At 40.3% G+C, this 144,179-nt stretch overlaps 3 protein-coding genes across 8 annotated transcripts; all 3 read right to left on the bottom strand.

The window, feature by feature from the left end:
• Nucleotides 1-82,232: 82,232 nt before the first annotated feature.
• Nucleotides 82,233-98,000, bottom strand: LOC119795562 (14-3-3 protein epsilon). 2 transcript variants are annotated; one of them, XM_038303625.1, is made up of 7 exons: nucleotides 97,760-98,000; nucleotides 88,888-89,087; nucleotides 87,256-87,362; nucleotides 86,913-87,119; nucleotides 86,500-86,636; nucleotides 86,228-86,278; nucleotides 82,233-83,263 (listed from the first exon to the last, which is right to left on the bottom strand). In XM_038303625.1, the coding sequence occupies exons 1-6, from the start codon at nucleotides 97,821-97,823 to the stop codon at nucleotides 86,274-86,276; spliced, it is 720 nt and encodes a 239-aa protein (XP_038159553.1). In that variant the 5' UTR covers nucleotides 97,824-98,000; the 3' UTR covers nucleotides 82,233-83,263; nucleotides 86,228-86,273. The 2 variants fall into 2 exon arrangements, with proteins under 2 accessions (XP_038159553.1, XP_038159552.1); XM_038303624.1 differs by lacking the exon at nucleotides 86,228-86,278 and having other exon boundaries at nucleotides 97,760-97,999.
• Nucleotides 98,001-104,706: 6,706 nt separating this feature from the next.
• Nucleotides 104,707-114,925, bottom strand: LOC119795566 (adapter molecule crk-like). The gene is made up of 3 exons (XM_038303632.1): nucleotides 114,396-114,925; nucleotides 108,203-108,780; nucleotides 104,707-105,612 (listed from the first exon to the last, which is right to left on the bottom strand). Exons 1-3 carry the CDS (start codon nucleotides 114,613-114,615, stop codon nucleotides 105,478-105,480), a joined length of 933 nt encoding a protein of 310 aa, XP_038159560.1. The 5' UTR covers nucleotides 114,616-114,925; the 3' UTR covers nucleotides 104,707-105,477.
• A 3,187-nt stretch (nucleotides 114,926-118,112) lies between these two features.
• On the bottom strand, nucleotides 118,113-136,213 carry LOC119795563 (smoothelin-like protein 2). 5 transcript variants are annotated; one of them, XM_038303629.1, is made up of 13 exons: nucleotides 135,331-136,208; nucleotides 128,429-128,498; nucleotides 127,718-127,801; nucleotides 125,186-125,329; nucleotides 124,965-125,081; nucleotides 124,539-124,680; nucleotides 124,357-124,445; nucleotides 124,197-124,259; nucleotides 124,060-124,117; nucleotides 123,838-123,963; nucleotides 123,639-123,753; nucleotides 121,181-121,332; nucleotides 118,113-118,955 (listed from the first exon to the last, which is right to left on the bottom strand). In XM_038303629.1, exons 1-13 carry the CDS (start codon nucleotides 135,757-135,759, stop codon nucleotides 118,829-118,831), a joined length of 1,716 nt encoding a protein of 571 aa, XP_038159557.1. In that variant the 5' UTR covers nucleotides 135,760-136,208; the 3' UTR covers nucleotides 118,113-118,828. The 5 variants fall into 5 exon arrangements, 4 of the variants coding, with proteins under 4 accessions (XP_038159557.1, XP_038159555.1, XP_038159556.1 ...); XR_005282338.1 differs by having other exon boundaries at nucleotides 118,114-118,562; nucleotides 118,757-118,955; nucleotides 124,357-124,680; nucleotides 135,331-136,207; XM_038303627.1 differs by having other exon boundaries at nucleotides 118,114-118,955; nucleotides 124,357-124,680; nucleotides 135,331-135,978; nucleotides 136,087-136,213.
• Nucleotides 136,214-144,179: the final 7,966 nt, after the last annotated feature.

Genomic DNA, 144,179 nt, shown 5'->3' with positions numbered 1-144,179 from the left:
GCTGTTCTGACAAGACATTGGACTTTTAACGTGACAAAGAATTGAGGTGGTTCTGCTGTGAAACAACAGATGAAAATGTGGGAAATTATCTTGTGCTGTCTGTTAAGTTTTGGGGAGGATCTGGTCATTTTAAGAACATACTAACATACGCTCTCAAATATGTTTGCACCAGGATCAAGATTGATTGAGTAAAGGTGCATTTTGTAAAACATTCATTCTGAGCCACAAATACTAATCTATAAATGATGCAGCCCCTTTACCTGTACTTTGTGTGTATGATGTTTAAGTACGACAGTGTGATATTAAGTGAGGATACTTACATAATCTTACTTACTTATCTTTTATGTTTTTTCCATATTTGATTATTTCTTGACCACCTGCAAATGAAGGTTCTTCTTCTCTTGCTGGATGACAATTATCTGTATTAGATGTGGTAAAGCAGCGAAACATCTAGAAAAAATTAGGGCAGTTGGACCCTAGGACAAGAGTTGAAAAACACCATAAGGAAATCAGGTGCAAAGGAAGGTGAGCTAATATTATAGGATGTTAAGTAAAAAAAAAAAAAAAAGTTAAAAAGCCTTTATTGTCATCATATTCTGCAACAGATACAATGAGATTTTTGGGACTTCCATTTCAGCTACCGTAAAATAAATAAAAAAATAAAAATATAAATATATTAAAAGGAAAAGGAAATGTAAACAGTACTGGCACAGATTGTGGGGGGTGGGGGGGGGGTGGGGGGGGGGGGGGTGCAAAACAGGTGTAAAGTGACCGACCGTGCAGGTCGGAGTTGAAGGGGGGGCATTGTGATTGTTGGGTTCTGGGTCCCTGTTTGTTTCTTTCACATGTTTGACAAAAATGATTTTCATTCAAGAGGCAACTGCAAACCTAGTCTGAGTATAACAGCTGATCATTTTTAGAATCAAAAACCTATTTTCTCTGTCCAGTATATGTTTCTCCTATTATCAAATTACCTTAAAAACATGAAACTATATCAGTTTTATTGTATCGTCTGTTTTGCATTGATAAATTGGATACATCCAGGATAGAGGGTAAAGGTTTTTCATGAAGCCTCCAGATTTTTCCATTTGCCTTGTAGCTCCTCGTACTGTCAAGTATAACATTAATGTTCATACAGTTATGTTTATCAAACCATCAATGCATAATTTAAACCTTATAAACACACCTATATATTCTGTTTCTGTATAGTGTTGACTTTGGTAAAGCCAAATATTTACAATTTTTTATGAGGTAAACGTCCTTCATCAACATTGCTCTCTAAGCTCACTGTACATTGCTGCAGCTAAAACAGAAAACCCGTCTTCTTTCCTCCAGCTCCTGTTCTAGGATGTTAATAAATGAATGTATTTAAGTTGGGAAAATAAGGATAATAGACAAGTTGTCTTTACTGGTTCATGAAAGATTCCTGTCAACCAGAGGGGGGTTAATTTTGCCATCACACCTGTAACAAAGATCTAAATTAAGCCCGGCATGATGCTTCCTGCCACAGGAAGTAGACTAAGCCGCTCAGTAATTACATGGTTTGTAGTTCGACCCTGGGCTCCTTCTGTCCACACGGTGAAGTGTCCTTGTGTGAAACACTGAAACCCCCAAATATCCTAACCTTACATTGTTATAAAGCATTTGTAAACTGGCCATTAATACAGTGGCTAAGAGATGCACACGTGCTGCAAATATGTAAATATGCTAAAAATATAAGACCTTAATAAAACACCAAATTTGGGTTAGCAAGAGAAAAAAATGGACTAAAACTTAGACATACAAAAGAAAAATAAGCACTGAAGAGTACGAAAGATGATTAGGGCCACTGAAAAAAAAAGTTAACTGATTTTAAAAGAAAATGTTCAGTTTAACATGGGGGAAAAAAAGTCAGAATTCTGACTTTTCCTCAGATTAATTCTGAGATTAAAGTCAGAATTCTGAGATTTAAGTCAGAATTCTGAGAAAAAAGTCAGAATTCTGAGAAAAAAGTCAGAATTCTGACTTTTTTCCCATATTAAACTGAAATAAAATTTAAAAATCAGTTAACTTTTTTTTTCAGTGACCCTAATCCTCTTCCGTAGTAGAGAGATGTTGTAATCACAGAAAAAAAGTGAAGCATGTTGCAAATGCATGTTTGCAAACACAGAAATGAAGGTAAAATAAAATAATATGTGCAAAAGTTTGCAAGTAGCAGAAGCATCATTAATGTTAAAAGCTGCAAAATAACATTGTGGAAGTGATGACAAGAGGGAAGCAACCATTAACTCATATGGGCCCAAAGCCTTAGTAAAGACAAAAATAGGATTCTCAGAGAGATTTAGTTTGCTTCGTAGACACTAGCACATATAATGCGTATTTTCTGGTCCCTTATTAGTTAATTGCTTTGAAAAAAATGATGTTTTTCTAATTTGCTTTCTTGTTTGTATTGGGCAGAAGTCTGTCTGGCATGGTTGAAATAGAAGTCCAATCAAATACGCACAAAAATTACCTAAACGGTGAATAGAATTCACTGTTTCCCTTAGAAAGGGTCTCCAGTCTTAAGTGTCCAGCTCAGTGTAATTTAATCTTAGATGTTATGTTTCAAATTTGTTAGACATCTGAGTACAAACAGAAGACTAAATAAAAAAGCACACAGATGTAGTAGGAAATTATAAATAAGCTTAAAGCAGGATTTGAGTCTAAAACAATATTCCAAGCTTTAAACGTATCCCAGAGCTCTGTTAGGTCCATCGTCTGAATATGGAAAGAGGATAGACCAACTGCAGACCTACCGAGACATAGAGGTCTGCCTAAACTGACTGGCTAGAAAAGGTGGTCCTTAAACAGAAAAGCAGCCATAGAGATCAACTGTTCTGGTGGGAGGATCTATTTGTCAAATTATAACTCATAATGATTTTACCTTGTGGTTATGGACTACTTTGTTTTTTGTGTTTTATAACAGAAAATATTGAAAATGTTTTTTAAGAATGTAACTGATTGAACTGCAAGTGAAATATTCAAACTATAGCATCTTATTGTCAGCTATACTGCATTTGCTGTTATGGACTTTATGTAATTTTTCAATTATTTTGTGTATTATCAGAATTCATATTTTAATGTTTTGCAAAGATTAAATTCTTACTGTGGTCTGTGATCCGTGGATTTTTCTCGTCAACCTACACCCTCATGCCATAATGTTATATCTCCATGTTTTCACTTAAATATCTGTTGTGCTGTGTTTAAACTCTAAGCTTTTAATTGACTGATGTGTGCTTTACATTTTTTATATGACCATATTTTGGGAAAAAATCTTTTTGAAAATTAAATTAGACATATTTGAACATTTTGGAAGTCATCATCCTGCAGAATCCAACAGTGCTGCAGTGCAGAAGCAGCGAGCCACCATTTCTATAATCATTATTTGGTACCAAAATCAGTCCAAACAGAAAATTTAATGATGTCCATTTAAATTCGCTTTATGTTTATGTGTCTTGTTCACCAATGATAGGTTTGAGTTTAGGTGTCCTGCAAAACTTCCATTGTGAAGTTAAATTTTCTTTGTTTTATTTTTGCTTTGACAAATCTATTGGTAAAATTATTGACAATCAAGTGAAGAAATATTGATGTTTAAACTGCTCGACAAGCAGCAGTAAGTGATGATTAAAGTACATAAAATCTTCAAATTAAGTTTTAAAATATAACAATTTAACCAAAAAGATTTTAAAAATTCAGGCCAAATAATCCTCAACTTCCGATGTGTTCTTCCAATATGTATTGTAAAAATGGCGGAACCCCCTGCCTGATATGGCATTCCTCTCCCGGATTTGGTATTCCTGGGACCTGTTGCTGCCGCCTTCAGGCTATTTGTGGAATGACAGGAAGCTAACGGTACAGGGCAGGCATCCCCAAAGTCGGTCCTCGAGGGCCGCTGTCCTGCAGGTTTTAGAGGTTTCCCTGCTTTAGCACAGCTGATTATGATGATTGCAGTAGAGCAAAAGCCTGTTAATCAACTATCAATTTAAATCAGCTGTGCTGAAGCAGAGAAACATCTAAAACCTGCAGGACAGCAGCCCTCGAGGACCGACTTTGGGGATGCCTGGTACAGGGATTCAAAAAGAAAAATGCATACTTGGATCATTGCTTTACAACACTGCTAGAATAAATGAAAAACATTGTTTCAGCTGGAGAAAACCAATATTTTTCTGTGACTGCCAGTGTGTCAGTACAAACCCTGTGGGCCCCATCGGTCTGTCTGACTTTGTGGTTTCACTGGTCATGTAGGAAGGTCCCTATGTGATGCTAAAGAAGAACTGGGAGATGTACGAAGGAAATGACCAATACGAGGGTTACTGCGTGGACCTGGCCTCAGAGATCGCCAAACACATCGGGATCAAGTACAAGATTTCCATAGTCCCGGATGGAAAGTATGGCGCCAGGGACCCAGAGACGAAGATCTGGAATGGCATGGTTGGGGAGCTGGTGTACGGGGTAGGTGACACTTTTAATTTTTACTCTCTAATGTAGCTTTTTACTTGCCCTGGAGGGTGAAGGAGGGAAACTTTTCTTTGGCGTTGTGGCTGCTTCTTTGGATGTTTGTGTATTTCCCCACTGCCGGTCTATGTTGAGCAGTTCAGGTGAAACATCCTAGAAGTACAAAAAGCATGGTATCTGGTTTTACTTTCACACTCTTTAGTGCTTTCTTTTATATCAGACAAAGATAACGTTAGTAAGTTATAGACAGCTGTTTATGATGATTTCATTTATGGGAAAAGATCTATGGAAATCCACCTGGCCCACTGGGAAAAGATTATTTCCAAACCTTATGCCTGATTGTTCCAACCTTTGCAGCAAACGCTGCTTACAATGCGTGCATTAGATATTGTTCTGGATTTATCTTTGACCTCCTGAAGGATTTGTCCAGGAACCCTTGGATTATTTTGCTAGTCTAACCAATTCTGGGAAAGTTCTTCACAGTTCCATGTTCCCTACAGGTTTGGATAATGGTCATCACTGTGATTCCATGGATACTCAAAGTCTTAGAAATATATGGATATGTTTTTTACTTTCTGTAAATCAGGTTTTTATTTGTTTCCCATTAACAATTGAAAGATTGATTTATTCTGTAGGTCTGTTAAATGAGATTGGACTATAACTGTACTTACAAAAGGGTGAATTGATTATTTTTATTTGAATAGTAAGTCATTTAAAGAATGAGTTTCATACTTTGTCAGGTTTTCTTTTTGCAGTTTGTTTAGGGTGAACATTGAAGGTTTATTGGATTTAGATATGAACTATAGCATTGTAACATTTTTTTTTAGTAACTGCACATGTGCATGACCATCCTACTGGCTCTTCACGCCTATTAAAAGTCTGAGCACATGCACCTCTGTTTATGGTGTGGATGCATTTCTCAGAGACACAAACTTAGTAAAAGAAGATGTTTAAACTACACTTTATCCGATTGGGCACTTAAAATGAGTAAGATCAGCAAGAAGAACCAAGCAAAGTGCATCTGGGAAAAAGAAGATCTCCCAGGAATTAGAAGGTGAATGAGGCTCAGACACTTTTCCTTAAAGTATTAAGCTGTTATACTCAGACTAGTATATAAAGTAAAGTATTCCTTAAAGCAAGAAAGAGACACAAGGGCTGGAAATAAACTGTCTTAATTTTGTCATCATATTTTCAGAGTTACCAAAATCAACATTTCAGCAGTCTTTAATGTCTTGGTCTAATCTGCAATAATACTTTGTAAATGGTAAAAATATTCTGTTTTAATTTAATTCGAAGTCTGTGTTTGTGTTTTTTATTAAAATTAAATCATTTAGCAATATTATAAAAAGTCCAGGCAGAGCTGCACATAAAATATGGTTTCAAATCTTTTCAATAATTATCGATATTGATTTTTTTTTATCGATAAGCTTTTTTTCTATATCGCCCAGCCCTAATACAATCCTGTTTAAACTACAAAGAACATTATTCAGGGTTCATTCAGGACTGGATCAAAGCTAGTCTTTCACGTGTCATGACGCTAAAGGGTGCTTTATCCTGGTTAAAGAAAAAGTTTGCACAAAATGTAGTATTGTGTTATTTGCTGTGTTTACATATTAAGTTATCATCTCTTGCTGGTCAGATAGAAGAGGCTGTTTAGTCATGTGTTTGTTTTATATTTTTCAGCTTTTCGGTAATTAAATTATAAACTGGAGTTATTAAAGCTGGCAGGGAGAGGAGAGAAATGTATCCAGGGTTATGGTCTAACTTTTGACAGGGTTAAAGAGGAGAAGCGGAGGTGTGGAGCTTGTTGAAGCTCGTTAAAGACGCGACATTTGATGAGGCGTGTTTCTGCGGTTCATTAGAACAGATGCAGGGATGTGAGAAATCATGAAGGAGTTTTAGTTTATATGTTGATGCGTTAGTGTGTTTTAAAGCAGGAATATCTTTTAAAGTATAACAGATACAAAAAAAACTTTAAAAACGTTGCGTGTATCTTATCAGTCATACTACTTTAAATCAGTTCTCCTTATGTCTATAATATCATGGGATAAAAAAAGGATGTTGTGGTTCGTTTATTGACATTAATTTGAAAAATAAAGAAAACATATAATATAACCAAAAAAAACTAACTCAAATAAAACTATTAAAATGCAATATAAAATGTAATTAAAATGGGATCTTTATTATAGAATAAATGCTAAATGTAATTTAATTTAAAATGGCTAAACTAACACATGTAGGTCACACCCGGGAACATCCTGACTCAGCATTTAAAAAGAGGTTTGTCCTGTTAAAACCTTAGGATATCAGTCTTGGTTCTCCTGACAGTTGATGTGAGAGCAAACACCATAGTTAGATCCTTGATGTGCGCTGAGATTTATGACACCAGAGGAGCTGAATCCTTTGGAGCCAGAAACACAAATATATGAACCCAAAAATAAAAGCCTATATTTTACCTCCACTGAAACATTTAGTTTTCTTAGAATAATTTTTAGTAAGCTTCATTCAGTTCCATAGCAAGAAAACCAGAACATCTTATTTATCATATTTGAATACCTAGTTGTTGTTAAATCTATTTTATTTTATTTTTCTTACTAAAACAGGAACTCATTTATGACCTGTCCCTCATTTATATATGAAGTCCAAGAAAGCAGCTCACATTAATCAAGTCTTTTAAAATGTCCTGGAACTAATCTTTGTGCTGCCTCTATTAATCTAAGTCAAACGTTACATGCAGACCATTAAGTTCCGGAATTGATCTAGCTCACTCACTGAAACCTCCTATTATGAATAAAATCCTTTAGATTTAAAAAAGAATCTTAAATTATTTCAGAACATATTTAAATGAGTGTAAACACCTCTGCCTCTGCACAGCTGAATAGCACACAGCGACCTGTAGCTATCTGTGTTTATGGGGCCTTGGGCTGCTCCTGTCTGTATAGCATGGTACTTTTTACCTCTCATTGGATGTGAGAAAGCCAGAAACATTTGTTCTCTAAGAAAAGCATGCTGACCTAATTCAATTCAATTCAGTTTATTTATATAGCGCCAAATTCACAACACATGTCATCTCAAGGCACTTTACAGTTCAACCAGATCATACAGTCAAATCGATACAAAGTTTTCTATCTAAGGAAAACCAGTTGATTGCATTGACTCATTGACTCAAATACAATCCCCCACACTAAGCATGCTTGTAGCGACAGTGGAGAGGAAAAACTCCCTTTTAACAGGAAGAAACCTCCAGCAGAACCAGGCTCAGTGTGAGCGGCCATCTGCCGAGGCCGACTGGGGTTCAAGGAGACAGAAGCAGAGATACAAAAAGCAGCTGTAAAAGGCGGCCCCGTCCAGGAAACACACAGCCAGGCAGACGAGCTCCAAGGCAGCTCCCATGCCAGAGGACGAAGAGAGCACATCCACTCAGTCATGGTCAGAGAAACAGGACCACACTGGAAAACAGGCCGATCTCCAACATCTATAAACAAGGGTGTTGATAGAAGCAGCACAGCTGATGTTTCTTTCCAGGATGACGTCACAGCCAAACAGGAACAGACGAGGCAAAGCTACTCTGAGGAAAAGCAGAGAGAGCAGAAGGTTAGAGATTGAACTAACAGATTCTGCAGAATAGGAGAACAGAGAGAGAATGAAGCAGAATGATGAAATGGGGGTCCCTATGTCCTCCAAAAGTCTAAGCCTATAGCAGCATAACTATAGAGATAGCTCAGGATAACCTGAGCCACTCTAACTATAAGCTTTATCAAAAAGGAAAGTTTTAAGCCTAGCCTTAAAAGTAGACAGGGTGTCTGCCTCACGGACTAAAACTGGTAGTTGGTTCCACAGGAGAGGAGCCTGATAACTAAAAGATCTGCCTCCCATTCTACTTTTAGAAATTCTAGGAACCACTAGTAAACCTGCAGATTGAGAGCGAAGTGCTCTGTTAGGAACAATCAGATCTCTGATATCAGATGGAGCTTGGCCATTTAAGGCTTTATATGTGAGAAGGAGGATTTTAAATTCTATTCTTGATTTAACAGGAAGCCAATGAAGAGAAGCCAGGATAGGCGAGATATGATCTCTCTTTTTAATTTTCATTAGAACTCTTGCTGCAGCATTTTGGATCAGCTGAAGGCTTTTAACTACAGTTTGTGGACTTCCTGATAGTAAAGAATTACAATAGTCCAGCCTTGAAGTAACAAATGCATGGACTAGTTTCTCAGCATCACCCCTGGACAGGATATTTCTAATTTTTGCAATGTTTCTCAGATGAAAGAAGGAAATTCTAGAAACCTCTTTGATATGGGATTTAAATGACAGGTCCTGATCAAAAATAACACCAAGATTTTTTACTTTATTATCTGAAATCAGTTTAATCCCATCCAAATGAAGTGACTGGCTAATCAGTTTCTTTTTCAGAGACTCTGGTCCAAAGACTATAACTTCTGTTTTGTCTGCATTCAGAAGCAGAAAGTTAAGAGTCATCCAGGTTTTTATGTCTTCAAGACATGCCTGTAATCTATGTAATGGGTTAGATGTTGCATGTTAAAAGATGTTGCATAGCAAGATGTAGGCGGGCAGGACTTTTGGATTAAAGTTCTACGGACTGAAAAAAATCTGACTTATTTTGACACCTTGTTTGACATTAAACTATATTTACCATTAAAATAAAATGTCATCATACCTGTTGAGTAACTCTGAGGTAGAAATATCGTAGCTGGATCTGTCCCGCTCAATAGAAAACACAGATGTCCTACCAAGAAGGAGATGATCTGTAAAGAATTAAAACCTCTGCTCCCTTTACATGGAATTTGCTGCAAAATAACTTGAAACTTAGTAAATTGGTTCCTTTGAATAATTTTAAGCTGAAAATGAGATGTTTTGAGTTGGACTCCCTCGCATGTCAATGTTTTAATTGAAATTTTATTGTAAGTGCATATTTGGCTTTTATGTGTGTTTCTTTGTACGTATGTAATAATGTGATGTAATTTTGATGCCTATCTTGGCCAGGTCTCCCTTGCAAAATTGAGATTAATAATACCCATTGAGATTTTTAATCTCAAATTATTATTACCTGGTATTACCTGGTTAAATAAAGGATAAATGAAAAAAAAAAAAAAAAAAAAACTGAAGCAAAATAGACGTAAAAATAAGGATCCAAAAACACTCCAGGTAATATGTCAGTGAATGCCTTTTAACTCTTAAATGTAAAATCTAGGGCCTAGTCAAAGCCCAAATCTGGTATTTTGATCAACGGCAAACAACTAGCTGTTAGGGGACGAGTGTCCTAAACTAGAAAATGGTTTATTTATATTATTTGCGTTCAGTTGTTTTTTGTTTTTTTTTAAATATATAGATAAAATTATAAGATGTTAATATCTGACTATTTAATAACTAAATCAACTAAACTAAATCTAATAGGTGTTCTATATTTTATTGGGCCACAGGAAAGAAATCCATTTTACTGTCTCAAAGAACTTAAAGCGACGCTTTAGGGTTTTGTATCTTTTATTCCCTTCAGCTTCACCTTAATTTGCTCTGCAGTTATTCCCAGTGAGGTGGACCGCAGAGACTGGGAGCTCAGTCACAGTTTGGGATGTGTCAGGTTTGACGGAGCAGTGCACCCCTCACTGTGAGCAGAATAAGCAGACGAGTCAAAAGCACAAGAGCAGCAAGAAGGGAAGCTGTTTCTATTTCTCCAACAAGAAGCATAAAAAGAAGGACAGCTTGTCTCAGACACCAATATGGGTTGAGTGAATCACTTTCAAATAAGTTTAGAAGAAAACCTTTCTAGTCTGGATGTTGTACTTTTTTTAAATCATACATTTAGGATCTGCTAGTACAAAGAATACCAAATTATGGACTTAGGATTTTGTCAATTAAAGGTTTATCAATTATTGTTCCACCCCTTTAACTGATAATGTCTGCTCAGATGGATCTTCTTAGTGTTCTAGTGTCAAAACAGAGGGAGTTAAAAATACTTAAAGCATACTAGAACAGAATCAAAGCTGGTGTGGGATTTTTTTGTTTTGTTTATTGAGAACAAGAATGCAGAATTCATTTTTAATGCAGTTCTGTTTGTAAATAAATACAGTTGATTAGCTCATTTAGTTACTGTATCACCTAAAAAAGGCTGAATGGGTCATGCTGCCTGGCAAAGTAGAGTGAAACTTTGTGACTGATTTTGTGAACGACTGCTGTGAAACCAAAAATAGCAGCTTATCAATTAGCCATCAGTGGATCAATAAGATCAACCAGTTTTTAATTAACTTAATCAATAAGTTGATACCATAGTCTGGAAACAGTTCTGTAAAAACAGGTGCTGTAAAATATCACCTGTCTCCATTTTTGTATCTTTGCCCCAGTTTCAGATCCAAACCTAGCTTGCCCAATGCCAACATGTAATCACTCCACTTGTTTATTCCTGAAATAATTGTGAATAACCATTTTTCGTGAGGGGAGATGAGTAGGGTGACCAGATTTGGGTTTCTGAAAAGAAGCTGCCTGACCAGACCAGGCACCTGAACCAGCCCCGGAGCTGACGACTCGGTTCGAATGCCCGGTGTGTTTCGACTACCTGCTGAACTGTTGTCAACCAAAATCCTGGATGAAATACCCCCGGACATTTTTATAGGTTTGAAATTTAGGAAATGTCTCGGAAAAAGAGGAGGTCGGGTCACCCTAGAGATGAGTCCAGTTTGGCCAGCCACACCCCGGTCTAATACAAGTGAAGAAATGCCGAAGTGAAGAACCCTCCCTGGAGAGGCTGCCCTGTCAGGACTACCTCAAAAGTGCACTGATAGCTATCCATCTGATCACAAAGGAAGCCAGAATAAAAAGCTCTGCAGGCTTCACTGCTTTAGATAATATTCAGGATCATGATTCAAGCCCTTTGTCACCGATTCTGTTCATTAACCTCATGGACAGAATTTCTAGGCGCAGCCAAGGTGTTGAGGGGATCCATTTTGGTGGCCTTAGGATTGCGTCTCTGCTTTTCGCAGATGATGTGGTCCTGTTGGCTTCATCAGGTCGTGATCTGCAGCTCTCGCTGGATCGATTCGCAGCCGAGTGTGAAGCGGCCGGGATGGGAATCAGTGCCTCCAAATCCAAGGCCATGGTCTTGAGCCGGAAAAGGGTAGAGTGCCTTCTTCGGGTCAGGGGGATGTCCTGCCCCAAGTGGAGGAGTTTAAGTATCTCGGGATCTTGTTCACGAATGAGGGACGAAGGGAGCAGGAGATCGACAGGCGGATTGGCGCAGCGCCTGCCGTGAAGCGGGCGCTGTACCGGTCCGTCATGGTGAAGAGAGAGCTGAGTCAAAAAGCGAAGCTCTCGATTTACCGGTCGATCTACGTTCCTACCCTCATCTATGGCCATGAACTCTGGGTCGTGACCAAAAGAACCAAAAGATTGCGGATACAAGCAGCCGAAATGGGTTTCCTCCGTAGGGTGGCTGGGCTCTCCCTTAGAGATAGGGTGAGAAGCTCGGTCATCCGGAAGGGACTCGGAGTAGAGCCGCTGCTCCTCCATGTCGAGAGGAGCCAGTTGAGGTGGCTCGGGCATCTGGTTAGGATGCCTCCTGGACGCTTCCCTGGTGAGGTGTTCCGGGCACGTCCCACCGGGGGGAGGCCCGGGGGAAGACCCAGGACACGCTGGAGAGACTATGTTTCTCGGCTGGCCTGGGAACGCCTTGGGGTTCCTCCTGAGGGGCTAAAAGAAGTGGCTGGGGAGAGGGAAGTCTTGGCCTCCCTTCTTAAGCAGCTGCCCCAGCGACCCGACCCCGGATAAGAGGAAGAAGATGGATGGATGGATGGATGGATGGATGGATGGATGGATGGATGGATGGATGGATGGATGGATGGATGGATGGATGGATGGATGGATGGAGGATGATTCAAGCTAACTCTGGTTCTGCAGTTGGACAATTTGCTAAAAGCACAAAGACCACACTTGCATCTTGAAGACCTGCTGTGGCATGACTTTAAACTGAATATTCACTGAGGAAAATCATTGATGGCAGCGACTGCTGAAAAGGAGGAGACAACCAGTTGTCGGTTTTAGAGTGTAACTACCAAAACAAAATACTGGATATTTGCACCATATGATGCTCTAAAATTCCATATCAATGTGTTTATGCACCATGTTCAATGCTGCACTTTGGGAAATTAAATCTTTGCTACTAAGCTGCTGCTCATTCACTATCTGAGAGCTGTACAAAATAAAATGTCATGTTGTATACACTTTGTGTATACAACATGACAAAAGTTGCCTAAGTCTACTTCATGACCAGCTTGGTTTGGAGTGACTTGACTTTTTTTTTTAGAAATATCAAATATTTTACTAGAAAAAGGAACAAGACTCTGGGTAAACATTTTAGTCAGATGAAAAACAGAGCAGAGGTGTGTTTATAGAGAAAAATCAGGAACATTTGAATGGCCACCATTGTTTTTTTCATTCACTTCTCCCCTGATAAAAACTGCCCAGCACCTCCTTATTTTAGCACTAAACACTAAATGCTCCAAGGATGTCATCTTAGTGCATTTTGCTGTGGATGCAAGAACTGTAATCTTACAGTTCTCTTTCCTCCAGTTCTGTTTTCCTCCATTCCCTCCGAGTCAGGCAGTCGTAATGAAAGTTTAGATTATCTGTGAGAGTAAGCTCTGCTCTCTAAAGCCGAGTAGTCAAGGTTGCTGAGGCACTAGCTGTAATCTATTTTGTGGATTTTCAGCGGGTTGGTGTGCACTTTTCCACAGCTGCAGAGCAAAGAGGTTACACAATCCCTCTTCTTTTCTGCTGCTCGGGGTTCTTAGCATATTTGTCTTACATATTATTTTATCTCCTGTGTTGATCATGCTACGTTCACACCGCACACGATTTCAGCAGCAAAAGGGCCTACTGCTTCATTTTTTATGCTTGTACACATTAACGTCTTTGACATCTTTGATGTCAAGCAAAGTGTTTACAGATTGTTAAGGAAGAAAATATTCTAAATAGTTAACTTTGGAAAAAGGTTGGGTGTTTCTCTTCCTCTCCCAGGTGCGCTCAGCGAGCTGCGTGTGGCCCCCAAGGAAAACCAGCAAGATATGCGAACGTCACAGAATCACAGAATTTAATCCAACAAAAAACAGCTTATGAATTAAGAACAAAACTGCAGAACAACAGAGACATACACTATATTGCCAAAAGTATTTGCTCACCTGCCTTGACTCACATATGAGCTTAAGTGACATCCCGTTCCTAATCCATAGGGTTCAATATGACGTCGGTCCACCCTTTGCAGCTAGAACAGCTTCAACTCTTCTGGGAAGGCTGTCCACAAGGTTTAGGAGTGTGTTTATGGGAATTTTTGACCATTCTTCCAGAAGCGCATTTGTGAGGTCGCACACTGATGTTGGACGAGAAGGCCTGGCTCTCAGTCTCCGCTCTAATTCATCCCAAAGGTGTTCTATCGGGTTGAGGTCAGGACTCTGTGCAGGCCAGTCAAGTTCATCCACACCAGACTCTGTCATCCATGTCTTTATGGACCTTGCTTTGTGCACTGGTGCACAGTCATGTTGGAAGAGGAAGGGGCCAGCTCCAAACTGTTCCCACAAAGTTGGGAGCATGGAATTGTCCAAAATGTCTTGGTATGCTGAAGCATTCAGAGTTCCTTTCACTGGAACTAAGGGGCCAAGCCCAGCTCCTGAAAAACAACCCCACACCATAATCCCCCCTCCACCAAACTTTACACTTGGCACAATGCAGTCAGACAAGTACCGTTCTCCTGGCAACCGCCAAACCCAGACCCGTCCATCAGATTGCCAGATGGAGAAGCGCGATTCGTCACTCCAGAGAACGCGTCTCCACTGCTCTAGAGTCCAGTGGCGGCGTGCTTTACACCACCGCATCCGACGCTTTGCATTGCACTTGGTGATGTATGGCTTGGATGCAGCTGCTCGACCATGGAAACCCATTCCATGAAGCTCTCTGCGCACTGTTCTTGAGCTAATCTGAAGGCCACATGAAGTTTGGAGGTCTGTAGTGATTGACTCTGCAGAAAGTTGGCGACCTCTTCGCACTATGCGCGTCAGCATCCGCTGACCCCGCTCCGTCAGTTTACGTGGCCTACCACTTCGTGGCTGAGTTGCTGTCGTTCCCAAACACTTCCATTTTCTTATAATACAGCTGACAGTTGACTGTGGAATATTTAGGAGCGAGGAAATTTCACGACTGGATTTGTTGCACAGGTGGCATCCTATCACAGTTCCACGCTGGAATTCACTGAGCTCCTGAGAGCGACCCATTCTTTCACAAATGTTTGTAAAAACAGTCTGCATGCCTAGGTGCTTGAATTTATACACCTGTGGCCATGGAAGTGATTGGAACACCTGATTCCAATAATTTGGATGGGTGAGCAAATACTTTTGGCAATATAGTGTACATTCCATTACCTGACATAGGAGGAAAGAAAGCAAAGAGTACAGAGACATCTTTGGAGAGTTGCAAGGGCAAATCTGATCTGTAACTTCTATTTAGAAAGCTTTATCCTCTTGTATCTAATCCATTCAAAAAGGGCTGGCCCTCGGTCCTCCAACCAAAAGCCATCTCTGACACTGCCTAAAACTTTACCTAATTTACTGCAAACATCTGGGGTCATTTGCTTCTTTGTTTTAACAAGAAAAGGCGGAAAGCTTGTCCTGGCATCTAGAATTCTTAAAGTCATAAAACACAAGATAAGCTTCCACAGACAGCTTGTGGAATGCGGGGGCCTTTTTCCTGATTCAGTTTCACAACATCCCTGGTTGTTTATTCTGGAAGACTTTTGACCTTCTGTAAACAAAGCAGAAATCTCTCCTGCAGGCTTAACTGTTATTCACCCCCCAGGAGATACTCATTTTATTGCCTGGTGCTCTAAATACTTACCCATTAGTAGTTTTAAATCATCAACACAGCCTTATTCAAAATTAAGAAATATGTTCAAGTGAGAGTGTTTACACATGCCATAAGATTAACTGTATTAAAGTCTAAAAAATAATCATTTTTCTTTAACAGTCCCCGTTTTGAGGTCTGAGACATACAGACCTCACAAATAAATTGATTAAGCCTTCTAATAGAGGAACCAAAAAACTATTTAGTATACTAAAAAACTAAAACATTAGCCCAATTTTATAACAGTCCCCTTTTTAAACAGCACCTCCTAGTTCCACTGCCAGGTCATGTGTCTGAAGCTGAACTCCATTATCTAAACTTATCAAATGTATCTTGCGCTGTCCAACAATTGAATACTCACCTGATGAACCACAAAATTTTAACCAGTAAAAACTAAACTAAAATACATTTCACTTATCAAACATGAAAAATCATAAAACTCAGTTATGTCAATAGAAGAAAACACACAATAGAAATATCAGCCCAAGTATAAAATTAGAAAACCAGAGTAAGATATCTCGAAATTACTAAAAAATGCTCAGCAGACTTAAAAGACAATACTCGCCACAAAAATTACAATTTGTCAATACAAAACAATAACAACATAAAAAAATACATCATAAACACATAAAAATTACAAAAGACCATTTTTTTTCTTTTTTTCACAATTCAACAATAAGAAGTTAGAGTTCGTCTCTATGCTCCTTCGATAGTCTTTCAAAAATGAATATGAATTCTTCGTCAGGAAACGATCCAAAAATACGCGCAAAAAGAAACGAATGTTCTTGAAGAGTTCGCAAAAAAGGAAAACACGCAATAAAAAGAAGATAAGTTAATGATGATCTTGTAGCCTGATCCTTCACGTGTTCCTCCTCGGTTGTAAACCTCAGGTTTTCCACCTGAGTGTCCGTTGCTCACTGAAAATTGGAGTATTATGCCAATTTAACAGTGAGTTTAAGGAGAGGTTGCAATCTCCTTTTCTCAATGGAAGGACACCGGAACAGGATTATTGTGCCTATCCGGGCCTTTTAAGCCTTGTAATTCAGGAAAATTGAGTGGTTTTGGCAGGTATGCCTGCCACACTTCTGCCTGGAAATGCAGATCCTCCTCCGCGCTGTGATGGCCCTCAGACACTCCTCGACCGCAGGTTGAGACTGTAGATTCTCCTGTATGCCCTGCAGCGTGCGTTGTGGCTCCTCAGCTGATTCCAATGGAACCACGTGTCTCCTTTTCCCTTGTAGACGGACAGCATGAGATGTACTCTCCACGACTCGGTATGGTCTGGCGAAGCGAGGTTCAGACCACTTTCTTTTGATGACCTTCAGGCGCACCCAGTCGATTTCCCGAACTGATCCCGAGCCTGGACGTTCCTGTGTCGTCTGGTATTTTGTAAATTCTGCTGCCAGGACCTGTAACTCATTGAAGAAATCTTTATGAGATAAATGTGCAAGCTTACCTTTCCATCCTGGAATGCGGGTAGCAGGTCCTGGAAACATCCGTCCTGTCTGGAGCTCATATGGGGAGAACCCTGTTGATTGGTTAATGATTGATCCGACACTTTATGACAGCTTCACAGTCTTCCTTTTGTATTATAAATCTGCTACTTTGGAGCTGTATTTTATCAATCATTTGACCCTCTTTTTATATAAGGCTTACATGAGAAATAAATGTTTCCTATCATGTTAAACCCAAAACTTAACTGTATTTTAGAAGCAGTTCCATAATCGTTAATTTGTAAATCTCCAATTTAGACCAATTTAATTTCAATCATCATATTTTCTATTTTTTTTAAACCTTAAAAAATGATCAGCCTGTTTTACATGAGTCACTAAATATCAAAAATGACCTACTTTATTCCAATCATATTTTAAATCCCAAAAATTTCAACCATTTTTACCTTTGATCCATTTATTCATTTGAAAAACAATTTATAACATATTTAATTGAATAATGTATTACCCTTTTTATATTGTTTATCAATTATCAATGCCTTTTCAGTTTTGGAGAGAGATTCAATACAGCTAAATTTATTAAATGATGTAAATCTTTAGTTTAGACCTTCCTGGATGTCTTAGTTAAACAACTTATTTTAAATCATATGAATAGAGATGCAACAATCCAACAATCACCTTCCTTAGTTTAAGAACACTATTTTATGTAAATTATTTCATAGTCAATATTTTGTTTAGTATATTCAATTTGTAAATTTTACTTATTTCATATCCAAATAGTTAGCTCATCTTTAATGCTGCTAATACACCGTAAAACATTTAATGTATTTTGATTTAACTTCAATAACCTCTTTTTCCGAAAAGTAAAGAGAGATCCACACTAAAAATTTGCTTATCAGATCAATTCCATTCATGTCCCCCTGTTTCTATAACAGAACAAATGTTCTGTCATAGAATACAATAAAAATCCTATACAACTCATTGAGATGAAATCCGCTATCACCACTAACTTTAGCCTCATGTAACACAGTTGGATGCAATTCAAACATGGTGTCCCAGTTACTGTTACAATCTGCACACCTCAATCAAAGAATTCTAATGTTTGATTAAATTTATGAAATCAACACCGAACTTGGTGTCATTTGCTCAGTAAGCTCTATAGACACCCATCAATCCACTTTAACACCTTAATTTTAAATTCCATTTAAATTTAAAATTTATTTTTACTGAATGGTAGCCTCTGTACTATGTAAATAAAATTTAGATCATCTTCCTTAGTAGATGAAGCGTAACACACAATGCAATTCAGCTATAGTTAAAAAAAAATGTAATTGCAATAATTAGTCCCTGCCCATTCTTTTCAGGCAGGAAGGGAAAAAGACACATTAGCATTTTGTGAGACCAACAGAGTGAATCATGGAGGAGGAATGCAGTGTCGTAACAGTTGGTGCAAACCAACCCCCAAACTGCATTGTAAAACCTCTGACCCCAGGGGATGGGGTGTTCTTAACACTTAGAATTACACTGCAGGGCTTCAGGAAGTGAAGAAAACAGAGCGCATCAGTGCTATAACTAAAGTAAGAAGAGAAGAATGGCATCACACACTACAAAAATAAAAAAATAAAAAAACTTATTCACCACTACCAAGTATTGTTGGCACCCATTTCGTCTCCAACCTGCAGACTGAAGGGAACCCCAGGAGTGGGCTTTGGCGCCCAGGTCACATGATCAGAGGTGAGAATCCAGGATCAAACATGAGAACACACAACAGGACCACCGCTGAGCGACTTGGCATGCCCCAATTCTTTATCTGCTGAATCAGAAGGTGTCCAGAGTAGCAGTCATTCCTGCAGTGCAGAAACATCTGGATACAGTCCCGCTTTGATGAACTTTGGTCAGCCTTTCGTGGTCGACAGAGCAGGACATAGAAACGAGCAGACCAGTCATCTACTGAAACCCCCGTCCGGGTTTGCCTATGATCTTTGTGGTCCCGACTCACTGCTGATTTCCAGCCATAGAAGACTCCCACAGATAACGCCTGAGTCCCTTTTGTTTTCAGCCAGGCATGAAAAGCAACACTCAAAAGAGACATCTGTTGCCAGGTCCTATGAGCAGCACTTTGCCCTCACGTGCAGCATCATCATGTACAGCAGGAGAACAGTTCGCCTTCACTGACCTTAGTAATCGCTCAACAGCGTTTGGCTTTCATACAGCAGTCCAGCAGAAGATGGGCACAGTTCAGCATCATCATGTCTTTGTTCAGCAACAACAGCGGCCTGATGCGGTAATCAAGAAGATCCCTTCAAATACATCTTCCCATGATCTCTGAGCTCAAAAGACCCTTCCCCCAAGATCGCCATCAAGTCAGAAGGAAGGAGAACTGCCAGAGAAAAAATAATACAAAGTAATTAAAAAGCAAAACTTATATTTGCCACATTTTGTTACTTTCACTATTATAAATAAAATTTATCTTGTGATGCATCCTCCCATGTGGCTCTAGATTTGTTGTTGTTATAGCACAAACGGCCAACTGCCCCAAATCCTGAACTGCAAAAAGAATAAACATAGAAATTTGTTAAAATAGTCCACAATCGGATGTGCCAGAATTAAGAAAATAATGACACTTACTGTTCAAAATCAATAAACGTCAATACCTCGATGACATTCACTCTGCTTGTGCCAAATATCAACTACAAATTCTAAAATCACAACCTCACAAACTCATTAAAGAATTAGAACAAACTCTAGAATGTCCTAGTACTGATACTTATAAAAGTTGTGATTGAATTGCCCTTGGTCAAATAATTATGAATTTCATATTGTTGTACTAAATACCAAACATCCCTATCATTGTCCCACGCTTCAAGACAAAGTCCTATTTTAAAATTTCAGAAATTATTTACATTTTATTTGAATTCCATAGCAGTTTTAACCAAAATTTTCCTCAAAATTAACAATTTACACCCAACTGTATATACTCAAAGTCAGCAGTGATGCAGAAATCTATCAACAATTTTAAATGTAAATAAAAATGGCATAGATGTTATTTGAAACCGTTCAATTTTAGATGATCAAATCTAATTCAGTAGAAGCTTCTATATCACATACATCATATTTTAGCAAAGCAGGAAGGCCATATGACTCTACATTAAAGAAATCCATAATTCACTATTGTTGAATGAAAAAATCAAAATTATTGATTAACTAATTTACCATTAACCATATCCAAAAATTTACCAGGAATTAGAGTCTACTTCTCCTTCTCCCCCTGTTGATATAATAAAATTATCATTTTGAAAACAATTTGGAATCTATGTCACTGTTATATAATAATTTGCTGAAAAACCAAAATATTATAAGATGTTCCACCATTTCTCCAAATCTTCCATCTAGTATTCAAACTAGACTGAGATTATGTAAATTTCAAAGTTCCATCCGTAATATCTTATCTTTATAACATCCCCCTGTGTTTTCATATTTCCAAAAGAAAAACAATTTAGAGGTGGAAAAACAAAAATGGAAGAACTTTCCCCCATTATGCTAAAATTTCAACATGTCCAATCAGTTACCCATATGAAATATAAACCAAGTTTATTTAGTCAGGATTTAGGTTAGTGTGTTAGTGTTGTTAGTCAAAGTGGATAACACAATTTCCTAATAACTACATTTATCTGCTTTAAGCCAAGGCTGAATTCTCGTTTCATATTAATTTCACTGCACAAGCAGATGATTCAGCTTTAACCAGATTGTGACACCAAAATATGTAATCGTCATTACCTTAAAATTGTCCGTAAAGCCGTAATAAAAACATATTCATGAAACAAAACCTTTACTGTCCCTAGATAGTTTAAAATAAGAAAAATATCACACAGCTACACACTAAACTGAGGTCATATTTACACAGACCATCCTAAAACCCATCAAAGGCCATCTGCCTACACATTCACTCTCATTCACACTCAAACAGACTCATCAACACCCCATTGTAAGAAAGATGCAGGATGTTACCCCAGATTTCAAACCAAAATTCGTCCTGTGAAAGTCTTAAACACAATCATTATAACACCATGGTTGAAAAAAAAATAAAAAGACATTATTATCCAACAGTTCTAATATTGTTCAGTTTTGAGTGAACCCTTCTTTTAAAAAACTCAATATTATACACACAACCGTATTTCATGATAGCCCACTGTTATTAAATGGCTACCTAGACCCCCTGTAGGAAAACCCAAAAACCGTTCACGTGGTCATGTAATATGCGAAATGGGCTGCACACGAAGATCGTCCTACAAGAAACAAAGTCATTCATTAGTGTTTCAACATGTCCAACATTAACAGTGTAGAAAACACTGTTAAGCAGAAAAACATCCATATGTTCTCATTTTTGTTCTCCTGTTCCAATCAGTGAGGGTGTTCCCTCCTGTGTCAGGAAACCTAGAAATTGAAGTGATTGTCAATGTTACAGTATTATAAAAAACAATTGGATCATTCCAGTGCTCAAGCCTGGAACTGATGCAACACATTTCACCCGCTGAGAAAGTAAAAACATCTGTAAATCTGTTATCTTGTACTTTTCTTCTCAACACAAAACACAATTCTAAGAGTGATTCACATCAAAATCCAAGAATCCTGAAAAAGTCAGCTGGACATCAGTGCTAACAGAACTGAAGCACTCCCAAAATGCAAATAAGGGGGGTCAATCAGTCCCCCTGCTGTGAAACACAACTTGTAACCAAAATGGAGACACCTCTGTCCCACAGAAGCACATTTTAACAGAAAGTTAGTAATACAACATCCAGCAAAAACATTTGACAATATTTCATAACACAATCTTGAAACACAAATCACTGCCGCACAATCTCAGCACAATTCAGACACAGACAGACGAATAAACAGCAGCGCGTGGTGGAACATACAGTATAACGGGGGGAGACAGACACAGCAATAGATCAACCCGCAGCCAAGCACGCACAACAACAACAAGGAAACTTACAAAACACAGAAACACAGACAACGTTGTAGTTCAGTCAAGAAAAGACAGAAAAGAAAAGAAAATGTCAGGTGCCGGCTAAAAGAATGTATGACGCATCTTTTAATTTTCCAATTTCAATTTTAAAAATCCCTTTTATTCTCATTTCAACTTCTCAGTCCAACACTTCAGAGCTGGGTCAAGCTCGAGGCGAAAATAAGCCTCAATTTAGTTTATTCGATCAATCAATCCGCCCAGTGACAAAAGGGTTTTTTTTTTTTTCTTTTTCAGCTGGGGAGAGCGATTGAACCCGTACTAAATCAAATAATCTATTTTAGTCCTTTATACTATAAGCAACCCGATTAAGGGTGCCAAAGAAAGGTGATCCAACCTGCTATTAGTCCTTTATTTTCCACGAGTGATACAACTCGGTCCAATTAACCTGCTATTAGTCCTTTTCCATGAGTGATACAACTCGATCCAATTAACCCAAATAATTATAAGTCCACTGGAGATGAGTCGAAATCTCCGGCTGATACAAGCCAAAACTAACCAATACACAAATTTCCAAAATACTTTTTTTAGAGGCCCAGGCATTGCTCCTCAGGGTAAAAAGAATATACATTTTTTAAAACCCAGCTTAAGTCAGAGTTAACGTAAAGGCTCTGTTTGAACTAGCCACAGTTCCCTGTAATGTGTATTTATTCAAATCCTTAAACAACCGACTCTTTTAGAAGGGATTCTATCTACCTCTGCAGCATCTGAATTCTGTGAGGCCGCACACAGCAAATCAGCCCCGGTCCGACCACACGGCGCTTCAGACAACTAAAAAATAATCAAATACTGTCTTACCACACCGAAGCGTCGGGCCGAGACGGATCAATCAGGACCAAACAGCCGCCCGCTGAGATTCCAGAACCGGCACGAGCCCCCAATTGTTAAGGAAGAAAATATTCTAAACACCGCACACGATTTCAGCAGCAAAAGGGCCTACTGCTTCATTTTTTATGCTTGTACACATTAACGTCTTTGACATCTTTGATGTCAAGCAAAGTGTTTACAGATTGTTAAGGAAGAAAATATTCTAAATAGTTAACTTTGGAAAAAGGTTGGGTGTTTCTCTTCCTCTCCCAGGTGCGCTCAGCGAGCTGCGTGTGGCCCCCAAGGAAAACCAGCAAGATATGCGAACGTCACAGAATCACAGAATTTAATCCAACAAAAAACAGCTTATGAATTAAGAACAAAACTGCAGAACAACAGAGACATACATTCCATTACCTGACATAGGAGGAAAGAAAGCAAAGAGTACAGAGACATCTTTGGAGAGTTGCAAGGGCAAATCTGATCTGTAACTTCTATTTAGAAAGCTTTATCCTCTTGTATCTAATCCATTCAAAATGGGCTGGCCCTCGGTCCTCCAACCAAAAGCCATCTCTGACACTGCCTAAAACTTTACCTAATTTACTGCAAACTTCTGGGGTCATTTGCTTCTTTGTTTTAACAAGAAAAGGCGGAAAGCTTGTCCTGGCATCTAGAATTCTTAAAGTCATAAAACACAAGATAAGCTTCCACAGACAGCTTGTGGAATGCGGGGGCCTTTTTCCTGATTCAGTTTCACAACATCCCTGGTTGTTTATTCTGGAAGACTTTTGACCTTCTGTAAACCAAGCAGAAATCTCTCCTGCAGGCTTAACTGTTATTCACCCCCCAGGAGATACTCATTTTATTGCCTGGTGCTCTAAATACTTACCCATTAGTAGTTTTAAATCATCAACACAGCCTTATTCAAAATTAAGAAATATGTTCAAGTGAGAGTGTTTACACATGCCATAAGATTAACTGTATTAAAGTCTAAAAAATAATCATTTTTCTTTGCTTCTGCTGCTCCTGTGTTCAATTACAGAGAGCGGTTTTGCTATATTTGCTATGATCAGCTATGATTTCAAGCAAGAAAGTCCACCTCAAAACATCGTCTCTGCAGTCACTTCATAAAGACTACAATCCTGCCTTAAAATACTATTTTGCTGTCGGAGGTGTGCAAAACCCCACATACCGGCAGTGCGCTGTCACTGGGAATCCCCAGTAGTGGCTGCCTCAGGCCGGGTTGCCTCTTTGGGGCTTTCCGCTACTGGAAAGCGACTGGAAGTAGATGTTTGCCTTTTTTAATTATGTGGCACAATCTGCAGGAACCAGGATAATAAAAGTGAACATATTTTGCCAGCATTTATCAACATTTTAAGTTAATTTAAGCGTCAATAAACTGTTTGAGGAGATTGATCGTAGAGATCTGCATCAACAGTGTCTGTCTTATGGATGTAATTTTTTTTTTTCAAATGTCCATTTTTGTTCAATTTTTGTCTACTGCATGTTTTACTGTCCAAAAAAAAATGTTGCACTACACTACACAACCAAGCGGAAAACCACAAGTCAAACTGAAGCCCAATTTCCTGAGTTTAGACAGCCCACAAGCTCCTGATTGGCCCACCTTCTTTTCTCATGTGATTGGCTGTCACCGCTGTCACTCCTGAGAATCGGTTCTTTGTTTGATTAGCAAAAATGCTAAACTTCATTATATTAAAAAATACTTACATCCCCCCCACTTCTGAAGTCAAAATTTAGTCCAAGTCTGTCCCAGTTCGGCTTCTCTGATTGGTTGATGTGGTGCATTGGGCAGCAAAATGTTCAATTTTCAAACTCCAGTATCTGCTGCTTTTGCAGGGCATTGCGTTGCTAGAAGCTTATGATGCTTCTGCTGCTTGAGATGTGCCTCAGGACATGTTGATGCGCCTTGATGCGTGTCAACCATAGACTTTGCATGTAAAAAGGTTGCTTCTGCTGCTCAAAGCACTGGTTGTGTGAAGTTAGTATTAGAGTTGACACTGAATCTTTGACCATTCAAAACACTATTTAGAATTTTGTTTCCCTAACTCCCACTTTCTTGACTTAATCTTGACGGTGCCACTAATCTGATTCCTCTTTATTTCCACAGAAAGCGGAAATCGCTGTGGCCCCTTTAACTATCACGCTGGTCCGGGAGGAGGTGATTGATTTCTCCAAACCCTTCATGTCGCTCGGTATCTCCATCATGATCAAGAAGCCCCAAAAATCTAAGCCGGGTGTGTTCTCCTTCCTGGACCCGTTGGCCTACGAGATCTGGATGTGCATCGTGTTTGCCTATATCGGCGTGAGCGTGGTGCTCTTCCTGGTCAGCCGCTTCAGCCCGTACGAATGGCACACCGAGGAGCCAGAGGAGGGCACCGACGGTCCGCCAAGTGACCAGCCCCCCAATGAATTTGGTATCTTCAACTCTCTCTGGTTCTCCCTGGGCGCCTTCATGCAGCAGGGATGTGACATCTCCCCAAGGTAAGAACACACTTTCACCAAACTTTAATTCCCAGTTATATGAGAGTCATTACTTGCATGTTTGCCACAAACTCCACTCAGACTTTATCCCCTCAGGGTGTACATGACCTCCAGGCCAATTATATTCACAGTTTGACACCATGTCAGGCTGCATTATCTGGATCATACAGATAACTTAGTTCTCCCTCAGTTTGAGTGGTGTGTGTGCAAATCCCTGGCCTGTCAATCCAATTAAGTCCTCCATCAATAATTCAAATGTGTCTGATTGACATAAATGGGAGCTGAGTGAATGTTAACACCCTACCGTGACAAGCATTACTTTGTGGCAGTGGGGAAGAATAAAATAACTAGTTGCTATGGAGCTCAATCCTTGAGTTCTTAAAGCTCTAGTTACCTCAAAATGACCTAATTAGAATGTAATTGCTTTGAATGTAAATCCTTAAATGTTGGCATGTCATCAGTGACATTAAGATGTTAGGCTTGGATTAAAGTGAAAATATTGGTGTGCAGGGAGCAGTTCGGCCTTTTTGGGAATACTTGGTGGACTAGAGATAGATCATTTTTTCTCATCAGTGTCAAATCGTTCCGTAAAGTTTAAAAAACAATCCACTGGACTTGGTTTCCAAGATTTGAAGACGCTTCGCTACCTCTCCATGAAGCTTTCTCAATCCTGGAGAGGTAGGGAAATGTCTTCAAACCTTGGAAACCAAGTCCAGTGGATTGTTTTTTAAACTTTTACGGAATGACTATGACCTGGATGACTTAAAATCTTCATCAGCATCAGTGTCAAAGGATTTGATGTAGGCCTGGATCTAACGTAGCCTACTGTAGAACAGAAGGCGCAAATAGGCAGCAATCTGCAATTTTAGACACAAAAATCAGAGCAAAGCTAAAAGCTTTTGAGTGTCAATATTACAGGTGCTTTAACAGCTGCACAGATACCTGTAGCGAGAACTCATCACTACCAGGGGATGGGCTAACAGCTGACCTTAAAGGTAGTAGCAGTAAGCTTTATCACAAAGAGCTTTTCACTAACCGATACGTACTGGACGCACGATCCGTACCATCAGCTCAACCAGATATACATCCGGATTACCCTCATTTTTACTTTGTAAAAAAGACCTAAATTACGTTTTTCGCTCCCTAAGACTAGTAAGCATACTAAACTATAATGTGTTAAAGGTTAATAATGTATTTCCTGAGAAAATAAATACCTTATAGTCCTTTGTTTTATCACTCACCTGTGCCCGATCTGTACAAGAAATGGGATCCTACGCTACTTACGGGAGCTAACTTTTTCAGCTTTAGATTGTCACATAAATTTAGTCTTTTTGAGTTTTTTTTTATGGTATATAGTGCATAACCTAAGGAAAGAAACAACTAAATTCAGATAAACTTGGTAGTTAATCGTATTTTGCCGGACAGCTCTGATCATTTTCGATGATGTCAGACAAACAATTTAACAGAGAAAATGTGAAAAGCATAAAATTGTCTCAGAAAAGTCATAACATTTTTAAGGATGCGTTATGCCTTTTTAGTGATTTAAGGCAAAAATGGTAACCTGACTCCGCCAGATGGATTTGCTCCGCCTATCCATCTGGAAACCTTCCGTTTAAGTAATTTTGGGAAGGGGCGAAAATACTGGTTAGCTGATTGGCCTATGTTGGTGATAGACGGGCCAAATAAACCAATCAGATCAACAATGCATTTGACGTAACAGAGCGACAACGAAGAGGAGCCAATTGATAGATCAAACTTTTCCCAAAACCAGTCGGGAGAAGAGCAAAAACATCTTTTCCTCTGAGAAAAGCCTCCAGAGCAGTGTTTTGCTCTTCTTTCAATGAAGAAATACAGTGTATTTCCGATAAAACTTGCTCGATAGCCATGCTAACGCTAGTTTCATCGGCTAAAGCTGCCATGTTCTTTAGACTGAACTGTCGCGCTTCTCGTTGCGTCACACCTCAACCTGCCTCAAAGCCAATGCTGATTGGACATTTGTTTGGTTAACGGCTCCAAATTTTCTTCAACGGAGAGTCTCCAGACTGATTAGCGATTGAAATCTTGAAAGCTCGTAAGATCATGATGGTCTCACAAGGCTATAATCGGGAATCTTGAGTCAACAAGTCATCTCTATGTCATGTATTTGCTATGCCCATCAACTGAACCAGGTAAGTCGAATCTGCACAGGTTAATTCCCTCTGTAGATTGGACGCATCTGGTTCACTGGCTGGGAAGAATAAAAACATGACATAGAGATGACTTGTTGGCCCCAGATCCCACATCTCTGATTAAGTGATTAATGGCAACCTGGATGAATATCAGCTAGCATATACCCAAATGAGCCTAATGGTACGGATTGTGCTTCTGGTGCAGATCAGGTATCGACAGAGCTGTTAGCTTGTCTCTTGTTCACTGTTTGCTTAACTATAAGTAACAGCTACCATCATCACAATTATATGTTAGCTTGTCTCTAAAGGGCTTTTCAGATAGACTTTCTCATAACCTTATTGTTCATGGCTAGTATTATCATTTCATATGTGTCAGAAGTACCTCAAGTTAAACTTTTTTTTTATAAACAATTATTATTGAGAAGAAAGGTACAGTAGCAGCCATTCAAAATGGCCCTTCCCAGTCAAACGTCAGCCGAATGGCAGCCTACTTCCCTGCAACTCCCAGCCAATCCCCTCCAACTTCCAGCCACTGGCCTTATCCTGGGCGTGTGTTTTTCTTACTCTGACTCCACCCTTTTAGTGAATTACAGGGTCTGACCAGGAGATGATGCTTCTCTTTAGATCTTAATGTCCACAAATCATGACAGAAGGAACATTTTAGTACAAAGATTGATGTTTAAAGAGGAATTGAAGAGGATCAGCCAAGGACCCATCAAGAAAAGTTGGGAAATTTTGAATGGCTACTACTATAAGTGGTTTATTAATTATTATCTGAAACTCAGAATTGGACCAGCGATGGAAGCTAGGTTTAAGGTTTCTCACAGCTCTTCACAGTAAAGCTAATAAGTTGCTATTGCGTTCAATTTTTGTTTCCCAAAAATGCTGAACTCACCCTTCTGTGTTTTGGAAGTGAGTTATAGGATGATAAGGAAGGTTGCATGGAGACTATGAGTAAGCATAAAGTAGTAGTAATAAGTAAAATGTATAGTGCTTGTTTGTATGTGCTGCGCTTTTCTATGCTGCTTTGTGTGATCTCATATTTTTCATGCCTTTATGACTGTGAGCCTCTTGGTATTGATTTGGTCTGTGTCCTTCTCCTTCAGTCACGTTGTTCTTTCCTGTCTTCTGTGCACCCATGTGGTTTCTCGCTCAATGTTAGGTTGTCTAAGCGTGCATCAGTGTCAACTGTGGAGCATTTGTTCAAGTTTTATATCTGCAGATGAGCTGTCAGAAAGTTGTTTTAATAAATATCTGGGATTTCTCCTCCCTTGTTTCAGAGTGACATAAATGAGAGTTGCAAACTGGTGTCCATTAAACCTGGTGCACCGTCCATCTTCGCGCTCTCTGTTCTGAGACATGGGGAAGTCTTCAGACTGTTATTAAACCCCTAATTCTCTGTGGTTTCTCATTTTGTGCAAAGCCCATCTTAGCATTTTGAATGGCTTTGTCAAGCTTAAACTTCCTGCTGCTGGTTTGCTTGGCTATTTTAAGAAGCTGCTAGAATGGCCCCTTTATCAGCGATTTCATATGCTACTTCTTTTATCTTTGCTAAGCCCTTATGGTTGTCGTGGTGTAATAGAGTTGGTAAGATAGTAGGAGATGAAAGGACAATCAAATCGGCCTGTATCTTTCAGCCGTGCCCACACAGGAGGAGAACAGAGAAGCAACATGGAGGACCCAGAGGTACATTAAAGCGTCCCTGAAATAATAGCCTGGCCTCACGTAAGCAACCTATAGAGCGGATTACAGTGTACCTGCGTCTGTGATTAAGTACACTTATTCTAGGAGAATAAGTTGCTCACTTGTGCACAGACCACCCTCCACCTGCCACCATAACCACCGCTGCCCACCACATCCCTGCCTGTGTTCTGCAGATAAGAGCCTTACAGCTGTACAACAATGTCGGCGACAGAATGGAAGGTCTGCCATTCGCCCCTCTCTCTGTCTGTGGCCGCTTTCCACTGTCTCTGCTAATCTCATAGGCCCCTCTGCTCCAGTCCATCATCAGCAGAGCTTCCTCTCTTCCAGTTTAACCTGACAGGGCAACATGCAAATCACTTTGCACAGGCGCCATTTGGTGGAAGAAAGCAAGGACGGAGGCAGAGCTGGAGAGCCCGTTTCAGTGAGGAAGATTTTAAATCAGATTGTAAAGCAAAATGCACAGTATTTATGCTGCTTTAAAGGGACAGTCCAACAATATGAGGTCAAATATTCCACAGCAAGAAGATGGTTTGCTATCATTCAGTTGTGACTGAGTTACATAATAACTAGTGTTGCAGCGATGCCATTTTTTGGCCCCGATACCGATAACCAATACCTGGCTGTCCAGTATCGGCCCATACCGATACCATCTGTTTGAAATTGATGTGTGTGTGTCTGTGTGTGTGTGTGTGTGTGTGAAGAACTGCATACTACTAGGATGTAAAATAATTGCCATCACGTCTTTTTCAACAACACTAATAATAACATCTAACAACATGTCAGATGTACAGTTAATTATTATACATCAAAAATCTGTATGCAAGCTTAAGTCTTACTTGAAAAGCAACAATAAAACTGAACATACAGACCTTTACATACACAGTCTGCAAAAATATATTCATATTTTTATAACTGACATTAAATCAGTCTTAACTTTTTAGGTTTTAGGTCAGGTAGGATTAATACAATTTTGTATTCTTAGCAGGAAAATGAGATGATTTGTCAGTGGAATGTGAGTTTTTAACCTTATTATAAGATTATTACATATTATGCACTTGAAATAAGATAATAGAGTTAGGTATTTATTCATATTTTAAATGTAAATCTATTTAAATGTTAATCTACATTAGACTTCTCCTCTATTTCTATGTACCTTGGAAAGTTGCCTGACAAACTTAAAACAAGGGACACATATTTATGGAAGATATTTAAGAGTGTAAGCAATAAAGCAATTATGACCAAGGTCACCCACCCTGAGGCTCTTAGTTAATCATATAGAGACGCTGACATTTCACTATATCTCCAGAAAAAGACTGTTGAAGAAATGGGATCATCACATATTTAAAGACTTATGAAAGCAGTTACATATAAACTAGAAGCAGCTGTGTTATTAAGTGTAATCTGTTCCCTGCACCTGATAACTCAGAGCAGTAAGTTCATGTAAATCATGTTTCTTTCTATCTTTTCTGTGCTCTTTGTGTTCTTTTTTTCCCATTAATGAAAAATAAAGTTAAAAAAACTTGTTCTAGTCTATTGTTTTTCAGGTTTGTCTATATATTAGTGGATTTGAAATTGTTATTTAATTAATTGACACCAATGTGGCATTGCCCTGTGGAGGATCGTTTAAAGTCAGCATCAGACGATGTTTGGGTATTACCGGCTCCATGGGACGTATAAGGTGCCTGTTTTCCAACCTTAGCACCTGTCCCCAAAAGTGTAATAAAAACCTGGTCTCACATAATGGCACACTATATTAATGTCATCACGATTCAAACAACGACGGACTAACCTGCAGCCAGTCGGTAAATGCAGCTACTTGCATAGCCGTTAACATTATGTGCAGGAAAACTGATCAAAAACTCATCATTAGATGCACTGATCGAAAACTGGTAGTGCTTGTTTCGATTGTTATATCCTATGTAATAAATGTCCAACACTTAAACCTGCATACTCACAAGTTTAATTGTCTCGTATGATAAAAAAAGGTATAAAAAAAGGGTCTAAATGAGCCCTAATTGGAACCTTTTTCTCCTAAGAACGATTAAGCATGAATTTTAAAGACAGTTTCAGAATGATTGCATATGTAAAAACCCAGTTATGACTCCTTTAATGAATAAAAGTAACTGTTTAGTCGTGTGATAAAAAAATGCATAAACAGAAGAAATCTATAAAGAGGTAAATACTCTTTACAGCTCCTTATGCTAACTCTGGCTCGCCAAATGAATCTGTCTTCTCAGGAACATTACTCTCCTGTTCCTAATCTGGATCTTTTTTAACTAACTTCTCCAACCAGCTCTGACAGGAACGACAGAGCTGGAAATAGCACAGAAGGACTTCCTCTCCTTTTAGCTCCCTCTTCCTTTTAAAACGGGTTAAAACCCCCTTCTGCTCCCTCAAGGCGGCCCACAATAATTAATTCAGTGATTAATATCCGGGTCTCCAATGGTTACGGGAGAAGAAGAGAGCTCAAATGAAACGGTGACACGAAAGTCCTTTTAATTGACGACAAACCCCTGATGAATAGAAATGAAGATTTTTCTTTCTTTTCTGTTGTTCTCCCTAAGGCTGAGGGATGCTGCATCAGAAACATGCCAGCAGACCTACACCTCTCCTCACAGGTGTGATCTTTCCATGCTGCTCCAGGTGGTTTCAGTTTCCTCCAGCTGACAGATTATCTTCGTCCCTTCTGCTGAGTCATGCTGTCATTCACCACGCTTGGCTTGATCAGTGCCGATTAGCTCAGATCGCGAAGCAAGTGTTCCTGACGGCTACGGATGAGGCGAAACTTTTAATCCGAGCCGTGGGCTCAGGCCAGAAGAAGCTGCAGTCTTTGAAAAAGAAAATGACTTTGAAGCTCCTCTATCTGCCTATCTGCATCCATCAATGCAATGGCAATTAGCTTTTGTTATCCAGCCTGCTACAGCACTGTTCTGCTGCGTGGCTTATTGCTCATGTCAGCAGCGCCTCTCTGCACACTGACTTGATTTGTCGCACTCTTCTTGCATATTACGGGCTGCGCTGGAGGCTCTGATTGCGCTGGGTTCACCAGTGGCTCCAATTTAGAGTTTTCTTCTCCTATATTTCTCCAGCCAGTATTAATGATGCTGGTTCTATCAAACACAAACATCTCTGGCTGCCATTTAAACACTGCCTCAAGAAGACTTCAGAGCGATTACAAACTTTGATAGAAATCCTTTCTTTGGACGATCAAAAGTCCACACATCTCTGTTTTAATGCTTTTTTTTCTTTTAGATTAGAAGGGTTAGACATGGTAGCTGATATGAATATGAACAGGACATGTGTTACGCTATAAAAGCTGAGCGGAAGGACTGCAATGTGTCTGAAGTCAGGGCCTTGTCATCAGAAAGTCAGATACAGAGAGACTTGAAAAAAACCACGGATAAACCAAAAGAAAGAGAAAAGTGTTGATATCCCTGGTTTGTTAATATAAAATGGAAATGAATAAATTTACATGTATTGACAAGATTTGTGTCACTGTGATTAAAAAAGAAAGCTTTCGTGTTGTGTAATTTAGTAAGTTCTGCAACAAAGCGATTTATTTTCAAGGACTTTTTTTGTTACAGTTAGGCTTTTGATCTAAGAGAGGAGAAAAAAGGAAGAAAGGTTAATGTTAGTGTGGTATGGCAAGAGCAGAAAGAAAGAGACGAGACAGACATGGTTTCTAGAAAGAAAATGAGTGGAACGTAAACACATCTTTCTAATAAAATAACATCTAAAACCATTAAAAGCTGTAGTAATCTGGTTAAATGATGTGCTATTTTCTGAGCCAGGATTTTTTTTTCATATTCAATCATTATCAGTATGTAGAAATCTGCTGCCAAGTTGGGAAACTAATTGTCTAAAAGATTCATTAGTTATCAATAGCTGGCTCAGATTGGCTGGTAAACTACCATAGCTGTGTGTTGCTCCTCTTTTGACAACTGGATGTGAAACTTATATCCCCCTGGAGGATAATAAAGATCTTTGATTTTTTCATCTCATCTTACAAAGGTCAGAAGAAGAGTAGAGTATGAAAAGATTTTAATACCTATAGTATACTGTTTATATTTCATGTGTTTCTTATGACTGGAAGCAATATTAAGGGAGATAGCTATAATAACTTTGCATTTTACTGTTATTCAGAGGTTTTCCAGGTCAATCAAATCTTGGTTAACAAGGGCAAACATTTAGCTTACTTGTCCAGAAGGAAAGCTGCTACCTCTACATGGCTGCTGAGCTCCTTTGTTTCTTTGAGTCAACAGCGATGCTCCAAAGCTTCACCGATGTTCCCCACCGTTTTGCTTCTTTTTTGGACTGTTTGATTCTGGGAAATATAACACAAAGAAGAACAAAAAGTATTTCTCAGAGCTATCAGAGAGCTACTGGGACTGGAAACGCCTGAGTTCCTTCAAACATAACCTCATCTACTAATCCTATTGTTGCAGAATCCTTTTGCACCAATGTTGGCATTCTACCCAGAAACAAATGTAAATTGGGCTCATCAAATATTTCTTAAACCACTTTTTATATACTGTATGTGATTTCCTTTAAAATGCCTTTATTCCGCATAATCTAGATCAGGGGTCTTCAACGTTTTCTAGGCCAAGGACCTCCAAACTGATGGCGAGATGGAGCGGGGACCCGTTATTATATATATTGTATGAAATTGTGTTATATCAAACTGGTCCTATAGTCACTCTATTACAGATGGAGTAATGTAATGAAAGTAATTCATCAGATAAATGTGGCATTTATCTGTTTACTACAGTGTGTTGAATTCATGTTAACGTGTATTTGAAGACATTTCAATTAGTGGAAAAAATTGCAGGAGGGAATATAAAAAAAAAAAAAAGTGTAATCAACCAAAACTCTTGTGACCTCTCGCGGACCCCCCTGTTGAAGAACTCCAATCTAGATGTTCTTTGGATGTATTATTTTTGAAAAACATTAACATTTTGAAAAAGTTGTGGCTATGTCCTTTAAAAAATTGTGAGTCATCCATCCGTTCAATTTAAGAAACTTTACAGAAGGATAAAAAGGCTGATAACTTCCTATATTTTTACCACAGACAGGGAAATTTAACCATGGAGGAGTTTAGAGAGTCAAGAACTATAACAGACAGAAGAACAACAAAGCTATGGATCTAATCAGAGAGATCTGGAGAACTTATGGATGCTTAGTGGACATATGCTAACTCGTGGAAAGGTAGAACCATGATAGATTCCTACAAAAAAATTATGTACTAATCAAAATAGGTGTTAACAAGGTATCGTTTGCCGCTGACTATGGGCGGCTCTAGACAGGGGTGAACGGGGGCCAGTGCCCCTGTAGATCATGTCCTGGCCCCCGTTGTAGCCCCTGTACTAAGAGAAATGATAATGATATGCGCTGGAGCAGACATGGTTTTTGATAGGTCCTTTAAATGGTAGGTCGTTTGGATCTATTTAATTTTTTTTTCTTTAAAAAATTCAGTTTTATTAATTATTTGAAAACAATAAGGTGATAGCTTCAGTGAGTTTGAGATATAATCCCAGTTTTCATCTGTTGTTTTTTTTTTCAAAACAAATTAAAAAAATACTCTAGCTTTTACAGCTTTTTTATCAGTTTTTCTTGAGTTCTAATTCTGATTTTATAGAAAACTATATTTTTAACTTAAATTAAGTAAAAAATATATAAAATTCCTAAATGGATTAATGTATATTGACCTAATATTCCAAATAATAGCTTTATTTGATCTTTTTATATATATATATATATATATATATATATATATATATATATATATATATATATATATATATATATATATATATATATATATATATATATATATATATATATATATATATATATATTTATACAGCTACAATTTCTTGAGTTGCTTTTTTTGCTATGCTAAGGGATTTTTATTTTGATTTTAAGGATAATCCAAATGAACATTTTTGAGCCAAACATAAATATATTCAGGTAGAAGAATTTCACCTCATGCAGCTCTTTTAATATATTTGAATGCCTTGCCCGTTTTTTTTTTCCTTCATGCTTTTCTGTGCCCCCATGAAAACCCAATGGCTGCTGCCACAACGAGATGTTTGCATATCTCTCCATTCTGGGCCAATAAAGGGTATTTCTATTCTTTTCCTATTGTTTTCTAATTGTTTTCAACTGTCGCTAAAAGCATGCTTGGTGTGAGGGATTGCCTTTGAGTCAATGAGTCGATGCTATCAACTGGTTTTCCTTAGATTAAAAAACTTGGAATGAATCTGACTATATGATCTGGTTGAAATGTCTCGTACCTTTAGATGTCATGTGCTGTGAATTTGCTCTTCATAAATAGACTGAATTGAATTGAATTAATTAATTACACAGACAGTAACTTATCAAAAGGTTTTACTATGATTTCTGATTAAGTTAGTTTGATATTCATTATCTGTAAGATGAAACCCCTCAACATGAACAGAAATACATGCTTGAAAAACATGTATTTCATGTAGAACATGTTGAACAAATCTATTGTTCTTAAATTTCAGTTTGAATCTGTGAAAAAACATTTCCCTCCTTTGTCATCTGCGAATAATCATAAATGCCTCACAATGGTTAATTATGTCATTAGGAAATACTGTGTAATTGTATCTCCATTACAGAGTAATTAATTGATTAAAACCTCAAATTAAAGGTGTGTTTTTATTATAGTTTCTTCCAAGAATTTTTTATTACAATCACAGCTGGACATTCTTTACTGACTCTTTTAGAACTTCTCATATAAAAACTCAGAAGGTTATTCAGAAATTAGGCATCTTACATAAGTATAAAAGCAGTAATATTTGCTTTAGTGGATGCAGAGCTGTAGTAGTCCATGTTCCTGTTGCTTTGGATCTCCTTTGTGTCAATTAGGTCAAAGTTTTTACAGCGAAGCCGATCTGTATTTTTATGCAACACATAAATGAGACAGACTTTGATTGAAGAGCTAATGGTGAGATGCAGAGGTTTAAATTGGACCCTGCAGCTGACAGGACAGGACTCTGGAGCATAGGTGTGGATCAGCAGTGCTCCCATAAATAAGTCACACAGCCTGGTCTCGCTCCAGGTATCATCCAGGGAGCAGGGCAGCAGCTCCTCATTTATTCAGGCTCCAGTCAAGGACAAGTTTGTCCATGTCACTTCACTTTTCCCACCTCTCTTTATTTTCTGTTGCTTCTCCTTTTTCATGTTTTCCACAAATAATACGACAAACGTTCACAGACAGCTTGCAGTTTTGATTGTCTCTTTATTTTTATGGCATAAAAAGAAAGAATGCTTTCAAGTTGTTCAGGCTTTGCTTCAGTGGGTTCCGCTAACTGGTCAGTGATAACAATGCAAAGAACGTTATGTGATTAATCCCGATGTGAGATTTGTTTTGCTTTCATCCTGATTATTATCTAAATTTTCATCCAAGCACCACAGTCTGATTTTCTCATAAGATGGCTGTTTTTTTATGGCTGTAGATGGAAAGAAGAAAAACATCAATACATACTGCATGACCCTATCGTTTCTTATGCCATATAATCTATATGCTGATTGTTCTAGGAGGGCTTTGATGCTGGGATGTTTGCTCTCTCAGAAAGCTTAATAAGCTCGTATATGGCTCCACAGTCACATGAGATGGAGACTTTTCATAGAGATCGCTTCTATCAGTCACTTTATTGTTTCTGCAATGAAACCTTAAAATTTGCAATTTTCTTGCTCAGTCTGGAGAAGTCTGTATTTTTTTATAGACTTTCTTCAAAAGATTGATTTGTCTGTCCTCCCAACTATATAAAAGCCTGTCGTTCTCTCTATGCGTTTTTCCATCCCTCTATAGTATTGTAGTTATAACCACACCTACCAAGACCAGTGAGTACTGAGACAAGGTAAAGACCTTTACAGGCCAAGACCAACACAAGGTCAAGAACTTTAGAGCCCGAGACCAAGACAAGACCAATACCTTTACTGACAGCACAAAGCCAAGAACTTTAGTGACCAAGACAAGACCAATACCTTTACCTACAGCACAAGGCCAAGAGCTTTAGAGGCCAAGACCAAGACCTTTACAGGCCAAGACCAAGACAAGACTAAGACCTTTACAGACCAGGACCAAGACAAGACCAAGACCTTTAGAGGGCAAGATCAAGAAAAGACTTAGACCTTTAGAGGCCGAGACCAAGACCTTTAGATGCTGAGACCAGGTCAAGACCAAGACCTTTAGAAGTCTAGGTCTTGTCTCGATACTCTTTGGCTCATTTGGTATAGTCTGGACTAAAGCACCATCCCTCTGTCTGTCAATCCATCCCTCTGTTTAACCATTCATCCATCCATCTTCAAAAGAACTAATGTCTCAGATTCAACATGGTGTCAGAAACATTCCTCTGGTATATTGGTCCATGTTGACATAGTGGTACCACAAGTGATTTTGAATCATGTGTGTTTTCCCAGATAAGAACCTTCTGTTCTCTGTAGTACAAGGATCTGGTGACTTTGAAGGTCATCAGAGAACAAAGAAGTCATTGTCACGTTCAAGAACTTGGAGTAATTCTGAGCTTTGTGGCATGCAGTCTTGTCCAGCTAAAAACACCAGTTAGAGGTTTGACTGTGGGGATGGATCTGCAGAGACAATATAATACCCAGGTGATATTGAGGAACCCAGTGTGAGCCAACAGACCATTACAGCCCTCAAATATTTGGTATAGGGGTGGGAGAGATGGATGCTTTCATGTTGACACCAAGTTCTGATCTGACAAAATAGAACATTGTGGCAAAAATGAAGACCTGTAGGAGCAGGAAATATTTTTTTAGTGTTGGTGCAAATTACAGCCTTTTTTTTTAGCTAACATGAGTAATACCAGGTGGGGTCTTCAGCTGCTGTAGCTCATCTACTTTGAGCTTTGTCCTGTTGTACAACATCATATCCTGCAAACCTTGGTATGAACGTATGTTTACTGTAGCTACTGTTATCTTTTTATCAACTGGAATGAGTCCGCCCATTCCCCTTTGATATCTTTTTGTACTCAAGACTGATACTCAATTAATGATTTGTGAACTTTAGACTATTCTGTGCAAACCTGAATGATGGAAATTTTACATTTCAAACATTGGAAGACTTAAAACATAAGTTATCTAAATCCTTGTTCCTCCTGATTCTATTGCTTGATTTGAATTTAAGCATGGTGTTGCACTATTCTTAATTAGCTAAATGCATCGAGCCGCTGCCATTTCATTGGCTCACCATATTAACTGTTATTCAACCACTGAATAGGTGTACCTAATAAAGGGGCATAGATTTCCCACAGGTTACACAGGCTATTCTGGTACCAAGTATGATGTGTTAAACCTCTACTAACAAATACAAATGGGTTTGTCTTGCACGAATGGTGGAAAATTACAGACTAATTGCTAAAAGTGTTCTGTTTTTGGTCAATATTGAGTTTTCTGTGCTCCCCATGGCTCAGCAGGCTGCTCTGAAGAATCCCACTGCTGCAACACTGGAGCCAATTTCTGTTTTGTTCCCACTTTATTTCATCTAATACACTCCTGTCTGGGTTATCTTGTTTCTATCACTCATGGGAAAACTGAGCTCATATATCCTGACATGCAAGTTCTTTCTAGTAAGTTTCAACACCCGATCATCTTTTTTTATGCAAACTTAGTTTCATGCAGCTTAGAAATCCTACCTGGATAGCCTTTTCCCCCTTAAATATCTCCTGTAATTTACAAACCTTTAATTAAATAGAACTGAAGGTATAATGCAAACACTACAGAAGCATAGAAAGTCGATGCTGGATCACCATTATCAGTAAACTGCCATTAAAACCTTTGGCCAATATATAATGATTGGAAAGGGAACAACTGGAGGACAAAATGAGTGTCAAAAATAATGAAAAACAATCCACAATAGTTAAGGTTTAGGTGAAAGTCATGGTTCCACTATCCTGGAATCAGAGTTTTGAGACTAAAAGTGTTATTTTCTTACTGTGAATAACGGTATGTTTGGTATTTCTTACAAGTCCAGTTTCAAAATTGAAATATTTGCAGTTTTTGTTGCTTTTGGCTTCAAACAGCAACATTTTAAAGAACATTTTAAGAACATTTTAAAGAGTTTGTGTTCAAATATTACAGTGCAGTTGTGATACAAACACTGCTGGATCACATGATTACAGTCTGATCACTTCCTGAATGATCATACCCCTTTAAGGCAAAATGCAGCCGGCCAAGTTGACAGTGCATCCCCATTAAGCCAAACGCAACCAGACCCCGTAACTGCGCTGTGCACATCCCTTCCAGGGAGATCCAGCTTGCTCAAATGACAATGATGACATTAAAACCAAACCTCCAGACGTCACGCCTGAACACAAACCAGCTGCTGGAGAACTGATGCAGGCAGGCCAGCCTTCAAACGTTATACCACTTTAAAACCTGAAGAAACTGAACGCTCCCTTTTCCCGTGGCTGCCAGCATGAAAGGACAGACGCTGCCTTCACATAAAGTCCTTTAAAGTCGGTTCACAGGCAAACTGTGAAGCAGATGAGAAAACAGGAGTTTTCGCCCTTGGTTGACCCAAACTATCCTGCAATGGCCACAAACATGGAATCACCCCTGCTGCGAGGTGCGAGCATTGAACTCCCCCTCCTCCCATCCAGAATCTACGTACATTAAAACCTTTCATTTATTCCCATCTAAAACCTTTAATTTATTCCCATCTATCCATCCATCCATCCATTATCTGATAGGCTTGTCCCGAGTGGGGTCGTGAGGGGCGCTGGTGCCTATCTCCAGCAGTCAATGGGCGAGAGGCGGGGTACACCCTGTACAGGTCGCCAGTCCATTGCAGGGCAACACAGAGACAAACAGGACAAGCAACCATTAACACACACACTCACACCTAAGGAGAATTTAGACAAGTCAATTAACCTAACAGTCATGTTTTTGGACTGTGGGAGGAAGCCGGAGTACCCGGAGAGAACCCAGCATGCTCAGGGAGAACATGCAAACTCCATGCAGAAAGTTTGCTGGGAATCGAACCCAACCCATTCCCATCTAATGCTCAATTAAAGTGCTGGGCAAGCATAGTTAGTGAGATTTTTCATGCGTTTTATAGAGACTTGATCTTTAAAGCTGATGGTTTGGGACTGGTTTTCTGAAGTTTGTGTGTGAATGAAGGTATGACTGGCTGTGATTGGACTATCTTCTTTAGTTTTGTCCTTTTTCTATTTTGTCCTAAAGTTAATGTTCTAAAGTGAACTTATAGCATTTTGAGCCCTTTTTGATGCCTCATTGTAAACACGTGGTGTAGGGGCAGCCATTTTATGAGTTTTATAACCCATTTTGTGTCTCTGCATTATTAGCACCACCTCCTCTGACCATATGGTAGGGGCAGCCATTTTGTGGTTTTATAACTCTTTGGCTCTTTTCGAAAACCTAGGACGTGTCCTCCAAGGACGCGGTCTACCTAGACTGGATCCTTCGAAGTCCTTGAAAATAAGGAGACAGGAAGAGTTTAGCCTGTGAATTCGACCAGGTCTACCCTTCGGCGGGTTTTACCGCAGTATGCTCTGTTGCTTAGCAACCGTAAACGTTGACACACAAAGCAGGAAAAGAATGAAAACCGAAGTTTTCAAAACTGATTATTTATTTCTTTTTTATTGTGAAGTGAACAAAGACTACACTCACAAGACTCCAGAATGGAATAAATGTTCCAACAGCCGGGAGCAGGAACAAATAAAATCAAATGTAATGATAGAAACCTTAGTCAGTTAAATAACCTGCTGCTGTCATTCTGCACATCTCTGATGTTGCTGCTATTTTCGAATATCCATTACTGTAAAAATGTCCATAGCTGTATATTGGTTATTTATTCCCCAGTTTTATATTGTTAAAACACTTTACAGTATTATATTGTTTATATATTACCTCTTCCCTATTATGTTATTCTTATACATTTTTCTAAGGTCCACATTTGTGTGACCATTTTCAATAATCTTTCTGCTGCTGTAAATTTACCCATTGTGGGAAAATAAAGGGATTTTCTAATATATTCTATAAAAGGGGTAGAAAGATATAAGTAGATCTAAACAATGTATTTATAAAAAATATATCTGCAAAATCTCTAATATTCAACAACAAAAAATACGTAGTTAAGCATATTGTGCAAAACAGCAATAAAAAGATAAAAATCCTATCAGATTTATAGTCCCTACCCTGCAGATATATTAGAATCTGTCCTTTAATTCCAGCCAAACCCATTTACACAGTAACAGATAAAAACCTTTAGATAAACCAAACACTACCACCACATATCTGACTCAATAACGATTAAAACAACTATTTTTCATTAATCTCAGACGGAACTATTAAATGACTTGTATTATATTAAACTGAACTTCCAATTTTCACCTCTGTTCGGCGCCAAGTAACCTTTAATCTGATCACAGCTTGCTTGGTCTCGCAATGAATTCTGGGATATCCAAGAATACCGAGGATACATCAGACCCGTCCTTCAAATCGGGCAAAAAGAAGGACGCATTTTAAGGCCGCATAACGAGGACTCTTGGAATCGACCAGACCTCGGCGCCGCGCTATGACGTAATCGGCCTTCGAATCCGGTCTTCTAAGGATGCGTCCTAGGTTTTCGAACAGAGCCCTAGTCTCAGCAAAGCTCCACCCCCTAGCTGACTCTTAAGCATTAACTAAGCTGAACATCTTGCTGCAATGCTGTATTGTTAAAGGCATTTGTGACCCATCATCATTATCAACTGTAAGCCGAATGAAACAACACTATTAATTGCATTTAAGTTTTTTTACTATTAATTGTTACTCACATATACCTGCTGCTGTTTTAAACGGACATCACTGAATGCATTGATACACTTCATTTAACTTGGACATTCCCTGAGAAATTCTTTGAACATTTAGACCCCCTTTCCCCTCCTTCCAAATTATTTGTGTTATTGTGGAGTTATTGTATTTCATTTCCAGTAGTGTGTGGTGTTTGCATAGATGTTACATTTGCTATAAATCTGAATTATTAGAAATAAAAATATCATTATTTTTACCTGTAGTAGTTTATGTTTGTGGTGCAGCGAACGATTTATCTCTCAGGTCAGATTCACACTCAGATTAGTAATATTTGAATAAACAGAGACAGCTTTCTTTGGTTGATGATTAATAACTCTGATGATAGCGACAGTTTAATTTACTAAACTGGTAGAAAAAAAATGGATTTTAAACAGCCAATCCAGAAGCCTTGGACGTCAAAGACCAATAATCCTGATAGGCAACAGTTAATGTCATCCAACTGTCATGATGCTTTTAAGGGATCTGACCCACATGCAGAAAACCACTCAGAAAACCAAGGGAAAGTTTAACAGGTTTATTGATGAGGACAAGAGGAGGTGGAATCTTGAACTCGGAGAGAGCTGTTTAACGAGAACTAGAAGTGGAAGGGAAGTTCACAGCGGTTAGTTCAATGGCCTTAGGAAACAGAATAGAGTTCTTGAGCATGGAGGAAAAAGAAGGGGATCTCAATCAAAGCCTTGAATCCAGAATGTGTGGGTTTTCCAGAAGGAGAGCAACTCGTTGGAGGGCGGACAGGTTGGTGCAGTTGGACCCTGAGGAGTATGAGAGTGGACTGCCACTTAGATTTCCGACGATACTTGAACAGATCGTGTGGAACTTTTCCGCAGCTCAGTGTGATCGCAAAATATCCTTCCTGGGGGAGAAGGCCAAAACTTCCGGTCAGCGGGAAGCCTTCCCAAAACTGGCAAACACTCTGGCGTCGAGGTAGTGGCAGTCAACGACTCAAATACTCCCCGGTGATGAACCAATGAGCCGCAGGTGTGCAGGAGGACCAACGAGGACCCGGCGCCACCTGGTGGAGGAGGGAGAGAGAAACACAAAACTACCCACACAAACTGGATTCCTAACACCAACTAGTAATAATTAAGTGGTTTTACCCTCAATTTTCAATGACCATTTCATTAACTAGAACTTCCACTTCTCGTTAATAATATATTCATAAAATATATATAAAATATCACAACTGTAATATTGATCTGGTACAAGATATATCCATTGAAGCAACCAAGATCAGGAGAATAAAGGGCAATATTGTTTCCTGTTTGATAGTATTGAGAATCTAGTTCAATTTGTGTCACAAAACTTTATATTTATTCACAATTATGGGATGCATCATCTTTTCAAGCAACAAGGTTAAAACTAAATGAAAAAAACAGCAGACACATACCTTGAAAATTACTCATATAACCCATATCGAGTTTTCATCCTTCCAACCACACAGACTCTGTTTACTTGAGGCCCATCAAGACGCAGCAGTGTCACTGTGGATCAAAGTCAAAGCTATCAGCCAGCTAACATACAGCACAGCGTTAGGGGAGCATACCAAAGGGACTTTCCTCCTCTTGTTCCTGCATCACACCTCCTAAATCCTCTGCTGATTCAGTTTGAATAAAACAGGAGAGAAAAGGAAGGAGACAGCTGGAGACAGAGAACATGAGTTCAGTCATGAAAAACAAGACAGGAGAGAGGAGAGAGAAAACGATGACTGTCCTCTTCCAGATAAATTAAAAAAACAACTAGATGACAAGGGCAGAAATGAATGGAGCTTGATGTTCACTCTCGGTTTGTTTCTGTGCAAACTTAAAGGAGACTGACTAACATTCACAGAAAGAATGATCAGATTAGCAGGGCTGGCTGGCTGGATGGATGGATGGATGGATGGATGGTAACATTCCCATGTTGATTCCTAAAGAGAGGGGCTAATTTTACACTCAAATGTATCCCATCAGCTCAGAATCAGAAATACTTGAATAATCCCAGAGGGAAATTACTTAATGCATGCTGCATGTAATTTTAGCATCATGACTCAGCCATTTTTAAGCAGTCCATCTTGGTTGACCCTGAGATACATGGCCGCTGGAAGTGGGGGAGCTGTAGCACAGAACATGCATTTTCCATGCAGAAAGACCCGGGGCCGGGAATCGAAACCCTGAAACTTTCTTGCTGCAAGGCAGGAGTGCTACCCACTGCGCCACTGAACACCCCTGTTTTAAAAATACTTTTACTTTTCAGTTTCTATGAATATTTTGGGAAATGATTTTGACTTTTGACCTGTCCAGGGTGTACCCCGCCTCTCGCCCGTAGACAGCTGGAGATAGGCACCAGCGCCCCTCGCGACCCCACTTGGGATAAAATGTGTCAGAAAATGGATGGATGGATTTTGACTTTTTTAATGTACTACTACGTGTATTTGGACTTTTATTTAATTATTTTGAGGCCTAATTAACACAAGTTAATGGAAGTTACGTTGTCATGGCAATGTCAACCAAGCTAGTGCTCCCTGAGTAAAGAGGTATCCCGCATGCGGCAGCAGGCTAGTAACTTTACATAGTCTAATGACAGAAGCAAGGAGCAAATATGGCACAGAAACGCATTTTGGATGCATCCGCTCATGAGAGACTGCATCTCCACGACCTCAGAGCACATCTAAACATTTGGACACCTGTAACCAGGCGGTGCATGCTGCCTGTAGCTCAAAGTTAGAGCATGGTACCACTGCACACTTTCATATCTATACGTGCAGTTTAACATAACTATAGTATTTTAGAGTTCTTGGGTCATTCATGTAATGGATCTGGAGAACTGTTCAATAACGTTTAAATAGTTTAATAATATAATGATTTCCTGGTAGTTTGAGTAAAAGGAACTAATAGCGTCACTTGTGACATAAACACAGTGACTCAGGTTTATGGCACTTGACCAAATCTATGTTGTTATAGTGTTGTTGTGAAATTTAATTAATAGTGCATATATTCATTTGAGAACAGACCCTGGTTGCATGCATTGAAATGTATATAAAAATAAAGTAGTGAATATCAGTCTTTTTACTTACTTATTTTTATTGTATCTTAAATATGCCTATAGGTTCATAGGTATTTTGTTTAAAAAAACCAAAAGAATAAAATGTTCACAGCACCCCCTGTTCAAAAGCACTTCCAGCGGCCCTGCTATGACAGAAAAAACCATGGTGAGGGAGGATGGTGTAAAATTAAAACTTGTTGAAATGAATAAATTATTTACAAGAAATGTCAAAGATTTACTGTAAACAAACAAGGACCATTTCTGACTAAACTACTTGGAGGAAGCTGATCGATAAGCTTTCCTGGTGACATTTGTAATATCTTTATGCTTTCATTGCTAAAGCTGTGGTTTTCAGGTTTTGTGTTTTTAAAGACAACATGACAAGAAGTGCTACCAGGTGAAATCTGAGGGGGTTTTTTTATTTGCTTTTAACTGTGATAAAGAGTTGTTTTAAGTAAAAACAGCCAAGGTTTCTATTTTTAAATCAGATTTAGGCCCTGATTTAACTTAATACAAGTTAATACAGTTCAGTCTGTATGTGTCCCCTAATTTATCATATGCTGTGACACACAATGTTACAAACTGAAGCGTACTCTCGGTTCCATCTACTGTACATTTATACAAAATTAAGCTATATTAAATTTTAGTCAGTTCATATGAGTGTATCTCAGTACAATTCACTCTAATACAAATCAGACAAAATGGCATATACTCCAGTTCAGTCAAAGTTATGATCGAATAACTGATATCATTTGGTTATTTAATGTAAAGAGTAAGAATATAAAAGTTAAATCAGCACAATTTTACTCACTGAACTATCGTTATTAATTTATGACAAACTCTGGTTTTGCATTCTATGACAGTTTTAATAATATTTTGCAACCGTATAAATGAAACCTTTGGTTACATCCTTTCATTAAAAAAGCTTCTCTGAAATTATTACTTTACTCCCCTTTATTTGTGCTATTTTAGCCATTTTTTACACTTTTTAAAGAACATATGCCTCTATTTTGTTACAGGCCCTTTTTAGCTCTTGGGGACCAGATAAATTGCTGTGACAGGATGTGGTCTGTAAATTTGAGTTTGTCATATGCCAGTGCTAAGTTAATTTAGTCATTTTATTCAGGTATGTGGGACTTAAAAGGTCTAAAAGTTGCAAGAGACCAACCCTAAAAGACTCAAGCATGAGAGACCAACTAAACTAACATAAAAACTCCAAGCAAGGATTTAAACTCAAGACCTTCCTGCTGGACGGTTGTGCCTACTGCTCCACCATGTAAAACCCAACAGTTCATTAAACCCAGAATACTGACACTGTGGAAGATTAGTGCATTTTCGATTAGATTTTGATGCATGAACATTTATTTCCCCTTCTTGTAAAACTGCTTTTAATCTGAATTCAGACCCACTGTGCAGCCTGTCAGGCACCGCCTCTCCTTCAATGATAGTTCACTGTTAAACTCTGCCCTCAGTAAAATCTACAGAAATTGACTGTAGAGGAGAGAGAAGATGGGGCTGAGAGGAGAGCAGAAGTCATTTGTATTCAAATCCAGAGCGAATACATCAATAAGTCTATTTCATGGGTGCAGGAGACATTCTACACTGCAGCACCTCCTCAGCTGCCGCAGGCCCAGAGAACCAGTTTCCTTCCTCGTTGTTTGCTTGTCTTGACGGCAGTTATGTTTTATTTATTTATTTCGTTTGTTTTTAGCTCTGGACATTACCAGAGATCTCTAAAATATGATTAACCGTGTAACTGTGTGCGCAGAGGGGGCCTGAAAAAGGCATGGTTTCTAAGCATTAGGACTGAGAAGGACAGCAATGAAGGTGACCGTCTCCTCCCCATCCCTCTCAGTCTAACACAGAGGCCTGGAGATTGTATCCTCTGCCCATGGGTGTCACACCCATAGAGGGTGTGTGAGATTCAACCCCCAAACTTTTCATATTTGACGTCTGTAACATCCACACTTTTTCGTCTTACTTGCAGTCAAAGTTGACTGATTCAACTATTATACAGCACGTTTTATGTTAGACAGATCCGTATCTGCAGGAGTAGCGTCTGCAAAAGTGAACTTGTTTATGTTTTCTCTGATTGTCTCTCTCAGCAGCGTTCTGTAGTCGGCAGCATCATGCATCCTGTGCTCAAAGCTAAAGGAGCATGCATACCTGTACGGTTTTTCATACTTGCCAACTCTCTCGATTTACAACGTGGTAGACTCCCGATTGTTACTGTTATCTCCCACCGACTAATTTCAATAATTTATCCAACTAATCTTTCAGTGAAGGAAAAATGCAAGCTTGTGGGGGATATAAGCATGGGTGTAACAGACAAGGGGTTCGCGTGGGACATGTACCCTGGACTTTCAATGGAAGAGGATTAAGGCTACTGAAAAATAAAAAAAAATTACTGATTTTTAAATATTATTTTAAATTAGTTTAATATGGGAAAAATAATGCTGACTTAGATCTCAGAATTCTGCCTTTAATTTCAGAATTTTAACTTTAATCTCAGAAGTTGGACTTTCTCAGAATTCTTACTTTAATTTCAGAATTCTGACTGAATTTGCATCAAGTTGTAGTCATGTCTATTTTAGAGACTACCTCTCTTGTTTTAATCACCTTCTGATCTTCCATTAATGAAATAGCATCACCAGGGACCCCTCAGGCACATAAAAAGTCGACTAATTCCGTCATTTTTTCACCAATGTGCTACTTGCCCTCTCAAACAACTCACATCTTTATCAGTGAAGCTGAGTGCTCCAACATCTCTTCCTTCATGGTGTCCATCTAGATTAAGATCCAAAATTCTGAGATTAAAGTCAGAATTCTGAGAAAAAAGTCAGAATTCTGACTTTTCTTTCCTGTATTAAACTAAAATAAAATTTCAAAAAAAAAAAAATGTCTTTTCAGTGGCCCTAATCCTTTTCCATAACTTTCTCTATCTGTCCCCCGCAATTTTTTTCAGACTTTACAACAGATAAACCTGCTGTGAGTATGCAGTTGGTATTTTCAAAATAAGGTTCCTTTATCCGGTATACAAAAAAAGGCAATAAATTCATCTTATGTATTAATCATTATTAATATTTATCCTGTGGGCTGGAAAAAATGGAAATCTAGATAAGTTATTTTTTCCTAAAATAAGTGCATTTGTTCTTGGATTGAGCAGGTAAAGGAGACATTTTGCCAGTGGAACAAGACAATTTACATTTAAAATAAGAAAACACAATTGCATTGTCTTATTTCAAGCGCATTTTATCTAAATTTCTTCTTTTAAGAGTAAAAATACTCATTCCATTGGCAAAGCATTTCAATTACCCACTCAAATTAAGAGTAAATACACTTAATTTAAGAAATTTTTACTTAATTCTAGATCCTTTTTACAATGTAACGAAGAAAACAAATATCCCTATTTTTCAAAACCAAATGCTGACAAGTATGGGTTTCATATGAGACAACAACTGGCATATTTAGTGACTACACATCAAAATTCAGGTTTATTTAGCTCATGCTCTGACACAAAAACCTAAACATGGTTTCTACGCCCCTCTAACATGGACCGAGGGGATGCATTGCAGGCATTTCTCGGCAGAACGACGGCCAGCGCTTTGCTCTATTGGCTGATCACAGTCAGTGTGTGAAACTGGTGAGCCCTCTGGCTCAGGTTTCACTGCAGGATGGCCACCCAAATGGAATGAAAGCACTCAACAAGGAGATCCAGTGCAAATGACGTGGTGTATATTTATTTACAGTGCTCTAACCAAAAAGTGCAGTAACAAAAAGACTTTCCAAAACATAAACAAAATCAACATGATGGTTGTTCAAAATAATAACTAATAATAAATCTAAGCACAGAGAGCAATACCTCTTTTGAACACGACAGTCTCAGGCACCAACCTTTCTCCTAGCATCCAACCCACAAACTGAGGAAAAAGTAGGGTTTTTATACAAACAGACATAATTGGCAAATTGCATGCCTACTGGACTAAATCACTGACTGATTGGATGAGACCACTATGCAAGAAAAAAAAGGTACAGCTGAAACAATGCACTACTTCATTTTCACTGTTAAATTACATGCCTAAGCAATCTACATTAACCACATTACTGTATGCATACATTCAATAAAACACATTTCTCATTAAATCAACATTACACCTAAAAATAGCATTTTAAATGCATCAAACACTCAGTTTCACCCCGTCAGGTAATCAAAGCCTCTGATTGGCTGAATGAGACATAAATTATTCCCCTACCCACAGTTCGTGTTTCCCAGGGGAGGAGAAGTTGTCGGACCAGGAAGTGTGTGTGCGCGTTTGTGTTTGTGTGTGCAATGTGTGGAAACTGGAGCGGTATGGGATTATGGAGCGATATCGGCGGGTACCTCACCGAACGCTGCGATGGCTGGTCACTCAGGTAAGTACTGAAAGTTTTTGGAGTGTTGGCGTGACAAAGAGCTCTCATATGCGGTTGCCGGCTCCGCGAGTGAAAGTCTCAGATTCGTGTGTGCGCGCTTGTGTATGGAGGTGTGTGCAGGTGTGTGTGACGTTAGCCAGCTACATTGTAGCGTGCTGTTCTGTGGCATTTGTGAAAAGGGAGGGCTGCCTTTTCACATTTCCCCCTTCCTCTGGAGGCTCGCCACTTGGGTGGCGAGACAGATAATCCGCCACTGCATTCTGCGTGCCCGCCCGATAGCGGACCTGGAAACTGTATGGCTGCAAGGCCAAAAACCAACGGGTGATGCGGGTATTTGTGTCTTTCATCTGCCCGAGCCACTTCAAGGCCCGGTGGTCAGTCTCTAAAACAAACTGTCGACCCAAGAGATAGTAACGAAAGGAGTCCAGGGCCCATTTCACAGCAAGGCACTCCAATTCAACAGCAGAGTACCTTGTCTCTCTTGGAAAAAGTTTGCGGCTTATGTAAGCCACAGGTCGCTGCTGATCTCCTTCACCTTGAAGGAGCACGGCCCCCAGACCAACACCGGAGGCGTCAGTCTGGACGGTCATCGGCTGCTTGAAGTCTGGACTCTGCAGTACTGGCCCGCTGCAGAGGGCCTCCTTCAGGTCGTTGAAGGCCGTTTCATGCTGGTCCTCCCACCTGACTCGGACTGAGCCAGACTTCCTGGTGAGATTGGTGAGAGGGGCTGCTCTGGTGGCAAAGTTGGGGACGAACCTCCGGTACCACCCTGCGAGCCCCAAGAAAGAGCGGACCCCCTTCTTGGTCTCTGGCCGCGGGCAGTCCCGGATTGCCTGGAGCTTGTCTTGTTGAGGCTTGATGACTCCGCGTCCAACAATGTGCCCCAGGTAGCGCACCTCTTGCTGAACAAAGGCACACTTGTTGGGCTGGATGGTCAACCCCGCTTGGTGAATGCGGTGCAACACCTCGGCCAGGTGCTGCACATGCTCCGCCCAACTGCTGCTGTAGATGATGATGTCATCAAGATAAGCACCCGCGAAGGCGCCGGTGCCGTCCAGCACCCGGTCCATCAGGCGCTGGAATGTTGCAGGCGCCCCCTGCAGGCCGAAGGGCATCACCGTGAATTGAAAGAGGCCCTGGGGTGTCCTGAAGGCGGTGTAGGGTCTTGCTTCTTTTGCCAGGGGCACCTGCCAGTACCCCTTGCTAAGGTCCAGCGTGGTAATGTACTGGGCGCCTCCCAGACGCTCGATGAGGTCTTCAAGTCGGGGCATGGGGTAGGCGTCGAAGTGTGACTGAGCGTTCACCTGGCGGAAGTCAATGCAGAAGCGCATTGTGCCGTCCTTCTTCGGCACAAGGACCACTGGGCTGCTCCAGGCACTCTCCGAACGCTCAATCACCCCCAGTCTCTGCATGACCTGAAGCTCCTCCCGGAGAGCAGGTAACAGGCGCTCTGGAACTCTGTACATCCGTTGTCTGGCGGGTGTAGAGTCTTTCAGACGGATGGGGTGCTCTGCCACCGGTGTGTACCCCGGCTGGTCACTGAGCAGGCCTTCAGGAACAATGGCCTGTATCTCTTGCTGCTGCTGACGGGTTAGATGGGACAAGTCCAATGTCCCAGCTGGCTGTTCGGTCGGGAAGAATTGCTCAGGGGTGTCCTCCTCTTCCTTCACGGCCTGCACCAACAGCTGTGGACTAGGTGGTGCCTCCCTTTCATTCCACTCTTTCAGGAGGTTGACGTGGAACGCTTGCCGCTTCTTCCTCCTCTCTGGCATCTCCAGCTCATAGGTGGTAGGCCCCAACTGTCTGCTGATGCTGTAAGGACCCTGCCACCTCGCCAGCAACTTATTCTCTTCAGTGGGCAGGAGAAGGAGGACTTTCTGGCCAGGCTGGAAGGTTCTCTGTCGTGCACTCCGGTCGTACCAGGTGGTCTGGGTCACCTGGGCACTCTGGAGGTTGTCTCGAACGAGGCTGGCCATCTCCTCCATCCTGTCCCTCATGGCAATGACGTAGGAGATCACGTTGGAGGTGGTGGCCTTGGGCGACTCCCAGGCATCCTTCAGCAGGTCAAGGGGTCCGCGCACATGTCTGCCGTACAGGAGTTCGAACGGCGAGAACCCCATGGATGCTTGAGGTACCTCACGGTAGGCAAACATCAGGTACGGCAGCCAGCGGTCCCAATCTTTGCCGTTGGCAGACACAAATTTCCTCAGCATACCTTTCAGTGTCTGATTGTACCTCTCAACAAGTCCATCTGTCTGGGGATGGTAGGGAGTGGTCCTGATCGCACTAATACCCAACAACCCATAAACCTGCTTTAAGGTGTTTGAAAGGAAAGCTGTTCCCTGATCCGTCAGTATTTCCCGGGGAATTCCCACCCTTGAGAATAACTGTAATAGTGCAGGGGCAATGGCTCTAGCCATAACCTTGCGTAAGGGAAACACTTCAGGATAACGTGTGGCGTAATCACAGATTACCAAAATGTACTGGTGGCCTGATTGTGTGCGCTCTAAAGGTCCTACAATGTCCATACCTATTCGGGTGAATGGGACATCTATCACTGGCAACGGCTGAAGTGGATATGGCCTGACTTTGTGTTTGCTGTAAAGCTGGCATGTGGGGCATGTTTTGCAGTGTTTTTGCACATCAGTATACAACCCGGGCCAGAAGAATCTGTCTGAAATCCTCTGCAAAGTTTTCACACTTCCCAAATGTGCCGACCAAGGAATGTCATGACCCAAACACAAAATCTTCTGTCTTAGACAGGTTGGTATTACTAGCTGCTCTGCACTGCCACCTTCAGGCTGATGATACAGCAAGCCATCACGCACAAAGTAAAATTCACCCAGCAATGTCTTTTCCTGGCCTGTGCCCACACCATCCACTTCAACAACTTGGTCAAACAGCTCCTTCAGTGAAACATCTTGGTTTTGCAATTCTTTCAGATCATCAGGAACTTGCCACATCTCCTTCCCTGCATCAGGAACTGCCGCTAGCTCTTCACCAGACATGACTTTGACTGTGCCAACTAGTTTGTCATGCCTACGCTGTCGGCGTGTCTTCCTGTCTCTCATTTTTACAGGGGAACCAAAATCTTCTCCACTGTATGGCATTTCACGTAACAACTCCTGCGCCTTTTTAGCCTGTGCCCTGGTTGCAACGCAACTCATTGGGAGAGAAGCCTGCACCAGGTCTGGCAGAATCCCCACATCCTGACCTAAGACCACAGGATAATTCAAGCCTTTAACAACCCCGGCTTCTAACCTGAACATCTGATCTTGCACTTTAACAGACACAAGTGCTATGGGGTATTCATGGACATCACCATTCACACACACTACTCGCAGTTTCTCGCCAGTCAAAGCTTCAGGCTGCTGAACCAGGTGAGGTTGCACCAAAGTGTGGGTGCTGCCTGTGTCCAGGAGAGCCCTTGCCGGTTTATCATTCACAATCACACCCATTACTGGCACACTGTCAGCATACACAGCATCAGTCATAGGTCTAGGCACAGAAACCATACTGCAAGTAGCACCCCTAACCTTCTTCAGAGGACAAACTCTAGCCCAGTGACCTGGCTTACCACAATAATGACATACAGCCTGTGTGTTAGCAGGTGTATTGTGTGTTGTGGATGTGTCAGTAGGTCTAGGCTGAGAGGGGTGTTGAGGCATGTAATGTCTAGTGCTTGGGCCCCTACTCTGTGTACCACTCCCCGGACCAGGACCAACTCCACTCCCATATCCCACAGACTTACCCTTCGGCGGTTGAGGTGCTCTGTTGGGGCCTTGGAATCTGAAGTCCTTCGGTCCGCGGCGGGCTGACAGGTAACCATCCACGAGCTCTGCGGCCTTCAGGCCTGTGCTGGGGTTGTGCTCTTTGACCCACACTCTTACCTCCGGGGAGAGTGAGCGCAAGAATTGTTCCAGAATGAGCACTTCACCGATTTCTTCCACAGTGTGCTCCGCTGGGCGAATCCATTTTTGGTACAAGTCCTTCAGCCGGTTGTAGAATTCTTTCGGCGTCTCACCAGATTGAATGTTCGGCTCCCTGAACCGTGTTCGGTAGCTTTCGGCGTTTATCTCATATTTGGCTAAGATGGCATTCTTCACCTTGAAGTAGTCCACGGCTTCATAAGGATCCATGGCGACGTATGCAGCCCGAGCTTTGCCAGACAGGTACGGTACAAGGAATGTAGCCCACTGGGCTAAGGGCCACCTGTAGGCTGTGGCTAGACGTTCAAAGGTGGTCATGTATTGCCCCACATCATCGCTGTCCTCTAGCTTCGGCACTGCTGCTCTGGTCCATGTTGCTGGCGCTGGTGCTGCTGGATCAGGAAACAGGATCGATGGGCCTGCCGCTGGCATCCATGGGGCTGGTGGTGGTGCTGGATACCCTGCTGCCGGTGCTGCTTGGAGGGTTGCTGCCACTGGATGTGCCGGTGCTGCTGCTACTGTCATGAGGGCTGCTGCCGCTGGATGTGCCGCCACTGCTGGGAGGGTCGCTGCCGCTGGATGCGCCGCTGCTGCTGGGAGGGTCGCTGCCGCTGGATGCGCCGCTGCTGCTGGGAGGGTCGCTGCCGCTGGGAGGGTTGCTGGCTTTGCTCCATCTGGCTGCTGCTGCTGCTGCCCTCCCCTGGAACTCCTGCGATGGTCCTCCAGCTCATCACGGACGTTACCCAGTTGAACTTGAATGTTGCGCCACCGCTGCTCTTGTTTCTCCCTCTCTTTCTCCTGCGTCCGCATGGACCGTTGCAGTAGGCTGTACAGGTCTGAAAGGTTGAGTGCTTCTTGCGGCCTGTCGTCGTCATCAGGTTGTGTCTGTTGCTCTCCTCCTATGGCTCCTTCGACCTCTTCCTCACCTGGACCCAGGGGGTTGGTCTTCTTCAACTTCCTGTAAGCCATCTCACTCTGCTTGCACTTCTTTCTTGTTGACTTTCGTGTCGGCGCCACGATCCCACTCCTGACACCAAATGTGAAACTGGTGAGCCCTCTGGCTCAGGTTTCACTGCAGGATGGCCACCCAAATGGAATGAAAGCACTCAACAAGGAGATCCAGTGCAAATGACGTGGTGTATATTTATTTACAGTGCTCTAACCAAAAAGTGCAGTAACAAAAAGACTTTCCAAAACATAAACAAAATCAACACGATGGTTGTTCAAAATAATAACTAATAATAAATCTAAGCACAGAGAGCAATACCTCTTTTGAACACGACAGTCTCAGGCACCAACCTTTCTCCTAGCATCCAACCCACAAACTGAGGAAAAAGTAGGGTTTTTATACAAACAGACATAATTGGCAAATTGCATGCCTACTGGACTAAATCACTGACTGATTGGATGAGACCACTATGCAAGAAAAAAAAGGTACAGCTGAAACAATGCACTACTTCATTTTCACTGTTAAATTACATGCCTAAGCAATCTACATTAACCACATTACTGTATGCATACATTCAATAAAACACATTTCTCATTACATCAACATTACACCTAAAAATAGCATTTTAAATGCATCAAACACTCAGTTTCACCCCGTCAGGTAATCAAAGCCTCTGATTGGCTGAATGAGACATAAATTATTCCCCTACCCACAGTTCGTGTTTCCCAGGGGAGGAGAAGTTGTCGGACCAGGAAGTGTGTGTGCGCGTTTGTGTTTGTGTGTGCAATGTGTGGAAACTGGAGCGGTATGGGATTATGGAGCGATATCGGCGGGTACCTCACCGAACGCTGCGATGGCTGGTCACTCAGGTAAGTACTGAAAGTTTTTGGAGTGTTGGCGTGACAAAGAGCTCTCATATGCGGTTGCCGGCTCCGCGAGTGAAAGTCTCAGATTCGTGTGTGCGCGCTTGTGTATGGAGGTGTGTGCAGGTGTGTGTGACGTTAGCCAGCTACATTGTAGCGTGCTGTTCTGTGGCATTTGTGAAAAGGGAGGGCTGCCTTTTCACACAGTGATATTCACTTCTCTGACAGGACAGTCTCACACACATCCAGCCTCTGTTGCACTCTGATTGGTTCAGGGAAAATTTGAATGGGGGAGCGGAGTGAACAGTCCAGAGCTGTCATTCATTCACTGAGATACAAAACATGGATTACAGAGAAAAACATGAGGGACAGAGATAAAAACATCTGTAACTCAGTTTGCTAATGTGTAAACGCTAAATCAAGAAGATTTCCAACAAAAATGATTCAATATATATTTGATATCGGAGTTAAAAACAACCGGAGGGAGAGAGGCAGAGCTAAATGGCTCAGGGGTTAAATAAGAACAAGCTACTTCTATTAATTTGCACTGGCCACAGATTCTTTTTCCCAGCTAAGTAATATTAATAAATGCTAGATTTTATGTGATGTTTGGTCATAAGACAGAAACCAGAGTGCACAAAAAGTATGATAAATGTATAAAATGTTGTTTGTTACATTCAACTGGCTCTGCGACAACCGTGGACTGACCACATCCCCCACACTTTTGAAAAGCTTGAAACTCCCCTGCCTCCGCTGTTTGATTTGCACCAAGGGGAGATCTTGTTTGTTCTCCTCAATGCAGCATTTATGGTTTAAGATTCTCCTCACGACCTTCCCCTGCTCCTGAGCAGGGAGCTATCCGTCTCCCCCGAGCGAGGAGGGAAATATAAGAAAAAGCAAGAGAAAAGAACAAGAGGCTGATGTGGAGAACCAGGGGAGCCGCAGCTCTCTTCATCCCATCAGTAAACAGAAACAAGGGTTTGGGATGAAGGAGCAGAAGCTGCTTACATCTTTTCTTTATTAAACCTGCTCCATTAAGGCATGTGGAGGTTTTTATGAGGCAGTCTGCCCTAATGAGAGGTAAACATAGCTCTGGCTGCCTGTAATAGTGACACAGCTCCACCTTGTGGTTAAACAACCTTCATCTTCATTTCTCCATGCAGTTGTAAACTCTAAGTCAACATTTGAGCGTGGGACTAATTCTTTTCTTTTATCTCACTTTTTTTTCTCTTCCTAATTCTAATTTTCCCTGTTTATACATCCTAAATATAATTTCCCTGCTCCACCCTCCACCCCTTGCCGTTCTTTTGGTTATCCCCTCCCATAGATCATTATCTGGACGGATAGTTGGAGGGGTGTGGTGGTTCTTCACCCTCATCATCATCTCATCCTACACGGCCAACCTGGCTGCCTTCCTCACTGTGGAAAGGATGGTCTCCCCCATCGAGAGCGCAGAGGACCTGGCCAAGCAGACAGACATTGCCTACGGCACTCTGGACTCGGGCTCCACCAAAGAGTTCTTCAGGGTGAGTTGGAGTTGCTGGGGCTAATGGTCCACTCCTGGGCAGGTAGGAGAACTAACCCAGCCATTGAAGTTTTATCACAATTAAAGTAAAATAAACTGTTATTGAACATTTAGTCAACTTAAAACCTTGGGACAGACCAACACAAAGCAGTGGATGTCTACGTCTCAGGGTTGATCTGTAGTTGATCCATCCTCTTTCCATCTTTAGATGATGAATATAAAGGGCTTTAAGCAGTGTATACACTGTACGATATTTTCTAACATTGCACGCAGCTACAGCTAACACTGTATAATGAAGCTTTCGATGTATGTTCTCACACTGGGCAGCGCAACGCTCTGTTGCAATCTACCTGCTCAAACTGTACGTCTAAAAACTACGTCGGACTCAGTTCTGCAGTGAGATGGTGCTACTCAGACTCGTCCGTCCGGAAGCCAAACGAGTAGAAGAGGAATATGAAGCTCAGTAGAGTGAAACGCTGTGCCTTGGCATCCATCCATCCATCTTCCTCCGCTTATCCGGGGTCGGGTCGCGGGGGCAGCAGTTGAAGAAGGGAGGCCCAGACTTCCCTCTCCCCAGCCACTTCTTCCAGCTCTTCAGGAGGAACCCCAAGGCGTTCCCAGGCCAGCCGAGAAACATAGTCTCTCCAGCGTGTCCTGGTTCTCCCCCTGTGCCTCCTCCCGGTGGGACGTGCCTGGAACACCTCACCAGGGAGGCGTCCAGGAGGCATCCTAACTAGATGCCCGAGCCACCTAAACTGGCTCCTCTCGACGTGGAGGAGCAGCGGCTCTACTCCGAGTCCCTCCAGGATGACCGAGCTTCTCACCCTATCTCTAAGGGAGAGCCCAGCCACCCTACAGAGGAAACCCATTTCAGCCGCTTGTATCCGCGATCTCGTTCTTTTGGTCATTACCCAGAGTTCATGACCATAGAGGAGGGTAGGAACATGGATCGACCGGTAAATCGAGAATAGATTTGGGCCTTGGCAATTTGGGCAAATTTGTGTGCTCAAAGCCCTAAAAGAAAAGGCAACGACGTATTTGGACAAAGACATGGCTGAGCAAACATGGCTACTACAGTCCGTCACTTTTACAGAAAGAAACTCCATTTCACCCGCACCCCCGCCATGTTTCTGTTTTTTCTTCAGAGAAGATGAATCCTTGTTTGTGCATGCCCACTGAGCAAACATGTTTGATTTTCTCCCAACCTCACGATTCCTGATCATGAGGTGGTCGTGAGAGGCATTTCACCCCTTATGACAACCTTTACACTGCACGATGCACGACGCACAATCAGGCTGAAAGTCGGCCCAATTGAAAAATTCTTGCACGACTGGAAAATCGGCCCGAAAAAGGCAAAAAATCGTACAGTGTATGTCCGGCTTTAGGAGATGCTTGGGGCATTGTTTTAGAACCTAATCCTGCTTTAAACCTCTCCAAAACTTTACGTTGGAATTACTTTATTTATTCTTTGCGTTGGTCTGTCTATACACTTCAAGTATAGCCGTGGTTGTAATTAAGAGCTCCACATTTTTAGGCATTTTGTCTACAGTCACGTACAGGCTGTCATTGCTGTCCGTTTCTCACTCTGCACCTGCCTTTGAACCCTATTGATACCCTACAGCGGTCCAAGATTGCCGTCTATGAGAAGATGTGGGGCTACATGAAGTCTGCCGAACCCACGGTCTTCACCAAGACCACGGCCGAAGGGGTGGCGCGTGTCCGCAAGTCCAAGGGGAAATACGCCTTCCTGCTGGAGTCCACCATGAACGAGTACACGGAGCAGAGAAAACCCTGCGACACAATGAAAGTGGGAGGCAACCTGGACTCCAAAGGCTACGGAGTGGCCACACCCAAGGGTTCACAGTTAAGGTGGGTGGAATAGTGTAACAATATGTTCTACGTGTTGTTATGGTATTCCACCTTCCCTGGCGTGCCGCCTTTCTATATCTGTCTCCACTCACTGCTTGATGTGGGTGTGTGGGGCGGGGTAAACATTTGTATTTGTTGTATGCATGGGGGGGCTGCGTTGTGATGATGCAGGGGTGGTTTTTATTTCATTCTCTCTGTTTTTACAGATCTACCCTGCAGGTGAGTCTCTGCTTGCTGTTTGGGGAGACATGTTTAAGCTGCATGCCAGAAGCTTTATCTTCTCATCTATAGAAATGTCTTATTTAGGGGAGCTCCTGTATTTACTTTGAGAAGTTACTGTTTGGTTAATATATTAGGTGTCGGGAGTCATCTGAAGGCCCAGCCCCGAGTCACCGGGTCCAGCTTATCAATCACAGCCTCCAGCCAGGTTCCATAACCTGACTCCGCCAGATGGATTTGCTCCGCATATCCATCTGGAAACCTTCCGTTGAAGAAATTTTGGGAAGGGGCGAAAATACTGGTTAGCTGATTGGCCTATGTTGGTGATAGACGGGCCAAATAAACCAATCAGATCAACGAAGCATATGACGTACTAACAGAGCGACGACGAAGAGGAGCCAATTGATAGATCAAACTCTTGCCGAAACCAGTCGGGAGAAGAGCAAAAACATCTTTTCCTCTGAGAAAAGCCTCCAGAGCAGTGTTTTGCTCTTCTTTCAGTGAAGAAATACTCTGTAATTCCGATAAAACTTGCTCGATAGCCACGCTAACGCTAGTTTCATCGGCTGAAGCCGCCATGTTCTTTAGACTGAACTGTTGTGCTTCTCGTTGCGTCACACCTCAACCCGCCTCAAAGCCAACGCTGATTGGACGTTCGTTTGGTGAACGGCTCCAAATTTTCTTTAACGGAGAGTCTCCAGACTGATTAGCGAGTGAAATCTTGAAAGCTCGCGAGATCAGGATGGTCTCACAAGGCTAAGGTTCCACTGATCCAATATTACAATTGCAGGCCTGTGCAAAAGTCTTAAACCAACCCTCATTGCTATTTGTTCCGGTTCCTATGATCTAAAAAAACTCCTCATCAGCTGTTCTCCTGGGTGCCATCCAATCCATCCATCTGGATTATTGAATGACATTAATAATATCTGAGTGTATTTATAAATTTTAAATATTGTTTGATCTAAGGAACCTCCTTTTTCTCATTCTAGATATAAATGATGGTATAGCTAGAAATATATTCTAACATTAAGGATCTTTTTCTTTTTTTTAGACCTGCTAAATCCTTCTTCTAAAAGCTTTGTAGCTCTGATCTTGGCTACTTATTCACATTCATGAAGACTAAGAAAGCAGATGTGTGCAGATGTTTTGATGCAGTGTTGCATTGGTTTACACACTAATTAATCCCTGAGCAAGAGGCTTTAGGAAAGTCATTATTTTTTGCAATACCTGCTCAAATATCCTTCACAAGAGCACCTTCATCTCGGAATAGATTTAATTCCTGACAAACCTGATGCTGTGATTTGGTTTATTGCCAAGCTGGTGGCAGTTTTCAGAAGCTGCTTTGACCAGAAGGAGTCTCTGACAGATCATGGTGGTCCTCCCCTCAGGGCTTTCACCTTATGGCTTTATTTATTTCAAAGGGATCATAATTTTCTGTCAGATACTCTCTGGGTATCGGCTAGGAAACACACCAGCAGCAGCATGCAGAGCCGGCTGCCCCCGTTTCTCAAAGGTTGGACGTTCACCTGACTCCACCCTCATACTAAGCAGCTAAAACTAAAAATACTCACTTTGTTGCTTTTAATGTCTGTTATCTGCTTCCATTGTCAAAAGACTTCATCTTCTCAATGAAACAAATGAATGAAAAAGATCTAAATGCACGTGAAGACCAACCTCTACCTCCTTTTCAATTGCCTTTAAAGATTTCCTTGAAAATTTCCACAGCAGCCTTTAGAAAGAAAGATTAACAGCTTTTACCAGATAACCGGCATCAGGCAGTTGCGATTTTCCAGAAATTGGGAGCTTTGAAGTGGCTGCATGATCTTATCAATCACGTCTAGCCTGAAGGTGAGAGTGGTGACTTGTTTCTGAGATTTTTTCTTAAATATGATAAATTGCTTTTAGTTATTTTGGTTTGACTTTAATATATTATAGAAAAGGAACAATTACAAACGATGCCAAAAGGTTTGATGCCACACAGAAACATAGACACGACTTTAACTTGTTCGTACTTTTTTAAATTACAGACAGCGAGCAGGAAGCAGGGAAAACATGTGCATGTTTTCGGATTTTACTACTGACACTGATTTGTGGCGTGACCCCCTTCATCTTTAATACCTCAAAATGAAATCCTGCGAACCCAACTGCCTTTAAAAGTCACCTGGATTCACATAAAGTTCTTATAAATGAAAGGAAAAGTCCGGTCATATTCAGAATTAAAACTTCTGAAAGTGCTTTAAATATGAAATTGTTACATACTGTTCAATAAATGATAAGTGTTTTTAATTAAGGGTAATTTTCATTTGAATGTGCTTTATTGGAGGCATCCATATTTGTCAAAGAACACTACTGCCACCTACTGGTTTGTGACGTCACGGTGCGGTATCGGCTGTTGATCAAGTCCCAGTGCTGTATCTTGCGTTTGTCACAACGCGCTATTATCCAAGTCATCTTGAAAACATTCTTCTTCCAAATGTTGGAACATATTACGTTTTTTTTCTCTGGCCAGAAGTTAGATGGCAAATCCTCCCTCTTCAAGTTGGCGATCCAATGACGAACCTGAGACATTTTTTTTTCACTTTTACCCGATTTATTCTAACATCCAACTGCCATGCATGTGGGCATTGGCAGTTTCACTATAGCTCTGGTGAGTTTCAATGGTGAAGTCCTCTGGAAATCTTCAATAATTGTTGTTGATTGCAGATGTGTCTAGCAGTATACCGCACCTTGGCCGGTGCTGGGGCACTTGGTTTTCAACTCACTGATCTCCAAAACTAAAATAAAAAAGGAGTTTGTGTTTGTAACATCAAAAGATGTGGAAAAGTTCAAGAGGTTTGAATTGATCCTTTAGCATTGGTAACCTAATGGTATCAATTGGTATCCATGTTGCATTTTAAAGCAAATCTAACAAAAAGGTTCCATATTCTGCAGTTAAACTTTCAGCCTCCAAACTGAGTGCTCGTCGTTGACTGAAACAAATCTTCGTTATGCTGTTTATTCCAGATGTTAATCATCTTTTATCAAGAGTGAAAGCAAAAAACACGCTGACCCACGATCAGAGGAGAGGTTGGTGCTCTGAGTGCATTTGGGTCTTTTAACTGGGATTAACTTTTTTCCACCCTTGTCCCTCTCCGACTTCTCCTCCCCTCTCCCCCTTTTCTTCCTTCCCTCTCAAATTGGACAGCATACTCACCCCTCTCACCAAATATGCTTTATCGTTTTCAAGAAGTGCAGTTAACCTGGCAGTGTTAAAGCTCAATGAGCAGGGCCTGTTGGACAAATTGAAAAACAAGTGGTGGTACGACAAAGGAGAATGTGGCAGCGGAGGCGGTGGCGAGAAGGTTAGCCGCAATGTCGCTGTGCCCATGTGACCTTGATGTGGGTAGGAGAGAAATGTTTGTTGGGGACAGGAGCATCTGCCGGGTCGATCCCTGGAGGACGGAGAACGTTTGGAAAACCTTTTTAACCTACGAAGAGAAAGAGGAGTACGGTGGAAGCAGAAATATTTGCTGTTCTTAAACATTGCTTGGAGATTCAGCCTCCCTTCTAGAGAAATTATCTGGCTGCTTTGGGCGTTTCTGATGCAGAACGTGGCAAATAGTTCTGCTTCAGCAGTACAAGCCTCTCTGGTTGTTCTTAGAAAGGTCCCGGCAGTATGCGCCCGTTCCAGAAAAGCGATGAAGCCGGGGCCCCACACATTTATATGTCTGTTAGCTCTGCTCCCATCTCCAGAGCAACCTGGAGTCCGATGACCACGGAGCAAAGAGACATGTAGCCACAGTGGGGCCCCATTCTGGCTTCGTCACTTTGTGAAGAGTACTGAGCTGCTCTTGTTGGGCTTCTTCTGACTGAATAACATAAAATAACATGTCCTATGATGTTATTTATGTTATTTCCCCCCACCCCGCCCTCCCCTGTCCACCCTGATTTTGAAGAACGCCCGTAAACCTTGCCGTATTGAAACTGAGTGAAGCAGGAGTCTTAGACAAACTGAAAAACAAATGGTGGTACGATAAAGGGGAGTGTGGACCCAAGGACTCTGGAAGTAAGGTCAGTCTCCACCAGCCTGGGTGCCCCCCCTCCTCTCTTTGTCTCTTTGCACTCTTTTGTCCTGTTGGCAGAATCCTGTTGTTACAGACAAAGCCAATGACAGACATGCAGATAGAGGCTTTACCTGCAGGATGCAGCATGACCAACACGAGGCTATAACACAACTTAAAGCAGCTGTGGCCAGCAGTTTCTCTCATGACACAGATGTACTTTGATTGTTTTAAAAATGAAATTCATAAAAATGCATTGCAAAAACAGTTACTGACTTTAAAAGGTTACTTTAGTTCAAAATCGTAATTTTTGGGCGATATCCTGATACAGACTTATTGTTCCAGATATTAATCATAGCCATTTAACCCCTCATCACCTGAATTTATTCACCAATTATATATATATATATATATATATAGAATAACCGATTTTTATAATTGATTGGTTTTGAGGTAATTGGTTTGAATATGATGACATACAATAGATATTGGAGTTATGTGTGAGTGCAAATTAGGCATCATTATCCTTAAGAGTGGCTATGAGTGGTCAACACATGCAATCCCTGGTGAATGTGTAAAATATGCACTAACAGGCACTATAAGATCAGCTGCACGGAAAGGAATTTTTTAGATTAGATTAAATTAGATTCAACTTTATTGTCATTGCACAGGTACAGGTACAAGGCAACGAAATGCAGTTTAGGTCTAATCAGAAGTACAATAGCAGCAAGTGCAGGATAAAGGATGGTCCCATAAATACAGGACATGGGTTTCTACTGAATGAGTATAGAGATGAATACCATTCTAAATAATGAATATAATATCTAGATCACTAGTGTTATAAACTAACTTCATAACACTAGTGATCTATTTTGAAGAACAGATCCAAGCTTGAAGCAGAGTGTGGAGGTATCCCTATATCCCTTGGTCTGGTTCTGATCCGAATTTCAATACATCAAAGCGCCTTCTTGGTGGGGGGGTTTTACCTCTAGTCAATGGGAATTATTTACTTTTTGTTCACACCTAGATTAGATCTTAGCTTTTATTCTGCATTAATCTAGTTTTATCTTTCCAAACTGAGGCACCGCTCCAGGACCTTTTTTTTTTTTTTTTACTGCTGATTAAAGTTTTTATTGCATTTATTTTGGCCACTTTTTTACGGTCACCTTTCAGCACAAATAGAACCAAATCACATGGCAGCAGCACAATGCATTTAAGCATTTAAAACAGAAGTCTAGCATCAAAGAACAAGGAATATATTCCCCAAGAGTCACCACCAATACACAGCTTGTCCTAAACTGGCAGCAGATGGATCTGTCTCCAAGCACAGTAGGAAAACAGAGTTTAAGAAGAGCAGCTGCACAACCGTTATAGACGGACCGAAACTCTTTAGAACTTAAAAGTTGTATTCCAGCAGCAGACTGGAGCTAAATTAACCATAACCATACTAAAAAAAAAAAAAAATGTTAGGGAAAAGGTCTATGCTAATGCTCCCTGAGACTGTCACAACAAAAAGCCGCTTCAGTTACTATCAAAAATGCAAAATCACAAAAATATATTTGAAAAGAGCATCTGTGTCAAGGTAAAAACTATTCGCCACAGCTGGGTGTGTCACTCCTACAGACACGGTTTATTTACGACCACAGTTAATCGCAAGGCATGTTCAGACATTACTGTACGCCACACAGGACAATCACAGTCCAAAGCCTACAACTGATCCACAATGCTGACACTCTGCAGCATGGAAGAAGGTTTCTATAAGCAAAGCTGCATGCAGCCTCTACTTTTTTTAACTAAATCCGTGCAGCACAGCGCCTACAGCATCATCTACACATCAGATAAAGCATGACAGGCAGCCGTTTGGTGCCAGGAGGTCGTGATATGAATGTGCCTGAAGGATGTGGGTGATTTATCAGAGAGAAATATTAACCAGGTAGGAACAAGAGTCAGAGTTCAGATCTGTATTATCTCTTTAAAAAAAAAAAAAAAATAAGGGTTCAAAGGTGAACGTCTGAAGAAAGAAACAGGCCGTTTAAAGGGGAGAAATTAGGAGGGGACGGATTTTCTCATTAACCTTAGGGTACCAGGAAATGTTAAAACATGGTGCAATTCATGAAATTGTGGAACATTTTCCATAATTTAATTCATGTTTTTAAAATAAATCTAAAGCAACCCGACATTATGCAAAAACCTGCTGCTCCTTCCTGGCATCAGCAGCTGCCATCAAGCGTTGGTTATAACTGGTGATGAATGTTTAACATCACTGTGGAGGAGTTTCGATCCACTCTACTTTGAGGAAGGGTTTACTTTACTCTTACCTGGTGCTGGATCAGCTGCTTAAGTAAAGGATCTGAGGAGAAAATAAAAACCCAAAAGAACTTGAAAACTGAATTGTCAATCAAACTGTTTTTAGGCATCAGTGTGGAACTAAAAGAAAATCCAACTTTTTTAGACTAAACATTTCCTGTTTTGGGTTCCCTTCAGGTATGACGGAGTATTAGCGCCAGGTTAGGGATTGTTTTTTATTTCGAGAATAAAGTCGTAACATTATGAGAATAAAGTTGTAATATTACGAGAATAAAGTCATAACATTACGAGAATAAAGTTGTAATATTACGAGAATAAAGTTGTTACATTACGACAATAAAGTTGTAATATTACACGAATAGTCATAAAATTATGAGAAAAAAGTTGTAGTATTACACGAATAAAGTCGTAACATCACGAAAAAAAAGTTGTAATATTACGAGAATAAAGTCGTAACATTACGAGAATAAAGTTGTAACATTACGAGAATAAAGTCGTAACATTACGAGAATCAAGTTGTAGTATTACGAGAATAAAGTCGTAACATTACGAGAATAAAGTCATAACATAACCAGAATAAAGTCGTAAAAATACGAGAATATAGTTATAATATTACCAGAATAAAGTCATAACAATATGAGAATATAGTTATAATATTACCAGAATAAAGTCGTAACATTACGAGAATAAAGTTGTAACATTACGAAAATAAAGTCGTAACATTACGAGAATAAAGTTGTTATATTACGAGAATAAAGTTGTAATATTAAGAGAATAAAGTTGTAATATTACGAGACTAAAGTCATAACATTACGAGACTAAAGTCATAACATTACGAGAATAAAGTTGTAATATTACGAGAATAAAGTCGTAACATTACGAGAATAAAGTTGTAATATTACCAGAATAAAGTCGTAACAATATGAGAATATAGTTGGAATATTACCAGAATAAAGTCGTAACATTACGAGAATAAAGTTACCGGTATAATATTATCAGAATGAACCCATTTCAGAAAGAAAGCTTCAAGCTCCGACTATCACCACCAAACAGCAACCTGAGTCCACTTTGACATTCTGCCCAATTTGATGCTGGTGCTAAAAGATTTTATTATTTGTCAAACAAAAGCCAAAGTATAACTTCACATAATGGTCGACATTCCTAATTTTTGTGAAAAAAGTGGTTCTTGTAGGATTTGTCATAGAATACAACTTGTTTTTTCGTATTTATAGGACTTTTTCTCTGAATTTTATGACTATTCTTGTTGGGACTTTATTCTTGTAAGCTTACGACTTTATTCTCAAAATAGAAGGGGGGGAAAAAAATCTCTAGCTTGGCCCTAATACTCCATTGTAGAAAGGAAATAGGTTTTGTATTCAAGAGACTGAATGCTAAAAAATACTGAAAAAAAGAATAAGAAGAAAAATTTGAAAAGATGCTGCTAAAGCTGGTTGGATGGCCTTTCTATCCACCAGCAGAGTTCTGGATCAACATGGGCTGAAGGTCACTCAGCAATGAAGAAGCCAGCCCTACAGAACTCATATTTAAGTGTTTTGTCATAATAACTATAGTCTATATATGTAGAGGAAAAAGTGGAAAGTCTCTAAAGGCCTGAGGACATCCTTACTGGGAAATACAGGGGACATCATCAAGTCGTTGTCTAATATTGTTGTAGAAGGGCTGATGCACTTTAGAAAAGCGAGTCACAGGAAAAGAAGGCATCCAAAGAAACATCTTAAAGTATCGGTCAGGAAATTAGTTGAATAAATAAGAGGAAAATGGGCCAAATTAGTAACAAGCAGCTTATAGCCAACACCAAGCCTTGAACTCACTCCCATTGAAATTTGGAAACAAAAAAACAGTTGTGTTAACAAGCAGGCCAATAAAACTGACCCAGTTCTCTAAGGAGGAATGGGCTAAAATTCCTACACACTATTTATAAAACTGAGACAGTTTAAAAGTAATGGGCCTGCCTCTCCACTACAGTGTCTATGTACATTTGTTAGTTTGCCGGCAAAAACAGGAGACTTGACAGTCATCCCTTCATCTCACTCTCCAGCTCTCTCATGCATAAATATAAAAATGTAAAAGATAAAACTCTAATTTGACTTTACTCAGAGAGACCTAAACATTCCACATTTTATGTGATAACAAATCCAAGAAGCTGCCGTGGAGTTAAAATTAATTCATGTCTGACGCTTAGAGGAGTTTTAAGCACAACATGTTGCTGAAACTCCTTTCTTAACTTTCTATCCATTTCAAAAGTAGCTTGATCTCCCATAGAGCTAAATGACTGTTCTTTATTTTGACTAAATAATAACTAATTTAACTAGTGTCCCTGATACGCCAGCTGCATGTGTAGTGACTTGATCGTTCTGTCATCAGGTAATAAAAAATACGTTATAATTGCAGAGTTGCCTGATGAAAAATTAGGTTTGAATAACAGCAGACTGATTGTGCAAGGCTCCGATTTCAAGTCTGGAGCATTCGTAAAATATTGTACCTGAGAGTAGAAATGGGAGAAAAAATTGTGAATTTTCTTTTTAAGAATCTATAAACAATTTAAGAATGATTTTGTTTGTACTAATGCTTCTTGGATGAGATCCATAGTTTACACATACTGAGGAGATGGATGGAACATCTGTGGAGGAAAATGTCTCTTTCTGCCTCATTATTCTGACATAAAGACAAAAAAAATGAACTCCTAATTGACGTAGAGCAGGATAACTTTAGTCAGATTCAATATCACACAGGAGCAAAGCATTGTTTAATATCTGAATCCTACATACTACCATTAAACCATATAGAGACAAAGGTCCACTGTGCCTAAAAATAGTAAATGCCCATGGTGCCTGCAAACTTGGGGTTAGTGAGAAAACTCGACTAACATTTTGAATTAATGTAGTTCAGGTAAATGTGAACATGGTTGACAGCTTGTTAGGGGACAGATTAATGATAGTTTGGTGAAAAGAATGGTGAGTTCAGTGTGTTTGTGAGTGCATGATGTAGATCTGAGGAGATATTTTTATCCTTTTTACTATGCTTGGTGGATATTTATTGATGTTTTGATCTCTTGGTAAGTCCTGATTACAGTTTTTTTGTCTCCTCACTGGAAACAGGACAAGTCGTCCCAGGCCCTCAGCCTGAGCAACGTGGCGGGGGTCTTCTACATCCTCGTCGGGGGCCTGGGTCTGGCAATGCTGGTGGCCCTCATCGAGTTCTGCTACAAGTCGCGCAACGAGGCCAAAAGAATGAAGGTGGAGACCCAGTCCCCTTCCCAAACCCAGTCCCAACACCCCCATTACCACCACTCCCACCGCCGCTGCTACCCCTGTCACGCCGGCAGCCCCCGCCATAGTCCAGAGCCTAGCCAAACCCAAAGCCCCAGGCACAGCAGCAGCATCCACAACTTAGCAGAATTTAGTCAGGTTTTCAATGGTTATGGCAGCGACGGGGAGGCTAAGATGTAGATGTGGTTTCCGTAGAAGCTTCACCCTTTGCTCCCCCCCCTCACTAGCTCGCAGAGACTGTAAGTGAAACCTGTTGCCTCACTTCCCTGTGCCCGCTCCGCCATGCTGAATGACTGTGGTGACCAGTGGCAAAAGCGCTTCCCACTTCCCTGTCCTAGCTTCTCACTTTGTGCTAATGTGATGTCCTGGTCTGCGTTTGAGCTTTCCCTCAGTGTGACAGGAGGTGATGAGTCATCCTCAGACTTTATGTCGTCTCTAACGCTTCGCAGTTTGAGTGGCTACAGAGACTGCACCTCATTCATCACACAGAAACCTTTTTTCCTAACAAAACAAAATAAGCATATTTTAATTTAATCTCAATTTTCCAGAGAAACCACAGTAGATATAATAAAGAAATATTTCTAACTTACAGTGCCTTCCACAATTTGGTACATTTATTAAGCCGTGAAAATAATACCATATATGAAATATAGTGCATTGTAAACATCTATCTAGCTATCGGCATGTCTTAATTAAACACCTAATAAGGTAATTCATATCATTGGGAACCGCTTTGAGATCTTAAACAGAAAATTAACCTCAATCAAAAAAGGTAACCCAGACACCAACCCTCCCAGTGAGTTCAACCAGTCAGTTCTAGTTCTGTTTCAGCTCTCCTACTAGTGAGATATGTCCAGAAATCCTTCAATCAGAGGTGTCTATGAGGCACAGATTCACAAGCTGCCTTAACTAATTCCTCTTAATATAGAGGAGGTAGAGCTAACAGGGGTGAGCAGACCAGAGAAATGCGCGAGTTAATGCAGACCTAACACCCAATCTTAGGTAAACTACACATCAGGATACTTTTAACTCCTCTGTATGGCATAGAGAGGCAGTTTACGCTTTTCTGTTCAAGAAACAGACTCTCATCCCAGCTGGAAACCTTTCCAGTGCAGGCAGAAGATCATGTTCTGAATAAAGTAGTAGCCATTCAAAATTTCCACAAGTTCCTTGATTGATCCTTGGCTGGTCCTTGGCTAGTCCCCTACAATTCCTTCTTAAACATCTAAAGTATTCTTTTTAATAGTCATGATTTGTGGACATTAACACCTAAAGAGAAGCACCATCTCCTGGTCAGACCCTGTAATTCAGTGAAAGGGTGGAGTCAGAGTAAAACAATGTGCACACCCATGAGAAGGCCCGTGGCTGATAGTTGGAGGGGATTTTGCTGCCATTCGGCTGGCTTTTCACTGGGAAGGGCCATTTCGAATGGCTGCTACTGTACATCAACAGAACGACATCATCTGCAAAAAGTCAAGCGGTTGCCCAATGCAGACACCCTTCTTCCAATTTCCAGGCCCACTTGCATTGGGTACATGCTAGATTTGGTGCTAATCCTTTTCTTTTTCCATGCAAGGATCAGTGTTTTAACCACTGACTCTCTCAGCAACACCAATAATATGCTTTCTTGTTGCATTCGTTAATAACTGGGATCAACTTTCCGCTTGTTTGCCAGTCCAAATACGTTCTTCCCAGTTCTTCGGAACGAGCTCATAGCCAGAACATTAAACATGTTTGGACATACGATGTTTGGAAGGTAGCTTTTAAAGTAGCTCGGTAATATCTCGCCCAAAGTTGAGTTTAGGACCGCAGTCCCAACACCAAACCAAATATTCTTCCTGATTTCCGCCTTTCTGATTGAACATTCTGCTAAACTCTTTTCTCTAAATTCCTCAGCATTTCTGAGATTTAGCTTCTGAGATATAAAGGTTTCTGGTACAACTTTACCATCTTCCAAGGTGCATGAGGGGGTCAACAAAGTGGTGAGGTGAAAACTTCAGCAACACTTGAGGTATTTTGAACTAATTTTATTAGCAGCACATGTCTGCTGTTTACGAACCCGAGCCAGCCAAGCTCTAAAGGCATCCACCTTTAGCCACAGTTTGAATTACGGACATTTTATCTGGAATAATAATTCCAACAATCTCAAATATTTGACAACTACGGTGTAGATAAGTAAAGTTTTTACTCAGGCTTTTCAATTAGCAGCTATCAGATTACGAAGTAAATGATCAACTGATTCTCCTCTAAACATTACAGTAAAATAAACACTTGTTTATCCTAAGGCCTCGTCTTCTATCCCTTAGGAAACATGATCAGTGAGGATCAGTGTTTCACATTCACAGTTGTGAGGACATTGCATTAAAGTGCAAAGCATTTGTCCATTTTACGCTGTCTTAAATATTCTCAGGCTGAATCGCGCAAACCAAAAAGGACTCTTAAACATCAGCGGTAGCCATAATTGCTATCTGAATAGTGCTGGCAGTTAGGAAGGAGGTAGGAAGAGGAAGGAGGATGCTTTCTAATAGTTATTCATTTAGCATAGAGACCTCTTGATGCTTCTATCCACCACTTAAAAGGTTTCACTTAATCCTTTGCGTGATAGGATGTATATGCATAGTCCACCTCACAGAATCAAACGAAAATTTATAATTTCTTCACGTTTGTCCATCCATTTTCTTCCGCTTTATCCGACGCCGGTTCATGGAGGCAGCAGTCTAAGCAAAGATGCCCAGACTTCCCGATCAACACACACCTCCTCCAGCTGTTCTGGGCGACACCAGGCCAGCTCAGAGACATATACCCCATTTACACTACCCTTGAAAAACCGTGCCGAGACCGGTCCGAGCTCAGTAACTGAGATAACTTATGGTGTGTAAATGGAAAGCGAACTGAACTGAACCGAGTTAGACACAACCGAACCGAGCTAACTGCAGACCAGTTCCAGAGGTGGGCTCGGCTCGGTTTGTCCCTGGCTCGGTTCTCTGATAACAAGAGCGCATGAGCAGAACGCGTCATCTCCGTCTGGCTGCACGTCCCGATTCACACTCCATTCCAGTAGTTGGCGGTAATGCCCCTCCAGAAACAGAAGAAGAACAACTTCTTCTTCAACTATAAACAACAGTCGAAATCTTCTCCACACAACATTTTTAAATAATGGCTTTTTAAATAATAACACCGAAGTACAGCAATAATAATTAAGCATAACTTTCTGAATGTGACGGGCGCCGCCATTTTGATTTGCTTGATTCCCTCCTCCTTCTTCTTCTTCTTCTTGTGTTTTATGGCGGTTGGAAAACAACTTTTGGTGCATTACCGCCACCAACTGCTTGATTTCCTCCTTTAATACTGGCAGTAATACCGCAGATCATCACTAGGAGGTGAGGAGTCGAGGAACCGAGATAGCGTGATGTGTAAAAAGTCGTCAGAACCGAGCTCGGCCTGGTTGACTGATCGGACCGGTCTCGGCAAGGATCGGTTTTTGAAGGGTAGTGTAAATGGGGCTATAGTCACTCCATCGTTGTCCTGGGCCTTCCATTAGGCCTCCTCCCAATGGGGCATGCCTGGAACACCAGGAGGCATCCATAACAGATGCCCGAGGCCCCTCAGCTGGCCCCTTTTGACGTGGCAGAGCAATGACTCTACTCTGAGCTCCTCACTCGGTCTCGAAGGGTGCGCCCAGCCACCCTGCGAAGGAAACTCATTTCGGCCATCTGTATTTGCGATCTTGTCCTTTCAGTCATTACCCGGATATCATGACCATAGGTGAGGGTGGGAAGTAGAGCGATTGGTCCCTCTTCATCACGACAGTCCGATAAAGCGACCGCATTTCTGCCGACGACGAACCGATCCGTCTATCGATCTCACGCTCCATTCGTCCCCTGGATACTTTAACTCCTCCACTTGAGACAAGGACTCTCCAACGACCTGAAGAGGGGGGTCTACCTTTCTACGGTGAAGAACCATGCCCACGGATTCGGAGGTGCTGATCCTCATCCCGGCCGCAAATCGCCTCTTCACGTTTGTGACAAATGCAATTGCAAATGTTTTGAGTTTTATAATAGAGAGCTTATCCGTTCACCACATTTGCGCACATTTTGTTGTATGTTGTTCTTTTTCGTAAAATGGTCACGGTTATGACAGGCATCGTCAAAGTGTATTACCGTCCCATAATGACACCCGGAAGTGTAAGGCTGTCTAGATTCAGCATAGCAGACTAAAAGTTACTTTCTCATCCACAAATCGTTCTCTAAAAAGTGCTAGAAGCTCCAATCTTCCCATTCGGAATCAGCCTCAGTGTCCTATAGACCTTGGATAAGTATGATACATTTTTGTCTTAAGTTTGTCCCTGGAATGACCCAAACTAAAAAACAAACAGAAAAAAAAACACTTTACAATAAAAGTTTCAAAAAATAAATAAGATTCTCAGGAACAGAACCCTTCAGATGATAGACATCAACATGTTTCTCTCCACTTTCTGAGTTTTTGACCTCCAGGTCTCTGTCCCCAGTCCTATATCTGTCCAACGTTGTGTCCCCCATCAGCTTAAACCCTTCATTAGCTTCACTGTGTCTCAGTCAGCTTCCCTGCACTTATCACTGTGGATTAATCATTCTGTTGGTAATATATGTGAAGATATACCTGCATTCAGCACTGTGCTGAACCACCTTCCAAGGAGCCAGACTTTTATACTCCTTCCTCAACAGTTATCTGGGCTTTTTGAAGGTCTTCTAAAATATTTTTGATCTCTAAATAGTTAATACGTTATTGTTTAATGAAAATAAAAACACATAAAATTTTACTGAGAACAGGATCACTACTGGGAGGAACAGGATGTAAAACACAATGGTTTAAAGAAAGAAAGTTCTGGCTCTTTGGAGGTTTTGTGTTTTAACTGGTTTTGCAGATTGAAGATTTTGGGACATTTCTTGTTCTTTTTGATTAAAACAAAAGTTAACTTTTTCTTATGACTGTTTTTACTTTTTTATTGAAGGTAACAGCTCTGAAACCAATAAGAAAGATTTAAAAAAAGAGTTAAAAGTTTTAGACTCTCTCCTCAACAACTTATCTTTATATTTGCATCTTCTTAAAGGTATACTATGCAACCGGTGTTGATTTTCCAGCGAGGCTCCCCCCAGAGGGCGAAAGTAAAAGTGCACTGTCGTAAATATGCACAGCTGTTCTCCTGGTTTCTCCGTCAAGCCAGGCGCGGTTGTTTTGAGCTTAACAGACAGGCGAACGCAAGGAATGACTAACACAGTGAAAGTATGAACATGCACACAGAGAGAGAGAAACCATTCCAATGTTACTTACAATCGCATCAGCAGAAACGCGAGGTCCGCGTCAGCCTTGCAGCCTTCTTTTTATTTTAGCTCTCGCCATTCGGAAAAAGCTTGCCCGATGTTCACCCGTGTGTGACTCCTCTCTCTGTCCGGAGCTCTTTTCCTCTTTCTTGCCTGCTCCGACATGGGCTTTCGCTGTTTTCACGCTGGTTCCGCCATGATAACTGCACAAAGATCGCCACTGTGCTAGCAACGAGCATGTTTTTAACTGGGGGAGTGTAGCAGTTCTCGCCGTAAAGCAAGACCGACTCTCGCGAGACTTCTGAGCCTGTGGGTGCGGGTCGAGGGCTCCTGCAATTGCAAGTGCGGTATTTCCTCCACAGACCACCAGGGCGGCCGAGAATACCTTTGTTCAACCTGAAATGACTCATTTAATCATCCAAAACTTTATGGAACACATTAATTAACTGAAAAGTGTTGCATAGTGTGCCTTTAATCTGATATTCTGGAAATCAGTGCATAATGTGGTAAAAGAAAAGCTAAAAATGTATCAGATCACAACGAAATGACTTTATTTTCCTTAAAATAGATATGTATATCTTTAAAATCACATTTAGTTAAAGGGATAAACAGATTATCCTGAGACAAAGAAGCAAAGACTGAGTAAATATATAAGAGGGAAGATATTTGATACCTTAGCCGAACTTCTGACCCATAACCCCAATCTGCAATAGTCCAGGTCTTCGGAGTTTCATTAACTGAACACTTTCCTTCTTTGTGTTTCTCCTCAGCTGACATTCACAGAAGCCATGAGGAACAAGGCTCGTCTGTCCATCACAGGCAGCGTCGGGGAAAACGGACGAGTCCTGACACCCGACTGTCCCAAGGCCGTCCACACCGGGCCTCCCATCCGCCAGAGCTCCGGCTTGGCCCTGGTTTCCTCTGAGCTTCCTTGAAAACCAAAAACCTCCCAAGTGCCTTATTGCAGTAATAACACCACCACCACCAACCGAGACAGGAACCACAAAGAAACAGGATTCACAAAGCCGACGGGTCTGTACTGGTCAGGAGAGAAGCCCACTGAGGTGGGCTCAGTGACCCTCCATAACCTGAGGGAACCAGAGAAAGAACTATCTCTGTTTTTTTTTTATTCAACCCATGACTGAGGAGAAACACAGAGGACAAAAAATTATATCAGAGACAACTAGTAAAAATAGAAAACTGCAAACTTGAAACTTCTTCAACCTTTCTGTGGGGGAAAAAAAAAGGACTGCTCTGAGGCAGCGGCGGACATCACAGAACGGGAAGATCAGCAGATAGATATCTGTATTATTACGCAGAAATATAAATTTATTGATTTTGAAATATATGAATAAATCTACAATCCTATGAACATTAGTAAATATGTATATTCCGATGAAGAACTGATGAAATCTAGCTGTACATAACCACAGCCGTGCTTGCTTTTTAAACACATGTACATAGACACTGTAGTGAAGAGACGTTCTTTTCTAAATCATCTTGTAAGATTTTATTCGTCGCAATAATAAAAAGGACGACGCCACCTGAACAAGACGACAGGAGGCGCTGAAGAACTTTGTGTTTAATATATTAATATAGAAGCATCCAAACTCTAAATGTGAAGGGTATCGACTGCCCAAATATTCTGATACCTGTTGCAGTAAAAGTTGATGAAATATATTCCAGGATGAATGTTAACTAGCTCCACCCTACAAACCCATGTAGTCCTCACTGTGCAGACGTAGACCCAGAGAGCTGCTTTAGAAATCAACTTCCTGCTCTCAGGACATTATTTTTTTTTTCCATTCTTTGATCTATTTTTTTATGCTGGAAAAAAAAAAAAAAAGATATAGTTTAAATCAGTACTATCAGGGTAGTACTTGAACGCCATCAATGGAGCGATGCCATTTCTGGCCTGGGATTAGGGCCCGGTCCTACCTGAATCACTGTGGATCCTCCTGGGAGGCTTAACATGCTGTAGCAGAACTGTCCTCCCCTTGGAGACATTTGGACAATCTGCAGGAGGACATGAAACATCCAGAGCGACCTATGGAGGCGCTTTCACTGAAGACCTGCTTCTCATCCGGCCCGTCTTCATACATGTTTACGAAGGGAGACGAATAAACCAGCAGCATTTGTCCTGCCATCTGTCTCCAGACCGGATGTGTGATGTGGGCGTCTTTATTTTGATTTGACTCTACATCTTTATTTTAATCTTTTTTAAGTAAAGAAAGAAAAAAGTCAAATTACAATGTGGTGTCATTATTTGGAAGGTACAGGCTTGAAATCCAGGGAAGCTGCAGGGTTTTAAAAAATAAAGAAATCCTGACCCCCATCTTAAAAGAAGTCAGATGATATGCAAACATTTATTCCATAAAAGACCAAAGAACCATCATTTTGATTTTTATAATTAATAGCAATAGGGGAAAAAAAGTTATTTTCTTTTCTTGCTCACTAAGTGACACAATTATAGTAACAAGACACAGACAGATAATTGTGGGGGCCATAATAAAAGATCCTCCTAATTTGGATTTAATGTTTTCTAATTGGTTGGTCTATGAGGTTTCTTTTGTCTATTTTCAGCAAAAAAAGACAAATGGGGGCCAGAGAAAATTAGGGGGAAAATGGTCCCTGAGTCACACTTTGGACACACCTTATTACCTCTAGCACTGTTACGTCAAGTACATCAGCATACTTGTATAATGTTTGGCTTTTTTTGCTGCAGAGGAGATGCTAAATTATGTCTGTTGTTCATTTCAGTCCATCCCAGAGAACAGATTTACCTTTCTGATTTAATTTAATTCAGTTTATTTAAATTGCCCAATTCACAGCATGCCATCTCAAGGCACTTTACTGAGACAATTCAACCAGATCATGCAGTCAGAAGGTAAGTCAGCCGATGGCATCGACTCATTGAGTCGAAGGCAATCCCTCGCACCAAGCATGCTTGCAGCGACAGTTGAGAGGAAACTCTCCTTTTTAACAGGAAGAAACTTCCAGCAGAACCAGGCTCAGTGTGAGCGGCCATCTGCCGAGGCCGACTGGGGTTCAAGGAGACAGAAGCAGAGATAGAAAAAGAAGCAGAGATGCAAATGTCAACCAGCTTCACAGGCGGCCCTGTCCTGGAAGCAAACAGATGAGTTCCAAACCAGCTCCCATGTCAGAGGATGAAGAGATCTATATGAAGAAAATCTATAAACAAAGGTGTTGATGACAGCAGCACAGCTGATATTTCTCTCCAGGATGGTTTCACTGCCAAACAGGAACAGACCAGATGAAGCTACTATAAGAAAAAGCAGAGAGAGCAGAACGTTAGAGATTGAACTAACAGATTCTGCAGAGTGGGAGAATGATGAAAAAGGGGTCCCTATGTCCTCCAGCAGTCTAAGCCTATATTGGCATAACTACAGCGATAGCTCAGGATAGCCTGAGTTAGTTTTAAGCCTAAGTAGACAGGGTGTCTGCCTCACAGATTAAAACTGATAGTTGGTTCCACAGGAGAGGAGCCTGATAACTAAAAGATCTGCCTCCAATTCTATTTTTAGAAATTCTAGGAACCACTAGTAAACCTGCAGATTGAGAGCGAAGTGCTCTGTTAGGAACATAAGGAACAATCAGATCTCTGATATAAGATGGAGCTTGGCCATTTAAGGCTTTATATGTGGGAAGGAGGATTTTAAATTCTATTCTGGATTTAACAGGAAGCTAATGAAGAGAAGCCAGGATAGGAGAGATATGATCTCTCTTTCTTAATTTCCATCAGAACTCTGGCTGCAGCATTTTGGATCAGCTGAAGGCTTTTAACTACAGTTTGTGGACTTCCTGATAGTAAAGAATTACAATAGTCCAGCTTTGAAGTAACAAATGCATGGACTAGTTTCTCAGCAAAAACTCTGGATTATTATGTTTTGCAATATTCTGGAGATGAAAGTAAAAGCTTCTAGAAACCCCTCTGGTGCAGAATTTTAATGACAAGTCCTGATCAAACATAAAGGCAAGGATTTTTATTTTGAGATCAATTTAATCCCATTCAAATGAAATGACTAATCAGCTTATTTTTAAAAGACTGGTCTAAAGACTTTAACTTCTGTTTTGTCTGCATTCCGAAGCAGAAAGTTAAATAGTCATCCAGGTTTTTATGTCCTTGAATATGCCTGTAATCTATGTAATGGTTTAGCTTCATCTGGATTTATAGACAGATATAGCTGGGTATCATCAGCATAACAGTGGAAACGAATCCCAAGCTGTCTAATAATTCTACCTATTGGGAGCATATATATAGTGAAGAAAATGGGCCTTAGCACTGATCTATACTCCACAGGTAACCCTGGAGCATGTGGGAAAATCAACTTCAATCTGTTAAATAAGATTTAAACCAGCATAGTGGAGTTCTCTTAATTCCTACAAAATGTTTAAGCCTTTCTAAAAGTGCATTATGATCAGTGTGCAGTCACTGTGATTTTCAAAAAATGATCCACACTGCAGCCACTAGGTGGAGGGAAAGTGCTTCCCAGACCAATGATCTGTGTAGGCAAAGCATCAAGCAGCTCATTGGTTGCATGAGCAGAATTAAGTTAGGACAAGTTCCAGTTTTAACACCAAGAAATAGACAACTGCCTCCATGACGCCTTATGAGAATTCTCTGTGAAACTCAGCATCTTATTGACATAAACATTTCTATCTCTCTCCAAGCAAGTAGCCGGACAGTTGATTAAACCCAGGTTAAAAACAGATTTCCATAGTTGGTTAAAACTGTTTGGATAATCTTGGCATAAAGGAACTTGAGTGGCATGTTTGAACACACTGATTTTAACTAGAAAAGTTAACTTTAAATTAATCAAGTTGTGAGCTGAATTTATTATAAACTGGGCCAATTTCGCTCTCAGAAATATTTTGGAAACCTGCAAATAAAGAATGCAAAAGATCTCATATTTAAAAAAATGTAAAGATTTGAATAGGAGCATTTTTTCCTCTCTTCAACAGGAATGTTTAAGACCTAAGCTGAATCTTCATAACATTAGTCTTCTATCACAGTACATGATAGACCAGACAACAGTACGTGAAACAGTCCCAAGGCATTGTGCCTTTGTGTACTGTGACATGAACTCTGGAGAGTTATCCAAACCCCAAAGATCAGCCTTCCCTTTATCAGTCCTTAAAATGTTGCATTTCTTTAGCTCATGTTTTTCATCAGTGGGACATTGTGTGAGCCTCTTGTCGACACACTGTTTATACCTCCACAGTCATCTCTAATTGCATAACTTATATTACTACTTGACCATCTCTGATGATCCTCCTGGAGCTGACTGGTGGCTGGGTCTTCCGGCATCATTTGGAACAACGGTTTAATTTTAATTCTCATCTTTCTGATACCAATTTCTTTTCAGGGCACCATTTAAGTAGAGCATATGCACCTTTTTTGAAAGTTTTCTCCACTACAGTCAAACTTTTGATCAAAACGAGCAGTTCTACTCAACATGTGAACATCCACTGTACTTAGATTCTTTACAAAAGTAAAAATGTGTTCATATCCCTTGTCAATTGGATTTGATATTGTTGTTCAATTCAATTCAATTCAGTTTATTTATATAGCGCCAAATTCACAACACATGTCATCTCAAGGCACTTTACAGTTCAACCAGATCAAATTGATACAAAGTTTTCTATCTAAGGAAAACCAGTTGATTGCATTGACTCATTGACTCAAATACAATCCCCCACACTAAGCATGCTTGTAGCGACAGTGGAGAGGAAAAACTCCCTTTTAACAGGAAGAAACCTCCAGCAGAACCAGGCTCAGTGTGAGCGGCCATCTGCCGAGGCCGACTGGGGTTCAAGGAGACAGAAGCAGAGATACAAAAAGCAGCTGTAAAAGGCGGCCCCGTCCAGGAAACACACAGCCAGGCAGACGAGCTCCAAGGCAGCTCCCATGCCAGAGGACGAAGAAAGCACATCCACTCAGTCACGGTCAGAGAAACAGGACCACACTGGAAAACAGGCCGATCTCCAACATCTATAAACAAGGGTGTTGATAGAAGCAGCACAGCTGATGTTTCTTTCCAGGATGACGTCACAGCCAAACAGGAACAGACGAGGCAAAGCTACTCTGAGGAAAAGCAGAGAGAGCAGAAGGTTAGAGATTGAACTAACAGATTCTGCAGAATAGGAGAACAGAGAGAGAATGAAGCAGAATGATGAAATGGGGGTCCCTATGTCCTCCAAAAGTCTAAGCCTATAGCAGCATAACTATAGAGATAGCTCAGGATAACCTGAGCCACTCTAACTATAAGCTTTATCAAAAAGGAAAGTTTTAAGCCTAGCCTTAAAAGTAGACAGGGTGTCTGCCTCACGGACTAAAACTGGTAGTTGGTTCCACAGGAGAGGAGCCTGATAACTAAAAGATCTGCCTCCCATTCTACTTTTAGAAATTCTAGGAACCACTAGTAAACCTGCAGATTGAGAGCGAAGTGCTCTGTTAGGAACATAAGGAACAATCAGATCTCTGATATAAGATGGAGCTTGGCCATTTAAGGCTTTATATGTGAGAAGGAGGATTTTAAATTCTATTCTTGATTTAACAGGAAGCCAATGAAGAGAAGCCAGGATAGGCGAGATATGATCTCTCTTTTTAATTTTCATTAGAACTCTGGCTGCAGCATTTTGGATCAGCTGAAGGCTTTTAACTACAGTTTGTGGACTTCCTGATAGTAAAGAATTACAATAGTCCAGCCTTGAAGTAACAAATGCATGGACTAGTTTCTCAGCATCACCCCTGGACAGGATATTTCTAATTTTTGCAATGTTCCTCAGATGAAAGAAGGAAATTCTAGAAACCTCCTTGATATGGGACCTAAATGACAGGTCCTGATCAAAAACAACACCAAGATTTTTTACTTTATTATCTGAAATCAGTTTAATCCCATCCAAATGAAGTGACTGGCTAATCAGTTTCTTTTTCAGAGACTCTGGTCCAAAGACTATAACTTCTGTTTTGTCTGCATTCAGAAGCAGAAAGTTAAGAGTCATCCAGGTTTTTATGTCTTCAAGACATGCCTGTAATCTATGTAATGGGTTAGCTTCATCTGGATTTATAGACAGATATAGCTGGGTATCATCAGCATAACAGTGGAAATTAATCCCATGCTGTCTAATAATTCTACCAATTGGGAGCATGTATAAAGTAAAGAGAATTGGTCCTAGCACTGATCCCTGTGGTACTCCACAGGTAACCTTTGAGCGTGTTGAAGATCTATCATTAACATGAACAAACTGAATTCGATCAGATAGATAAGATTTAAACCAGTCTAGTGCTGTTCCTTTAATTCCAACAAAATATTCAAGTCTTTCTAAAAGAATATTATGGTCAACTGTATCAAATGCAGCACTAAGATCCAACAGGACGAGCACAGATACAAGTCCATTATATGAGGCCATGAGAATATCATTAGTGACTTTCACCAGAGCTGTTTCAGTGCTATGATGAGCTCTAAAGCCAGACTGAAACTCTTCAAAAAGTTCATTATGGTGGAAGTGATCGCAAACTTGTTTGGCAACTACTTTCTCAAGAATTTTGGATAAGAAAGGAAGATTGGATATAGGTCTATAATTGACCAAGTCATCTGGGTCAAGAGACGGTTTCTTAAGCAGAGGTTTAATTACAGCAACCTTAAAAGCTTTAGGTACATATCCCTGTAACAGAGATAGATTAATCACATCTAAAATGGAGGAGGAGATCAAAGGGGATACCTCCTTAAATAACCTGGTTGGAACTGGATCTAACATACAAGTTGAAGGCTTAGATGAAGACAATAATTTTGCTAATTCAGAGAGTTCAACTGGATCAAAGCAGTCTAAACCCAGTTCAGATTCCATGACTACCTCAGGTACAATCGCGGATAGAGGAGTGCTTATGATCTTATTTTTAATAAGATCAATCTTATTTATAAAGAATCCCATAAAGTCATTGCTGCTAAGAGCAGGTGGAATGGACGGTTCAACAGAGCTATGGCTCTGGGTGAGTTTGGCAACTGTATTAAAAAGAAATCTAGGATTATTCTTATTCTCCTCTATTAATGAGGAGAAGTATGCTGCTCTTGCTTTACAAAGGGTCCTCTTATACAGCAGTAAACCATTTTTCCAGACTAGGAAGGACTCTCGCAGGCCTGTGGAGCGATATTTTCTCTCCAGTTTCCTAGCATTTTGCTTCAAAGTACGCAGCTCTGCATTAAACCAAGGAGCAAGCTTTCTATTTTTAACGGTTTTCATTTTCAAAGGAGCTGCGTTGTCTAAGGCAATACGCAGAGAACTAGCAACCCCATCAACAAAATCATCAACCTGTGAAGGGGAATAAGCTAAACTTTTGCACTCTGTTCTAAGCTATTGTAGCTCTTGGCCTTTAATAACTTAATCCTCCACTAAATGTACCACTTTCTGTAGAATTAATCTAGGATATAAACTATTAAAATACTCTCATATAACGAAGGATAACTCTTTACATTCAGAGCAATACAAGTCAATTCTTAAATCTTAACAAGGACGCCACCGCCCTCTAGTGGTAGGTTTTTAAAGTACAGAGAATGTGGAAGGAAAGGACACCATGATCTCACACAGCTCTGCTTGAAGTTTTCAGTTTGAAGTTTAATGTTATTCCATGCTGTGTTTCAGAAAGAATACAGATGGTACTTATGGCTCCGGTGAGAATATCCAGTAGTACAAATCAGATTCACGTTACACATACCCAACAGAAGGAGGAGAAGAAATGAGAGGAAATGATGACATGAAGAAACCTGAAAGACTCAGGGATGACGGGGGGATAAATGCCCCCATTTTCCCAAACTGTTTCTAATGCAAACTGCAGTAATCAAAGAGTGCTGGGCGGTCTTCTCTCACACATTTTCTATGTTAAAAAGCCATTACCTAAATAAGTAACTTTAGCAAAAGCACTATAGTCTCACAGCACAACTCTTGCTCCAAGGCAGGACAAGATGACAGAGATGATTTAATGGGGACATTCTGATGTTCGTCTCTAAAAGAGACACCAATATGTAAGAGGAGCAGATTTATAGGGCACTTTGTTAAAACTGAAAGCTGCTTTTCATCTTCCACCATTGCTGTACTCACTAATTATGGGGACTGAAGCATTTCAAACTGACAGCATGGAAACGATGCACATCTTGAACACACATACACAGGACAAAAACAAAACAAAAAAAACAACCGAGTTTCATCTTTAAATAAACCCTTGCATATGTATGTTACAAATACAGGCAAGCAGACTTGGCAACAGATGATGCAGCAAAGTAAAGCGAAATAAAAACAGTGGCAGAGGACTGCAACTTTCAACGGTTTGGTGCTTGAAGGAGGAGTAAGAGAAAAGGTAAAACCCCGGGGGAGTGGATATGAGGGCCTGAGTGGACCCTTGGGAGACAGGGAGCTGGCGTACATGTAAGAAGGGTGAGAAAGGCAGGTAGAAGTGAGGCGAAAGGTAGAGGAAGATAGTGGGCTGAACCCCGCTGGAAACTGTGGCATGGGACAGGAGCTAGTGCTGGGACGAGAAAAATAGGAGGAAGGTTTGTCTTGAGTTGTTCAGTCTCACTGGGCTTCTTCCTCCGCATCTTGCTGCGCTTCTTTTTTCTGTTCTTCACCTGAAATGAGGAACAAACAGAGCGATTAATAATGTTGCTGCAATCTGAGCACATTATGATTTTTTGTTGACAAGTGATCAAGAACCAGAGCCATATCCATACAGAATGCATCACGCTGCAGGATTAAATCAATAAAGTAATAAAAAAACAAAATGTTTTCTTGTTTATTAGAATAATCTTAGAGCATCATGATGACAGCTTTAAAGCCAGCAGTCTGTGCAGGATCACATGAAAGCCAGCAGCAGAAATTTAAAAATAACTTTAGAAGTCAAGTCTGCAGCAAAACTGAATTTTTTTTTCACAAAAAAAAAAGCAAACTATAATTAGAATGGTGTTAGCCTGGCATACAGTCACCTGTTATATTAGCATTACACAGCATATGCCAACATAGCACAATATAGACAACGTTTTAGCATTCTAACATAGCACCTGATGTGCTAACATCCACAGGCCATGCTAACATAGGATTTCATATCTGAAAACATGGCCAACCAAAAGCATAACATAGCATATCCTAACAACACAACACTTACATCACACATTTAGAGCCATAATATAGGTCACCATAAGCTAATAGGCATACAAAATGCTAGCTAATTATATGATAAATATAGCCATAGTAAAGCTCAATAGACACGCCATATACCAATATTCTAGCAAAGCAACAGCATAGCATTCTGACATGGGAGAGAATACGCAAACATACCAAAGGTTTGCTAACATAGTGTAGCAGCATATCATGTGCTAACAACAACATACCAAAGGTTTGCTAACATAGTGTAGCAGCATATCATGTGCTAACAACAACATACCAAAGGTTTGCTAACATAGTGTAGCAGCATATCATGTGCTAACAACAACATACCAAAGGTTTGCTAACATAGTGTAGCAGCATATCATGTGCTAACAACAACATACCAAAGGTTTGCTAACATAGTGTAGCAGCATAGCATGTGCTATCAACATACCAAAGGTTTGCTAACATAGTGTAGCAACATAGCATGTGCTAACAACAACATACCAAAGGTTTGCTAACATAGTATAGCAGCATAGCATTTGCTAACAAAAACATACCAAAGGTTTGCTAGCATTGTGTAGCGTTACAGCCATTATATAGCATAGCATAGCATATGCTAAAAGACATGACATGTAAAAATCTGGAATGGTATATGTTAATTTAGTTTTTAAAAATTCTTCTTTAATCCTAAAGGGGAATTTAAATCTTCTGAGTGTCGTTGTAGACGCTGATAGCTATGGGAAGGAAGGATCTCCTGTAGTGGATTTGGAGAGGCCTCTGACTGAAGACCCTCTGTTGTTGCTTAAAGGTCTTCTAAAGAGGATATGCAGGGTTCTCCAGAATTTTCTTTATTTTAAGACAGAACATCTGCTTATATTAAATATTTAAAGCAGTTGTTGGAAACTTATCCATTTGTTTTAAACTAAACTAGTGACTTTCAAAGTGTCAGATTGGCCAATCAAAAGAGAAAAATATATTTCTAACACTATTTTACGATGTACCTTATAGTAGTGTCATATTAAAAAACAACCAAGGAAATGAAACAGAACAAAGAGGCTCTTCCTCCGTCCAAGTAATAAATGACTATCCTACCGTGGTTGATAGGTCACTGAAACGCGTTTTCCCTTTTGCAAAGACTGAAATGTGAGAGCCTAGCCTTTCTTGATTTCTCCAAATAGTTTGTTTGCTGGATTGCAAAATGGTCCCCAGCCAGAAGCCAAAAAACTTTCCCCATCCTAAACTACATACTCCAACTATCTCAAGCCATTTCAAATAAATCATAAGGGACCAGAACCTACCAATGACTTTGTTGTTTATAGATGTAGACCTCAATCTAAGCTAATAGATAAATAGGATGGAAGGTTTAATTAAACTTCTAAAAGCTTTCAAGCAATAGCTGTTCTATAACAATCATCTTGGCTCCATCGGACTGTTTAAATAACAAAAAAAAAACAAAAAAAAAAAAACAACACAAGCTAGTTATCCTTTTATTACCAGATGAAGTATCATGTATGACGAGAAGTATTTTAAATTCATTATCAGGGTTGGCATTAGAATAAAATCAAAACAAACCATCCGCCACAGCCATCACTGCAGACCGTCAGAGTCAATAGAAGAAGATATATAAATACATGGGTGCTCTAACTAATGTCAACATGCACTATGGTGTTGGCGACCATAGAAATACACACAATTTCTGCATTATTTTCTGCTTCAGGATGAAGATTCTTGATTGAAGTCAAGCTGTTGCAAACAGAGTGGTGCGACCACAGCTGACAGTGTGTCACCATGCAGAGGGGGAAGGTGTGTGTGTGTGTGTGTGTGTGGGGGGGGGGGGGGGGGGGGTGGTAGATTTAGTAAGGAGGTAAAATGCATTGTGAAACAGAGCAAGTGGTTGCTGCGGAGACAGTACAACTACCAGTGTAATGAAGATCTTTTATAGAGGCTTGGATAACAAAGGGCTGGAATCCATCATGGTTTAAACAAAAGCTTTTAAAAGGTGCTGGTTAGAACCTCCGACTGGGTGGAGGAGAAAAAAAAGAGTTTATGGGACCTCCATGGGATATTCCCCAAATCAGAAATAGAAAAGAAATCTCAAATTAATGAGCCTTTTTAACTAAAGATAGATAAGGATTTACAAAGAAAGGCCAAAGATGTGCCGCTTGGCAATACATTATAATGTCAAATGAGAAATAATCAGTTCAATATAAGAGTAAGGATGAGAAACAAAACAATAACGTATATTTTAGCCTTCATAGTCGAGCGTAACTAGTCCTACAGTTTTCATGACAATTTCCCACACTGCCATGACGTCATCCATGGTATCCTGGAGGTAGAGTGGCAGGGAGGCATCACAGGATTGGATGCTGTGAGGAAGGTGCTGGCAGAGCCGTTAGGGTGGTTAGTGACAGATATGGAGCAGCCCAAAGAAAGGAGGGATGACTTACTAAATACACGGTTATAACGGAGAAGAGGGACAGAAGAAGAAGGTCCTTAATCTGATGAGGGTGAGATGAGAGTTAGAGGAGACAGACTGAAAAACGGGAAGGAGAATTCAAGTTTCTGGCTAAACTTTTTATGGTTACAGTCAGAGAATTTAGAAACGATGCGGCGAGAACAAGATGGTAGCGACCACTCAGATGTAGTTGGAATAAAAGAGGCTGAACTGATGGTAGATGTGCAGCAGAACGGGGTCTTATCACAAAATAGGGTGTCTCACCTTCTCCTTGAACGTCTGAGGTCCATAGTGTCAAGTTGTCACGTAGCAGCTGCATGATAAGTGTTGAGTCTTTATAGCTTTCCTCACTCAGAGTGTCCAGTTCTGCAATAGCGTTGTCAAATGCTTCCTTCGCCAACCTGCCAAAGTCAGGGCGAAACAAAGGAGATAGATGGAAATAGAGCAAAGTAATGCAGCAGAAATGATTACATTAAGAGAAAAATGGATCAAAGATGCTAATTTTAGTCATGGACAGAATAATACCCACATACCTCTAACTCTGAAGATTATTTTTCTTAGACATCAAATAGAGACAAAAGACATCCCCCCCCTCATGAGGATCGTCTACAATTTAAATCACCTCTTTCTTCTTTCATGTTAACCTTAAACTCCAGCTAACCCCTGTGGAGCTGTACCTGCATGCCCGGTCTGGCGAGTTGAGGATTTCATAATAGAAAACTGAGAAGTTAAGGGCCAGACCCAGACGAATGGGGTGCGTCGGAGGGAGTTCGATCATGGCGATGTCGCTTGCAGCTTTGTAAGCTACCAAACTGTTCTCTGCCGCCTCCTTCCTGTCGTTGCCTGTGGCAAATTCTGCCAGGTACCTGTGGTAATCTCCCTTCCTAGACAGGAAGAGTATAAACACATGCTGAGTGGGAGACTTGGAGAAATCAGGAGACTGAATCTAACTGAGGAAACTTTCATTCAAAATAAAGTTAAATTAAAGTTAGTGTTAATATGCATTCCCTGGATCCGTACATTTTGTAGTAGAAAACCTTGGATTCTCCTGTGGTTGCGGCTAAGATGAGGTGTTTGTCCAGAACGTCCAGAATGTCGTTGCAGATCGACTTCAGCTCTTTCTCTACCTGCGGGTAGAAACAAAAACACAATCACTGCAGTCCGTTGTTAAGGTTACCGATGAGAGCTCAGCTCTGTAGAGGAGGAGTGTGAATCTGTCATCCCTGAAGGTTCCCATGAAGATTCTTCTTTAGAGCTGGTCTTTAACCCACAGTAACAGACTTTAAATCTTCCCTCCCTCAGTCTGCAGCTGGAGTCAGGTCTCTTCAAGCTATGTAAAGTCAGTAAAGTCGGCTAATTTTGGGGGATTCTTCAGGACGATGTTGCATTTTCTTCCTCCACTAACATCACTTAAATTATAAAATGAAAAAAATGCTATTTAAGTTTCAGTGTAAACAAAGAGGAACATTAACATTAGATAGCAAATGGAGGGAGTGGAGACACATGCACTTCATGTGAAGTTAAGGCATGGCTGCTGAATGCAATATATCATATGTATCATCCGATTTAAGGTAAATCTAAATGTTTAAAGTCGTAGTGAAGCGGCGTTCCAACCGCTGCATTTCCGAATTCTCCTGAGTGGTGCAAGACTTTACACGACTGAATAAAGTGAAATTGGTCGTTTATCAAGGGGACGGGATTGTTGGGACGAAAGGTTCGCAAGCAAGTTGGGTTGTGGCCGGTGTCTCGGAAGCATCTTGCTAACCAGTTAGCAACTTAGTGCTAGTAGGCTCCCAATGGGAAATTCCATTGGGACCAAGTAGCACTAAATTGGTGACTTAGAAACGACACTGTCAAGGAACGCTATGGACAGCGGAAACATGCACGAGGAGGAGAGTTTAGTGTCGGAGGTCGTGGATGAGTCTCCTCCGTCATCCATTTTTTATTTAGAGGAGGAAAGCGGGGACGAAGATGTTGTGGAAGAGGACGCCAGGGCGGCAGAAGCTTGGTTTGGTGTAGAAGGCTTCCAGCCGTACATGTTTGAGCCCTTGCCTCGCAACGCTGCCAGTTACGTTAGCTCTACGCCTGCTGAAGACACAGACGTCCATCCCCGTGAACACTGGGACGGAACTCAATGGGAAAGGAAAGGATTCTTTTTCTTATTCCAACTGTTGCGTATATTAGTATATGTATCAAGATGCGATTACCAAAAAAAATGTGATTGACAGATGGTTGTTGATATATATGATTAGCCGAATTTAGGTGTAAAAGCTGAAGTATAACTAACCGGCCTCCATAAGATAATGAAAAAACCAAACAGGATGAATAATTTGACATTTAAATATGATTTCCCTACAACTTTAAGACTTGATTTAACTCTAGTAAATCTTAAACACTTTAGCTCTGTTTAGGAACAGACAAAGCAAAACGTTTTTATTTATGGGGGAGTTATTGGCAATACATGCAATGCTGTTGGAATCTGTGGTTTCATCAGTCCAAGAATGATGATCTAAGGTCAGATCAAGTCTAGCACTATTAACTAAAACCAACCAACTCTTATAAGGTTTGTTTTTAAATTGCATATTCAGTTCTAGCCGAGGTCCTAGGAATACCTCTGAACTTTGAAGATTAAAGAAAAAGACCCAGACGAACCGTTTTCCTGTATTCCCGGATCATCTTTAGTTTGTCCTCGCCCCCTTTGTTCTCCTCCTTCTGCTCCAGGCTGCTGATGATCCTCCATGACGCTCTCCTGGCTCCAATCACATTCTTATACGCTACAGAGAGCAGGTTCCTCTCCTCCACGGTCAGCTCCACATCCATGCTGGCCACCTTCTTCATCGACTCCACCATTTCTGAGAGAACAGGGGAACAAAGACCAACAGGAACCATTTTAAAGCTTGTTTAAAGCCTGAAGAGTAAAGCTTTTCTAGTTTTAAGCTTTAAACATTCCAAACAAAGCCTTTCACCAATTCTTCTTCTACAACTCAAATATAGATCTAATAAAACCTAATGATACACAACATTTTATCCCCTATTCATCAGACAATACAATCTGGGACCTTTCCAGACATCAGTGGAAAATACTGACAATCCACTGGACTTTGTTTCCAAGTTTGAAGACGTTTTGTTTCCCATCCAGGAAGCTTTTTCAATTCAAAATGTCAGAAATAGCAATGAGTTTGAGGCTTTATATTTTTATACTTGATGCTTTATCTTTTATATTTAGGACCCCCAATTATATAATTTTTTATAAAATTGTGTTATATCAAACTGGTCCTATAGTCACTCTATTAAAGACGGAGTAATGTAACGAAAGGAACTTCTCCTTGGGATTATTAAAGTATTTCTGATTGTGATTCCTGGTTGATGGTTCAGGTGTTGTGAATGAAACGGTGCCCATGCAGCTTGAAAGAGCTCCTGTGTGTCACTGAATGTGTGCATTGATGACTGAAAGACATCTTCTTCCTCCATTTACCCGTTTACTACAGTGTGTGGAATTCATGTTAATGTATTTTTTAAAGACATTTCAATTAGTAGAAAAAAAATTGCAGGAGGGAATACAAAAAAATAAATAAATCAACTAATCTCATCAACCAAAACTTTCGAAACCCCTACACAGAACCTCTGTGGACCCCCTAGGAGTTGCGGACCCCCTGTAGAAGACCTCCACTTTATATAGTAGCCGAACAAAGCCTTGTTTTGGCTTAGAAAACATGCAAATTGAACCGGAGGAATGGGTCCACCCCTTAAGAATGGGGTTCGTTCCAGTTCTTTGTTAGCCTGCATTACCCCATACCTGGTTCAGAGACATAGACTGGTATCAGGGTATTGCAGGCTAACAAAGAACTGGAACGAACCCCATTCTTAAGGGTTGGACCCATTCGTCCGGTTCAATTTGCATGTTTTCTAAGCCAAAACAAGGCTTTGTTTTTGGTCAACTCTTTAATGCCTCGAACTCAACACTGTTTCTTACATTTTGAATTGAAAAAGCTTCCTCAGTGGGAAGTGAAACATCTTAAAACTTGGAAAACAAAGTCCAGTGGATTGTTTTATAACTTGTTTGGAATGACTATGACCTGGATGACTGAGACTCTTCACCAGCTTAATGAATAAAAGTATAGAGATATTGAAATATTACTGACAACGTTTCCTTAGAGGGGCATATGGTATTTTTTTGACCATGTGACAGTGATGGTGATGCAGCAAGGGATTGTGGGTTAATAGTTGAAGAAGAGTGTGGTCCTTTTTCATGGATCAAAAATGGAAGGAAAATGTACAAAAACGCAAATATTGGTTATCCGTCATATTAGAAATATCAATGCGGGATAATATTGCCCTATTTTTTCATATCAGGCATTCCTGCTCTTTAGCGAGCCTTTGCACTCTCAAACAAACCTGCTACAACACTAATGAGAAGACAGGTAGGTGACCTGGAGTCAAGTGCTTTGCCCAAAGACACTTAAATATGTAACATGAGGAAGCTGGATTAAAACCAGAGCTGAAACAATTCATCGGATTTATTGTGATTAATTGATTATTAAAATAATTGTCAACTAATTCAGCAATCAATGAACCGTAACTGGAGTATAGAGCTTCTAAAAGGTGCCTTTAGCTAAGAGAGCAACCCACTAAGAGCAGTAACTATACCATAATTGTGAAGAAATGTAAAAATATTTGCATTTAAGACAGAAAAAAATACCTTTTCTCCGTCAAAGGACTAATGTCTCAGCATGATCTGGAATAGGGCTGCAACAACGAATCGATAAAATCGACAAAAATCGACTTTTAAAAGCGTTGGCAACGAATTTCATCATCGATTAGTTGTGTCGCGCGATTATTGCGTCATCCGCCGCGCCGTCATCACTGCCTCTTGACTGAAAGAGGAAGAAAAAAAAAATATGGCAGAGCGAGTCAGCGCCGCAGGTGCAGTGTTGCCAACTCAGCGACTTTTCAGACCCCTCCAGCGACTATTTTTCAAAAAAGCGACTAGCGACAAATCTGGCGACTTTTTTCGGTGTCACTGGCGGCTTTTGGAGACTCTTACGTGAAAGCATGTATCGTTCCTACTCTGCCGTGGGGCGCCTCCCCCACCCCAACCGCGTTTTCCCGCAGGAGTCCCTCTCAGCGCTGCAGTCAGAGCCTCAGCGTCCAGACTGCAAATGAAGCGCGCATGCACCGGGATTGACGGCGCAAATTGATCACAATAATTAAAATAGCCTGCGCTTTGTAAAGCGAAAAAAGTCGTAACATGCAACTTTTTTCAAAAGAAATTAACATGGCACGGAACCACCATGTTTGTTTGGTTTTAAAGTGGGGAAACGTTACGTTAGTTTCTCAGGTAGCTCCTCTGATGCTTTCCTTACCTTGTTAGTAGGTTACAGACAGTGATAAGGTTGGCTACTTATTTTACTTTTAATTTCATTTGAATTAGCTTAAGCAGCGTTTACATTTACTTTATAAATAAATTAACTTGCAAATTATGAGGGCAAGGCTTTTAAAGTTTAAATCTTCTGGCAAAGATAAAGTAAAGAAGATCCTGCAATTTATGGAAGTAAAGCAGAATAAAATCCAGCAAGATCAGTAATATGTCAATTAATTATCTGCCACATTCCCATGTAAATATCTGTCTTTGGAGGATGTGTTTTTTTACCACCCCTAGTTCTCTCATTTTTATTCCAAATACAATTTATAATATGAATCACAGGGCTATTTTTATCTCTATGGTTCAGTATTTTCTCAAGTAGCAACTTTAACTGCTATACTTTCCTGTCTTAAAAGGCAGAACTCTTCTAGTCTAAAAAAAACTCATTTGTTGAAATGGGGGGGCCTATTGTTTGAACCCCTTAGGGGCTTTTAAAAACAAGAATGTCTTTTTTTGCGCTTTATGAAACAAAGTACCCTATATTTTGTGGATGTACAGCTACATTTCTCATGTAAGTTTTAACACAAACATTTATTTTTCATATTGAACCAGGACAGTTAATGAGCAACCTGTACTTGTGTGCTTGTTTGTTCTGTCTAAAATGTTTATTTTGGAATAAAGAGGTTAATATAAAAAATATTTTTTGTCCGATTCATCGATTAATCAAAAAAATAATCGTCCGATTCATCGATTTTTAAAATAATCGTTAGTTGCAGCCCTAATCTGGAAAAATTCCATGAGAAATTCCATGAGAATTGATTACTGCAAAGATGTTTTCCCAGGTCTGCCTAAAAAGTGGATCAGACAACTGCAGCTGATCCAGAACGCTGCTGCCCGTGTCCTCACTAAGACTAAGAAAGTAGAGCACATCACCCCAGTTCTAAAGTCCTTACACTGGCTCCCTGTATCTCAGAGAATAGACTTTAAAATACTTCTGTTAGTCTATAAATCTCTGAATGGCTTAGCACCTAAATACATCACAGACTTGCTATCAGTGTATCAACCCTCCAGACCACTCAGGTCTTCTGGCTCCAGCCTGCTCTGCATACCTAGAACCAGAACTAAACATGGAGAAGCAGCTATTAGTTCCTATGCTCCACTTATCTGGAACAAACTTCCAGAAAACTGTAAAAGTGCGGAAAGCCTGAGTTCCTTTAAATCAAGACTAAAAACACATTTGTTTAGGATTGCTTTCGACTGTTCTAGTTAAACTGTTCAACTGAAACATCATTGGTTCAACTTTTTTTTTTCTTTAGTCCAACTGTTTTTAATATTCTTTTTTGTTTCTGCATTTTTTAGTTTATTTTATTTTTAATTTTTTTTCCTACTTGCTTTGATTCTGTTTTATTTTCCTGTATTTTAATCATGTAAAGAACTTTGCATTGTCTTTGTACTGAATTGTGCTATACAGATAAATTTGCCTTGCCAATATTCTCCATCATGAACTTCACAAGGAAATGTTTTAGTTTCACCTGGTTTAATTCTGTATAAAATCTTCTTTAAGGAACCTTTTGCCATCCAATATTTGATCAATAAATCAAAAAATAATGGACAGATTCATCATTATCAAAATAATCATTAGTAGCCTTAATTCAAACAGACATCTAAGCAACTAATTCTGACAATTTGTCTTTTTTAGAGAAAATATGACATTTCTAGACAGTGTAGTAGTCCTGCAACCTAATTCTCCTTTACTAGGCTCTCCAAATCAATACTGAGGAAATAAGTCTCTGGAAACACTCTTCCCCGTCTGCCACAAACACACAAGTGCGCGACCTTTATTTAGGTTAGGTTAGAATCTGTCCGGTACCATCCAGGTGACATCCAACGCCACCAACCCGGTAATGATGAAACCAGATCCACAGTAGAGCCTGTAAAGCTTCCACCACTTGTCCTTCACCTCTAAAAATCACACTATGAACAATCAGCTCCACTCTAACGTCATCCAGGGATGGAAAACACAGAGTTGAGCCAAACACTTAGGAAAGGGGTCGGCAACAAGCGGCTCTTTAGCACCCCCTCTCTGCGGCTCCCTGGAGCTTTTTTAAAAATGTATGAAAAGCAATTTTTTTTTTTTTTTTGTATGGTGTGCAGGAGGTCAAACAAAAATCAATCATGTTTTCCAATGCTGTAAACATTTGTATAATAAATACATTTAAACAATAATTTGCATCATTGCCATAGAGATCAGTGTTCATAACTTGCAACCAGCGTGTATATTAAAGCCCATGTAGTCCTTTTCTATAGAGGGATAATACATAATGCCATACAAGGCATAAAAAATTATTTTTACATTTTTGCAGCTCCAGAAAGATTCATTTTTTTTTTTTTGGTCTAATATGGCTCTTTGAGCACTTTGGGTTGCCGGCCCCTGACTTAGGACAACAATTAAAGTTTTGATCCAACATCTAAACACAGAAACAGTATGCTGATGAAGGTTCTCAGTCATCCAGGTCATAGTCATTCCGTAAAAATTCAAAAAAATATCCACTGGACTTGGTTTTCAAGATTTGAAGACGTTTCGCCACCTCTCCAAGAAGCTTTCTCAATTCAAATGTCTGGATCCGCAGTGAGTTTGAGTCTTATATAGACAACGCCTTGTATCGCTTGGAAACATGCAATAGAAACCGATGAATGGGTCGTTAGTTCCATCGTTAGCCTGTAATATCTGAAACTGTCTATGATTCTAGGGGTCGGTCGTTAAAGGGGGGATTGTCATTAAGGGGGGGATTGTCTCCTGTAATACCTGAAACCTGTCTATGATTGTTAAGGGTTGGTCGTTAAGGAGGTATTGTTCACCGGCTGGAGCGGGTAAGTCCCTCATTCCTCTGTGATGGGGTGGGGGGTTTGGTGGTATCTGGAAGGGATCATGTCTATGATTGAATTGTATGTTTTTGGAAGCTGGAATCTCAGTCCACCACCTCTGTTTAAAGTTGTTTTTTCTCTCTTAACATAGATGGCTTCCTTACCAAACCAAACCCTTAAACAGAGGCTAGTGCATCCGAAAGATAAAACCCCCAGACCAAATATGAGCGGAGTGGTATATGCTGTTCAGTGCAGTGATGAATGCTCTGATCTTTATATTGGAGAAACCAAACAACCTCTCCACAGACGCATGGCCCAACACAGAAGAGCGGCCACCTCTGGACAAGACTCTGCAGTACACCTACACCTTGTGGACAAAGGACATTCTTTTGAGGACCAGAATGTCCATATTCTGGATAAAGAAAATAGGTGGTTTGAGAGGGGCGTGAAGGAAGCCATCTATGTTAAGAGAGAAAAACCAACTTTAAACAGAGGTGGTGGACTGAGATTCCAGCTTCCAAAAACATACAATTCAATCATAGACATGATCCCTTCCAGATATCACCAAACCCCCCCACCCCATCACAGAGGAACAAGGGACTTACCCGCTCCAGCCGGTGAACAATACCTCCTTAACGACCAACCCTTAACAATCATAGACAGGTTTCAGGTATTACAGGAGACAATCCCCCCCTTAATGACAATCCCCCCCTTTAACGACCGACCCCTAGAATCATAGACAGTTTCAGATATTACAGGCTAACGATGGAACTAACGACCCATTCATCGGTTTCTATTGCATGTTTCCAAGCGATACAAGGCGTTGTCTATATAAGACTCAAACTCACTGCGGATCCAGACATTTGAATTGAGAAAGCTTCCTGGAGAGGTGGCGAAACGTCTTCAAATCTTGAAAACCAAGTCCAGTGGATATTTTTTTAATTTTTACGGAACAGAAACAGTATGTTCTGAACCAAGGATGCTCCAGTTGGGTCAAAGACTGTTGATCCTCACCCAAAACAAACTGATCTAATGGCAAAAACTTTAAATTTTAATCCCTGCCTACAATCAACAGCGGCAGCTGCACTGAAATATGTGGAAAATGCAAACCTGCTGGATTCTTGTTGTGGGAAAAAGTCACTTAATGCATTCTTTGGGCTGTGAGAACCCCACTGAAGGGTGAGCAGATTATTACCGCTATCAGTGCTTTTAACCATCCCAAGAACAGGAGGCAGACAGCAAGAGGAGGGGAAAAAAAATAGCGGTCTTAAACGTTCCAGCCATCTCCTGGGTGGACATGGTCTGGACGTTTTCCCTCTCAGCCTGCCCGTTCGATATCTGAAGATCAGCAGCTGAGTCAGAGCAGCGTGGAGGAGTTTCTGCTGAGCTGTGGTCATCTGGAACACGGCAGGAAAATACTGGAACAATTCAACAAGGCCTAAAACCTGTTCCTAAGATTATCTATCATTAATTACTTCTTTATTTTCATTTGCTTTTGAAAGGTAAACCCATCTTCACTGCCAGTTTTATGAGACAACTGATCAGTCTGTCAACTTTAAATTATGTGCAAAAAAATAACCTTTCATGCAATAATTTAATCAAACAAAGGTAAATTAAATGTTCCTTATCACAGGAGTTCCAGTGATGAACTGTCAAATTAAAAGCTACATCGTTAATTTTGATCAGCTTTTCTTTTTTCCAGCTTTTTAAAAATTGTCATTACTCTGTTAAGAGTACAAAGCAAAGAAATGAACTTTGCATTTAACCCATCCCATTGGGGAGCAGTGTGGGGTTAAGGGTCTTGCTCAGGGACCTCCGACTGTAGGAGTGGTGACCTAGCGGGTTAGGGAATTGTGCTTGGAACTATGAGTTCAAGCCCCACTCCCACGGACTGCAACTCTGGGCCCCAGTGCAAGACCTTTAACCCGTACACTGCTCCCCAGGCGCCGCACAATGGCAGCCCACTGTGCCCAAGGGGATGGGTTAAATGCAGAGAGTTCATTTCATTTCTCTGAACTTTTGACAGTGTAATGACAATAAAAGCTGAAAAAAATAAAAATAAAACTCAGAACCTTTGGATTCCAAGTGCAATCCCCTTACCGCTAGACCACACTCCCATAACAAGGATAAAATTCAAATAATCTGTATCACCCTCCTCGGCTACCATCCATTATGGTGGCGCTCCTTGCAGACCGATATCAGCCTGCAGAGCCTTCTGGATGCATCCTAGTGGAAAAGTTTCCATCAGATTCTACTAGAATAAGACCTGAGGGGAAATCTTAGAAAATTATTTGTGGGATTTTGCGTCCTATCCAGTCAGAGAATGTCCTGGGATCTAAAGGAATGAGTTGAGGAGTGGTGCAGGAAAAAGAGGGATGCCTGTTTTTCCTCCTGATGAATGGATGAATGCTTCAGACAATGGGACAGGGAGGAAGATCTGATAGTAAACATGTCATTTTTTTCATACTCATTTAATCTGAAAAAAAACCCACTCCAATAGACAAAAACTTTGCTTTCAAATAATGGCAGCAGTGCGGTACAAAAACAGAGACTGTTATGGGCCAGAAATCTGGACAGAAGAGCTTTTTAAACACTGTAGGCACTTTAATTTAGACCCCATAGATCATATGAAAGGTATTTAATTTACTTTAAGGTAAAATTGCTTGATTAGGGACACGACTTTTTTTTTATTGCTTACAAAATTAAGTGGTCTTAATTTTCTACCTGCAGTACAGAGAGAATTTACTCTTGAATTAAAGGACTAGTCTTGATTTTTGTGTTTTAGTTGAGTCAGCTTCGGAGGAATTAAGCGTTGCTTGCTGCAGTGACGTAGACAGTTACTTTATTTTATATCTTAACATTATTTTCTAGGGAGTTATTATCTGAAAAGTGTGTAAATGGGTTTATTAGACCTGGAGATGGAATCTCAGGACTGAGAATGGGCTAACCACCTAGTTAGCATTAGCTAACTAGCGTTATGTTAGCTTAGCCCCGCGGCTTTAACATAAAACGTTCGCCGGTTAGAGAAGCACCGATAGAGGGACGCTTTCGGCAAACAGTCCCTACTTTCTGTTGGGACTGGAACCGGTTAGTATCCGCTAAAGATGTTGGTTTACTAGGCAGGGAAACCCTCCGCCATTTTGTGCCCCCTCAGCCAACAGATCCATGTGAACGGTGTACCTGCGGCTCCAAGCCCCCCTGCGCTGCGCATGGAGACAGGCAGGCGGCGGCCGCAGCAATCCGAAGTGACCGTTATTAGTAACGATGTGTCCCCCCCCCCCCCCCCCCCAGCCTTACCGTCGTATCTCTCCGCCTGTTCGGCCAGCTTCGCCTGGTACACCAAGTTGTCCCGGTCCGTCATGGTGCTCAGGTAGCGGGGAGGGTTTGCTTTAGCGTCCCGGTGGAAAACAGGGGGTGGGGTGGGGGGATTATCGGGCTGCTTGCAGCGTCCTGCTGGTGGATCAGCTACAGCTCTGTCGCTCCGCTGAGCCGAAGAGCAGCCGGTGAGCAGAGGCGTGAAGATGGCGTCGCTGCTTCATCCGGGAAATCCACGCAGCGGTATCATCCACGCCTCCCACGAAGCTAAAAAAAAAAATCCACCAGAATCAAGAGATATCCCCAAAATATTGATTCATACGCACAAAAAATATTTCAAAAATATATTTAGTCGCTTTTATTTAACAAGATGGAAGCCCGGAATTTCTGTTATGCGTTTGTTTTTAGGGAGAATTAAATCCCTTATGGATGCTGAGCAATTGGAATGATTTCTGCATGTACTCTATTATTTATTTATTTTTATTCATCTTATAACAACCGGGTAACATCTCAAATGCATACAAACCTCTTTTCCCAACTTTGTTCATGTATGATCTTTGTCAAACAGACTGCACTGCAAAAAAGTTCTTAAATGAGCAAAAATTTCTTAAAATAAGTTATTAAATAGTGATGCACCAATGCCATGTTTTGGCCCCGATACCGATAACCGATACCTGGCTGTGCAGTATTGGCCAATACTGATACCACCTGTTTGAAATTGATGTGTATATATGATAGGGTGACCAGATCTATTTTTTATTTTAGTGGGGTTTTTTATGGAGGGGGTCTGCTGGGTCGCTGACTGGACCGGACTGGGCATTCAAAACGAGCCGGGGGACAGAGTAACTGAACACGACCCGGTGACAAAGGACTAAAATGGAATAAAAATGAGTGTCCCTCATTAGGCTAATGTAGTAAAACAATTTCACAAAGAATTTTGAGTCAGTCGGTCACATGACCTGGAAGCTATTGAAGAAATATCACATTTTTTTTTATTACAAAAATCTTTAAAAATGATCAAAGGGCTTGAAGAAAAGTCCAAACTTATGTTTTTAAAAATATCTTAAAAATTAAAAATAGCTTCAAATTGCATAACAGCGATTGTGCCTTTTATATGTTATCTTTTGGCATTATTTTATATTAGTTTCGTCTTAGCTGGTCATAAGATACAGAATTTATTGATCTTTGTTTCTCAAGGGTGCTTGGTTCAAAGATTTGTTGACGGTCCCTAACAGATGCTCCCTGCATGTGGGAGCTGCTGAGAGACGCTTGCCGACATCGGAGTCCCTCAGTCGGATCAACCGTTTGCTAGATCCCGCTGACTCTGCGGAGCTTGAATATCAAATACCCAACTTCAAACCAACTTCACCGCGGTGCTGACGGCTCGGTTCTGCTGCACTGTAGTCGACCAAAATCCCGGATGGTTTGAAATTCCCACCAGACATTTTTTTAGGTATGAAAAGTAGGACATGTCCGGGAAAAAGAGGACGTCTGGTCACCCTATTATATGAAGAACTGTATACTACTTGGATGTAAAATAATTGCCATCATGGCTTTGTCAAGTTGTTGTCTACCTTTGTGAAGCAGGAAAAAGACTAAAACAAAGTGAATCCAGTAGAACTTTTTATTGCCTACCTGGAATGCGTGACAATAGTTGACTATTAATCTTTTGGCTCTCAAAATGACATCCGTGCCCTTTTTGTTGGTACTGGCCGATACCAATACCACCATTTTGGAGCTGGATCGGGTCCCGCCCGATACTGGTATTGGCATCAGTGCACCACTATTATTTACCCTTAATTTCAGATTATCTACCAATGGAATAAGCATTTTACCCTTCAAATAAGATAATATGCACTTGAAATAAGACCATGCAGCTGTGTTTCCTTATTTTAAATGTAAATTGTGTTGTTCCATTTGCAAAGTGTCTCACTTACCTGCTTAATTCTTATTTTAAGATACATTGACTTAGATATACATTTTATGCATTGTGGATTACCTTCAAGCACTAAGGAGCAGCAAAATTCAGCATTTCACTGGATCAAATCCCCTGCTACACCCCACTCTCAGGCTTTTTAAACATCAGAGCAAAAGAAAAGGGTTGGTTGAAATCGTCACATGCGGTAAAATATCTCAGATTTAAAACCATTTGCAGCAAGATCTCATGCATATTATTATTTACCTAGAAAGTTTACCATAGTTTTCAATCCTAACCTATGCATTTCAAGATCAGCTGATGGCAGCGCTGCATGTAACTTTCTTCATGATACATCTCTGATGTTTTCGGTTGCAGATTTCAAGATTAAAAATCTTCAGACTCTTAAAAAAATCAAATCCTAATTGTTGTCTCTGCTCATCTTCAGTGGAGAAAACTGGATCACTGAGGAGATTGTCATGGGAAATATAGAAGGTTGTTTCAAGTCTTTAGACTGGGGTAAAATGTCCCAGCTGTATGAAGAGGACATTTATCCCAAATTAATTAAACCTCTGTAGGAGAGATGCTTCCCAAATAAACTGAATCGACTTGAGGGAGCTTAACAAGGAGATTCAACTAGAAACAACGTATAAAACACAATTTACCAATACTAGTCATTTTCCTTGAGGTTGGGTTAATAATTGAACTTGAATTTTATTGATCTCACATTGGAGCAATGTACCTCTGCATTTAACCCATCCCCATGGGGAGCAGTGGGCTGCCATTGTGCAGCACTCTGGGAGCAGCGTGGGGTTAGGGAACTTGCTCAGAGCCCAAGATTGGCAGACTGTGGGAGTGGGGCTCAAACTCACAACCTCAGGATTCCAAGGTCTATTCCCGAACCACTGGGCCACCACTCCCACAGTAGCAAGGAAGGAAAATATGGAAGTAACAAAGGACACAAGGAAAGAACAAAGGAAAGGAAAGAGGAATGAAGGTAGGATTTGAGTCCAGATGAAGGAAAGACAGGAGGCAGAGGTAAGACATTAAAAGAAAAAAATAATTGAAAGACCTTCCAAGGCGAGGCTAGTGGAAAATAAAGGAAAAAAGGACAGAGAATCTGAGAGAAAGTGGAACACTGGAACAAAATCGAATTCTAGAGGAGTCATTTTTGGGATTGGCGGCCTAGTGGTTAGTACGAAAGACGATTAGGGCCACTGGAAAAAAAAAAAAGTTAACAGATTTTTAAATTTTATTTCAGTTTAACATGGGGAAAAAAGTCAGAATTCTGACTTTAATCTCAGAATTCTGACAGATAACAAACATGTTAGCATCAAGCCATAGCCATGTCTGTTTTAGAGACTAGCTCTCTTGGTTTAATGACCTTCTGCTCCTCCATTAAGGAGGGGACCCCTCGGGCACGTAAAAAGTTGCCTAATTCCATCATTTTCCACCAATGTGTCACTGGCCCTCTTAAACAACTCACATCATTGTCAGTGAAGCCGAGTGCTCACTGACACTCTTCCTTCATGGTGCCCATCTACATAGATCCACAATTCTGAGATGAAAGTCAGAATTCTGAGAAAAAAAGGCAGAATTCTCAGAAAAAAGGCAGAATTCTTAGATTAAAGTCAGAATTCTGACTTTTTTTTCCCCATACTAAACTGAAATAAAATGTAAAAATCAGTTCACTTTTTTTTTTTTTTTTTCCAGTGTCCCTAATCCTCTTCCGTAGGTTAGGGCATAGGGCTTTGAATCCTGAGATTGTGAGTTCGATCCCCCAGACTCCCACAGACTGCCACTCTGGGTCCCTGAGCAAGACCCTTAACCGCCGCACAATGGCAGCTCACTGCTCCCCAAGGGGATGGGTTAAATGCAGAGAAGTAATTTCCCTCTGGGATTACTAGAGTATATAAAATAAAAGAATAAAAAAAAAAAAAATTTTCCTACAATAAGTGCATTTGTTCTTGGATTGAGGAGGTAAAAAAAGACATTTTGCCAAAGGAACAAGATAATTTACATTTAAAATAATAATATATTATTATTTATAAGTAAAAATACTCATCGTATTGGCAAACTATCTAATTTACCTACTCAAATTAAGGATAAATACACTTAATGTAAGAATTTTTTACTTACTTCTAGATAGTTTTTCCAGTGCAGAAAGGTTTTGTAAGAGTAAAGGTAATAGTCTTTTTTTCTTGTTCCAGAATTATGAAGATGCTTAAAGGAAACCCAGACTCCTGTGCTCCACAGACCAGAGAAAGGAGTCAGAAATATTGCATACATTTATTTATTAATGCAGTATATGCAGTGTAGTCCAGACTGCCTGTAGCTCAAAGTCCTTAATGAGCATTTAATTGTTACAAAACATGGCATCTTTGTAGTGTACAAAAATAGCTTCCTTACATTTTACTCCAAGATTTAATTACAATAGAAACTGGAAAAGAAAAAAAAAACTCTTTCATGATAAATGTAAACTTAGACAGGGTGATCAATACAGTGTTAAAATATGTTTCCCCCCCCTAAAATACAATAAAAAGGTTAAATTTGTTCATATAAATGTAAGAAGTCAGGAATAATATTGACAGCGAAACTTCTGGGATATTTTTAAGGCAAAGAAATCCCCCACATGTGCCTATGGTTTCAACTGCAGGACAGATCCACCACCAGGATTTCAGAAGGTCTGTGGGTCAATCAGCGACACAAAGACACAGAAAGGACTTCAGAGACTACAACTCTACAAAAAAAAAAAGAGATTTCTTTCTTTTCTTTCCCCTGTAAAACATGAATCTTAGTTACAAAAGCTTTTCAAGTCACAAAATTATTTGTTCCACTGCTCAAAAACAACAAAGTGAAAGTAAAAAAGAAAGCAGAGACCTCATATGGTTTGAAACCCCAGAAAGAAATTATTATAATACCAACATTTAAGGAGCAGTTTGTTTTAATCATTCTGGTTAGTGATAATACTATTATTTAACATCAATAGGACAAATATACAGCAAAAAAAGCTCAAGTTATTCAAGTTTTATTTTGATTTGAAAACAAAATTGTTTAATGGTGGTGGATGCTTTTTAAAATGCTGGTATAGAAAGGCAAGAGTAGAATGGTTTACTCTCCTCTGGTGTCAGCAAGGACCGTTTCCTCATGATCTGCACCAACGTCAGATAAAATGGAAGCACTCAGGTTTGAAAGCAAGCTTCTGGATTTAAATAGGTTAAAAAAAATCTAACAAAAACAGGGGAAATGGTTTTTATTAGTGTTGCTCTGATGCCATTTTTTGGCCCCGATACCGATATCATCTGTTTGAAATTGATGTGTGAGTGTATATATATGAAGAACTGCATAACACTTGGATGTAAAATAATTACCATCATGGCTTTGTCAAACTGCTCTGTGATGCAGGAAAAAGACTAAGGCTACTTTTACACTGCAGCCTGAAATTACCCAAATCCGATTTTTTGGCCCATATGCGACCTGGATCTGATCATTTCATGACAGTCTGAGCAACACAGATTAAACTTTTTCCAATGCGACCCAGGCCACTTGGCTATCTGGTCCCGAATCAGATATGAATCTGATCTTTTCAAATGCAACCCATGTCTAAACGGCCAGGTCGCATTCATCCGACCTGAACGCCATTAATCCCCGACAAAGGTCACCATTCTGGGTCTTGCTATGAAGAAGCGGCAAGAAAAACAACAACCATTGTGGACGATGTTTAACCATCTTGAAAAGATTGTGTTTTTATGGTTGGGGAAGATCGCTAGATGCTCTCCGGCACTACCATCCATGTTTACTTCCGTAAACGCAGAGCATGCTAGCCTGTGACGTCATTGCGTCCTATACTGTGCATGCGAAACGCTTGCAGTTCACACAAGAGATCACATACAAGTCGCATATATTTGGAAATGTGATGCAACGCAAAAAAAAAAAAAATCGGAATTGAGCATCAAGGCCTGCAGTGGGAACGTATACTAATACAAAGTGAAGCCAGTAGAAGTTTTTATCGCCTACCTGGAATGTGTGACAATAACTGTTAATCGCTAAAGATAAACTTTAGTGTAGGCATTTGATTTTTTTTTTTTTTAAAGCAAGGCTGTCAGATACGATCTATCTGCTTTAGATCTGGTATTTTAAACTGTTTGGCGTTTGTAGTTTCCTGGTAAACCCGTTTTATCAAAGGAATCCGTAGGAACGTTTGTGGATCAGGACTACTTTAGAAGTTTAGGAGAACACCTATTTGGCCTATTTGGTTAAAATTCAATTAAGAATTGAAGATTTATTTTTTGCCATCCATGGTTTAAAGTAGCATAAAAATGTGGAAAAACAAGTAAGACAAAGAAAATTTCTTACAGTAAAGTTCTAACATGTCAGCAGAGCCCTTGTTCTCCTGTGTGTCTAAGTGGTTCTAAATGAGCTTAAAAGAAAAGTCCGCTCATATTCAGAATTCAAACTTCTGAAAATACTTTAAATGTTAAATAATTACATACTTTAAGTGTTTTTAATTAAGAAATTTTCATTTGAATGTTCTTTACTGGAGGCATCCATGTTTGTCAAAGAACACTACTGCCACCTACAGGTTTGTGACGTCACGGTGCGGTATCGACTGTTGAGCAAGTCCCAGTGCTGTATCTGGTGTTTGTCACAACGCGCTATTATCCAAGTCATCTTGAAAACATTCTTCTTCCAAATGTTGGCTACATATTACGTGTTTTTAATCTGGCCAGAAGTTCGATGGCAAATCCTCCCTCTTCACGTTGGCAATCCAACGATTAACCTGTCTGTGGAGGATCAGGAATCAGAAAGGTGAAATAACAAATTTCTTTTCACTTTTACCCAATGTTTTACAGCATCCACCTGCGATGCACTGGCATTGTCACTTTCACTATAGCTCTGGTGAATTTTAATGGTGAAGTCCTCTGGAAATCTTCAACAATTTTTGTTGATTGCAGATGTGTCTAGTAGTTCCCATTGATTTTGCTTGTAAAGCGGGGAGAATGGCGCTAGGCTTACCGCACCGTGACGTCACTGCTGGAAGATGGCAGGAGGGAGGGGTTACTATATTTGGACAAAAAGTGATTCCAAAAATTCTTTTTTTTTTTTACTGATTAACACTAAATTCATTAAATCACTGTGAACGTATCAGTTATAGGAATAGATATGATCCATTGATTATTGCTTGCTGACCGGACTTTTCCTTTAAAAGAAACACAAATAAAATCGAAATGCTGGATGCTCCTTTCCAGATGTTTGATCAAAGTAAAAAAAACAACAACAAAAAACGAATCAGAGTATAAAAAATCTAATATAAAAATACCACTTATGGTAATGATACGATTTTACAAAGACTGACCATGAAAAAGAAGACATGAAGTGTTCTTAAGCTACAGGACAATGTTTTGATCAACCAGACGTTTAAAATCAGGCATCCTGGGAGCCCAGGAATTATCTGCATCATGGCAATAAATATCAAATTAACGTATAAAACCCACCATCAATTCAAATCCATTTAATCTGAAACAGGTTTTTACCTTGCTTCCGACACACCAGCAGGTTTAACTGGCTTAGAAAAAAGGCTAATACCGACCTGCCAAAACCAGTCTGACCTCGGTTTAAATTGTCCATCAAAATGGCCGCAGCAGATCCATCCAACACGTCTCCTGCTGGCAGACCCAGCAGATCCTGGTCCAGGTCGGCTCGGATAGGGTGAGCCTCCTCCTTTCCGAGCGCGACGGAACGGTTGAGGGGGACTGGAGGCGCCGGCCGGCCGGCTCGGTTCTCCTCAGCTCTCGTCGTCGGGGTGTTGCTGCTCCAGCAGGCTGACGTGGGTGAAGGGGAAGTGGCCTTGTTTCCCCTTGCATTCGCCCTCCCACTGGCCGTTCATATTGATCTTGGTCACTTTCACCATGTCTCCCACCTGTTGGTGAAAAAAAGAAAAAAAACCAGTTACTTTCCTCTGCAGAGCTCCATGTATGAGTTTCTGTACAGCCTGCAGGTATTAGATGGGCCCTTTATGTAATCTACAATTTATAATTACCGTAATTTTCGGACTATAAGCCACACCGGACTATAAGCCGCAGGTTTTATATGTTTAATTACCATATGCTTCGTGCACAGAGAGGATTGTCGGGAAAGATGCAATTGTTTGGGGAAGCTCCTATTTATTAACATTTCAACACAATTGAATTGAGACAATTCTTCCTGCTGGCGTCTCCAACGTCTCACCATTGACTCGTTGATTCCGAGGTTACGTGCAGCGGTTGTATTTCCTTCGTTTACTGCCAAATTGGCTGCCTTTAACTTAAAAGCTGCATCATAAGCATTTCAACCTTTGTTTTCCATATTGAGGGTGTCACACAAACTGTCTTGGGCTCGCAATGTCCGTCTTTCTCGGAGTCTGCTTCCGGAGGACGCCCGCATTCCCGCGCGCGCAGCTACTTGTGTATTGAAGCAAATGTGACGTCAACATGGTGGATAGGTACCGTATTACCCTAGTGGCCGTTAGCTGTAAAAGTCCATAGATAAGCCGTATTATATAAGCCGCAATGTCGAAAAACGGTTGAAAAATGGGAAAAAATCGCGGCTTATAGTCCGAAAATTACGGTACAAACCTTTATTGATATCTTAAATAATTGTTTGTTTGGGCAGCTGATAAAAAGTAGCTAGTTCCATGTTTTCCACAGAAGCATGTGGAAAATTAAAGCTAACCGCAAGGCTAACAGGAATAATAATTAGATCCCCACTTTAGCTTTTGAAATGTATTTAAATATTAATTGAACTTTATTGATCTCACATTGGAGAAATGTACCTCTGCATTTCACCCATTCCCTTGGGGAACAATGGGCTGCCATGTTGCAGCGCCTGGGGAGCAATCGGGGGTTAAAGGTTTTGCTCAGGAACCCAGAGTTGAGGCAGTGTGATTCCAACCAGGTACTTGCAGCCTTCTCAGAGCAAAAGCACACTGTTCTAATCACTAGGCCATTATTCCCCTTAAGGAGCTATAAGAAGGAAGCGAGCTTTAAGCTGTTGTTCAAACTGAACTAGAGGGTTTTATCTCAGAGGTACCCTCAACCCTGCAAGTTTCCATGGATACAGAGGAAGAAGGCCCCCTGGATTTAAAATCTTAAAAACAAAGGGGTTTATGTCGGGACTGGTTCTTTCTCAGTTCAATAAAGAAAACAATTTAGAGAGAAACCAAAATCCGAAAAAAAAAACAAGAAAAAGGGCAGAGTATTAGGGCCAGGCTAGAGATTTCTATATCTTTTTTAGTTGTAATATTACGAGAGTTGAGTCATCATACCATAACCCATTTCAGAGAGGAAGCTTCAAGCATTCGAAGGCCGACCAGCTCCACCAAACAGTAACCTGAGTCCACTTTGACTTACTGGCCAAGTTGATGTTGTGATTAAAGATTTCCTTATTTGTGAAACCAGAGCCAAAGTACAACTTCACATGATGCTCCACATTCCCACATCTAAGAGTTGCCATAAAATACAACTTTATTATGACGTTATTCTCGAAATAGAAAAAGAAAATCTCTAGCCTGGCCCTAATACCCCGTTGTACCGTTATACATACATATTAAATGTATAAAAGAAAAAGCATTGAACTCTATACAGCTCAAAGGTATAGTGGAGGATTTTTGCTAACTCTTTAAAAGACCAGCCCTCTCCACTTAAGAAAAAAAAAGCACATGCACAACCCTGTACACGCTCCTGAGAGGGAACCCTTTTAAACCCGTGTGAGAGCGTGCACAAGCCTCCTCATGCACGCCCTTTTTAAACATTGCTGTTTGCATTCCTCATAAAGCTTACTTTCCAGAAGAAGATTTGCAATTTTTCCACTATCCAAGTGAAAATAGGACGAGCACGTAGGACGGCCTTACGTAAACATATCACTAGAATGATTGATGATTAAGAGGACCACTTATTTTGGTGATCCACCCAGAAAAAGAACATCCTCCATTTAAATATCAAAATCTCACAAATTTGAAATAACTTACACAATAACCAATTTGTGACTTTAATCAACTTCATACCCTGAGAAATGATTATTAATGAGCTTTACTCCTCCATGGCTATTTGTTTATCTTTATGGCTCCCCATTGTAGATCTGTGCATCTAGAATGACCTGCTGAGGCCTTTCCAGGGATATAAACAGTCAAAATAATTGTTTTGTTTCAGTTTTTCCTTTCTTATTATTGTAAAAGCAGTCAATAAGCTGCCATTATGTTGTGCTAGCTGGTGGCTAACTGTCCCAGAGTGATAACTGCCCTCCTTTATTGGGGGTTGAGTAAAGAAACAATCCAACATTGATGAATGAACCAATGTCCCCCAGTGTGCTCGTAATGTCAGAGCGTTTTAAAGGGTCTCAGGGAACCTCTGAACAGAACCGTCTCTGTGAACGGACTCGTGTGTAGAGTTGGTGAAGAGAAACTTTGTGATTATGTATGACTGTAGGACAGTAGGAGACTGAGGCGATCATGAGGGCAAGAGAGGAGTTCTTACCTCCAGTGCCAGCGCCGTCTTGTCGTAGGCGTTGGGCACCCTTTTCTGAATGGCCCTTGCGTAAACTGGTCCCTGCTGCAGATTGGGGAGCTGGGAGTTCACCACTGGTTGAGCATACGGACCGGGGTCCCCCAGTGGGCTGTCCTGCATGCTCCCCATCCCGTCTGGACCGGCTGAATCCCCTCCGACAACAGGCGGACCCGAGGCTGAGGTTGGCGAGGCGGGCCGGTACTTTTCCACATAGGGAACCGGGATCATCCCAACTCGGCCCTCCTGGTTGGCGGCGCTCCACCACTGATCCTCTGGCTTCTCCAGCACGCGCAGGACGTCTCCCGCTCGAAAGGGCAGGTCTTCCTCATCGTTCCCGGGGAAGTCAAAGAGCGCGCGGACAAACTCCGTCTCTTTTGGCTGTTGGGGGACGCCAGGAGAGGGGGAGGCATTGGACGCACCGCTCTTGGACTTACTAACAGGCTCTATGAGCGTAGTGGTGTCCAGATAGTGGATCTTATAGAACTCTAACAAAGCTGGAAGCGCCTCAAACTCCTGGTCCCCGATCTGAAACCGAGAAGCCGCCAAACCTGAGAGGAAGAGAGAAAAAGGGAAACTTTAAATCCATTGATAGAAAACCAGGAAGAAGCCACTCCTCCTTCTTCTTTACTGTCACTTCAGCACAGCCAACAGTTCTGAGTCAAAAGGCAAAGTTTTAACCTTTACACATTCTAATTTTCAGCTATAAGATCATGAGCAGCTAGCCGGTGCTGCCAATGCCAGCGAGGCAACTAAATCTGCTCCGATCGGCTGAAGCAACATCTACCAACAAACACTTTTAGATGGATTAGGAAGCGTCTAGCCTCGCCTTAGGAAGGCAGCTGGGCTGACATATAGGGGTGTGTGTGTGTGTGGGGGGGGGGGATATCTATATGGAGATATATTGTGACTTTCGGGTGCCCGATATATCTTTCAGTTCCTAGAACTGATTTAAAAAAAAAAAACATTTTTACCTATAAAGAATAGGGGTGGAACGGTTCACAAAATCCACGGTTCGGTTCGGTTCACGGTTTTCGGTTCAGTTCGGTATATGTTGATTATTAGCCTGACATGTTGGTCATGTTGCTGTTAGCATAAACCAAACGTGTTGCACAATGCTTGCACACTGTTGCACTTTTATCCACAACTTTCTTTCCGCCGTCATCGTAGGTCACTTCACCATACCCACACAATTCTCCACAACAACTGATTTTTCTCTGCTACACCCGGCTACGCTGCTTCGCTTCTTCTTCTTGTTTACTACTGGTGGTTGGCTTTGGTCGCAGTACTGCCACCCTCTGCTCTGGAGTGTAAACGCTTCGCCCATGAGAAAAAGGAGCAGCGCATGAACCGAACGCAACACACGCGAACCGAACCGAGACAGTCGAACCGAACGATTCGGACAGTTTTTATAAACCGTTCCACCCCTAATAAAGAATTAGGGAAAATGATCTACCTCTGCACCCCCACTCTTTCGGTACATTTGATTTGATAGTTGGGGAAAAAATATCACAATATATAGTAACATTACAATATCATATTGTGACCCAATTATCGGGACACGTATTGTATCGCAACACCTCTGCCAATACTTACCCCTACCTACAGTAGGGGTAAGTTAAATAGTTGCAAGAAAAGTAGGTCAGGTTTTTTTTAAAGGTATAGTGGAAGATTTTTGTGATTTTTTTGAAAAAACCCGCCCTCTCCATTTAAAAAAATGCACATCCCTGTATTAGCTCCCGAGAGGGAACGCCTATTAAACACGTGTGAGAGCGTGCACAAGCCCGTTTCTCCTCGTGCACGCTCTGTTTAAAAGTTGCTGTTTGCATCGCTCATACAACCTAACTTTCCAAAAGAAGATTTGCAATTTTTCCACTATGTCAGACTCACCACCGGTAAGTGAAAATGGGGTCGAGCACGTACGGTAGCATTGCCTTATGTAAACATATCACCTGAATGATTGACAATTATTAAGACCACTTATTGAGATGATCCACCCGCAAAAAGAACATCTTCCACTATACCTTTAACTTCAAATTAAAAAAATCTTCTGCTGACAGTTCAATTCCCAACAATATCTTCATGTTCTTACATGTTCAGTCTCACGAAAAAAGAAAAAAAAAAAGAGGGCTCATTTGAAAGCATTTCTAAAATATTTGTTATTCTGAAAAGATCCCTGGAACAAAATGAAACAACATGTTTCAGTATGCAGGTATTAGGTATGTAGTCAACCTTTTTTATTGACTGAGATGTTATTACCTTTAGATACAAACTCATTCATGTTGGATAAACTTGATTATTTGTTGTCAAGTATACATTTAAGCAAACATTTTGGTATACAAATGTATTTTTATTGCTCTGATGTAATTTTCTAATCTTTCTTTTATTAGGTGTATGCTGTATGGTAGTCAAAAGAAATAAAGGACTGCAAATAAGTAAACTCAGCAAGAACATTGTAATTGATTGATTGGATCTGTACGTATTTGTGCATCTCCAGGCTTCCGTAGGTTTGTGCAACATAGAGGTATAAGAACTGAAGAGAAGCACAATGAGATCCAGTAGAGCCGCTGCTAAGGAGTCGCTTTTAGCTGGATCTGGCTGCTTGGGGAGGAAAAGAGGGATCTGGTGATACATGGGCGGTTCTAGCCAGAGGCCAACGGGGGCTAGTGCCCCTGTAGGTCATGTCCTGGCCCCCTGTTATGGCCCCTGTGCTGAAGACAGAATATTAAAAGAAATTCTAATGATTATATGTGCTGGACTAGAAATAGTTACTGATAGACCCTTTGGATCTATTTCATTTTTTTTCTTTAAAAAAAAAAGAAAAAAAATCTATTTTACTAATTAATTAAAAACAAAAAGGGGAGAGCTTCAGTGGTTTTGAGATAGGATCCTAGTTTTTATCTGTTAAATGTTTTTTTCAAAACAAATGAAAAAGAAAAAAAAACTAATTTTTACAGCTGAATTTATCAGTTTTTCTTGAGTTCTAATTCTGATTTTATGGCAAACCGTTATTTTTACCGAAATTAAAGGAATAGTACACCCAAAACATGATTAGCCTTCATTTTCTACTCACCCCCATGCTGAACAACACTCTGGAGTACTTTTTTGATATCTCAAATGCATCTGGAGATCTGGGAGGCTTCTTGCTGTCTGCTGACATTCAAATAATGGAGGTCTATGGCGCCCGAGACAGAAAGGTCCATAAAAGTCCACAAAAAACATGTCAATATTCCTCCATACTGCTCGTCCAATGTATTCCAAGTGTCCTGAGTGAGTAGCGTCCATAATTTACTCGAAACGAAGTCATTTAGAATGTTTTTAGAGCATAAACAGTAGTGTATAGGATTTCCTAAAAGCGCGTTCACGAGTCTACGGAAACCGCGGCAGACCAAACCAGATGAAAGTGCGCATTCAGCGTCTGCTCTGCCGATAATGCAACCTTAGAAGAAGAAATGTGCTGTTTACCTGTGCAAAGAAAGAAACAATGAAAGAAAAATGTCTGAGGACTTCAGTGTTGAGGAAGAGCATGAGTTCTTTGCCGAGCTGAATGCGCACTTTCATCTGGTTTGGTCTGCCGCGGTTTCCGTAGACTCGTGAACGCGCTTTTAGGAAATCCTATACACTACTGTTTATGCTCTAAAAGCATTCTAAATGACTTTGTTTCGAGTAAATTATGGACGCTACCCACTCAGGACACTTGGAATACATTGGACGAGCAGTATGGAGGAATATTGACACGTTTTTTGTGGACTTTTATGGACCTTTCTGTCTCGGGCGCCATGGACCTCCATTATTTGAATGTCAGCAGACAGCAAGAAGCCTCCCAGATCTCCAGATGCATTTGAGATATCAAAAAAGTACTCCAGAGTGTTGTTCAGCATGGGGGCGAGTAGAAAATGAAGGCTAATCATGTTTTGGGTGTACTATTCCTTTAAGTTGAAAGTATGTAAAATTCCTAAATTATGAATGTATTCCAAATAATATCTTTATTTGATCTTTTAGATATTTATATGGATACAATTTTTTTGTTGCTTTTTTTGCTAGCAGAAAGAGCAGCAAAAACGCACGTGCTCCTTCATTTTTCACGCATGTACAAGTTTAGTTCTAATTCGCGCCTGAAGCATCTTTGCTGCTCTGGCTACGCGGTGGAAAAAGTGGGTCTGATGCGTGCTGGGTGGAGCTACCTGCTTGTCACTACCCGATACGTCCCGGAAGCACGATCCATTCTGCGAATGCACCATCAACTCATTTGCGCCTCCAGATATACATCCGGGTCATCCTCGGTTTTATTTAGTTAAAAACACCTAAATGACGTTTTCCCTCCCCAAAAATAGTAAACGTACTAAAATAGAATGTGTTAAAGGTTAATAATGTATTTCTTCAGAAAATAAATGCCTTAAAATCCTCTCTTTTGTCACTCGTCTCTGCCCGATCTGCACCGGAAATGGGATCCTACGCTACTTTCGGTGGCTAACTTTTTCGGCTTTGGATTTAAACATAAATCTAGTTTTTTGGAGTTTAATGTTTTCGTTTCGTTTTAACCTTATGAAATATAGTGTGTAATCTACAGAAAGAAACAACTAAAATGCAGAAAAACATGGTTTAATCATGTATCGCTGGATTGCTCTGAGAATGTCTGACGATGTCAGAGAAGCAGTTAAACGAAGAAAATGTAAAAAGCATAGAAATCTTCTCACAAAGGTCAAACATTTTTTACAGATGTATTTTAGTATTCTTTAGTGAGTTAAGGATAGAAATAATAAGTTTTAGTACCATAATTACAGTCTGTCGTATCTGTTTGTGCATGCGCGGAACGGATTCTGCGTCCAGGACGGATCGGGTAGTGTTAGCGCTAACTACATCACAGTCAGTTGTGCTCATTGGTCAGAGCGTTGGCCAATAGGCAGAGACATGGTTTGAAAAACAACGGGTTGTTCTCATTGACAATCTTCCGATGTCTCATTCATCTGGGCCAGATTAAGGCTACGTTCACACCGCAGGACATGATGCTCAATTCCAATTTTTTTTGCGTTGCCTTTCACAATTCCAAATAAATGCGACTTGTATGTGATCTCCTGTGTAAACTGCATTCAAACAGCTTAAGCGTCCCGCATGCGCAGAAGAGGACGCAACGGCGTCACAAGCTCAGTGTTTACGGAAGTAAACATGGATGTAGTGCTGGAGCGCATCTAGCAATCTTTTGAAACCTTAAAACCTCAATCTTTCAAGATGGTTAAACATAAATATTGCTCTGCATCACATCGTCCGCCATGGTTGTTGTTTTTCTTGCTGCTTCTGTGTAGCAAGAAGCAGAATGGTCACCTATGTCGGTTACTAATGGCGTTGAGGTCGGATGAATACGACCTGGCCGTTCAGACACAGGTTGCATTTGAAAAGATCGGATTTGTGTCGGATTCAGGACCACAGAGCCAAGTGGCCTGGGTCGCATTGGGAAAAATCAGATCTCTGTTGTTCAAACTGCGATGAAAAGATCAGATCCAGGTTGCATATGGGCCAAAAAAATCAGATTTGGGTCACTTCAGGCTGCAGTGTGAACGTAGCCTAAATTACACATTTAATCTCACGTTTAGTCTGGTTTATCAGGCTAGCAGATTTTGGCGTTTTAAGTTAATTAAGGCGTTAATAAACTGTTTCAGAGGAGTGATCATAGCGCTCTGCATCACTGCATCATGATGGCGTTCATGTGTTTTGAAGGCGTGGTTTCGAGGGGGTTGTCTGAAGGGAGGGGCATGATTGTGTATGTTCAAAAATACAACTTGCTGGAACCATTTTTTCAATATCTCCTACAGCACCTTTAATATATTTAAATTCCTTTCCCGTTTTTTTTTTTTTTTTTTGCTTCATGTTTTCTGTGCCCCCATAGAAAACACGCTGGGCCCCCTCTGGCCCCTGTAACATTTGGTCTAGAACCGCCACTGTAGGTGATACCTGAACCTCAGAGAGCTGATTTGCTTTGGGTGGAGGAAACTAAAACAGCATGAAGAGGATGGATCAGAGACATTCCTGAAACGCCAATCTGTCCAGTCATGTCCCAGCAGTGACATCACAACCTTCAGGTTTCTATGGACCCCTCCCTCCCTAACAGGGCTCTCACTTTAAACCAATACTGTTCAAACACACCTGGATGAAGAATAATAAGCCTTACCTGAGCCAGACTGCCTGTTGTTACTAAGGTTGTTGATAATGTAGTGAGAAACTTTGGAGTTCTCGGAAACGGAGAGGACATAGTCTCCAGGAATGGTGATCGAGTCCCGAACCAGGAAGACTCCGTGTCTCTGTCCCTGTAGCAGGGAGACCGCTTCTTGGCGGCTCAGGCGGCCCCAGTACCAACTAGCACGATCCTCAGTATCAAAATGACCGGCCATGGCAGCGGAGTCCGGTCCGAGGCTTCAGGCCAGGCCCGCCTTCTCTCACAACTCATACAAAAACTTCGGTTTCCCAACACCGCGGCGGGGAAACAAACGCAACAAAAAATCACGACTTGGAGATTTCGAACAGCGAAGTTCTGTTTCGTTTTAAAAAGCCGCGAAAGCAACCAGAACCGCTGCTAACTGCTTGCTGTAACGCAGAACTGATCTAAACTTACGAGCGACAACCGCCTTCGGGACTGAAATGGCGGATCTAGGGAAAAGTTGACCTCATCTACCGGAAAGGGATGCTCGGTCAACGGGAAGCGCTGCGTTCACGGACCCACTTAAAATATGGGAATACTGCAAGATACAGGTTCTTGGGCTAGCTATACTTTCACGCGGCGTGAGCATGCGTTTTATACGGAAGAGGATTAGGGCCACTGGGAGAAAATGAAAGTGAACTGATTTTTAAATATTATTTTAGTTTAATATGCGGAAAAAAGTCAACATTCTGACTTTTTTCTCAGATTTCTGACTTTTTCTTAGAATTCTAACTTTAATCTCACAATTCTGATTTTTTTCTTAGAATTCTGACTTTAATCTAAGAATTCTGACTTTAATCTCAGAATGAAGAGTTTAATCTCAGAATTCTGACTTTTTTTTCTCAAAATTCAGACTTTGTTTCTTAGAATTCTGACTTTAATCTCAGAATTCTGACTTTTTTCTTAGAATTATGACTTTAATCTCAGAATGAAGAGTTTAATCTCAGAATTATGACTTTAATCTTAGAATTATGACTTTAATCTCAGAATGAAGAGTTTAGTCTCAGAATTCTGACTTTTTTTTCAAAATTCAAACTTTGTTTCTTAGAATTCTGACTTTAATCTCAGAATTCTGACTTTTTTCTTAGAATTCTGACTTTAATTCCAGAATTCTGACTTTTTTCTTAGAATTATGACTTTAATCTCAGAATGAAGAGTTTAATCTAAGAATTCTGACGTTTTTTCTCAAAATTCTGACTTTGTTTCTTAGAATTCTGACTTTAATCTCAGAATTCTGACTTTTTTCTCAGAATGAAGAGTTTAATCTCAGAATTCTGACTTTTTTTCTCAAAATTCAGACTTTGTTTCTTAGAATTCTGACTTTAATCTCAGAATTCTGACTTTTTTCTTAGAATTATGACTTTAATCTCAGAATGAAGAGTTTAATCTCAGAATTATGACTTTAATCTTAGAATTATGACTTTAATCTCAGAATGAAGAGTTTAGTCTCAGAATTCTGACTTTTTTTTTCAAAATTCAAACTTTGTTTCTTAGAATTCTGACTTTAATCTCAGAATTCTGACTTTTTTCTTAGAATTCTGACTTTAATTCCAGAATTCTGACTTTTTTCTTAGAATTATGACTTTAATCTCAGAATGAAGAGTTTAATCTAAGAATTCTGACTTTTTTTCTCAAAATTCTGACTTTGTTTCTTAGAATTCTGACTTTAATCTCAGAATTCTGACTTTTTTCTCAGAATTCTGAATTTAATCTCAGATTTGTGGATCTTAATGTAGATGGGCACCATGAAGGACACTCTGCTTCACTGACAAAGATGTGAGTTGTTTGGGAGGGCCAGTAACACATTGGTGAAAAATTATGCAATTAGCCAACTTTTTACGTACCCGAGGGGTCCCTGGTGATGCTATTTCATGAATGGAAGAGCAGAAGGTGATTAAAACAGGAGAGCTAGATTCGTCTCTAAAACAGACATGGCTACAGCTTGATACTAACATGTTTGTTAGCTATCAGAATTCAGTCAGAATTCTGAGATAAGGCAAACAGGCTCTGGGTGACAGGTCAGACGAAGAGCGGTTCAAAAACCCTTATGACGAGGACTAAAACAAGGCACGTGACGTCGCCCGGTACGGGGGAGCCGCGACCCCACCCTGGAGCCAGGCCTGGGGTGGGGGTTCGTCGGCGAGCGCCTGGTGGTCGGGTTCTTCCTCGCGGGACCCGGCCGGGCCCAGCCCGAAGGAGCGACGCGAGGCCATCCCCCAGTGGGCCCACCACCTGCAGGGGGAACCATGAGGGACCGGTGCAAAGGGGATTGGGCGGCAGCCAGAGGCGGAGACCTTGGCGACCTGATCCGCGGGCGCTTAAACTTAACATAAATATTTCAAATTAAATGTAAATCTGAGCTATTTTAGTTGGCATCTGCTGATGCAGATACCCAACCCCTGATATGTGCTGATGATATTTTTGGGCCAATTCCTGGAATCGATACTGCTTTTTATTTTGCAATTAATATAAAATAAAATGATATAATGATACTAAATTATACAACAGGCTCAATTAAACAAACATGAATGTATGCATCTTTCAGCTCATAACAATAAAAGGAAAAAAAAAATGCTAATGTTCACCAAAAATATCTGCTAGCTGATACACAAGTCTATTTACAATACATTTACATTTTATACTGTAGAGACATGACAAGTTTATTCAGTTAAAAAATGATAAAACTCTTGCTTTCTTTCATCTAGGCGCCAGCTCTCTGCTTCTGAAACCAGAATTTATTTAAGTTTTACTTTATCATTATAATAATAATCACACATATTATTATTCCTCAACTTTAAGAAAGTAAAACTGATTCTGAATTTGATATCTGAGGGGAGCGTTTAACGGATCAATATGAGTTCTAATTCTAAATGTCAGTTAAAAACAAAATTTGACTGATATTATAACTTGTGAGATTTAGCTGCTGTTGCCTCCAAATCTATCAGCTTGTGTGGAAATCTCTGTCTGCTGCTTCTCTCCTAAATAATCCGGCCTACGTGGTATTAAGCTTTATTAATCCCACAAATCTGTGTCAATATAAAGGCATGTAAAGCAAATTAAAACATTCATTAACCTTAGTCTTTAGAATTACTACTGAATTGAAATTTTGGTTTGTGTTGTTGAATTTTTTCCACATTGTTTTTGTTTCCATTCATCAGATTGACCAGCTTTTGTTTTTCTTTTCTGTTGTTCTCCGAGTAGAAAGTTAAAGTCATCATGACAACACAACCAGTTAAAGTTCAATAAAGACAAAATAATCATGATTTTGTGTTTTTTTTTTTTTTTTATGTGATATCATTGTAAAGTACACAAACCTTACAGGGATTAAAATCCTAATATATAGTTGGTTACCCAGGGTTCCTACATGTTTCATGTAAAAGTTCCAGACTTTTCCACAGCCCTAATCCCACATTTCCCATTTCTTTAAATTAATTCTGAAATAAACAAGGCACATGGAAGGAAGGAAGGAAGGAAGGAAGGAAGGAAGGAAGGAAGGAAGGAAGGAAGGAAGGAAGGAAGGAAGGAAGGAAGGAAGGAAGGAAGGAAGGAAGGAAGGATAACAAGGCACGTGGGAAGGAAGGAAGGAAGGAAGGAAGGAAGGAAGGAAGGAAGGAAGGAAGGAAGGAAGGAAGGAAGGAAGGAAGGAAGGATAAACAAGGCACGTGGGAAGGAAGGAAGGAAGGAAGGAAGGAAGGAAGGAAGGAAGGAAGGAAGGAAGGAAGGAAGGAAGGAAGGAAGGAAGGAAGGAAGGAAGGAAGGAAGGAAGGAAGGAAGGAAGGACTCATTTAGACGGTGGGAAATATAAAAACAAAAGCTCCTACTTTCTTAACAGGTAAAATACTTAATTCAGGCTCCAAACTTTTTCAGACCAGTTAGGAACCATGCTAACAATTAAAACATTCATGACTTGGTGAAAAACCTCCAGAGTTCATTAAATCAATGAAGTAATTTAATATTACTTCAGATGAGCAGCATTTGCTCTTCTTTCATTCCACCAGCAGATGGCGACATCCATTCTTTCATAGAGTAGATCCCCCACTTATTGAACCTTTTCCATGTGAAAAACACCTCCAACCAAAACAGTATTAACATTGAAAAACCGTGTCTCTATGCTTTCTGTGGTTCCTATTAGGTCAGGTTCCCCGTAGTGTCAGAGTTTAACAGTGTAAACATACGTAGTGCAAACATACGTGTAAGGTTAGTGTCATGCAATGAAACTGCTTTAGCTTCGTCCAGTCTGGCTCCTGATGGTCTCTCCTGTCCGCGGACATCAACATGTCAGAAAGAATCAATTCTTATTTTCTAAAACCACACGTCTAAAAAAAAACAACAAAAAGCAATCGACTGATAAACACCCACTCGGTATAAAACAACATGTAGATTCTGTAAACTACTCTGATGCAGAGCTATTCAAACTTCTTCAGGTGATTGTAGAGGGACTGGACGTAGGTGAAAACACACATGGGGTCCGGTTTGTCCCCCATCTCCAGCATGTCGTCCACTTCGATCAGCCGCAGGCAGTCGGCCTGCTCCCTGAAACACAAAGACATTGGTCAACAATTCACATACAAACTGAAAAATTAGGAAAATGTTCTGGTGCTCTAAGATTTAGGAATATTTCATCAGCTAGATTTCATGGTGTTCACCAAGAGAGTTCCTCTAGAGTTACTAATGGAACCTAAAGGCTGGTTTGTGCTCAGAAACCAGGTCGTCTGGTGTGTCTCGTAGTTAACGCAGATATGTCCACCTCCCCTTCGCAGAATCTCTGCTGCACCCCTCCCAAATTGTAGGTGACTGCAGACAGGAGGCCTCTGATTGGTCAAATCTTTATCCGCTCTACACTATGCGTCTATGATCTGTGGTTGAAAAAGAAGCCCATATCCTCACCAAGCCACCACTAAGGATTAAAGCTGATATTAGGTGTTTTTGCTGATAGGCAGTGTTTACTTGCTCCAGTCTCATCTGCCCACAGGACATTGTTAGAAGTCTTCTCCATCATCCAGACATAGCTTTTGTTAAAGGTATATGGGAGGATATTATTTTTCTGGGTGGATCACCAAAATAATGGGGCCACCTAATTGTCAATCATTCTGGTCTCCATTTTCAATTAGTGAGTCTGACATAGTGGAAAATCTGCAAACCTTCTTCTGGAAAGAAAGCTTGTATGAGCCATGCAATCTTTTAAACAGAGCGTGCACGAGGAGAAATGGGCTTGTGCACGCTCTTGCATGCGTTTAATAGGCGTTTCCTCTCGGGAACGGGTACAGGGGTTGTGCATGTTTGTTTTGTTTTTTAGGGGAGAGGGTGGGTCTTTTCAAAAATTCAAGAAAATCCTCCACTATATCTTTAACTAACTGCTGCCTTTTTTTTTTTTTTTTTTTCTTATGAAAATAGGCCATTTCCTTCAGCTCTTCAAACAGTCATAATAATTTGGCGTTTTCTAACTGTCCTAAAAGATTGGCAGCTGTCTAAGTTGTTTTCCTCGTGGGAATTAATGTTATCTCTGCAGAATAATGGACTTCAGATAAATTGAGATTAGGTTATAACAACTGCTTCTCTATTGTTTCTCTAATGTGATTGCTCATGTTTTTAGACCCTTGCACATTTCCTAAAGGAGATCACACTTGTGTAATGAGTGGTAAAACCATCCTGTTTAACTCCTCTAACTTAAGACATCCTTTTAACTCTTAGTCAGGATGTCCCGATAATAAAACATGCTGCAAAATCCTGCAAATTAATTGCAGTATTGAGTATCATCAGCAAGAATCATACATACTTTTGTTCTTTATTTCTTAGAACAGAGAAACAAAACCAACAGCACTTATGAGAACACTTCCAATACTGGGTTATATAACATTTAAACTTAAACATTGGAATTAATTTAAAAATTAATAAAATAAAAATGTATAATTTAAAGAATATCCAATATCAGTGTCGGATCAGGACCTCCATTGCTAGCAGTTGATTATAACAATTTATGTTTTAAGTGAAGCTTTCAAAAAAAAAAAAAAAAAAAAAGATGAATGCTATTGTAGTTTGGTATAGCTTGCCATGGAAATAATAGATATTTCATTCGGAGGTAAATAAAATAATAAAACATTTGGAAGGATTGGGGGACCCTGAACACTAGATGGAGCAAAAAGCAAGCAGAGATCAGGGTTTTTTTCAACCTATAGGAGACCTTAAAGGATCAAACGCTTAAATAGGAACAACCTTTGAAAATAATTTATTTTTCATTATGAGAATTAATGATGCTGAGTTTTCAGTTTATCTTTCCATTTAGATAACCTCATCTAAGCTGTTAAGGGAGCAGTTTTGGGTTATTTTTGCTCAAAAGACCAAGTGATTGGACCTTTTCAGGGAGGATGAGGGATTTGTGTAGAGAGGAACCTAACAGGGTTTGGGCCTTTATTAATTATCTCAATTTATTCGTTGACTTTTTCCGCTTGTCCTTGCAGACAGCTCACCAAAAGACAATATTTAGAACCATGCATACAGACCATGGACGAAATTTAGGTTTCTGCTTGGTCCTAGTGCTGTGCTGTAGTTTTTGTAATAATAATATATATTATATATTGTTTTTGGACAGTAAAACGTGCAGGGGACAAAAAACAGATGTTTGAAAAAGTGCATTGGATGTGCCCCACCCCCCAAAAAAATAACGTCCATGATACAGACTCATACCTTTGGATAGAATAAAGTTCTTAGTAGTGTTCTCGGTTGTGTTTAGGGGTTTTTGTCCAGCTTGCTTCACTTACTCTGCTGTAGTGAAGGCCAGCTCCAGGTTCTGTTTACGGTTCGCCGGATTCAGAGCGTTGTATTCAAACTCCAGTGGGAAGAAAGAGTGGACCAGAGCGCAGAAGGCCATGCCGTCACTCCAGCTGGACGAGAAGTTCTGGATGTCTATGTTCTAAAAGCCAAATAACAGGAAGTGGTTTCAGTGAAATGTTTATTAATGCACTGGTTTGTTTTCCTCCATTCCCCTTTAGCTGAAGGAAAAACTGTGAGACCAGTTTATGTTAAGAATTTATAGAGCAAGTTACCATTTAGGATCACTTGCATACCCCTTACAAATGGAGTCCACCCCCGTCCCTCAGTGAGGTCTAGTAGCACAAGATCTATATCCAACCATTCAGCAAAGATACTGCTGTACATCTTATTTTGGCATTTGACCAATTAGATGAGTATGGAAGCCCGTTTCCGACACTCTAAAAAAAACTAAAATAAAATTATCTCATTATAATGAGATAGTATTGCATTATATTAAGATACTATCTCATTGTAATGAGTTACTATCTCATTCTAATGGGTTATTTTTTTTCTTTTTTACAGAGTGGCGGAAACGGGCTTCCATAGATGAGCCCTTGAATGATATATTACCTACTGTAAATTAAAATGAAAAAAAGTTAACAAGTCAAGAAAAAAAGGTAAAAGAAGCCTAGTTAACAATTATATTTAGGTTAATAAACTAAAAAATGTAAATGCCAGTATCAGCATTAATGCCTCTCAGGTTATGTTGAACTCTCAGAGTGCTTTTCATGAATTTCTTATAAAAGCAATTGTTATTTTTCCTAATATATTCGGGCAAGATGGCATTTCTTGTTATTACGATGACATTAATTTTTGTTATCAAAATATCCATATTTTTTGAATGTTACAAAGGTAATAAGGTCTTGTCCTGGATTCCAATAACAGTATTGGCTTGAAATTGGGTTGGTATGTGAACAATGTTGGCCAGGATCTTTTAGACACTAACTACCATTTTTATGCTGATAACATGGTTTTTTACAGTTTTGGAAAAAAAAAAACCCTAGTGTGTGTGTCTCTACGTTACAAATTGCTTTTAATTCGGTTCAGTACAGGCTTTTAAAACTAGATTTTTCTTTAAATTCAAATAAAAGTAAAATTATGCTATTTTCAAAAACAAAGACAAAATTGCAAAATAGCTATCCTCTTATCACCTTGCATGGGTCAGAGATAGAAAGGGTTCAATCTTTTAAATATTTAGGAATTTTAATTGATGAAACTCTAAATTTTAAACCTCATGTTGAACAATTGATTAAGAAACTCAGACTGAAAATTGGCTTCTTCTTCAGGAATAGGCTTTGTTTCTCTTTTAATTCGAAGAAGAGACTGATAGCTGCAACGTTTTTACCCATTCTGGATTATGGTGACCCAATCTACACTCACCAGCCACTTTATTAGGTACCCCATGCTAGTAATGGGTTGGACCCCCTTTTGCCTTCAGAACTGCCTCAATTCTTCGTGGCATAGATTCAACAAGGTGCTGGAAGCATTCCTCAGGGAGTTTGGTCCATATTGACATGATGGCATCACACAGTTGCCGCAGATTTGTTGGCTGCACATCCATGATACGAATCTCCCGTTCCACCACATCCCAAAGATGCTCTATTGGATTGAGATCTGGTGACTGTGGAGGCCATTTGAGGACAGTGAACTCATTGTCATGTTCAAGAAACCAGTCTGAGATGATTCCAGCTTTATGACATGGCGCATTATCCTGCTGAAAGTAGCCATCAGAAGTTGGGTACATTGTGGTCATAAAGGGATGGACCAGCCTGAACCGTTGATACAAGGCAGGATGGATCCATGCTTTCATGTTGTAGACGCCAAATTCTGACCCTACCATCCGAATGTCGCAGCAGAAATTGAGACTCATCAGACCAGACAACTGAACTTTACATACACGTGGGCTGGCCAGCATTAGAGACTCGTAGACTCACTCACTGGTATATGATGATTTATAAGGGTGTTCTGCGTCTGCTTCCCTCATACCTCTGTGAGTACATTCAACCAAGAGCGGCTGGACTGTATTCTCTACGTTCTCAAGAGTCTTTGCTTCTGTCTGTACCTAGTGTCCGCACTGAAGCTGGAAAGACAGCTTTTCAGTACTCTGCCCCCACAGCATGGAACAATCTTCAGAAAGACTGGAAATTGAAGGATTTGATTCCAATCGGACATTTTAAACGATTGCTCAAAGGTCTGGAAATGAGATCTATGGTTTGTAACTGTTTTATGAATTTCTAATTATAGATAGATGTAATTGTAAACTGTAATGTAATCTTTTGCCGCCGTCTTGGCCAGGACTCCCTTGAAAAAGAGATTGTTAATCTCAATGGGACTTTTTCTGGTTAAATAAAGGAATAATAAAAATGTGGATTTTCCCTGAATGCCCTATAAAGGGTTCAATCAGACCTTATAACCAATGGTTTTGGAGCGGCACCACTCCAGAAGGATTTGCTTTATCCCACTGGCGCTGGAAACGCCGAAACTCTGGGAGCGCTTTAGCTTGGGCTTGGAATCCTTTGGCCTGTTTGAATAAAAAAGAAAAACACCAGATTATATGAAAAGATTTATTTTTGTAGCACAAAGAATCTGATCTGAATTCTCTTACTTTATGGGCTCCGAGTTCATCCTCTCAAAAAGGGCGCGTTTGGCCTGGGCCCCGTTGGAGCGTGGAAGTGTTTGGGATTTGAGTGTTTCTTTTTTTAACTCAACCCCCCCAGAGTTGTTAGATCTGCTGAAGGGATCACAAACATGTTTTGAGTTTTATCATGTAATCAACCTTGTAGAAGGGATCTTATGTTGGAGAAGCTGATATTAAATCATAACATACTTATCCAGTCTGGGTGAGAATCCAGATTTTATGAAGGATTTGGAAGGAAGTAGTTTTTCTGCAAAGAAAATTAGTAGAAATCTCAGAGTGGAGTGAAAAAAGACAGAAAAGTCTACTAACCTGAAACCTAGTCGTACCTGCAGGTTGAGGAAAACTCACACTCCTCTTTAAACTTGGACTCGGCGCCTTTAGAACCGGTGCTTAAGTGTTAAATGCAACAGAACCAAGATTCAGAGCAAATATAACAGAAGTAGAAGATTTTTAAGTGTTTGTTGATTGTTGAAAGAGTAAACTCACCTCTCTTAAAGGGATATTCCCCTGGTTTTACTGTGAGGTCCAGTGATGTTGGGAGAGGCTGAGCTGAAACAGCCGGCTCTGCGTTTGGCCTGGTTATAGCAGAGAGAGGCAGGTGGGATCGGGGTTCATTTATGTCACATCTGACTGAATGATCGCTTTGCTTTGCTGTGGCCGATTCTTGCATTGGAGGGTTCAGGCGTGAAGCAGAAGGTGGATCAGATTTAGAAGCTGAAGGAACATCTGAGCTGGCTTTGGTGGCAGCAGAGATGGGAAGATGAGACCAAGCCTGAGAGTCAGATTGGTCCTGGATATTCCGAGTTGTTCCTACGCAAATACAGAGGGAAAAGTATCACACTTGAGTATTTCAGGTCATTGCACCAATTTTAGAACCAGAGGAAAATAAACAGAGTAGAAAAAAAATGTAGATTTTAATTTATTTTATAAGGTATAAACTCATATAAATCCTCACTGAATTAAACAGGGGGCCATCACTTTCTACCATAGCAGTATTTTAACTGTTATTTGACTTAAATGACTTTTTTTTGATCCCCGAAACAAACATGCTGCACTGATTTCAGTTCAAAAGCTGCTGATCTTTCTGAACCAACCTCCAGTAACTAAACGATCTACTGCAGCTTTCCGCCCCGATGCCGGAGAAAGGAAACCCTCCAGACCGGCTTTGGTGGTCATGGCAGTGACAGGCAGGTGGGGCTGCAGTTCTTCAGGTTTTAGAAAAGAAAAACAAAAATAGGAGGAGAGTTTCCTCTCTTAACATAACATTTGAGGCTTTTCGTTCTTAGAGAAAGACAGAAGCCATGTTTCCACTCACCACTTTTTAGAATACTCTGGGATTCGTTGCTGGTTTTGGCCGTCGAAGTTGGAGATGGAGTGCCTGGGGTAGAATCTGAGCTGGTTTTAGTCATCCCAGTTAGAGGAAGATGCAGTTTGGTCGACAGACCTGGTTCCTCCTGGTCTAGAGTAACAAACAATCAATTAACCAGCATCCTATCAGAGTGCAGCCAATGTTCTTCACAGGATCAATTACGGCTGTAAGGACGACTCCATAGCAGGGATGTAAAGGAAGAAAAAAACAAGTTTGATACCTTAAAGTCCTGTTTCTGTTCATTACCATCATAAAAAGAAACAAAGACGATTTTTTTTTTACCTAAGTCTGTCATGATCTGCCCTGATAGCTCATCTAAATGACTCATGCCTGTTTAACTCTCTCTAGCTCCCAATTATCACTCATCTCATCCTCCTGCAGGTTTCCCTTATATTGGGCTCAGTTCCAGCTAACAGGGGCAGATCATTGTTTGTTTGCTTTCTGTTTGTTACCCGTTTGATTCCGGTTAGCGTCCTGTCTGTTGGTTTTGTTAATTTTAGTTATTTCCTAGGTGCATGTTCCAGTCAGGAGTTTATTCTTAAGTCAGTGTCTTCAGGCGAGTTATTTTGCCTAACCAGTGGTGAGAGTGTTTCTGCATTTCCCTAGTGATTCTGTCTTCCTGATTCCGTTCCCTCTCACACACTGGCCCTGTCTGTCCCTGCCTGATCTGCCCGCCTGAACCTCGGTTAGACTCCTAATGGATTTTGCCTCTCTGTCTGTTCTGTCTCAGCTGGATGCTCGACGCACAGGACTCTGAGCCTGCCTTCGTGCTCTGATGATTCCTGGAACCCGGATCGGTCCATTCCTGATTGGACTGTACTGTTGAACCAGGTAAGTGACTCACTCTAATTATCATCTTCTGTTCAGATGATCAAGCTCACTGACCTGTTTCTCTCTACAGCAGGGGTTTCAAACTGGTCCCAGAAAGGCCCGTATGGCTGCAGGTTTTCTTTCCAACCAAGCAATAGCACACCAGACTCCATTCATCTCAGCAAGTAATCATGTTAAGACTGGACTTACTTGATGAGATGACTGGAGTCTGGAGTGCTATTGCTTGGTTGGAAAGAAAACTTGCAACCACACGGGCCTTTCTGGAACCAGTTTGAGAACCCTGGTCTACAGAATCAGTAATGGGTTGTAGGGATGGAACGGTTTATGAAAACCGTCCGAACCGTTCGGTTCGACTGTCTCGGTTCGGTTCGCGTGTGTTGCGTTCGGTTCATGCGCTGCTCCTTTTTCTCATAGGCGAAGTGTTTACACTCCAGAGCAGAAGGTGGTGGTACTGCGACCAAAGCCAACCACCAGTAGTAAACAAGAAGAAGAAGAAGAAGCGAAGCAGCGTAGCCGGGTGTAGCAGAAGAAAATCAGTTGTTGTGGAGAATTGTGTGGGTATGGCGAGTGGGAAAGAACAGGAGCTGGAAGACGCGCCAGCAGCACTTTATAGGTCTGCTGTATGGGACCACTTTGCATTTAGAGTGACCTACGATGACGGCGGAAAGAAAGTTGTGGAGAAAATTGCAACAGTGTGCAAGCATTGTGCAACATGTGTTGTTTATGCTAACAGCAACACGACCAACATGTCAGCTCACCTCTCTTGCAATGCCAGACTCTCACCCACTTTTAACCTAAGACTGTCACAAAGATTGTATCAAATATCAGACTGCTTTTTTCTTTCAGTTTTAACCTGACTCAATCAACATATACCGAACCGAAAACCGTGACCACGAAACCGTGAACCGAACCGTGGATTTTGTCAACCGTTACACCCCTAATGGGTTGCACCCCACACCTGCAGTCGCTGCGGTCGCAGTTCCTTAGCAGCGAGCTTCTGTTTTTGTTTTAATAAACTTTTTGAACTTTCCTACTGACTGTCTCACCTTGAATACTTGGTCCACTGTCCCGTTTATGACAAAATCATAGGTAAACAAAGACACTGCTACAATTTCCGGAAGGAGCCTGAAAGGATATTGGTTTCCAGTGGTGCCTAAATTCAGCACAGAAGGTGTCCAACATGTTGGGAGAAACCCTGTAATCAGATGGACTCAGTGCGAATTTGAAAAATTCTGCCTTCATTCAAGGTAACTCATTAATGAAGAGCTATCTTATTATTGTTGGAAAAATAGTTACCAAGATTTTTTTTTTCTCAGTCCACCTTTTCTTTCTTGATCGTGTAGCTGGAAAGGAAACGTTTACTAATAACAGACTGGATCTGTAGCTGACAGTAATGCTCTGTTTTAATTGTGCAGCTTTGCGTATAAATTTGTTCTTTAGTTCTGCACATAGACCTTCTTATTTTTTTTTTTTTAAGAATGCATTTCCTACCCAAAAACTTGCTAAACCAAAGCGTGACCTACCCTGAAAAGAGTCTCAAAACAAGCTTCATAAAAGATTTTAAGCTTCAGTTTTTTGTTGAAAACAAAGTTATTTCGGTGAATCCAGGATCTAGACTAAGGGAAGATAAAGATGACCTGAACTGACTGGTTGGACTGAGGGTTTCTGTTGCAGAGGACAGAGTCCGGTGGGAGTCGGGCGTGGCATCTTCACAGCTTTCCAACTTGATTCCTGTCAGAGGAAAACGGAGCGTTTAGACAAATCTGAGGTGACATTTGATGAAGTATACGACTAAACAGCTATTCAGCTTTATTTACCAGCTCTAGCAAATGTAGTTCTAATTAGAAAAATCTAAAATACCTAGAATGCTTAAACTGTAATATTATAGACGGAAAACTGGCCTGATCCTCTAAAATCTCCTGATATTTGGATTTTTTCTGTTTTTACACCATAGAATAAAAGTTTCAAATAAACAAACTCTTTAGTAAACTGAGGTAACTGTAGAATTATCCTGCCAGTTTTTTTTAATAATCAAACATGAAAAAATACAAAAGAAAACCCATACATTTAAGTATATATAAATGTTTACATCAGTTAGTAAAATAATATACATTAGTAAGAACATAAAACATCCAGTCCTATCTCTATGTCATTATAGAAGTTATTATTTAAATTAGTTCAATTATAACCCATACATATGAGTGCATGCACAGGCATATTGGTGATGTAGCATTTCATATTTAGACAACCTAAACATTAAACATGCTTTTTTAATTAATAAGGGGAATAATCTGATGCAAACTTCAGCCTCGGAGGAAAGCGAGGATGCTAAAGGCTTTGTGTGGAGCAGCCGCCTACCTTGTTTATGATTCTCCTGAGCATCTGGGGCTTCTTCGGAGTTCTCTTTGCCTTCTTTCGCAGTGGTGCCCTGCAATTTTAAAACAAATTGGGAATGAATCAGATTATTTTAACGGATAAAAACTATAAAAGGTGAGTTTCTATTAGAGATAACCAACAGGAATCAGAGTGAGAAAACAAACCCATTGATGTGCAACGATTAAAAACCCATTTTTAAAATTATAACTTTTTTATGTTAATCATTTAAAAAGCTTACTAAATCACCATCTGATATGAATGCATGTTATATTTGAGGTGTATGGTGTCTCATATACTTTGGTTTACAAAGAAAAGGATGGATGGATGGATGGATGGATGGATGGATGGATGGATGGATGGATGGATGGATGGATGGATGGATGGATGGATGGATGGATGGATGGATGGATGGATGGATGGATGGATGGATGGATGGATGGATGGATGGATGGATTGAATGATGGATGGATGGATGGATGGATGGATTGGTGCATGGATTGAATGATGGATGGATGGATGGATGGATGGATGGATGGATGGATGGATTGGTGCATGGATTGAATGATGGATGGATGGATGGATGGATGGATGGATGGATTGGTGCATGGATTGAATGATGGATGGATGGATGGATGGATGGATGGATGGATGGATGGATTGGTGCATGGATTGAATGATGGATGGATGGATGGATAGACGGATGGATTGGTACATGGATAGATGGATGGATGGATGGATTGGTGCATGGATTGAATGATGGATGGATGGATGGATTGGTGCATGGATTGAATGATGGATGGATGGATAGACGGATGGATTGGTGCATGGATTGAATGATGGATGGATGGATGGATAGACGGATGGATTGGTGCATGGATGGATGGATGCATTGACGGATTGGTGCATGGATTGAATGATGGATGGATGGATGGATGGATGGATGGATGGATGGATGGATTGAATGATGGATGGATGGAAAGACGGATGGATTGGTGCATGCAAGTAGGGACGGATTGGTGCATGGATGGATGGATGGATGATAGATGGATGGATGGATTGGTGCATGGATGGATGGATGGATGGATGGATTGGTGCATGGATGGATGGATGGATGGATTGGTGCATGGAAGGATGGATGGATGGATGGATGGATGCGTTGACGGATTGGTGCATGGATTGAATGATAGATGCATGGATGGATGGATGGATGGATTGGTGCATGGATGGATGGATGGATGGATTGGTGCATGGATGGATGGATGGATGGATGGATGGATGGATGCGTTGACGGATTGGTGCAAGGATTGAATGATAGATGCATGGATGGATGGATGGATTGGTGCATGGATTGAATGATGGATGGATGGATAGACGGATGGATTGGTGCATGGATTGAATGATGGATGGATGGATGGATTGGTGCATGGATTGAATGATGGATGGATGGATAGACGGATGGATTGGTGCATGGATTGAATGATGGATGGATGGATGGATGGATAGACGGATGGATTGGTGCATGGATGGATGGATGCATTGACGGATTGGTGCATGGATTGAATGATGGATGGATGGATGGATGGATGGATGGATTGAATGATGGATGGATGGAAAGACGGATGGATTGGTGCATGCAAGTAGGGACGGATTGGTGCATGGATGGATGGATGGATGATAGATGGATGGATGGATTGGTGCATGGATGGATGGATGGATGGATGGATTGGTGCATGGATGGATGGATGGATGGATTGGTGCATGGAAGGATGGATGGATGGATGGATGGATGCGTTGACGGATTGGTGCATGGATTGAATGATAGATGCATGGATGGATGGATGGATGGATTGGTGCATGGATGGATGGATGGATGGATTGGTGCATGGATGGATGGATGGATGGATGGATGGATGGATGCGTTGACGGATTGGTGCAAGGATTGAATGATAGATGCATGGATGGATGGATGGATGGATTGGTGCATGGATGGATGGATGGATGGATTGGTGCATGGATGGATGGATGGATGGATTGGTGCATGGATGGATGGATGGATGGATGGATGGATGCGTTGACGGATTGGTGCATGGATTGAATGATAGATGCATGGATGGATGGATGGACGGATGGAATTGTTACCCATATTAGTCTTGTAGTAGATACTGATTTTAAAAATCTTGGGTTTTTAGATATTCAACTCTTCACTTCAGTTATTAGAAATCGGCTCACAGAAGAAGGTGATGGTGGAACCTGCATGCTGCCGAGATGCTCGACCTAATTTTTAATGGTTATTATTAGTAGTAAATCTGTTTCTCTGTGGGCTTAAGCACACTTCTCTGCTTGTGGGACGGTCAGCTGTTAACAGCTTCTCCTTCTATGACAGCTGTGGCCAACAAACCCGGGTTCCCACTGAGAGCTATTTTAGATTTGTAAGAGTTTCCGCTGCACTCTTCTTACATCCCAATATAGACCCAAATGGATGTTTGGAAGTAAGAGGCACACGCTGAGAGCTGCAAAGTGACTATGAGGATATAAGCTTCCCTTCTGCCGCCTCCCATCATGCCTCCTGCTTCTAAGAGGCATGCAGACCTCTGGCCACCATACAGCTTCTGCATCAATCCATCATCGGGGGGGAGATTATTGCCGCTCTGATATTTGGGCTTCACTCGAGGATATAACAGTCTGACTGTCTGACCTCGCCGATCCTCCTGAACCTCCAACTAAAACCTTACCTCCTCACAGCTTTCAGTCCATCTCAGAAACATGCAAACATGCTTTCGGCAGGAAAAAACAAAAACAAACATATAGCTCGTTTTTGATTTAAAAAAAAAGCTTTACTTAAAGTTTCATCCAAACACCCCAGATAGAATTTAACGCTAAATCCACAGTTAGATGCTTATGACTGATGCATATCATGTGAGCCCGTCAAATGTCTAAAAGGTTCTTTAAGTTCTGGAAAATACATATCAGTGATGCCTACCATGCACATAAAGCAGGTCATAATGGACAATAATAAAGAGCGGTAAAGTCCACCAGGAATCAAGATTGCTCTTGTCTTATTCTGAAATAAGTTTGCAACTAATTTGCGCATCCATCCACCTGCAGCTTCTCTATTAAAACTGGTTTTTGAGCTGTGGAAGAAAGCCACCGTGAGGGAACTGACACATTCTATAGAATATACCAATGCTGTGCATTAAGGTTTTGGATTTGAGCTGAGAACAGCTACACTTTCTGCAGCATAGCGCGGCCCAGAACTGGTACAGGTGGAGAGAAAAATAGGTGGACCAAGAACAGACCCCTGGGGGACTCCTCATTTATAAAAACACTAAGGATTACAGAGGTAGTTTGCTCGGTGCATGAACTGAAACAAATCAAGATCAATTCTTCAAGTGTCAGTAAAAAAGTTAAAGTTGTAAGCTTCTCTAAGAAGAGTTCATCTCTGGATAGAAGTAATCTCTCTAATGAGAACGTGTATGAGAAACACACCTTTGTCACAAAAGAGACTTTCCAACTCATTTTCAGAAATGAAGGAGAGTTCAGAATCTGTCGATTAAAAATACCTGGAAAGAAGATTTCCCAATGGCCGAACCACCTTTGCCCCTGTCCTTCCAGATCCTTCAACATATCAAAGCTCTTCTCTTCATCTCCAAGCCAACCGACACTTTCATTACCCTAAATTCACCTCTATGTCTTCAGATCATGGCTGATATCTTATGATCAGAGCTCAAGATGGAAAAAATCAGCAACAAATTTACCGCTCTTATCCCTCTGTCTATCTCTGGCTCCATTCTACTCTATGTACATCTTCACTCTTAGCATGTTGACATAAAAACACCCGGTGGTTAATATAGACAGTGTTGGGAAACATTAAGCATCACTGTGGGAGATGATGTTCTTAAAAAGCATCGATTGAAGTGATGAAAACATAGATAAGGAGTTGAGGGTTTTACCTGCTCAGTGACGGGGAGATGGGGGGGTATTGTTGGGGGAGACACGGCTGACCTTAAAGAGAGGTTGACCTCAGCAGAGAGGAATGTTGGCTTGGTGTGTGTTTCCAGAGGACAGCTGCTTGTCTCTCTGAAGTGTGCGAGCTGATGGGTTGAATTGACAGCGACGTAGACTTTCCATCAGGAGACTTGAGACTCAATTTGGCTCAAAGGCTAAATTCCTGAGTGATTATGGGGGTGGGCCTATTTATATATTTGAATGACGTCTTGAGATGCCATATGGTAGGTGCGCTGACGTTAGAGCGATCTCTGAGTTTGTAGTTTTAAACATGTAATCAGCAGCATTCTGGGCTGTAGTTTATCATTTAGAGATAAAGCCTCTGCCCCTAGTAATGGCTGCAGAACCATGGATGCCTCAGATAAGGGTGGAAGACCCAGAGCTGCAGCCCATTCCCTAATCACTGACCCAAAAATACACATGCCCTTTGGAGGACCTGCCGCAAAAAAAAAAGGGGGACATGGGCATCAAAGAGACAAGAAACGGGCTCTTGTGGGATTTTTGGGGGGTAAATTTGAGCTAAAATTAAAAACCTCTACATTGGGGTGCTACATTTAAAATCAGCAACGATTATTTTGGTCGTATCTGTTGCTGTGAGGCGGTAAGGTGGTGCTGCAACTCTGAGGTCAGAGGTTAAAGATCTACACAACCAGCTCTCTGCAGCGGTCCTCCGCTTCTGGGTGCTTTTCTCGTTTAGATAATAAAATATAATCTGTACTAATCCCTGCAGAAAATAAAGAAATCATGAAGAAGTCAAACTTCTATTCAGTGCCGAAGGTAGTACGCTTTGGTTGTTTAACCCTTTAAAACCCAGTTTATCATATTTGATGAATCAGTTTTTGAGACCTCATAATCAGTGTGATCTTTTTGTTCTTAAAAACCCTGACTTACACAATCATTTGGTGAACAGAGAACGTCTAAAATATTCTACAGAATGCCAAACCTATTAAATTTGCTAATTTAACTAGCCAATATATATATATATATATATATATATATATATATATATATATATATATATATATATATATATATATATATATATAGTAAAGTAGTGGAGTTGTTAGGATGAAGCTGTTAAAGGTTAGATATCTGTAGAGCTACCACAATGTTGGTGTTATTCTGGAGGTTTAAGAAGCATTGACAATCTCTGCTTTAAGAAGGTAAATAAACCAGTAATAGCTCTAAATATGAAGAACTGGAACTCAATGAGACAGACAGACAGCTATTTCTGCCATATGCCAATGAGCAAGGCACTTAACCTGAAGCTACACTGCAAAAAAATGTAAATCTACAGTCATTTTGTCTTAAAATGAGTGCATTTTTTTCTTGAATTGAGGAAGAAAGTGAGACGCTTTGCCAATGGAATGAGACAATTTACAGTTAAAATAAGAAAAAAACAATTGCTTTGGCTTATTTCAAGTGCATATTATCTATTTATCTTATTCTAAGAGTGAAAATACTCATTCTACTGGCAAACTAACTCATTAACCTAGTAAAATTAAGGGTAAATACACTTAATTCAAGAAGATTTTAATCATTTCTAGATCATTTTTCCAGTGTAATTGTATTACAAGGAATGAATTCATTCCTCATTCACTGCAAAAACAATCCAGAAATAAGTAAAAAATGGCTTAAATTAAGTATATTTAGCCTTAATTTGAGCAGGTAAATAAGATGATTTGCCAATGGAATGATTATTTTCACTCTTAAAATAAGATAGTTAGATAATATTTACTTGAAATAAGACGATAAAATAGTTTTTTCTTATTTTAAAAGGAAATTGTCTTGTTCCATTGGCAAAGTGTCTTACTTACCTCCTCAAATCAAGGAAAAACACACTTATTTTAAGAAAAAATAACTTATTGAGATTTATATTTTTTGCAGTGTTGCGTTTGATTCTGATAATTCTTGAGGCTTTTTGCAGGTCTTTGCAGTTCCTGCTTATTTTCAGTGCGCCACTGAACCCCTCTATAATAGCAGAAACTCTCATGAGGGAGGACCCTAACCTTCAGTATATATAGTTTACCACCATAAAAAAAAAAAACTCCTCAACCAGTTCAACGGACAACTTAGACATCACTAATATTCCAAAAGACAACCAGCCTATGGGATTTCAGCTGTACATTGGAAAAAAATCAAAAATATAAATAAGTCATTTATTCTTAAAATAATTGCTTTTGCTTTGGATTGAGGAGGTAAAAGAGACATTTTGCCAATAGAACAAAACAATTTACACTTAAAATATGAAAACACAATTGCATTGTCCTTTTTTAAGTGCATATTATCTAATTATCTTATTTTAAGAGTACAAATACTGATTCCATTCGCAAACTATCTTATTTAGCTACTCCAATTAAAGGTAAATACACTTAATTTAGGATATTTTAAATCATTTCTAGATCATTGTTTAGTGTAGCATGTATATTCTAATCAGAAACTTAACCAACCAACAGTAATTACACAAAGATTGCTTTTAATTATATTATCTGCATTAGCGTTTGTTGTTTTTACGGAGGGCCCTGTTCCATCTTTGAGGAGTTAACTCCTGTCTGATGAAGGGAGAATATGGAGGAGAGTTGGTTGTAGGTGCAGCAGAAAGTAACCTTAGTAAAAATCATGACCTTTCAGAAGATGTTTGCCTTTTAGAAATACGTATCAAGGCCTAACGCTTTGAAAGTACTCCTACATTTTCCACCTGCTCCAATTAGCAGAAACTGTTGGTATTTTCTGGAATTATTACTGGATTAAGAATGGACTTGGATCAAGGAAGATGTGAAACCACTGATCCAGACTTCCATACATCTTTAAATTAGGGTGCAGCATCTTTAATCATTAGGCCAGGGTTTTGCTGTGGAAGAAGCAGAGATTATACTCACATTAGTTTCTGCATGTCTCCTCTGTCTCCATGGAGGAGGAGCAGGGATGTTTTCTGTTGCAGCAGCAGATCCTGATGCTCCAGGTTGTGCAGAAACACTCCAACCAGTTTCTGGTCCAACACAGTTAGGAGGCCCCGTCTCCTCTCGGCTTTCCTTATCATTCCTCCTCAGCCCTGTGAGGCCCTCCACCAGGTGGCTCAGCGCCTCAAGCTTGGCCCTGAGCTGCAGGTTCTCCTCCTGCAGTCTGGACACCGCCTCGGTCAAGGGCCGGTTGGACACACACAGCTCGTCCATCCGTTGCTCGATGCGCTGCTTGAAGGCGCTCACGTCCACATGAACTTCCCTCACAGCAGCTTCCAGCGTGACCTTGAACCCAGCAAGAGCCTGGCTCACCGTTACCTCCTGAGCTCCTACCTCAGCTTCATCCATGGTTTCTCTAGTGACCTTCAGGGCTTCTTTGGATGCACACCCTCCCTACTTATTTAAATCCAGTCCTTTAAAATGTTACTCTTAACTAATCCTAACAAATTACTGAAAGCTTTCTGTTGATCTTTCTAATGCTTCAGAAGCAGGATTCCTGTTGCAGAAACATAAAGATATCCTGCTGAGCTCCATGGAGAACTTCTCTCAGCTTCCCTCCCTGCCAGTCTGAGGATAAGTGCGGTTGCTTGTTTTTTATGAGTCATGGAAAGTGTCTGAATGACACTTTGGAAAATGGATCAGTTTCTAAACGCATGCGAGAGCCATCAAACCAACCTTTCCACAGAGTCCAGTTTTTTTGCTTGCTCCCATCTGCTGCAGGACGCACACCCCTGCTGCCCCCCCCACAGCCCGCTCTGTTGTTTGAGCTATCTATGGCTGCTGAGCTGGTGTGCAGCAGGTTCACGTCTGTATTTTGGGACATAAAGGGGGCGGGAAGAGATAAAACGGGAAGGAGGGGCCAGGATTATGTAGGTGTTTGCGTCCCCTTCAGCTGCCATTTGAACTGTGGGTGTCAGTGGTGTGTGTGTGTGGCCATGTAGTCATATTGTGAGGAAAACGTGAAACCAAATTCCCAGGAATATTCTACACTGTGGGGACTTACAGGTATTTTTATGGACAGTTGACTGAATTTAGGTTGGGCTAAGGGTCAGGATAAGGCCATAGAAATTATTTGAGGGGTACTTTTGAGGGGTAGATTTTGATTTCTCTACATTTTCTAAGTCTGGAAAACATGTTTGGATAAATCTGGAGAAAGAAACTAAATGTTGTTTCCTATCCTCTTAATTTGTCTCTCCTCCTTCCCCGTTTACTTCCAGCTACCCAACTTTGTATCTTTCCAAGCATCTTTCTAGTGAAGCCCTTCCTCTCCTCCAGGTTCCCACAGACAGTCTCTCATTTTTGCATTTGATTTTATGTCTTTCCTCCTGATTTTTGTGCGTTTTACTGCATTTCCAAACTCTTTTCATCTCACCACCCTTCCATAAGTCCTCCATTTTGCTTTTTTGGCTGGAATCCTACCTCTGATCATATTTATTTTTGCCTTGATTCCTTGGATCCTTGCTCATGTCCTACATCTTTTCACTTCTTTAGACCCTGTGTCCTTCCATCCGACCTTGTTTTTCCTGCTACTTGTGTCCTACTGTTAGGTTTAAACACCAAACATTTTATGCAGTAACCTGTACAAAGAAAGACACAGAGAATTTTAGTATGATTTACTTGCAAGGAGAGTGATCAGAGACTGTTCAGTTACAATTCTCCAAACCACTCTGAAACAGCTCTGCCCTCACAAGCCTTTATTAAAGGAAACGCCCTGGCTACAATGTTGGTTCCGACTGCTAAAGGGAGGGGTTGAAACCCAGTCGGTACCAGAAGTTCTGCATCACATCATACAATATCATGAGATAAGGAGTGCTTCACTCCTCATCCGGTGCCAGTACGTGCAATCCTCCATTCTCCTGACCTTGCTTCCTGCACACACTAATAACAAGCATTAGAAAGACAGCAAGTGAAACATTTCAACACTTTGTGTAATACAAGTATACAGGAATATGCAAATGTGTAAATATGAATGTATAAGTATAATATGATTAAAGTAGAATAACTTGTACAATTAATCCAACACCTACCTTATTTGCTTATATCTGACCAATTAATAATATCAATCTAATTAATATTTCTATGTTGAAAAACCTAAAGTGAAGCACTGGGAACTTTTTTAAACAGGATTTAGGTGTCGAGGGATCAACTTTCTGCATGAAGACCCAGAGAATCACAGAACCTCTGCCGTGCATATCTATAGTCATAAGATGCTTTCCCACAGATTCCTCCTTTGTCTTAATCCAGAGCTTCCCAAAAGTTTTGATTAAACTTCACGTTCATACTTGTTTTGATGGTAGGACATGACATTTAACAAAAAAAAAAAAAAAAAAAAAAAAACTTAGCAGGTAGGTTTTCTGTTATGGAGAAGACCAAGATCAGATTTTATTCCACCGCTACATCTTCCTCCACATTGAGAGAAAATAAAAAGACAATCCTGAACCCTACTCCTACTTTTTTTCCTCACAGTTGCAGCCGATTTCAAACCTTTTAACTATTTCTGTCAGCGAGTTTAGGTGAGACCACATCTTCTTGTCCGGATAAACTCTTGTGCCTTAGTTGGATTTTTTCCTTCTTTGAAGAATGGCTGAGGGTAACTGGGCTTTTTGTAGCTGACGTTCCAAAGTGCTCATCTGAACAAAACTTTCTTTAACTTAAAAAGGAGGCTGAATATGAAGCTATTTCACATGTAAAACACTGAATCTAATAGAACATGAATCATATAACCTTTTATAAACTAGAATGGGTGGACAGAGGAATCAAACAGCAAAACAGTCTATCAAATGAAATTTATTGGATTTAAAGGGGTGCTCTGATTTCACAAGCTACAGTACACAACTCCTCATTTCATAAAACAGTTTAGTCACATTTCAGATAGGAAAATGTTTCCTCAAAAAAGTCACTCTACAAAGAAAGGACAGATGCATTAAATCTGAGATATATTTTATATATGTATGAAAAATTAGAGTGTTATCAAAAATAAGTGGGGCAGGAAGTGTTGGAGGTTGTGAAGGTGCTGCGCCCGGGGACAGATAGTGATATGGAAAGAGTCACGCCTGAACTCCAAACGTCAAAAACAAACACGTTCACTAAGATGGAGGTGTCCAAACTGTTCGCCAAGGCGGATAAAATCACAGGCAAGCTGAAACTACTCAGAGGCCCGTTTTATTTAGATAGCTTCACATTTTAATGAAATCAACAAAGTAGCTAAATTTGAATCCCAAGGGTTTTACTTTTACTAAAAGTTGGACGCCCATGGGGACGAGTGTTGCCTCTTTTCCTTAATTGGCAACAAAAACAGGATTGGAGTCACTTAAAAGGCAGAATTCAGATCTGGTTTTGTTTTTAACCCACGGGATATTTAAGGTCCCAATTGCTCTGAAATACAATTAAAAGCTAAACGTGTGGTTGGGGTTAAGTAAGTTTTTTTGTTGTACCTCCAGATAAAATCTCACTTTAAAAATCCCTACAAAATGTGCATTGTTCCTGGACTGCAGTTGCAGACCTAAAAAAAATCTATTCTGTGGGCCGCTGGACACAGCTTGGACACCTCTGGACTAACGAAACAGTCACAGCAAACAAGCTAAACCTGAATAAAATAAACATTTTTTATCTTAAAGTAAAAAAGAAACTAAATTATGTCTGAAAAGTTAAAAAAAAACAGATTTTCACCTCATCAAATCATAAATCCGCTATAAATCTCTTGATAAATGAAGATTCAAGAACTTTGAAATAAAACTAAACCTTTCTGTTTAATGAGCCTTTTTTTTGTGAACATCAAAATGCTTTCAATGAAAATAAAAATCATAATAAACACAGCCACAACCTGTAAACACCACCTGCCAACTTAGCTCTTTAAACTCAGTTTTGTAGATATATGACAAATAGATTTATTACAAGGCACCGGAGACCAAGTTTGGTTCACTGTCAGCAGATCAAATTCAGTCCCAGTAATAATTATTATTCTGATATATATATATATTTTTTCAATTTAGCCACATGCAGAGTGTTTGTGGTAAAAAGGGATTTTTTTTCAGCCTAATGCTGAGCAGAAGGTAAAGATATTCCTCCTTTTTATTTGAATTATCCTCTTCAGTTTAGAGGGAATAGAGGGTCAAGCTTTTCTTTACTTGGGTTATATTGTTGCTAGTTTCTTTTTTCTGTCCCCACGGCTCAAGAAAACTGAAAAACATGGATACGAGTGTCCGGCGGAATCAGCATGAGGTAAAAGCAAACCAAGCTGCTGCACAGGACTCCCAACAACACACTTACAAAATGTTGTAGCTTCAAATTTAAACTATTAGTGTACAAACTGTAATGGTAACAATAAGGAAGAGAGGAACATTTGTAGCTTGGTAATGATAACTATCATAACTTAAAGCTATGAGATTGTTTTTTAACTGTAACTGTTAGCAAAAATCCTTCAACTAATCAAGAACAAGCATTCATCAGTGTTCCATTCATTGGTAAATTTGTAAAGGACTTAATATTTTTCCATTTTTTTATACTTTAAGGAACAAAAACAGGGACGCATCAACCTTGTCCCAACAATTTATGTAACATTTTACTCCAAACGATTAAATAAATAAAATTAAAGGAAAGCTGTACAGTCTGCAGCAAGATTAAGAGTGTGAGTGCTGACCCCTGGTGGCGAAATGTGAAAAGGGCCAGCTTCAGACTAATAATCCATTTTTTATTAAAATCTACAAAACAAAAATTAATGTTTTGATTTAGAAAATTAATCCTGCCTAAAATAGAGGAAGCTGATTGGCTCTATCCTTATTAGGAATAATCCAAAACAGATTTTTTGTTAAATGAATTAACCTGCGGGTTTTAAGACTAAAAAAAGGGGCCAGCTTTGTGGTGGATGAGCTGCTTTCCCCAGGGGTTAAAATAATCTAAATAATGAGCTGAATATCTTGTCTGCTCCACAGCTGTTTGCTTCAGGTTGCTATGCTCTGCATGTCTGACCGACTCAGTATAACGCTTCTGTACGCTACATTTACTGGACCCTGTGAACATTACAGAGCAACGCGAAAGGCTGAAGATATTGCCATATGGTGGGGTTTGATACTATTTTCATGACACACCCCAAGGCCCATTTCACAGGGTTAGTTTTAAACTGATATCTAAGACATCTTAGCTTCAATCAGCTTTTTTTTTTCTTTTTAAACAAATAGATACAATATAATGTGGGAAATCTGGAATGAAATGCTCTACATTAGACACATATCCATGAAACTGGTTTGCCATCTTCATTTTCTTAGAATAGTAAAAATAAGAAATATTAAAAAAAAAAAAGCCACAAAAATTAAATATGTTTGGTATCCAAACTAACCTAGTTTAGAAAACCTCTGCAAAGCAAAAACCCTGATCTGGAAAAGTTACCAACAAAACAATATGGGCGCATTTATCTGCAGCTTCTCCTGCCGAAACTCCAAAAAACCATCAAGCAAATCAAGTAAAAGCCCCTTTATTTTTTTTATTTTACTGCTTTTCCTTTAAATTAGAATTCTATCTTCTTAGAGAACAGAGAGGGGGGACACAAAGTCTGGAATCTTTACATTTTCAAGACTCAAAAGCCTGTATTTATGATACAGGTTAGACAAATAAAGTAGCTATTTAAAGCCTGTACTGATGCTTTTTTAATTATAATGTGCAAATCACAACCAAAGACAAGAATATTTTCATTTATAACTGAACAAAACAATGAAACATGACCTTTACTACAACTGACTATGAAGGTTTTGAGCCGTTTGTAGGTCTGATTTCCAGAAATTTGTTACTGCGGCAACACGTTACAACATGGCTACCATTATAAATGTATAACTAGTAAGTAAAGTGGTTATTAGGCAAACTTTATAAACCAGTTATGACTAGGGCTGCAACAACGAATCGATAAAAATCGACTTTTAAAAGCGTTGGCAACGAATTTAATCATCGATTAGTTGTGCCGCGCGATTAATGCGTCATCCGCCGCCGCCGTCATCCGGGGGAAGAAAAAAAAATATGGCGGAGCGAGTCAGCGCCGCAGTTGCAGTGTTGCCAGCTCAGCGACTTTTCAGACCCCTCCAGCGACTATTTTTCAAAAAAGCGACTAGCGACAAATCTGGCGACTTTTTACGGTGTCACTGGCGGCTTTTGCCTGCCGTGGGGCGCCTCCCCCATCCCAACGCCTTTCTCCCTCTCCCACAGGAATCCCTCTCAGCGCAGCAGTCAGAGTCAGAGCAGCAGGATTTTAGTGAGGAGTTTACCCTCAGCGTCCAGACTGCAAATGAAGCGCACACGCGCCGGGATTGACGGCGCAAATTGATCACAATAATTAAAATAGCCTGCGCTTTGTAAAGTGAAAAAAGTCGTAACATGCAAGTTTTGTAAAAACAAATGAACATGGCACGGAAGCACCACTGTTATGACGCAGCACCTGAAAAGAAAACACGTTGGAGCCTTCAATGGCAGTGAAGAGAGCTGATCAGCAGGATGAGTAACCATGTTTGTTTGGTTTTAAAGTGGGGAAACGTAACGTTAGTTTCTCAGGTAGCTCATCTGATGCTTTCCTTACCTTGTTAGTAGGTTACAGACAGTGATAAGGTTGGCTACTTATTTTACTTTTAATTTCATTTGAATTAGCTTAAGCAGCGTTTATATTTTCTTTATAAATAAATTAACTTGCAAATTATGAGGGCAAGGCTTTTAAAGTTTAAATCTTCTGGCAAAGATAAAGAAAAGAAGATCCTGCAATTTATGGAAGTAAAGCAGAACAAAATCCAGCAAGATCAGTAATATGTCAATTAATTATATGCCACATTCCCATGTAAATATCTGTCTTTGGAGGATGTGTTTTTTTACCACCCCTAGTTCTCTCATTTTTATTCCAAATACAATTTATAATTTGAATCACAGGGCTATTTTTATCTCTATGGTTCAGTATTTTCTCAAGCAGCAACTTTAACTGCTATACTTTCCTGTCTTAAAAGGCAGAACTCTTCTAGTCTAAAAAAAACTAATTTGTTCAAATGGGGGGGCCTATTGTTTGAACCCCTTAGGGGCTTTAAAAAACAAAAATGCCTGTCTCTTTTTGCGCTTTATGAAACAAAGTAGCCTATATTTTGTGGATGTACAGCTACATTTCTCATGTAAGTTTGCATAGTTTTTACACAAACATTTATTTTTCATATTGCACCAGTACAGTTAATGAGCAACCTGTACTTGTGTGCTTGTTTGTTCTGTCTAAAATGTTTATTTTGGAATAAAGAGGTTAATATAAAAATTTTTTTTTGTCCGATTCATCGATTAATCGAAAAAATAATCGGCCGATTCATCGATTTTTAAAATAATCGTTAGTTGCAGCCCTAGTTATGACCAATTAGTCAATAATTTGACTGAAGTCCTGACTCAATGAATAGTGAGCGCCTTAAAGCTGCTTTTTGCTGCCTTATAAATTGCAAACAGCTATCAATGGGACTTAAGTTATAAGGGTAGTCATATTGTAAAGTGGAGCAACCGTTTTAAGACAATTGTTAGCAAAAGATAAGAAATTTCTTTATAGGTTTATTTTTGGGAAGCAATTAATATAAGTTGTCTCTTTAAAGCATTTTTGATGTTACTCAGATACACTGGAGTTAAATCACCCACATAGTTATTTTATGCAGGGACAAAAAAGATTGTTAAACCTGCTAAACCGTTAGCATCAAGCTAACAAAATAGCTAGCATTAAGTGACAGCATTTCTGAAAAGAAGCTTATGCTTGTGATTTAACTCTGACAGCTATAAGGAATGTATTTTATTTAAATTTACTCCGTGGCTGAAGTTTAATTACCCTCCATAGCAACAACTTAGCGAACACCTGAAACTTGATGTATCCCAGCAATAAATAATTAGCAGAGGAATGCTAAAGCTAACGCTGCAGTAAAACACCATGGTTTTAGCGTCTCACATCAGTTTGTGTGATTAAATAAGTTTCTTTGAATTTCAGAGGAAACAGAGATCTGTTCAATGACAACTTAAATTAGCCTTTATACTAAAGTTAGCAACCAATGCTAACCTTGACTCTAAATAACAGCAGAAAGCCATCAGTGGTCAAGAATACATAGACCTTAAATGTATGTAACGATCGAACGTCATTAGAAGGTCAAAAATGTTAAATTGGGATACACTAACTGGCCACTTTATTAGGTACATCTTAAAAGTTAAGCGTTGAGCCCCATCTGCCTTCAGAAGCGCTTTAAACCTTTGGTTTATGGATTTAACAAGGACTAAGGGACACTTTAGTTCACACAACCATGACCTCCAGCTCTGTCAGCTGAAGCTCAAGGTTGTTAGTTTCCAGTTCTTAGCTGGTAGGAGTTCTACCAGGTGAGGTCTTCTGCTGCTGGAGCCATCTGCTTCAAGGTTGTACGCTGAGTTGACCTTGTTTGGAACAAGAGGTTGTTTGACCCACTGCTGCCTCCATTATCTCCAACCAGTCTGACCCGTTCTTATAGCAAGGAGCCATTTTCCTTCACATAGCTGCTGCTCAGTAAATTGTTTCCTTTTCTATTTCACACTCTATGAACCGGTCATAGATGAAACCCCCAAGGTTTTATGTTAAGACTTAAATCTCTTCCTTGTTCTGCTGCTGAGCTTCAACAAATTATCTTCATATCTAGATCCCTAAATGCACACAACTGCAGCGGATTGTCAGTAATGTTTGGATTGAGCAGCTTGACCTATGGTTTTTAAAACCAAAATTAAAATAATCAAAAAATGCAAGACTTTAGAATAAATCTTTC

Source organism: Cyprinodon tularosa, unplaced genomic scaffold, assembly GCF_016077235.1.
Source record: "Cyprinodon tularosa strain WSP-4 unplaced genomic scaffold, ASM1607723v1 ctg514, whole genome shotgun sequence".
In the NCBI taxonomy this organism is placed as follows: domain Eukaryota; kingdom Metazoa; phylum Chordata; class Actinopteri; order Cyprinodontiformes; family Cyprinodontidae; genus Cyprinodon; species Cyprinodon tularosa.
Note: the sequence above shows the minus strand (reverse complement) of the source record. Positions and strands in the feature narration are given on the sequence as shown.

Coding starts and splice junctions, on each gene's coding strand:
- LOC119795562 (XM_038303624.1), bottom strand. CDS start 97,823: ATGACGGACCGGGACAACTTGGTGTACCAGGCGAAGCTGGCCGAACAG. Junction 87,120..87,255: donor AAGGTTTTCTACTACAAAAT/GTACGGATCCAG, acceptor CTTCCTGTCTAG/GAAGGGAGATTACCACAGGT. Junction 83,264..86,499: donor CTCAGACGTTCAAGGAGAAG/GTGAGACACCCT, acceptor TCCTCATTTCAG/GTGAAGAACAGAAAAAAGAA.
- LOC119795563 (XM_038303627.1), bottom strand. CDS start 135,759: ATGGATGAAGCTGAGGTAGGAGCTCAGGAGGTAACGGTGAGCCAGGCT. Junction 124,260..124,356: donor GGAATATCCCTTTAAGAGAG/GTGAGTTTACTC, acceptor TTAACACTTAAG/CACCGGTTCTAAAGGCGCCG. Junction 123,754..123,837: donor ATGAACTCGGAGCCCATAAA/GTAAGAGAATTC, acceptor TTATTCAAACAG/GCCAAAGGATTCCAAGCCCA.
- LOC119795566 (XM_038303632.1), bottom strand. CDS start 114,615: ATGGCCGGTCATTTTGATACTGAGGATCGTGCTAGTTGGTACTGGGGC. Junction 108,781..114,395: donor CAACAGGCAGTCTGGCTCAG/GTAAGGCTTATT, acceptor TCTTCCTCTCAG/GTTTGGCGGCTTCTCGGTTT. Junction 105,613..108,202: donor AGACGGCGCTGGCACTGGAG/GTAAGAACTCCT, acceptor TTTCACCAACAG/GTGGGAGACATGGTGAAAGT.